General features: G+C 39.0%; 4 protein-coding genes across 6 annotated transcripts; 3 read left to right on the top strand and 1 right to left on the bottom strand.

Moving 5' to 3' along the window:
• Positions 1-27361: 27361 nt before the first annotated feature.
• si:ch1073-228b5.2 (uncharacterized protein LOC100331141 homolog) lies at positions 27362-34985 on the top strand. The gene is made up of 6 exons (XM_036556232.1): positions 27362-27398; positions 29091-29284; positions 30295-30375; positions 31835-31974; positions 33919-34081; positions 34242-34985. Exons 1-6 carry the CDS (start codon positions 27381-27383, stop codon positions 34411-34413), a joined length of 768 nt encoding a protein of 255 aa, XP_036412125.1. The 5' UTR covers positions 27362-27380; the 3' UTR covers positions 34414-34985.
• Positions 34986-38875: 3890 nt separating this feature from the next.
• Positions 38876-55458, top strand: sirt2 (sirtuin 2 (silent mating type information regulation 2, homolog) 2 (S. cerevisiae)). The gene is made up of 16 exons (XM_036556291.1): positions 38876-39076; positions 39237-39283; positions 41260-41311; positions 42294-42404; positions 43829-43870; positions 44024-44130; positions 44223-44279; positions 44950-45018; positions 45092-45221; positions 47250-47309; positions 49086-49141; positions 49242-49318; positions 50867-50918; positions 51123-51190; positions 51288-51354; positions 53901-55458. The coding sequence occupies exons 1-16, from the start codon at positions 39061-39063 to the stop codon at positions 54051-54053; spliced, it is 1164 nt and encodes a 387-aa protein (XP_036412184.1). The 5' UTR covers positions 38876-39060; the 3' UTR covers positions 54054-55458.
• Positions 55459-56910: 1452 nt separating this feature from the next.
• On the top strand, positions 56911-84587 carry rinl (Ras and Rab interactor-like). 3 transcript variants are annotated; one of them, XM_036556769.1, is made up of 12 exons: positions 56911-57212; positions 59776-59905; positions 60785-60944; positions 67900-68008; positions 70252-70324; positions 71179-71267; positions 72173-72264; positions 73459-73678; positions 74750-75367; positions 79349-79666; positions 81727-81858; positions 82583-84587. In XM_036556769.1, the coding sequence occupies exons 2-12, from the start codon at positions 59865-59867 to the stop codon at positions 82942-82944; spliced, it is 2214 nt and encodes a 737-aa protein (XP_036412662.1). In that variant the 5' UTR covers positions 56911-57212; positions 59776-59864; the 3' UTR covers positions 82945-84587. The 3 variants fall into 3 exon arrangements, with proteins under 3 accessions (XP_036412662.1, XP_036412661.1, XP_036412663.1); XM_036556768.1 differs by having other exon boundaries at positions 74747-75367; XM_036556770.1 differs by lacking the exons at positions 56911-57212; positions 59776-59905; positions 60785-60944 and adding an exon at positions 62573-62608 and having other exon boundaries at positions 74747-75367.
• Positions 84588-94903: 10316 nt separating this feature from the next.
• Positions 94904-112408, bottom strand: meis3 (myeloid ecotropic viral integration site 3). Its single transcript, XM_036556215.1, has 12 exons — positions 112375-112408; positions 106019-106158; positions 104639-104813; positions 104135-104185; positions 103574-103624; positions 103268-103417; positions 102544-102652; positions 102023-102168; positions 99279-99355; positions 98983-99041; positions 97368-97454; positions 94904-96228 (listed from the first exon to the last, which is right to left on the bottom strand). The coding sequence occupies exons 1-12, from the start codon at positions 112384-112386 to the stop codon at positions 96038-96040; spliced, it is 1248 nt and encodes a 415-aa protein (XP_036412108.1). The 5' UTR covers positions 112387-112408; the 3' UTR covers positions 94904-96037.
• Positions 112409-131456: the final 19048 nt, after the last annotated feature.

The following is a 131456-nucleotide window of genomic DNA, read 5'->3' as shown; positions in this document are numbered from 1 at the left end:
CTGTTCTCCCCTTTGTACTCTTGAGTGTGTGTAGATTCTGTTCTTACCTAAGAACAAATCCTAGATAAGAGAACACTGGTGAATGACAGGATCTTCAGGAAAACTGCGTAAGTGGGTTTTAAGGTTGGTGAACGAGGCCCAATGTTTTCTCGAAACTTTTGGAGACATAATTGATATGTGTGTAGGCAGCGCCTGAGCTTTCGCTGACAGTAAGACCTTGTTCACTGCCACTGGTCTAATCTTTCGCTCTTCGGTGAGGATTAGTTTTCTATATGTATATTTCCCGAAGGTCATAATGTCAGCGAAGCCCTCAGAGAAGGCAGTGGACCAGCGCTCACGTCTACCGCACATGCAAAACATGTCTCAGGTACGTCGAAGTTTTTTACCTGACTATTTGGAGTGTCCTTGTTTCTACTGTTTCTACAATTAGTACTATTAGTATTAAAAAAAGCCATTTGGGAGTCTGCCCGCGTTTTATAAAGTTTCTGACCAATCGTAAAACTCGTACCGTCTCGAACGTCTGTGTTGTGCAGCATGTATTCATACCTGAAAAGGAGCTACTGTTTTGTTGAACAAAGAAATGTCCTGCTTGTCTCGAACTCCTTGACCGAGCCAAGGAACACCGATGTGGATTAAGACTTTGGTTGGACGTGTGGAAAGGACAGTGTTTAATAGGCACTCAAAGCTAACTAGTGCGGAATCTTGGATTACAATGCCACGCATTAATCCCTTTAAAAGAGCCATTGCCGTGTCCTAATGCGCTCTCTCGGTGCCTGCCAGGTCCTACTGTACTCACCCACAGCCACTCTGGGTCCCTTTCGTTCCCCTCCGCTGTTGACATTTTAATAGGCAAAATAATCTTAGATCTAGTAAATATGTCTGATATTTCTCAGAATGAGATTGTTGTAAAATATATAAAGATTATTGTGATTGTTTGTAGACATTTTTACTTGTTTTAAGTCATTTTATCTACTGAAATTTGTTTGTTTCAGGGGAAAAATTTCCAAAGATAATGATAATGGAATCTAACAATTTTACTACACTCTTAGCAAAGGTTCTATAGAATACCACAAGGTTTCTTTGACTTGAGAACCTTTTCTAGACACAGTAAAAGGTTGATCAAAGAACCACATCGTAGCTGCCCCAAAAAAACGAAACTTTACAGGAGCAGACAAATTTTTTCCAGTTCATTCTGGAACATTTTCATTGGTCCATTCATCATAGAATTTTAATATGATGTAAAAGGCAGCTGCTGAGCTCAAATGAAAATTAAAAATCGGCAAAAAATATGGAGAGAAGAACCATTTAAATATTCAGAGGGTTCTTGGAGTTGTCATGGTTCTAAATATAACCATTGCATATTCTATAGAACCCTAAGAAGATCCCCTTTTAAGGCTGTAGATAAAATTGCAATTATATTTTTTTAGAAAACAGGTTTAATAATCGTTTAATCTTCACATAACAATCTCACAATGAGAAATATTAGATATGTTGACTAGAAAAGACCCAGAAATCTGAGAGTTTTTAAATCGTTTACGTCTGGAGTAGAACACGCTCTTTCAAAATGATCCAAGGCCAGTTTTCCATCTCAAAATTCTGGTTAAAACTGGCCACAGATCAGCACTAAAGGGTGACTCCTACCAGCCGTAGAGCATGCTAGTTAACGATAAGACCTCCTAAGCCTAATAACTCTCCTAATAACTCACAGAAACTCACATATCTGCATAAATACCAGTTCACAATTTGGCAAAGACGAAAGAACAAGCAGCCCATCCTTCCAGGATAATAACACCAACACACGAGCCAGCAACTCACGATCTGCACACGTCGCCGCTGTCAAAACAAAATGCTAGCTGTGCAGTAGTGTAAGAACATTTCAGTCCAAATAGTTCTGGAGCATTTTTGTCAGTCCATTTGTTATGAAATTTTCACTGGCAAAAATAAAAATAACAACAACAGACAAGCTACGTTTTGACGGTTTATGTTATGTTTATTATGAAAACTTTTTGATGCACAGGGAGCGCAACACAGGAAGTCAGGGTATGTTCTGGTAACCAGGGTAACAACACTACCTTTGCAACTGAGTTGATGAAATTTAAAAAGCGAATATTTTATTTGATCACATTTCAGAATCATACGGCTGTAAAGTTATTACACCAATAAGCGTCCTTAGGGACGGATCACGAAGGCCGATCCTCACTTTAATACACTACGTTTCAAAAGTTTGGAATCATATTTAAGGTTTTTGTTATTTTATACACAGTAATCCAGTTTAATGCAGATTTAAAGGCTGCAAACTAGTATTTCAATTTGTTTTATTCAATATTTCAAAAATTCTCTGCACAATAAGTGCTTAAATGATACATAATACACTCTAAGCATGCAAATTGGAAAATTATCCACCTTGAGATTTGATCACTTCTTTTAAAATGTGAGGAATTCTGGATATTATTTTCGTTTAGAAGCTCATTTCGATGTTCTACAGTCATTTTAGACTCTTCAGCAAGCCTCCTAGAGCCATACTGATGATCTGAAACCTGTGAAGTCGCTCAGGAGGAGCAGATAACAATCATTTTATACATATTTTATATCTCTGAAAACAGTGATTCTAAACTTTTTAGCAGTAGTGCGAGTTCGGGCTGGACGCCATCTCAGTTCAGATCGCCAAACGATTTTAACTGCTCTATTAAACGAACCCCAGAAAGTGCTGATACTCAATGGATGGAGCTTCTGCTCGTTTTGAACACTCAGTCCGTTTGGGCTGCTGATCCTTTAATGGATTACCTCACTGAAATTCATTAAGGGAAAGGGGAGCTTATTTGGTGTGACACCATTTAGCTTAATCCAGATGTAATTTAGGGCCATTCAGCTTGGAATTGCTGCTTTTACATGTCAAATCAAAACTTGTAATGTGACAAAATGACCTCTTGGCAAGTGAAAGCATCTTAAACCCAGTCATTATGTTGAATATTAATCTAATATCTAAATTTAAGACTTTCCTAAGAATACCCCAAGATTATTTCATGTATTTCTAGTCTTATTTTACTGCCATTCTGTATTGAAACAGACAAAATTGTCTGCAGAAGGTATTAGAATAATAATTTTACTACAAGTAAGAGTCACAAAATGAGAAATATTAAACATATTAAGTAAATTAAAGGCATTTTCACTTGACAAGATGTCATATTTTGCAGTATAACCTCAAAATTGTCACAATATAAACTATATCTAAAGCCATGGCACATCTTAAGGGCCTTTTGAGAAAGAAGACATGAACGTTTATCTAGAAGTTGGACTCATATCTAAAAGCCATATTAGGAACTAGCTAGTGTTTTTTTTATATGCGACTTATTGCACTGGCATTGTACTGCCCTCTGTAGAGAAACCACACCGTACATCGTCCACTCTGCTGGTTAAAACTCAGTGCTGGAACCAGGGCCTCCTAGGCAACAGGCACATTTAGCTTCTACAAGGTCAATCTGCAACCCTTTAATCCGTGACATCATGATATCAATAGAGTAATTACATCATCTAATTAAAATAAGTGCATGGGATTGTGGGTTTTGGAGCTTTTATTATGCATTTTTATCTTTTTTTCCCCATCGATGTCGCACGACACCTCAGTGTGCAATCCGTTCACCTTAAACCACTCAGAGCTCTCTGAGAACATCACAGCCATAGTTTTCTACAGTATCTGCTAAAATCAGCCAGCGAGGTTCTATCTTTAGCAGAAAAGGCGAAAATTGTCACTGACGGCTGCAACACTGACACCATCTGCTCCGCTCGTTAATGTACACACAGCTCTCCACGTGTTGTCACACATCTAAGAGCGTTCAGGGACACGTTCTGCTGAGCCTCGCTCTTCCTCTTCAGACCAGAGGGGTTCACCACCTCTCTCTGATCGTCTTTGCTGGGTTTCTTCAAGGAAAAAAAACTACTCGTTTGTGATTTTTAAAAGAAAATCTGCTGTTTGGAACTGTTTTTTTTATATCTGACCTTTTTTGAAGGTTTGGTTTCTGTATGTTTCTGACTTGTGTACTGTACATGATGACTGAATTAAACACCTTGAATGTTGTACGAGCGCAGACTCTCTGCTGTCTGTGTGTGTGTGTGTGTGTGTGTGAGTTTGTTTTGTACATTTTGAGGACAAAATCCAGAGAAATAACCTGCAACGTTGGGACCAACAAGAGAGTCTTGACTTTTTTTGTTTTGTTTTAACAAAAGTCACATATTTGACATGAAAAATGTTTCTGAGATTAAGGTCAGTGTTGCCAGATTTGGCAGTTTACCAAATTGGACAGAATTTTGTTGGATTGGGTGGGGATTTGTTGGATTGTATGGAGACTGGCAATGTACATGCACACACCGATCAGGCATAACATTATGACCACCTCCTTGTTTCTACACTCATTGTCCATTTTATCAGCTCCACTTACTATATAGGTGCACTTTGTAGTTCTACAATTACAGACTGTAGTCCATCTGTTTCTCTGCATACTTTGTTAGCCCCCTTTTACCCTGTTCTTCGGTGGTCAGGACCCCCATGGACCCTCACAGAGCAGCTACTATTTGGGTGGTGGATCATTCTCAGCACTGCAGTAACACTGACGTGGTGGTGGTGTGTTAGTGTGTGTTGTGCTGGTATGAGTGGATCAGACACAGCAGTGCTGCTGGATTTTTTTAAACACCTCAGTGTCACTGCTGGACTGAGAATAGTCCACCAACCAAAAACATCCAGCCAACAGCATCCTGTGGGCAGCATCCTGTGACCACTGATGAAGGACTAGAGGATGACCAACACAAACTGTGCAGCAGCAGATGAGCTATCGTCTCTGACTTTACATCTACGAGGTGGACTGACAAGGTAGGAGTGTCTAATAGAGTGGACAGTGAGTGAACACAGTGTTTAAAAACTCCAGCAGCACTGCTGTGTCTGATCCACTCATACCAGCACAACACACACTAACACACCACCACCACATCAGTGTTACTGCAGTGCTGAGAATGATTTCAGGTTGTTTAGCTGTTCTTCTGTCACAGCTGCCGACTGAAGAGCTGCTCAGTGGTGATGACAGTTTGGGAATTTAGTGTAGTCTCATCTTCAGAGTCTGACCAAATCGGCTGTCGGTCAAATGTGATCTTAAAAGTGTCCATTTTCTGTTTGTGGCAAAGTAAGAAGTAAAAACGTTCAAATGGCTTGAGCGTCTCCTACAGCTGTCAAAGTCGCTGCTTAGCAACAGCGTCTCAGTGTAGTGATACAGTGTTTGTGAAAAAAAACACAATGTTATGACGAAATAACAGCACAGTTAGAACGCTTCTCAACCAATCAGCTTGATTGGCCAGAACTGTTGTATAATATGTTTCAGCCTATACGCACGAAGAATATTCTAAACGTAACTCTCACCATTTAAGGGCTTAACATCTAAGTTAAGCCCTCTTTTTACATAATTACCATTTTGGAGTTGGGGTTTTGTTGGTATATACTAAGATATCGATTTACGGAATTTCACAGTCAAAATATTCAGTATCAAAGTCAAATATCAAAGTCAAATATATAAAAATGGCCCAAATGCAGTGAGTTTGTGATACAAGGCAGGTTGCCTTACAGGCCGTCAGTGAACATTTGTCCTAACAGAGCTGCCTGGAGCCAATAGCAATCACCAGAGTGATAATGAGAAGTCCAGGCTAATGGACTCGCCCATCTCGAGCTGAGGATTATTAAGTGATATGGATCTCAGAGAGAAGAAAGAGTGCACAGCCCTTCTGTCATCACAGCCAGCCAGAGAAATAGTGAATGGGCACGTATATATGTGTACGTATGTGTGTGCGCTCACATTTAACTCACCCCCCCCAAACCCCCCTCCCAGTCACGTGGGGGCTGCAGCGAGTTGGGATTGAAGGCCTGTTGCCACGGCGATAAGCCAGGCGGTAATATCGCTAAACGCTGCAGGGATTAATGTGCAGACAGATGGCCAGGGCAGCGCGTCACTTCCGGAGAGGGAGGCAGGGATCACGAGCCTAACCCCCCTCCAACAAGAGCAAGATCACTACTGTCACCACCTGCAGGCCTGAACACGCCACCTCACATTCATCAGCGCCATTAACCACAGAGCAAAACAGCAGTGCGGAGATCTTCACCACATCTCTGCTAGAACATTACGATTTACATTAAAATCCGTCTGATCAGAACTGATTAGAATCAATTACTATAGCCGTCAGAGTGCGTTCTCATTATTTTTGGCCATACTTGATTTATAACTAGTCTCTTTGCTGCATTACAATACAGTCCCTCATTGGAGGATCAGTGCTAATGAGCCGAAGGGTGTGGGGGTGGGGGCTTTAGGAGGCGTTATGCAACTTATCCAATCAGCAGCTAAGTTCTGTACTTTTTAAACAGGTGGAGAAACCCAGAGAGGAACACGCAGCATTATGGTAAAGGAAACAGAACCTGGTGGGTCCTCAAAAGTTCTTTAGTAAAGACAGTGATTCTATATAGAACCATGAACTCTCAAAGAACAGTTTGCATGATTAAACGGTCCTCTGCATGGTGAAATTGTTCTTCAGATTGATGATGAATGTGTTGTACATGGTTCCATATAGAACCTTTTTGAAAATGGTTCTACTGTATATAGCACCAGAAAGCGTTCTGCTTTGTTATGATGTCAAACCTGTACACGTTCTCCATAACACGTTCTCCATCAATCTGAAGAACTTCAGGACTGCAGGACTGTACTTAAACTTTCTGAGCATGTTGCACTGATGCTATAATTTTTTTCATTTTATGTTAAATTAATTTTGTAACACAAAATTAAAACTACATAAAATGCTTTTAAAAAGTCTAGATACCAATAATAAATTAATACCAATAATAAATAAAGTGGAATAAATTATTATTTTAACTGTAAAAAATAGAAGCAGTGTGTAAAAGGTTTGCATTTTAAGGTTCATGTTGTAAAATGTACAAATAATTCGATAATTCAATGACTGAGATTCCCATAACGGTGCGCTATTGGTACTCAAGTAGTGTTATTCTGCATCTTTGAGCATGAAGAAACCCACACCAGCAGGAATGCATGCATATGGATGGACTCTAAATGGGAAACTAAATAGTTTATTACCTAAAGAGAAGGTTTACTGTAACTAAAATAAGATTTTTAATCTTTTTACTTTTACTGTCCTGTTGTGGCTCCACAGCGGAATTTGATGTTTAGGTAAAACTGAAATAATCCTCAGTAAAATAAAGCTCTGCTGATCGTTCAACACAGTTTAACAATAAATGGTCTTAAACGCTGGAGTTAATGTAGAACTGCTAATTCACCCTTTAACTCTGAAGATCAGCACAGACTGCTGGTCACCATAGCAACACAGACAACAGTCTCGACTAGCTAGTAGCTAACGAAAAGGCAAAAAGAAAGATTTAAGGCGAGCATCAATAATTTAGAGATCAGTGGATTCATTTGTGCTTATAATCACTCCAGCTGGTTTCCTGATACGTTTAATCTGCAACGAGAAACTGACAAACACTAAAAAGTCGTCAAGCTTAAGTCCGTTTCTCATTCACCAGCTTCTTGTTTGAATTATCCTGTTCCATCTTAAAAGGTGCAGCAGTTACATTCTGGCAGAGTAGAGACGTGTTTAGGGGGACTAATTTTTTTCAGCAGGCAAACAGGAAGATCTTAAATCATTGCCGACTTTATGTGTGACTTTACAGCCCCAAACTTAACAACATCTGGGCATTTTGCCATCGTGAGACCCTTTATTTACAAACATCCAGCTGTGTTCTCGACTGTTTGTATTACCTGATGGACTACAACTACCCAAAACACAAGAACTGGATCTGTGTCACAGCTCACATACATGAGCAGGTAGCTTGTGTGGTGGGACAATGTTGGCTGTCATCAGTGTGTAAAATCCCCCCCTGGTATTCAGGGGGTCCTGTGTTGGCTGGCTACTCCAGTGTTGGTTGGCTGCCAATTCGCTCACAATAGCAGTGCTGATGCTTTAATGGCAACAAAATGTTTGTTTTATCAGCTGTTCTTCTGTAAAGTCTGTGTTCTAGAGCAGTTCTGCGCTCTTCCTCACATTAGCTGAGATCTTCCTCGCCTCCTCTTCTGTTTTCACTGTGAGAAATGAGGAACAGTCACTCCTCAGTTTTCAGATTTACAGATCTGCTGCAGCTCATTGTAAAGTTTTTCAGAGGAATCTGGGCAGATTTACAGTTTCTAGGCTATGAAGGACCAACTGGGTGAACCAGTCTGCTACGGCGCCACCCTGAGGCAGAGCAGTGCTGCAGCTCTAGTTAGTCAAGAACACCAAAGACAAGCTGATTGTGAGTGAATCAGCTAAACAATAAGGTTAATTAAGGGGTCCTGGACCCCTTTAAGCCCTGTGAATTTTGCACCTTGGATATCAAACATGAAGCTCCTGAATAACTGATTATGAATAATAGTGGGCCTGTCATCCTTTTTTTCTTTTTTGTATTCACACAGGATTATGTTCTCCTAGCACATGCAACAATCTCGTTGTGTTGTGTTGTACAGCCCCGCACGAAAGTTCATTGCAATTATGAAATTATGAAAATGACTTATTCCTGAGTGTGCTGGTCTTGAGTGCTCTTGTAAATACCAGTGAACAAAGGCAATGAAGACAATGTAGCGTGCTGATCTGTAGCCGGTGCTGGATGCAACAGAGAAACAGGCCTAATATAACACCAACGACAGAGAGAGACGACAGAGTAGTGTGATTCAAAGTGCTGCATAGTATGGATGTGATTCAAAGATGTTATCATTTGCTCATAAATAACATACCCTATATGGTAAAAATAAATGGCCACATGGTTGAGGCTGTTTTTCAGGGTTTGGGCCTCTTAGTTCCAGTGAAGGGTGATGTTATTGTTAAAGCACAGAGAGATTTTACACAATTATCTGCTTCCAGCTTTGTGTCAGCAGTTTGGGGAAGACCCCTTCCTGTTCCAGCATGACTGAGCCCCAGTGCACAAAGCAGCTCCATAAAGACATGGAGTGATGAGTTTGGTGTGGAGCCCATATAGTGTATCTGACTATCTCTCTCGCTTCCTACCTGTTGATACTCAGTAGCTCAAAACTGACCACAGTCAAAGCTTAAGCTCAAATAAACAAACGTCACTGAAAACCCTCTAAAGGCATCGTTAACAAACATCGAATACACAAACGTCACTCAGCGCCGCCCTCTAAAGGCGTCATTAACAAACATCAAATAAACAAACGTCGCTCAGCGCCGCCCTCTAAAGGCGTCATTAACAAACATCAAATAAACAAACGTCGCTCAGCGCCGCCCTCTAAAGGCGTTATTAACAAACATCAAATAAACAAACGTCACTCAGCGCCGCCCTCTAAAGGCATCATTAACAAACATCGAATACACAAACGTCACTCAGCGCCGCCCTCTAAAGGCGTCATTAACAAACATCAAATAAACAAACGTCGCTCAACGCCGCCCTCTAAAGGCATCATTAACAAACATCGAATACACAAACGTTGTGTTGTATGATTATGTAATAATTGTGACAGGCCTCATTAAAGTGCAGATGATTACAGAAGTCCTTGGCCAGGTATATATAGTGGACATATTATCAACATTTTAATTAATCTGAATCAGGAAAATTCAGCACATTTTTCATATTTTTCAGTGACAACAGAAGTGAGTGAAACCATAAATGGAAAAATAAAAAAAAAGGACATGGAAAAAAAGGACGAGACGTAATGAGAGAGATATATAGAGAGACAGAGACAGAGAGAGATGAAAAGATAGAGAGAGAGACTGTAGTGGCAACAGACGGGTGATAGCTGCAGGCTGGCTGCGGCTCAGTGAAGCGTGCGCTAATCGGTTGTAGCAGATTTCGCGGCGCTCACCAATCAGCCACCAGCCTGGCACGGCACCCTCGCCCTCTCCGTCTCACGCCGGGCATTTGGCACCAGGATCACGGCACGACACCCTGCCACAGCCTTCCTTACACACACACACAGGCCGCAGCGTGCTTGGCACAGAGTCAGCACTCATTCACACTCGTCTTCTTCCACCTGAACCTTCAACAAAAGCATCCTGACCATCAGACAGGAAACACCGGCGCGGCTAACGGGAGGACTCCACTCACATACGGCCGGGTTACGTAATCACTCCGCTCACAGTGCGCGCCGCTGAAGTTGGCTCTGAGTCCTGGCCTGGCTCAGCGTTCTCCTACAACGGGGTTTATTCACATCCCCCCAGTGTGAGGGTCCACCCACACTTTAGCAGACAAAGCATGCTAACAAATCTTTTTGCTAACTGCAAAACATCTTTGAACTTCAGTTTGCATCACTGTGCAGATCTGTACAGATAACACTGTGAACACTCTCCAGCCTCAGTGGGTTTGGAGGATGCTAACATGCTATTGCTAACATTATCATTGAACAAGATAGACAGGGAAACAATTAAAATGTTTACACATTTCTGTAAATGCTATCACAATTGTCTAACATTACAACTGAACAAGATCATTTTGTAACAAGAAGTATGTAAAGATTTGACAAATATAAAAGCTACAGATTTATATCACTGTAGATTTGTATCGATAAGATTAGTAAACACTTCTGAGCCTCAGCTATTTTGGGGGAACACTTCTTTGCTAACTGACCACAATAATGAGGGAAAGTTTGCTAAAATTCAAATTTATACAGATTTCTAAACATTCAATATCAGAGGTGGAAAGAGCGCTGAAATCCCTACTTAAGTAAAAGTTCTGTCACTGTAGTGATTATAAAAGTATATGTTTAAGCATAAGCAAAGGAAATTAAGTAAGAGTGAATAAACACTACTCGAGTAATCAAGTTACCTTCTTTGCAGTCACAGTCTGAAAACACTTTTGAACTGGCTTTACTGCATCACTGATCACAGTTCAGATTGATCACAGTATGCTCTGCGAGGGAAACATGACAGAATTGACCAGACGCTTGCAGTAAAAGCAAAACTCGGAGGCTTAAATATAACAAGGGCAAATCAAGCACATAGTGAGGAAACAGGTGAGGGTCAAAACCAGAGTGAGGTGACTAACAGATAACATTAAAGGGTAGCAGTGGGCCAGGCAGAGGTCAAAAGTGAAGAGTACAAAACAAGAAACAGCAGACTAAGCCACAAAGGGAAAGAGCCAAAAACAGGGTCAAAAAACAAGCCAGGTCAATCATGATGTAACATAATGACCATAATGTTCACAGTTCCTTCACCAAATTATAGTTCCTTAAAAAGCAGCTTGTTGCTGCGTCAGAGTAACGAACTCTGCTCACTCGCTGAACAGCCGGCAGTTCGTTCTCCAGCTCCTTCCACTAAATTCCCAAACTGTCATCACCACTGAGCAGCTTTTTAATTTTTTATTGCATCAGTTTTATGGCTCAGTCTGATTTGGTCAGACTCTGAAGATCAGACTACACGTTTGGCGAATGGTATTGGGTTCATTTCTGGCTGATTCCAGGTTGTTCAGCTGTTCTTCTGTCACAGCTGCCGACTGAAAAGCTGCTCAGTGGTGATGTCAGTTTGGGAATTTAGTGTAGTCTCATCTTCAGAGTCTGACCAAATCGGCTGTCGGTCAAATGTGATCTTAAAAGTGTCCATTTTCTGTTTGTGGCAAAGTAAGAAGTAAAAACGTTCAAATGGCTTGAGCGTCTCCTACAGCTGTCAAAGTCGTTGCTTAGCAACAGTGTCTCAGTGGAGCGATACAGTGTTTGTGAAAAAAACATGATGTTATGACGAAATAACAGCTCAGTTAGAACGCTTCTCAACCAATCAGCTTGCGTTGCCGGAACTAACTGTTGTATAATGAATCTTTAAGTCACATCATCAGCATTACATCCTAGTGAAATACACTAAGATACAGTCAGCTGTTACAATGTTCTAAGTTATTTTATCTAGAAAAGTGCAATAACAACCCAACATCAGAAAAAAATCAATGTCATTTGACAACCTGACAAAAGCAGCCTTTATGACAGATGAAGCCTTTTGTAATGAGCCTATAAATGTTTATGTAGGTTTATGACAAGCTTATGTAGGTGTCATGTAGCCTTAGTGCTACCATTAATGCTTTTAATCTTCATATCAGGCCGTTTCGTGAGCTCTTGGTTAAGTCAAGGCCGTAGTTAATGCAGTGCACCACATCTGATTTACATTTATAGCATTTTTGAGCTTCCGCCAGTAGCGTTTGGCTAAGTCCTTACATGGTGAATTGCAGTTAACAGATTTATTAAAGAACAACGACGAACATCTCGAAACATCTGAATGACTAACGCTGAACAAAATGTGCCGTTACAGATTCCCAGTGGAATGAGGGACACTAAGGAGAAACACTGCCCACCATCGAGCTTTTAATCCAGCAGCCGTAACCCTGCATGAACTGAATATAAGGAAGAGGAGTCCAGCTTAGATGATGATGACCATCATATGACCGGATTAGAGGGTTCGTTCAGGCATTAACCCCATCCAGAGCAGATTCTCCAGCCATTTTCCCGGCTTTCCAGCCATTTTCTTCAATGGTTCTTTATTAAAAAAACTGGTTCTATATAAAACCATGAACGCTCAAAGAGCCCTTTGCATGATTAAAGTGTTCTTTGCTTTGTGAAAGGGTTATTCAGATTGATGGAGAACGTGTTGTATATGGTTCTATATTGAACCCTTTCGAAAATGGTTCCATATAGCAACAAAAAGTGTTCTTCTATTGTATACACTATTTAAAATGATGGTTCTTCAAGGGTTCTTTAGTAAAGAAAGTGGTTCTATATACAACGATGAACACCCAAAGAACCAATTGCATGATTTAAAGGGTTCTTTGCTTTGTAAAATTTCTTTAGATAGACGGAGAATGCCTTGTATATGGTTCTATATAGAATAATTTAGAAATTTGTTCTATATTGCAACACAAATTCTTCTGTTGTATACACACTTTAAAAGATGGTTCTTCAAGGCTTCTTTAGTAAAGAAAATAGTTTTTATAGAACCATAAACACTCAAAGAACCCTTTGCATGATTAAAGTGTTCTTTGCTTTGTGAAAGGGTTATTCAGATTGATGGAGAACGTGTTGTATATGGTTCTGTATAGAACCCTTTTGAAAATGGTTCTTTATAACAACAGAAAGGGTTCTTCTATTGTATATTAAAAAGATGGTTCCTCAAAAGTTCTTTTGTAAAGACAATAGCTCTGTAAAGAACCATAAACACTCAAAGAACCATTTGCATGATTAAAGTGTTCTTTGCTTCATATTATGGTTCTTCAGATTGATGAGGAATGTGTTGTATATGGTTCTGTATAGAACCCTTTTGAAAATGGTTCTATATAGCAACAAAAATGGTTTTTCTGTTGTATACACATTTAAAAAGGGTTCTTTAGTAAAGAAAGTGGCTCTATATAGAACCATGAAGACCTGAACCCTTTGAATGATTGAAGTGTTCTTTTCATGGTGAAATGGTTCTTCAGATTGATAGAGAATGTGTTGCATATGGTTCTATATAGAACCCTTTTGAAAGGGGTTCTATAGAGCACCAAAATTGTTCTGCTGTTGCTACAAGCTCATATCGTAACAATAGCAGAACTCTTTTTGTGCTATAGAGGAGCCATTTCACCATGCATAGAACCTTTTTAGCATGCAAATTGTTTTTTAATGGTTCATGGTTCAATATAGAACCATTGTCTTTACTAAAGAACCATCCTTGGTGAGAGTGTTCTACAAAAATTTTATTATACAAACTTGAAAATGTTGTTTGTATCGGAAGTCTGGCACTTGTCTGGTTCTCCGACAGAAGCTTCTGTATACAAGGGATTTTCTGAACCATTAAACCATAATAGTCCATTACCTTTTTGAAGATGGTTCTATATAGCACCAAAAAAGCTTGACATCATAACGATAGAAGAACCCTTTTTGGTGCTATATAGAATCATATACAACACATTCTCCATCAATCTGAAGAACCATTTCACCATGCAGAGAGCCATATAAGCATGAAACAAGTCTATTTAGAACTTATGCTTCAAAGTAAAACCACTGCCTTTACTAAAGAACCCATGAAGAACCATCTTTTTTAAGAGTTCAGAGAGGCTTATCCATGTTTTCATCACCAGCAGGCTGGACTACTGCAGTGGTCTCCTAACTTGCCTCCCCAAAACGACCCTTGAACAGCTGCAGCTCAGTCAGAACGCTGCTGGAGTTTTACGCCGAACCAGGAGAACCGAGAACGTCACCGCAGCTCTAAAATCTCTACACTGAGCTGCTACACTCACACAGATAAACCACTGTATGAACTTAATTCAATTATTCAACACATTTCCATTCAGTCAGACTGAGTCAGTCAGTCTGCTCAGATTGTATTACCTCAAAACAAAGCTAAATGGTTGATGGGACAGAATTGAAACATTCAGGCCAAATTTATTTGGGTTTCAATAGAATTAAATTCTGTTTGGATCAGCATAAACAGTTTTCATTCACTGAAATGTAATTTCTGTCACTTAAACACAACAATTCATTTATTTAATGCTGACATATTTCCAGTTTGTAAGTCAAACAACCCTGTTGGTTCATTGTTTTACTGTACTAGTCTACAAATCTCTGGTTTCAACCGAGAATAAATCTCTGATGTGTTTAAAGAGTATAAAGCAAACAGATCTCTTAGATCTGTGGCTTCAGGACAGCTAGTCCAGACTAAACAGCATTTAGCTGTTAAGCTGCTACAACTAGACCAAACTGCCAGAAGATCCTAGATGAGCCACAAATGTAGTGATTTTTCAATCCAGTTTAAATTAAAATTTCACTTTTTATGTGCACTTTATTCGCACTGCATTCTAATGTACTTTGTAATTTCTTTTAATTATGTTTATCTTTTTATATTGATTTTTTCATTCTTAATTCACTGTCTTTATTTTTCCTTTTCATGTTCCTTTTGCTTTTATCTATGTAAAGCACATTCAATTGCCTTTGTGTATGATAAGCATCATATAAATGGACTTGCCTTGCCTTGAACTTAATAATGGTATAGTGTGGTGTCCCACAAGTCTCTGTTTTAGGACCACTACAGTTGTCCTTATTTGTTTTGCCAAGAGGCAGCAACCTGTGTTTGCTTTCATTGCTATGCTGATGACCTATACTGTATCTACACATGTATTAGCCAAATAATCAAGGAACAGATAAAAGTTCCTCCCACTGAATTTAGACAAAGCAGTAGCTGTATAAACCTCATCTATCACTTGTTGCACGTGTAGGTAACATAATCAGAACAGCTTACAGTATATTGCTAGTATAGAAATGCAGAATTAGAATTATGTTCTTGTGAATATTGTTGGAATTTGTTTATTGAACTAAATGGCGAATTAAGAAGAAATAGAACATAAATCTGCATTAAATTAAGAAATGTACTTGCAGAAATGTGATGCAGAAAAATGTCATGAATGTAATGTTTGTGGATCTCTAGTTGTTTATGCGAGTGTTATGATGTGCTAGCTAAGCTAGAAGATCAGCTCAGGTAGTCAGTATACCCTCTATATCTGTCTACACCGCTGAGGAAACATCATAATACCTCACCAGATGGCAATAAGCTTCAGTCAGACTTTTCTCACATCGTCTTCCACAGCTACAGCCTCGGTGCTGAACGGGCGACGGCAGCTGACTGATGAGCAGAGCGAGAGCATAAAACACATAAAACACACACAGCCTATAAAACCCATCATCGCTGCACTCTGCCAGCATAACCAACCTTCAGCCAGAGTAATGAGCGCTGTCTCTGGGGGAAACGGAGATAAAGGGGGTGAAGGAGAATGCTGTGGTTGTCAGAGTGGGGAGAGGATAAGAGAGAGAGATTGTGGAGAGAGAGTCTGTAAAGAGAGATAGAGGGGAGAAAGAAGAACAGAGAAAGGGAGAAAGAGAAAAAAGATAAAAGAGGGAAATAGAGAACAGAGAAAGAGACATAAAGATAAGAGAGAAAAAGAGAGAGAGACTGTAGAGAGTGATAGAGAGAGAAAGAAGAGAAAGAGAGGGAGACAGAGAGAAGAGACAGAGAGGTAGTTGGAAGGAAAGAGGAAGGAGGAAAGAGAGAGAGTAATAAAAAGAGAGAGAGGGAGATAGAGAGGGAACAGAGAGAGAGAGAGAGAGAGAGAGAGAGAGAGGGTGGGGAGAGGATAAGAGAGAGGGAGAGAATGTAGAGAGAGACAGTAAAGAGGGATAGAGAGATAGGAGAAGTGAATAGAAAGAGAGAGAGAAAACAAAAAGAGGGAAACAGAGAGAGATTGTAGAATGTTACAGAGACAGAAAGAAGAAAAAAGAGACAGAGAGAAGCAGTCAGAAAGAAAGAGAGAGAGAGAGAAAGAGCGAGAGAGAGAGAATATGACGGGGTGCCAGAGGTGAGGAGTGACAGAATAATTAATTCATAATTAATAAATAATTATAAGTAAACAGAATAATTGCCAACATAAGTAAACTTAGGTTCCACCTTAAAGGGTGCAGCAGTTACATTCTGGGGCCTCAGGGGTTATAATAACTGCTGCATCATTTAAGGTGAAACAGGAAAATTCAAACGAGAATCTAGCAAATAAGAAGCCGACTTCAGCTTTGTAGTTTCAATGCTGGTAGTGTTTTCTGATAAGGAGAAAGGTTTTACATATGGAGCCACAGATGGTTGGACATTTCAACAAGGTAGCACAACTTAGGTAGCTTAGTGATGTCAGATTGATGTGCAGCAGCTTTAGCTTGCATGTAGCAATATTAGTATTCCAAGTCTTTAATGACTTCGTAATTCAGGCCTGTTTTGATTAAGAGGGAATGTCATCAGTGAGGCACGGTAATATTTAAAGGCGTACTAGTTTCAATAAAATATTTTGAAATGAAAGGCCCTGAATGGTTTGTTATGGTTCAGTTAAGTCCAGCTTATTCTTTGGCCTTTGATAACTCAATTAATTCATCAAAATATTCAGTAGATTAATTGATTGCTGATATAATGAATGGTGGCAGACTTACTTTATACCGCAGCGCTCCTCTATTTCAGGGACACAGAACAGTGCTGAAGTGTTTTATCCACATCTCGATACAGCGACACTTCTAGACATTCAGTGAAGCTCTGAACTGCTGTGAACACAAGTTTGAACATTGTGTTGATTTTCTAAGTGAAAATAAGCAACGCATCCCCTACAGAGAACACAATTATGCTCATTTTAATATTTATTTACTGAATTTAACATATTGGGGGAAAAATAAACCATAAAATGTGGCCTTTGTTTATGTTTATGTTTTTCTTCTGCATTATGTTAAAAATCAATAGAAATCAATAGAAATTGTGTGTTAATACTGGCAGAAAATGCTATGTGTTTTATGTTCTATGTTTTATTTTTTCCTCAATATGTTAAATTTGGTAAACATTAAAATGTTAAAAGTGTTCCTTGTAGAGGATGTTTTAACTTATTTCGACTTAGAAAATAAAAACCCTGAATTTGACAGGGGGTGTTCACATTCTTGCATATAACTGTACATATTTTTATCTATGCAAAGACAAAAAATCCTTACTGAGAATTACAAGAACGTCTAGACTGTGAATGATATGAAGTCACTGATGATGATTTTGCTATGTGGTCGAAAATGGGGGGCAAATTTCTGACCTCACAGCCATTCACGAGTACGATTCCTCAGGTATACAATTCAGTGCAGCTGTTTACTGCACACACAAAAAAACACACAAAAAAACACAAAGAGGGGGAGGGAACAAGGGAGCATTGTTGTTCTGTTAATGGTTTTGTTAAATGTTTTTGTTTGTCTGTCCTGTCTCGTCCAGTTTGTCCATCGTCTGTATGTTTTTTCTGCCTCATCTCTCAGCTCTCTCTCTCTCTTTCCTTTCAGTTCGATAGGTTGGCGGGTGGGCAGGGGGTGCTGTGGGTGGAGGAAGGTTGGGTGGTTCACAGATATAAAGTGATGTGGTATCACACATACGACCATGAATAAATGGTAATTTGTGTGAGATTATTAGTGAAATGAAGAAGAAAAGGTAACGTCCCCATAAAGGCAGGGAGAGGCGAAAGATAAAAAACCCAAAAAATTCCCCAAACTCAAGAGATGAGCTCTTGCAAATTACGTTGAAGGAAGTGCTGGTAAAATGCCTAAAATAAAAGCACCCTTCTAACACGAGATTCAAAACACAAACTAAAACACAGCACACATGGGATAGCAGGCCTCACTCCCTTCGGCCATCTTGAAGTCCTCCTTTTAAGCCTTAGGCTTCTACCCCCAATTGCACCAGCCAGGATTCTGATTGCTCAGCGGCCCTTCACATGACAGATGGCAGAAAGTAGGCACACTTGTGGAGAGATACAGCGGCCTTGTTCAGACTTCCAGCCCAAATCTGGATTTAGGTGCATCCAGATTGTTTCCAGATTGATTTTTGATAGTCTAGACACCAAAAAACACATGAAATCTGATCTTTGCAAATCAAATCAAAAAAAAATGTGGAGGTGGTTTTATGCGCCTCAGTCTGGATGCTCAGATTGTACAACCCCATTTCCAAAAAAGTTTGGATGCTGTGCAAAATGTAAATAAAAAACAAAATGAAAATAGTACAAAGACAACATATCAAATGAAAAGAGAAATTTTACTGTTTTTTTGAAAAATATGTGCCCATTTTCAATTTGATGCCAACAACACATTCCAAAAAAGTTGGGACGGGGCAAAAAAAGGCTGGTAAAGTTGTATAATGCTTAAAAAAACACCTGGTGGTTGATTGGCAACAGGCTAGTAACATGATTGGGTATAAAAAAGCATCTCAGAGAGGCTGAGACTTTCAGAAGTAAAGGCATGTTGGCATGAAATTCAAAATGGGCATATATTTTTCAAAAACAATAAAATTTCTCAGTTTCAACATTTGATTTGTTGTCTTTGCAGTATTTTAATTAAATATGGGTTTAAATGATTTGCACATCATTGAATTTAGTTTTTATTTACATTTTGCACAGCGTCCCAAGTTTTTTTAGAAATGGGGTCGTATTTCAAAGTGTGTTTCGTGTCGCAACACGACAAACAACGACAATGTCAAATCCAGAGTGATGAAGTGCTGGGATTGAAGAAGAGCTCCAAAGATTCATGATTATGAAGAGAGTTCTGAAGAGTTTGGAGGGCGAGATGATGCTCCTCCATTTCTCCTGCATCTGCCTTTGAAATCCGCTTCACCAGCGTAGCTATACATTTACCGACGCCTACATCGTTACCACGGCAACCCATGCAGATAGCAAATAACAGCAGACAGTCATCTCAAAAGATCTGATTTGAGACACAAATCTGATTTGCCTGCAGTCTGAACACAAACTAAGAGACCAACAAAAGAAAACCAAACTATGTGCTTACAGGTCACAGAATCAGAGAACACACTGCCCTGTCCAAAACCCAACGAGTCTGCAGTGCCTGTACTCCACTCCTTCCAGTCTGATTTCATTTTAAATTCATAATTCATGCTCTCTCTGTATTGTCTCTCCCTCAACAAGCAGCATTTCAGAAATAATTTTACAGCTGAAAGACACTATAATGTAAAGAAGGAATAAATATATGAATGCTTTTAAGAAGTCATGCTCAGTGTGCTATTTTGGGACCTTGGCTGTGTAAAGCTTTATTCGAGAGGATCTACTCAGAAAACAATCTGTCCGAGTCAAAAGAATAAACAACCAAGCATAAACGCTTCGCTCCAAACCTGCAGCAATACCGACGTGCCTGAAGACCACCCTGGGGCCCTAAGCAAAAATCAACAACAATCAAAACCTGACCCATGAGCCATGAACATCACACCTGAAACACCAGTGCTCCCACTACAATTCTACCTCCTAAACCAGTCTGCTCCATCTGTTGCTATTAGAATAAGCAGACCTGTACTAGGGGTCGGCAAACCAGATGTTAGAAGTGTTTTCTGTCCAAATATTTTATGTTCATTTTATTGGTGTAACTTTTTACTTTTACTGTCTTAGCTGTAAATATGTCTCAGTATGTGCTAATCTCCTAGTATAAGCTAAAAATGTAATAATAAAGCAATAAGCCACGAGAGGCAGTGAGTTACTGCAATTTTATCATGGGGGAGGGGTGTTATTAGGCACGATGTGAAGTGGAGTAAAACTCCCTTCCCTGTGATAAAATCGCAGTAATGCACAGCCTCAAGTGGCTTATTGCTTTTATTAAATGGCACCGACATAAAATATGATAAACTACACAATTTTTGCAAAACTAATTTGTTATTATCAATAATAATCGACATAAACAAGTATTCCGCCAAGAAATGTAGTTTCTTTAGAGTATGGTGTCATTGCCAAGCACCCATTTTTAGCACAGCAACTTTTATTTGTTAAATGTTGATGTTATTTACTGTCATCAAACTTGGAGTTTACCTGATTGCTGTTCTGAGTGAGTGCAGGACACTTACCTACTGCATGGACTGCTCACCTACAGACACAAAGAGAGTCAAACTCAGAGGCAGAACCAATCAGAATCTCCATTTCAGCTGGGGAATCGGCTCAAATAGTACACTTTTTAAAAAGATGGTTCTTTAAGGGCTCTTTGGTAAAGGCAGTGGTTCTATACAGACTCCTGAACGCTTGCATTTTCATGTGTGAAGTGTTCTTTGCATGGTGAAATAGCTCTTCAGATTGATGGAGAAAGTGCTGTACATGGGTCTACATAGCACCTTTTTAAAAATGGTTCTATATAGCACCAAAAAGGGTTCTTTTATTGCATACAAGCTTGACATAACAATACCAGAACCCTTTTTGGTGCTATTTAGAACCATATTCTACACATTCTCCAATACTCCAGCTCTCCAAGAGGTACCAATATCCCACAAATGCCATAATAAATGTTTCTTTAAAGCCAACAAATCCAGTTTCTAAGGAACAAAAAATTAGCAAGAAAGCACATAGTATTCATGTGCTCACCATCCACACGAGCTGACTCAAGATCCATAAAAACAAGGTAAAGATCATATTTTCTACTGAAGTATTCATTGTGGGTACAGCTTAGTAATTGTAACATTTGACTCTTCACACCATTTGTACTGCTGCTGAAAAAAAACAGAGAAGAAATAATAAAGTATCATATGCGGAAATGTATTTTTGATAGGCTGGGCCAGATATCGGTGACCTGATTGGATAAACTACAGTATTCTTAGCCAAAATTAGCAAGCGACATAAGTTGTTATGCCATCAAACATTGTCATCTGTCACAACAGTTAATGGAAACACTGTTTTATTACTGAACAACATCTGTCATGACAGCATTTGACATCTGTCATCAAAATAAAATAAAAGGAGGATGAGATCAAAAAGTAAACTTAAAATTAATTAAAATGGCTAAAATAATAATAAAATAATCAAATAATCGAATTAAAATAAGAATAAGAATATTAATAATCATAATAAATAAACTAACAAATAAATAATAAAATAATGAAAATAAGACAATAATAGTAAAAAATCAGGTAAAACAGTTACGGGCAGAGTGGAGGTGGTTAGAGAGTATAAAAGTTTAAAATGACTGAGTGACCCAGCTGAGCTTTAGTGTTTACTGTAGTGAGGGTCCAGCTTGCTGGTGCTCTGGAACCAAAGGCAGACTGTTTCTCAAAGTGAGGCAAGAATGACTGTCGTTGTGCAGCCCTGTGGTGACCTGAATTTCCATCAGTCACTCACTGCTGGAACACAGCTGGTGGGACGGGTTAGAAACGGCCTACCAGTTCCCCTCGAGGCCACCACATGTCGTAGCCAGGCAGCCACTCTATGAAGTCCTGGCTGCAATTTGGCGACTCTTAACTAGAACAGAGCCTGAGGGAGTGCAGTGGTTATTATTTGTAATAATGTGCTGCAACACAAAACTCGAAAACCTGTTTTTGCTGATGCTGTTCAGAACGTCTGCAGTGAAAAAATACACCCTGAAGTCTGTGGACACAGGTGTTTCTTCAAAGGTGAATCGAAGAGTGTTAATAGTGCGTTTATGCTGCAGTAACAGCCTCTACTCTTCTGGAAAGGCTTCTAGATGTTGAACATTGCTGTGAGGATCTCATTCAGTATTAGTGAGGTCAGGTACAGATGTTGGATGGTCAGTTCTGGATCACTCCAACTCATCCCAAAGGTACTGGATGGAGCTCCATCACTCCAGAGAACACAGTTCCACTGCTCCACAGCCCAATGCTGGGGGGCTTTATACCCCTCTAACCCACAGTTGGCATTGGGCATTAGGCTTGGTTTGTGACCTTAGGATCCTCCAGAGTGTCCCATTCTATTGGTCATTGCTTTTCTATGGAGATTATACAAGCTGTGTCAGCAATAGCTAACCTTAAAGTAGCTGAACTGACCCATCAGTGTGGACACTTTTGGTGTCTGAAGGCTCTTTAACATTATCACTGGAACTTTGGCTAAAGTAGCTAACAAATAAAGAGCTTATCAATTAGCATGGTGCTAACATCAGGCCTACGTCATCAATCATTTGCCTCAAAGCACGTGGAGACGTTCAGTATCTCTGACAGACTTGATTATGTGGTTTCTGACACTTTATGATACACTGTTATCTATAAACATGGACTGAAGTACATTAGCATAAAGCTAAAAACAGTAGCATCTGCCCGATTGTTGGGATATGAGCTGGCATAGAAAACACACAAATAAGATCAAATGAAATGCATATTCAAATGTGTGCATTAATTAATAACGTCTCTGACAAACATATGCAGATTAGATGGTAATGCAGTGTTGTTTGCTGCATTTCTTCGAGCCAAAAGACTTTATTTGGTCTGAATATTTGACTAAAGCATTGCATATACTGCATGCTAATTTCTAGCGACGTTTCTCTACAGTACATTGTGCTGCACATTAAATGTTTATGCCGTGTAACTAAACTATAACCTGCAGTAAAAATCTCAGACAACAAGAAATAGGCATTTATGTAGAGCTAAAAACAACCGGCAGTGGTTTTAAACAAATGTGTTTATCATGTATGTAGGAGTAAAGCAGAACCTGCCCTTCATTGTCCTTCACAAATATCTTTTGGAGAAAATGTTTATTGGATGCACTGGAAAATACCTGTTTTATATAGGGGGACTCATTAAAACACAAAAACGCCAAAAGTGTTTAGACAGTGAATTGACAAAGAAAAGGGGATTGAGTTAGGGTGAGCAGATGTCCCCATTTTCTCCGGACACTCCCTGTTTTCGGTGGCCTGTCCCCACTGAAGCTGTCCCCAGAAACGTCCCCATTTTTACAGGGACTTAAAACACAGTGGTCCTAAGAAAGACCTGCAGCAGAGCAGACGGGCAGACGTATTGCGTTCTGCTTGTTTTGGCCAGCAGAGGGCGCTGCTGCTCTCTACTGACCACTTCTACCACTCGCTCGCCTAGTTTTACAGAACACTGCTGTGTAAAACTCCACCAGAAGCTGGCAAGTGTACAGTGAGTCCACAGCATCACCACAAACGCCTTTTCAGGACACAAGGTGACCCAGGGGTCTAAAGCAGGGCTGGAGTTACGGGACTGAATCACTCTACCAGGTGATCGGGGGGCTCTGATTTAAATGGTCATTAAATGGTCAGTCCACTTGACTGTAGCCACCATGAAATACACAAACAGAGCATCATTTTAATCTGCGTCACTTTTTCAGCCTCCATATACAACATACGGCATAAGCCGATAGTAGTGTCTCTGTCTGTCCAGATCTGGAGCTGCTCAGGGGTGAGTTTAAGGTCTGGATATTGGGCTACAGCCATGGGTCTTATTTCTGTAGCTTCGGGTCTTTTTACTGCCAAAATATTTAACATGAATATGAATTATGGGCTCGTACAGCCACTGAATCTTTAGTGGTGAATGTATCTCTTTCTCAATCCCTGCCTGAGCCGCTAGACTTACTGTCTTTTGAGGCCCCTTTTTACTAAGTGACTTTATTTCTAAAAAGTGACGAGCAACAAAAGGGAAAAAATATCAACTTTTTACAGGACTACTGTAATTTATTTTCCATGCATTCTGACCATTTTCTTTATTGACTGCTCCATAGTTTACTATAGCTTCACTCTCCATGGTAGCTACTGTATGATTTTCTGACACAGTTTACTAAGTTACTTAGTTAGTTTATTACAGTACAGCAGTTATCATGGTCAAAATACAGGAAACTGGAACTGAGCCCCTTTTATATTTAATGGATAAAAACATTGGATATTTTAATGATAAATAGTCCGCCGAACTGGAAATGTCACTGTTTTTCATTTCAGAAACCTGGTTACCTTAGATTGAGCAGATGTTCTCTGTGTTGAGAGTTCTTTAGTAAAAAGAATTATTTTATTAATATACTAAACTAATATAGTAATATACTTATTTTTATTTAGACACATAAGTTCTATATAGAACCATTTCATGCCCAAATGGTTCTCTGCATAGTGAAATTGTTCTTTGCAGATTGATAGAGAGTGTGTTGTATGGTCCTGTGTGGCACCAAAAAGAGTTTTGCTGTTGTTACAATGTCAAGCTTGTAATAATAGAAGAACGCTGTTTGGTGCTAAATAGAACCATGGTTAAATGTTTTTATATAGATCCAAATACAACACATTCTCCATCAATCTGAAAACCATTTCACCTCGCAGTGAACCATTTAACCATGGGCTGGCTGCTGGAAATAGAATACAGAACCATTCATTTTTGCTAAAGAACCCTTGAAGAACCATCTTTTTTGAGAGTATAAGGAAATGTCTGGGAAATTCAATCTTTGGGTCTGTACACACATGAATATCAGACCAGAGTGAACTAAAAGTGATAAAGTCCATATATTCTGTCCACACTGAGTGTCTGTCCACCCAACGTCCTTTTTTCATCTCCTTCAGTTTGAGATGCTGCATCTCTCTGTTTGTGTCCACTCGGTTTCTGACCTCATTCTCCTTTTCGATTAGAGAGAGACACGCCTGATTGGATATGAATCAGGAAATTGATTGGACTCTGGATGCAGGTGGCTCCTGCTGTCATGGAGTATCTAATGGCTTCGCACCAGATTTCTTTGAGAGAAAAAGTATTGAACCTTCATGTGCCTTTGGTTTTGATGGACACACCCATTTATATGCATTTTTTTTCTCTGCACAGTGGTTTTGTATGTTTTATTTGGTCTTTTTAGGGTTTATATTTTCCTAAATAGTATTTTGGAATCTACTAAAGTAAATAGTAGGTTACTGATATAATCTATAGTGACAGCTTTTATCATTCACTCTCAGAAATAAAGGTACTAGACTGTCACTGGGTCAGTGCCCCTCTTGTCACTAGGGTGGAACCCTTAAGTGTTCGTCTCAGTACCTTTAGTCAGGGAACATAACTGTACCATAATCTACTGATATGATATTTTCTAAGCTGTACTGACTCCACACACCCCGTCTCGTCTCCAGGACTTTTATTTTACTGTTCTGTTTTAAATCATTCGCTTATGAAAAGGTAAAAATACGAACTTTTCACCTGGAAAAACTTATTTAAGGATCACAATCAAACCTTAAAACCACTGTTGTACCTTTGAGGGAACATTTACATTGTTTGAACATGTAATGTACCTTTATTTCTGACGGTGAAGTGTGTATTTTTACATCCGTCTTCATGTTTACGTTTCATTGGGCTTCAGTTTAGTTTTAAAAGTGGACACAGACAGCAGGCTTAACTGGGCAGTGTTTGCGGCGATAAATATAAGTATAATAAATATAATGTTTTTCGTTTATTTGATATCATTTGCATCACAGAATAAAAATCTATATGAACACATTGTTGACTTTGCTGATAAAAACAAAAATATATCAAAAATATATATGTCCATGCCACTTAACCACACATTTGAATGTATTTTACTAATTTTTTTTGATGTATTATTTAGATATTATTATTTATATAGACAAATTATCTCAGGAGGATAAGCAGCCTAGATGATGAATGAATTAATGATATTTATACAGACGTATTATTTGTTTGACTCATCTATTTTCCCTTTATGTGCTTCTTTCGTGCTTTAATTGTATTTGCTAAATTTCTATCTGGATATCAGTGGTGGACAGTAATGAAGTAAATGTAATTCATTACTGTACTTAAGTAGTTTTTTTGTGTATCTGTACTTTACTGAAGTATTTGCATTTTGGGCGACTTTACTTTCACTCCACTACCTTTCAAAGTCACATATCTTACTTTTTACTCCACTACATTATGAGAAATCTGTCGTTCCTTTTGGTTTATGTGTGTATAAAAACATAACGTCAAAATGAAAGAAGCAAAAAGCAAGAACACCAATCAGGGCACAGCGCACACTTTGTTTTGAGCTTGTTTTGACCTGTTGGACATACCGACCCAGTGCAAGCACACGGTTCAACGTCAGTGCAGCAGCGTAAAATTTTGGGAGAGTCTATTCAACATAAATGATGAACTAACCTAACTTTGTGTAAATAGACCACAATATAGAAACATGTACACATATGCAGTTGTGACTGACGTGTCTTTTTTCTGAATTTATACAAACACGATTTCATTTTATGGTAAAGTTGTTTTTGCTAGTTTATGTTTATGAACAGAGACCTACAGATGCAGTTTAGTAAAGGAAACTCATTTGTGAATCTGTGATTAAAGTTTTTATTAAACTTAAACTTGTAACTAAGCTGCAAATAAATCTTAAACTGAAACTTTGCTTGTTTACAGAAAGTTATTTCAGAGCCACTCGGTTCTACCTAATGGAAATTGTTTGCCTTCAGTGTTTTGTGCTTATGATAATTTTAATAGACATCAGCGTCACTAATTAATGACATTCTATTAAAAGACTGGTGTTACAAGAGTGACACTGGAGTATTTTCACCTAAAATGAATTAATGAAGAGTCATACATTGTTACAAAAACAATTATAGGACATCAGAGTCATAATGAATCTTTTAGTACTTTTACTTTCGATACTTAAGTACATTTGAAGGCAAATACTTTTGCACTTATACTCAAGTGGAGGTTTAAAGGGAGGAACTTCTACTTTTACTGGAGTAATATTTTACCTTGGGTATCTCTACTTTAACTCAAGTACATGGTTTGTGTACTTCGTCCACCACTGCCAGATAAAATGAATTAAATATGAATTATTTTCAGGTATATAAAATAATATGATTGTTGCTCAGAGAAGCCAAATATTCATAAATGGCACTGAATCTAAATAAATAAAGGATAAATCCGTGCTGGTGGTGTCTGATAGTCTCTACTCCACGGTAAACTCAGGCCTAAACACGCTCCAGTGCCTCAATTATTCCGCGTTGCTCTGGCGCCCCCTGCTGCCTCACCCCGAGAAGGACACAGAGAGCGCAGAAACGCGTGAGAGGATGAAGTTTGTCCCTCCACGGCTGTGGTAGTGGTTCAGAATGGCTGCCCCCGTGTTGGTGAGCGAGGTTTTCATTCTTACATCGTTTTTCTTTCTGTTCTCAACTTTAACGACTTTATTTATTACAGTATTTATTTTATAACCGAGTCTAATCGCAGTCTTTAACACTTAAACTAGAGCAGTGACTGTGAGACGGACTGTTTAGGGTTGATTTGTTATTCGTCTTTACATTATTAACTGCAGAAAATTCAGTATCGCGATATTTTCCAAATTTAGACGAGACGGTATTTAAGTTCGGTTAATAAAAGACGTAGCTTAGCATTAAACTCTGAAATACTCTATGAAATACAAAATGCTCTAATTATAAAATTAAAAGAACGTTAGAAGTTTCTGCATCTTTGGTGTAAATTATTTAAAAATGCTGTAACAAAATCATCAGATACACATTTATTCCTTGATCTGGCCAGATGATACCAGCATCAGAGACTTTTAATTTGTCATATCATCACAGAACTCTGTCTATTCCCTCTCTCTCTCTGTCTCTGATGAAAGACTGATCAGCTGCTTCAAATAAAGCACAAATAGAGTTACTGATTCTGTATGAAGTGTTTATTCTGATCATTTAAAGAATTTATCACAGTAAATAAAACCTAAACTGGACAATTTGCTGCTGTTGCTGATTATTTTAGTGTTATAAATGTTCTGTAACAGAATCAGTGAATTTATACAGTTTGGACGCAGTAAATATGAGTTACTGAGTGTGTTTACATGTATTTAATAATCTGATAACTGCAGAAAATAGAATGTGTCAGTAACTGGTTCAGTGTGTTTACACTTAATCTCATAACAGCAGAAAATCAGATTGTGTCAGTAACTGGTTCAGTGTGTTTACACTTAATAATCTGATAACTGCAGAAAATCAGATTGTGTCAGTAACTGGTTTAGTGTGTTTACACTTAATAATCTGATAACTGCAGAAAATCAGATTGTGTCAGTAACTGGTTCAGTGTGTTCACACATAATAATCTGATAACTGCAGAAAATCAGATTGTGTCAGTAACTGGTTCAGTGTGTTTACACCTAATAATCTGATAACTGCAGAAAATCAGATTGTGTCAGTAACTGGTTCGGTGTGTTTACACTTAATAATCCGATAACTGCAGAACAAAAGTGGGGGAGTTAGCATTAATAAGGTTAGAGTTAGCGTTGATAAAGTTAATCAGTTAGCATCAATAAAGTAACGAGTTTTCATTAATAACGTAATGAGTTATTAATGAAGTTAATGAATTAGCATTAATAAGGTTAATGGGTGCTGTTACTTTGTGCTAAAAGAATGTCTTACAAACCTGACAGATTTATAAACATAAAAACAAAATCCAGACAAAATTCAGTCTAAGAAAGAAGCTGCTACTGTTTTTAGCTTTATGCTAATGTACTTCGGTCCCTGTTTATAGATAACAGTGAGTGATACAGAGTCAGAAAACACACAATCAAGTCTATTAGAGATACTGAGGACCTCCATACGCTCTGAGACGAGGTAGTAGATGTGCTGGTAGCACAGTGCTAATTGGTGGGCTATAAGTTACATGACTTGTTGGCTACATTAGCCTCATAGCTCCTGTATAAAACTGAAGAAGCAAACTTCAGACCCCGAACACTGTCTCGGCTCATCGGCTGTGTAACTGGGGGAAATTCGATTTGTTTCCAAACTATTGCTTTAATTCTTCTCTCTGTCCGTCTGTCCTGTCAGTGTCAGATGAGACGGCGGTGTCCAGTCGTGGCGTACCTCTCTGTGGTCAGAAGAGAATATGCTTCCAGTCCTCCGTCTCCTCCCTCTCTCCTCAACAGGTTCCTTTTCCAGCTCAACCAGCACTTCCATGATGTAGAACATCTCATCAACTGGAGCAGCTGGCTGAGGAGCCGAGTGGTTAGACGAAAGAATGTGTAAGTGTTGCAGTTCTCAGATATTACTTTCTGTTCTCGCTCAGTAATCTATGATTTATGGAAGCCCATTCACACCAGGCAGAGGAGAAAACATCACTTACAATTCCATTTCTGACAAGAGTATGTCAAAAAATATGACTTGGCATCTGAAATAATGACTTATTAAATCAATATTTTGAGAAAATATGTCAAAACACCTAAATGTCTCACAGTGATTCTCTGGTAAGTGAAAAATTTGAGATACTAGGTCAATATTTTGAGATATTATGTCAATATTTTGAGAAAACAGGTCATTATTTTAGGTATTAAGTCATTATTTTGCAAAATTAACTCATTATTTTGAGATATTAAGTCAATATTTTGAGATACTAAGTCAATAGTTTGACACACTGCTGCCAGTAGCAAGGTAGTGGTTTCCAATAAAGTGGTCACTACTAACTTGCCGGCCACTTTATCAGAAACCCCCTTCCTTGTAGCCCCACCCACCTGGTGTACAGTTAGAGTCTGTAGCTCATCTGCTGATGCGCAGTTTGTGTTAGCCTTCGTCTTGACCTTCTTTAATGGTCAGTTTCTGACCACAGGATCACTGCTGGCTGGACAGCGTTGGTTAGCGGACTGTTTTTTAGCTCAACAGCGACACTGAGGTGTTTAAAAATACACTCAGACCAGCACAGCACCCAGCATCAGCGTCACTACTGTGCCAGTGGTCTGCCACCTAAGTAATATCTGGTCAGTGGTGGTCCTGGTGGTCTCGGGGTGTGGGGTAGCGAGGTGGCTCATAAACTGCAGTAACAGATAAGCTACCATCTGTGACTATGCACCTAATATGGTGGCTGTTTCTGATAAAATGGCCATTTAGTGTAGGTAGTGGACAGATTAAACTGGCATCACACACAGCAAAATTTTGCCTGTTAGTGTTTAAAGAGGGTCTCACTTCACCGTTGAGAGATGGATTTAGATCTGTGGAGCTTTTTGCTCCGTCGTGTTTAGTGATGTTCTCTCTGCTGCAGGTTCTATGGCTACACGCAGAAGAGGTTTGGAGTCAATGTGGCAGCAGCTTATTATATCCTGGGTCTGGGAGGAGGTTTCAGGTACAGTGACTCTTACAGCAAAGCTATATTCTGATGTATTGAACATTACTGTAAAATATCACATAATATATTTTAATATATTAATTATATCACACATTAGGCTGTTTATACAGTGCATTCATTAAAGGGTGATCTACATTCCTGCATAATTAGATGTTTAGGATGTGAACAGAGTTGTTCAGAGTGGTTTGGTGTGAAATGTTCCGTTCTAGATAAACTTACCGAGTCAGAACCATTCACAGTGGTGGTGATAGGAACCAGACGTCACAGAAAGTTACTATATAAAATGGTTATGTATTCACTGCCTGATGTCTGAGACACTGTTTTATGATAGTTTTGAGAAGATTTTGGCCTTTAAATCCATTCATGGTGGAGGGATACATAATATGCAGGGTGTTATGAGGCAAAATAGAAAACGTATTATTTCAGATTTTCCACTATTTTCCATCATCAACATTCCATATAAACTCAGAAGACTCGTGTAGGTTCACTGGTGGTTTTGGATAGTAAATAAAATGTCTATATTTGTGTTGTAGTCATGGTGACCCCTGGTTCCTATCACCGCCACTGTAAAGACATCGGAACCATTTCACACCAAACCACTCTGAATCACTCTGTTTACATCACACACACTGAATTATGTAGAAAATTTGAAAAATTTCCGTCCATACTTTTGTTTTTTCTCAACTTGCCTGCTGTAATGCTTTGTTTATAGGACATCCTCTAAGAACAACAAACAAACTACAACTTCTGCAAAATGCAGGAGCAAGAATATTAAAACAGACTAAAAAAAAGATTATAATAGAGCAGTTTTTAGAATCCACTACACAATTTTACTGCTAGTTTTTAAATCTGTTAATGTTTTAAGATCATCTAGTGCTGCTTCTCCATATTTCACGTAAGAAGCTTAAAAAGAGAGGCAACGTTGTGTTCTTTTTCACCAAAGATCTGGAACACGTTACCAATAAACATCAGTCCAGTTTTTAAAAAACAGTTAAAAACAGATTTCTTTACTTTAACATTTAACTAACAAACTTCTTTCCCTTGTTTTTACTTGAATATTACCATTTTTTACTGGAATGTTACTTTTACTTTCTTGTTAATAGTATTTTTATTTATCCTTCTATCTTGTACATCTTAATTTAAATATTATTAACATATCCCCTTTTTTGCTATTGCTTTTATTTGTTGCGTTTTTATTATTTGTCTGTTTTATTTTTGATTATCTTTTTTCTTTTCTTTCTCTACTTTTACTTTGTATTGTGAAGCACCCTGTGCTGCATTTTTAATGTATGAAAGGTGCCATTTAAATAAAGATTATTATTAAAGATTATCATTAATTCCCCTGAAAGCCAGTCTAGTGGCTGCAGGAGTGGCTGTCGCATGATGCTGATGCGAACGCATTTGATGGGAAGTTATGACTGTTGTTTTCCACGACCCTCTTGTCTGTGGTCTGTAGGTTTGCAGGTCAGTCGGAGTGGTTTCGACCTGACTCAAGGGGGAAGTTTAGCTATGACTTCATCAACACACCCAACTCGACTATTGAGGAGATTGACCTAAGCGGGACGCTCATTAACCACGTTGGGCTGGAAAACATTGGTAAGCCTCACATCACACAGTGGAAGATGTTTCACAGCTCACTTACCGTACAAAAAACATAAGGCACTGACCAAATTCATAAAGATATCAAAATTCTGTTCATGTTTACATCTCAGATCATTACAAATCTGAGTAGCATGCATACTTAAAACAAGGGTTCTTTGAAGGACCTTTAGTAAAGACAGTGGTTCTATTTGGAACCGTGAGTTCTATAATAAACCATTTCATGTTTAAATGGTTCTTTGCATGGTGAAATGGATGGAGAATGTGTTGTACATGGTTCTATGTAGCACCAAGACGGGTTCTGCTGTTGTTACGATGTCAAGCTTGTACAAGAACGCTTTTTGGTGCTATATAGAACCACATACAACACATTATCTATCAGTCTGAAGAACCTTGTTACCATACAGAGAACCATAAATAAATAGAACCATTGCCTTTATTAAAAAACCCTTGAAGAACCATCTTTTTTAAGTGTGTAGGGTGTCCATACGAAATGTGTGACAGGCTCATGTAAATACTTTGTAACTGTAATTGAGCAAAATACCAAACATTACACAGAATTACTGTAGAGCCATGTGTCAAACACGAAGCAGCGGCACAATCATATCCAGCCCACAAAATTATTTTGATTTTCTATAAATATTGACCTGTTTCACAATGCACTGCACTACAATCCCCAGCATGCACTGCAATGTAAGGTGCGCTCCCCCAACAACAATCTATGGGACTCCAGTAACACCACAGTACATAAAGAAAACTTTAGAAGACATGTTTGTCATAAGTGATATTTATGGAGTTTAGAATATGTACTTAAGAATCTAAAGTAAAAGTACTAAAAGATGCATTATGACTCTGATGTCCTATTATCATTTTTGTAACAAGACTCGCTTCATTAACTCATTTTAGGTGAAAATACTCCAGTGTCACTCTTGGTAAACCAATCTTTTAATAGAATGTCATTAATTAGTCTGACGCTGATGTCTATTAAAATTATCATAAGCACAAAACACTGAAGGCAAATAATTTCCATTAGGTAGAACTGAGTGGCTCTGAAATAACTTTCAAAGAAGAACAAGCAAAGTTTCGGTTAAAGATTTATTTGCAGCTTAGTTACAAATTTAGGTTTAATGAAAAACTTGCTTTAAACTCACAAATGAGTTTTCCTTTACTAAACTGCATCTGTAGGTCTCTGTTCATAAACATAAACTAGCAAAAACAAATTTACTATAAAATGAAATAGTGTTTATATAAATTCAGAAAAAAGAAACACGTCAGTCACAACTGCATATGTGTACATGTTTCTATATTGTGGTCTGTTTACACAAAGTTAGGTTAGTTCATCATTTATGTTGAATAGACTCTCCCAAAATTTTACGCTGCTGCACTGACGTTAAACCGTGTGCTGCATTGGGTCGGTTTGTCCAACAGGTCAAAACAAGCTCAAAACAAAGTGTGCGCTCTGCCCTGATTGGTGTTCTTGCTTCACACTTCTTTCATTTTGATGTTATGTTTTTATACACACATAAACCAAAAGGAATGACAGATTTCTCATAATGTAGTGGAGTAAAAAGTAAGATATTTGACTTTGAAATGTGGAGTGAAAGTAAGAAGTCACCCATAATGGAAATACTTCAGTAAAGAACAGATACACGAAAAAACTAAAGTACAGTTATGAATACATTTACTTCGTTATTGTCCACCTCTGGCATTGCCTGGGTGTCATCATTTGTGTTCTGTGTGGTTAATTTCCAGTTTTACCCGGCTGTTTTTTGGTTTTAGTCATTTTTAGATGATGTTACTTTTTCCACACAAGCTTTAGTGATGTTCCAGTGATGTTTGCCCTGAAGCAAGTTGAGGTTAAGGGACTTTTTCGGTTTGAAATGACCTTGTGGCCTCTAGAGTCATGACCAGTTTCCTTGTCCTCTGTTTTTCTCTCCGCAGTGAGTCAGAACGAGCTGCGCTCCCTCTCTCTGCAGGGCTGTCCAGAGGTGGATGACTGGTTCCTCGCTCGCTTGCATGTGTTCGGGGAGAGCCTGCAGCGGTTAGACCTGTCCCACTGTCCTCGCATCACTGTGGGCGGCCTGGCTGCACTGCAGCACCTCCGGTAACCTGACCCGGCTACATTACAGACATGTAAACTAGAAATGATACTATATAGGATTTAGTGCAGAAGCGGTGATGAGTAATGTGTGTTATTTACAGGACTCTCTTTATCTGAGCTCGAAGTTGTGTTGTGAAAACATTTTAAACATTTTGATCTTCAGGAAGCTGCGACGGCTGGACGTCTCCTCCCTCCCGCGACTGCAGAACCCCGGTTTGGTGCGCATCCTTCTGGAGGAGATGCTGCCCCACTGCAAGGTCATTGGAGCAGATTATGAACAGGGACTTTTCCGGACAGACAACATAGAGGAAGCTGAACCAGTGAGGCACAAATAGGTGACTCAAATGGACAAATTCAACTGTGGTGATGGGACTGTGGACACTGTAAATCACATGCTCTTCCTGTGGATATTTAACCTACTTAATGAAATCAAGCAGTTCACAAGTAATCATGTTTCGGGGACTGTCTAAAGTGCTTAACGTGGCTTAATATGCTAAAACAATCACACAGGAAACCAAACTTCTCACATTTACTGGCCATAAAAATTCTCTCATGCCAAAAGAACAAAACTGCAATTCAAACACAAAGCAATTTTTTTTACTTTAGACTCTTTACTGCTTAATGTGGCTGAAAGGGGTAAATATTTCACTACTTTTAAAGGGTCATTCTGGCAAAAACTAGAGTTTATTTAATATTCAGCATCATCAATTCACGATTTTTGTTCATCAGTGTTGACTCAGTACAAATCCGCCGTGCATGACAAATACATCACACAACCATTAAAAATAGCTTAGGCACTGATGAAGAGGCTAATACAAATATATGTAAATTAGCTCTGTAAACTGCTGCAGGCAGGATGGGTGGGGCTAAACTGCTGTAGGCTGAATGGGTGGAGCTAAACTGCTGCAGGCAGGATGGGTGGGGCTAAACTGCTGTAGGCTGAATGGGTGGGGCTAAACTGCTGCAGGCTGAATGGATGGGGCTAAACTGCTGTAGGCTGAATGGTTGGAGCTAAGCTGCTGTAGGCTGAATGGGCGGGGCTAAACTGCTGTAGGCTGAATGGGTGGTGCTTAAATGCTGTAGGCTGAATGGGAGGGGCTAAACTGCTGAAGGCTGAATAGGTGGAGCTAAACTGCTGAAGGCTGAATGGACCCTTTCATGTAGTAAAACAGTGACCTTACTGCTCATAATCACTGTCTGCTGGCAGAAGGATGACCGAGCTTTGAAGCTTTTTCTTCTCCATTAAAACCCACTGCAAAGACACAGAGTAACACATTAAAATATAAAAGCTCTTTCTGAATTACAGGTTACAGGGATTACGTCTTTATAGCAGTAGGCAGAATCTGACACAGCAAAAGCAGAACGATGGCAGAAGTCGTGAAAGAAATTTGGTATTCGTAGTTCATTTAAATACATTTAGCTGCACTGCTGTTTTGATATAATGGGTTTAAATGGAGATCTTGGATGCAAAATTGATCACTTTGTTTTTGGATAACAGACAGATGAGACGATGTTTATGGTCATTAAGATATGAGATATATTTGATGTTGCTTTGTCATTGTTTTCATACATGAATGCACTTTAAGCTTTAAGCATTTTAGAATGGCCTGTAATCCTGCAGTCTAATGAAAACTGTGTGCAACAGCAGTGAATGTGCATTTTAGGAGCTGCTGTTATTCTGTGTTTAACTTAAGTGTATTGTACATTGAACACCTGTACACCTTTCTCTGTGACGTCATTTGTGACTTAAAAATAACTATTTAACATGTACCTACAGTGTTTATTGTTGTATTTAATTTGGACCACCAGACTCTGAATAAACATAAGTTTTATATAGAGCCATTTTCCTGCTTAAGCGGTTCTTTGCATGGTGAAATGGTTCTTCAGATTGATAGAGAATGTGTTGTATCTGGTTCTGTATAGCACCAAAAAGGGTTCTGCTATTGTTATGATGTCAAGCTTGTAACAATAGCAGAACCCCTTTTTTGTTACTATATAGAACCAAATACATGTATATAGTTCTTCATAGAACCAAAAAGGATTCTTCTATTTTTACGATGTCAAGCTTGTAGCAGTAATAGAACCCTCTATAGTGCTATATAGAACCATTTGCATGTATTTGGTTCTGTTTAGCACCAAAATGAGTTCTCATATTGTTAGGATATCAAGCTTGTAACAATAGCAGAACCCCTTTTTGTTACTATATAGAACCAAATACACATATATAGTTCTTTATAGAACCAAAAAGGATTCTTCTATTTTTATGGTGTCAAGCTTGTAGCAGTAACAGAACCCTTTGTAGTGCTATATAGAGACATGTACATGTATTTGGTTCTATATAGTACCAGAAAGGGGTTCTATTGTTATGATGTCAAGCTTGTAACAATAGCAGCGCCCTCTTTGGTACTATATAGAACCAAATACATGAATATAGTTCTTTATAGCACCAAAACACTAAACACTATTCTTACAGTGTCAAGCCTGTAGCAGTAATAGAACCCTTTATGGTGCTTTATAGAACCATGTACATGTATTTGGTTCTGTTAAGCACCAAAATGGGTTCTCCTATTGTTACAATGTCAAGCTTGTAACAATAGAAGAACCCTTTTTGGTACGATATAGAACCATATACAGTACATTCTCCATCAGTCTAAAGAACCATTTAAGCCTCTGTATAGAACTCATGGTTCTAAATAGAACCATTCCCTTTACTGAAGAAGCCTTGAAGTACAGAGTGCAGGTGGGGGTCTCCTCTGCTTTGGTCAGGCTGTGTGAAGTCTGCGCAGGTGTCAGGTCTAATTAGGAGAGTGTGATAAATCCTATAATCCTCATTATGGAGGTCTGTGAAAGCTGGATCTCGTGCCAGGGAGAACATGATGCGGGAGATGATGAAAAACGGCTCGTAGACAAGGTACAGAATTAATTTTTGGGTGTGGGGGGCTTTGGGTGTTTGGGCAATTCTCCAACATTACCAAAATATAATGAAGATACAGGACAGAAAACAAAAAACTGCACCTTCAGTCATTCAGAGTGGTTTGGTGTGAAACGCTCCGTTCTAGAGAAACTTACCGAATCAGAATTCTTCACAGTGGTGGTGATAGGAACCAGACGTCCACCTCTAAAAGCTCCCTCACAGAAAGTTAATACATAAAATGGTTATAAATACATGATTTTAAGACCATTGTGGAGGAATACATGCAGGACGTTGTGAGGCAAAGAAAACTTATTATTTCCACTATTTAACATCATCAATATTCCATATAAAACTCAGAAGACTCGTGTAGGTTCACTGGTGGTTTTGGATAGTAAATAAAATGTCTTGTGTTGTTGTCATGGCGACCTCTGTTTCCTATCACCACCACTGTAAAGACATTTGTTTACACACTCAATTATAGGGGTTATTATAGGAGAATTTAGAAAAATCGGTGGAATTCCCCTTTACGTTGGTAGTTTTGGTTATTAATCATTCTTGTAGGTCTTCCCGAGAGTATGACTATATATACATGACAAATATAACAGTTTTCACATACATATACTTACCTAGATGCCGCGTTGGGTACAGTCAGGCACGTCAACGGTGCCGCCATTTTGGGGCGGTCAATATCACTGCTGGACTGCATTCAGTAGCATTACAGAGCAGCAGTTTAAGTAAAATACTGTCAAAAATTACACTATTTCAGGGATATTGCTTTCAGAGAACGGGATAGGATTATATAACGGAGGGAACACAGCGATCCACGCTCATGTCTGTGTGATGCGTATTGTTTGTGTGGTGTTTATGTAGACATGGCCGTGTGGTTGGTGAAGATCAGAGAAGCTGTTGATGTGATTGTTTTTCCTCTGGTTTTATATTCAGTTTATTTCATTTAATAGTCTATTCAGGGGATCTCAACCTTATGTAGTAGTTATTTATTTACAGTGATGGTTAAAGCTTTGAGCTAGGTAAGTTATTGCATTCCTTAATCCGTGTAGATATTCATAATGCACTAACGTTATCACCTTCTTACACGAAGCTGAACTCAGCTTCTTCATTGCCAACTTTTTGTTCGAATTTTCCCGTTCCACCTTAATTGGCGCAGCTTCAGGCACCAGGAAGAAGCCGGCGAATAGGAAGCCAATTTTAGCTTCGTCCTTCTTACTGTGTTTTGGGGGTTTATTGTATTTTTATGTGTATTAAGATTAGAAGAGATTCACACATTGATGGATTTGCTGATGTGTGATTATGTTTCTCGCGCTAAACTCGGTTTTTAACGTCAGGTGCAGACTGAATACTGTCCTGCTGGTCCAGACGGCTAATTATCATGTTCAGTTATTAAAGAGATCAAAGCTACCGAGAGCAGATCCGTGCAGCCCAGATTAATCTGTGTCTGAGGATTATAACAAAACAGATGTGGTGAAATTCGGTGGAGTAGTAAGGAAGTTGTGTCTGATTTAATCCTGAGACCTTATCTCTCAATACAAGTGAACTTGCGTACAAGCGGATCTTGACCGCTCCAACATGGCGGACGCGCAGACGTATTGCCTCAGAGAACAACAGACAACGCGTCATCTAGATATGCATATCTATGAGTTTTCATGTCTCAGTGTTTTTTTTTATCAGAAGTGCTCGAATCCAAATCTTTGTCCGATAACGTCGTTCCGACTTTTACTATGAACTGTTACATTTTGCAGAAAGACCGAGTGTTGAATAACTGGGTCTTTTTAGCTGTGTCTGTGGGAAAATACCTTATGTTATGGTTCTAGATCATATGAGCGAACAGCTTCCCTTTCGACTGTGTTTTAAGTAATTTTTGTTCAGTGAATATTCAGTTTGTCCTGCTTTTCATCGGCGCTCTGTGTTTCCACCCGGCGGGTTATTCGGACGCTCAACAACAAAGCAGCAGCTGTCCCTTTAAAGAAGGAGGCAGTTTTAAAGGATTTAACATCACAAAAACCTGTAAATTCAACTTAACATTATTTTCGGGCTTATAGAAGACGGATAGATGTCTGAATCTCAAGGTAATGTCTACTGTAACGTTTCGCTGTAGGTCAGAATAACCGCAAATCATTAAACTGTAAATTAAAGTGTCTATTGACGGTTGTTGCCAAGACAGCCAGGCCTCATATTGTTCCTGATGTTGTTTCTAATATTCGTCCTAATGTTTGTTTTTGCTTATAGAACAGGCTAAAAGAGCAGAAGAGGAGACTGATAAACCAGATCTGGAGGTATAAAATATATTTTACCCTCTACATTAATATCCAGTTAATACTGTTTCGGTAAAGCCTCGGTTAGGAGACTTCAGCCAAGCCTATGACACTATATGGCCAAAAGTATGTGGACACCCTCCTAATTTTTGAGTTCAGGAGTTTGTAAAATCAAGCACACAGCCATGCAGTCTCTGTAGACAAACACTAGTATACAAACACTATTCTACTGGCAGTAGAATGGGAAGAGAATTAAGACCCTCAGTGACTTTAAACGTGGCCCTGTAATAGAATGCCACCTCTGCCACAAGTCAGAGAAATGTTTGTGACATTTCTGTCTTGCTAGATCTGCCCCGGCCAATTGTAAGTGCTATTGTTATGAAATGTAAGTCTAGCAGCAACAACAGCTTAGCCATGAAGCGGTAGACCACACCAATTCTCAAAGCTGTGCAGAGTGTTGAAGCGCAAAGCACAGATAAATCATTCACCGTCTGTTGCATCACTCACTAGTTCAAAACTGCCTCTGTAAGCAATATCAGCACAAGAACTGTGCTTTGGGAGCTTAATGAACTTGTTCTCCATGGCCGTGCAGCAGCGTACAAGCCTAAGATCACTATGCACAATGATAGGCTTCGTCTGAAGTGGTGTAAAGCACACCAATACTGGACTTTGGAGCAGTGGAAATGCTCTCCATAGCCAAATACTGGCAGTAGAATGGGTTGTACTGAAGAGCTTAGTGACTTAGTGACTCACCATTGCACTATCAGTGAATCCTGCCTTTCCAACAAGTCAGTTCTTCAAATGTCTGCCCTGCTAGAGCTGCCCCGATCAACTGTAAGTGCTATAATTGTGAAGTGTAAATGCCTAGGACAGAGATAGTTTTCAGTTCTGGATTTTGTAATTACTGGTAGATATGAGATCAGATGGCCTATCAGTTACATCAACAGTTCAGCTAGAGATCACAAAACACCAGGGACTGGAAAATGTGCTGGGTTTAAATGCTCCCTGCCAGAGACACTTACTAAACCAGACCTCCACCTTTAAAAGCTCCTTCACATAAAGTTATTACACGAAATAGTTATGAATACGCTGCCTGATGTCTGAGATGTCTTTAGGATAGTTTTGAGAAGGTGTTGGTGTAAAATGTGTTTTTAAAATCCGTTCATGATGTAGAGGTACATGCAGAATAGTCAACCAAAAATAAAAGGTAACCCCATAAAAGGATCACATTTGGGTCTGTAAAAACCTATCATTGGATTTTTGTAATTGAGATTTTGAGTATAAACAGTCTTTAATCCTTTGAAAATTTTATGGCACCTTAATGTTTAAGAGTGTATACTGTTTTACCTTCATCAGCATTACATGTAGAAACTCAGAAGACTCGTGTAGATTCACTGGTGGTTTTGGATAGTAAATAAAATGTCTATATTTGTGTTGTTGTCATGGTGACCCCTGGTTCCTATCACCACCACTGTAAAGACATCTGAGTCTCTACAACCAACCATTTCACACCAAAGTCCCCTTTAATGTTATGGCATTCAAGCACATTCTAGAGAACTGCAATTTCATTTACTTTCCACAAAGGGCAGTGGTTGGAGAACCACTTCCGTAAAAAAATGGTTTGCTAGGTCTAACATGGAGATACCCAACATCAGTACCTGACTTTACTAATGCACTTGTGTCTGAATGCAATCAAATCTTCACAGCAATGTTCCAACATCTATTGTAAAGCTTTACCAGAAGAGTTGAAGTTTTTACTGCAGCAAAGGTAGAATCGTAAGGCATGTGATATTTGGTTAGTGTCTGTCCACATACTTTTGGCCATGTAGCATAAATCATCAATTCAAGTTTGCTGTCCAACTCTGTGGATGGGTTTCCTGGGCAATAATAAAGTTTAGTATATTTCCTACATATCTCCCCCTATGGATTGATAACTGTTGTTGATACTGCAGATTTCTACTGTTTTATTTTCTTCGTTTCTTTCTCTGACTCTGCAGGGTGAGTCGGACGACAGCAGTGACGAGGGTGAAGCCTGTGGAGACAGTGAAAGTAGGTGTTGCTCCTGATTGCAGCAGCCTACACACTTAAAAACATGGTTCTTCAAAACTTTTTAGGAAATGCAGTGGTTCTTTTTACAAACATAAGTTCTATATACAACCATTTTGTGCTGAAATGGTTCTTTGTATGGTGAAATGGTTCTTTAGATTGATGGAGAGTGTGTTATGTATGTTTCTAAACAGCACCAAAAAGTTTGTCAAGCACATAACTACAGATCTTTGCTGCTATTTGAAATCATTTTCATAAAGTTCTATGTAGACAGCACGTTCTCCATCATTTTGAAGAATGATTTCACCAGGCAGAGAACAATTTAACCTTATCTAGATCACTGTACTGGTACTGGCACCCTTTCTTGCGTTGATTTCCGTTCTTTTTTCTTTGTTTTTATGCATCAAATCGCATATTCAGTGATGCAGTATACCATTAAAAAGCTTGAAATCTCAGGATTTGATTCCAGTGAACTGTTTTATGATCCATTATTCACAGCAGTTACGATCGACTCATTTGCAGCATCAGCACCGAATGAGCAAATGCCAGGAAATCTGTGTCCTCACTTTCAGAGCCTCACCGCCTCCACAGAGACACCATAATCCACAACATGTGGTCTAATAACACGGCAAGGGTCAGACATCAGTTTAGAGATCTGTGAGTCAGGAGGAAATAAACTCTTCCATTCTAGACTCTGTTACTTTGAGTCAGTAATTCAGACCGTTATTCTGACTGGTGGGGAAAAAAACTTGAGTGTTTCCTTTCAAATGAGGTAAAGATGTTGACTGTAGCTCAAAGTATGTGGGAACAGCGCCCCCTTTACGTTAGATACACTGTTTCAGGCACAAAAGGGGTGACAATGGTTCTGTATAGAATTAAACCATTCCCTTTGTAAAGAAACCCCAAAGAACCATCTTTTTAGTGTGTACATGAGTAAATGTGTAGCTTTCAACCAGATTTCATCCTGTCTTTTCCTCTTCTTTAGTGGATTTCCTGCGCAATCTCTTCTCTCGGACTCTTGGCCTGAGTCCTGGAGAGAAAGTTCTTGATGAGCTGAGCCTCGAGGGAGTTGCCCGGTATATGCAGAGTGGTAAATGTAGGTATTAAACATTGTCCTTTATGGCTGACAGTGTTTTCTACACTCTGTGGCTATATTAAGAAGACATGCTGGTTCAGAGAAATGCTGTAAAACCGCACTGCAGCTCACCACAGAGACTAATGACTAACCTCAGTCTGAGTGAAGGGCTGTACGCATAAGATGTGCACGTGTGTATGCAGCTGTGTGCGAAAGTGAAAACGAACACGTCCTCACAAAAGTGATCACGTCCTATGCAGAGAAATGCTCTTAAATATGGTCTATATACTTCACTGCAGGGTTTGTGTTTATTAGCTGAGGGAAAAAATTTATGTAGCCATATATATGATATAATTTAACACACCCCACAGTTTGTTTTATCAATTCTTCCCCAATATTTTACTTTTAGGGAACAGTAATTGTGCTTTAAAGTGTGCAGACGTGTGTTCTCTGTAAAGGATTAACTTATTTACATTTAAAATGATATACTTACTAATATATAGTGATATACTTGCTGTCCTGTTGACCAGCACGTTCATTTTATGGACTTGAATGCTGACTGTAATGCAGCAGACTGCCACTTAAGGAGCTCTGCATTAGTAGCTTACATTGTACCATTTAAAACTTGTTAAGACAATCTTGAATAAAGCAAGACAGCATTAAAACCGCAGGTCTTGTGATTTGAACTCTTTTTATATAGAAATGGTATAAAAATTTTAATAACAGCAGAGCCCTTTTTGGTTCTATATAGAACTCTTTTCAAACTCTTTTCACCATCCTGTGGTGGTCCCTTTGTGCTGGTGGGGGTAGAAGGGGGGCTGATTCACTGTGCAGGGACAGATAAGTCTGCAACAGGACTGGGCGATTAATCTAAGTTTTCTAAATTATTGACTTCCACTGACAATGAAAACAACAGAATCGAGATAAAATGATGATTGTGCTGCATTCTATTTTGCAGTGATGCTCCTGTTCTGTTACTGTTCTTGTGTTATAGATCCGGTGCACCCCTTTCCTTTACAGTGGTGCACCTTTGCCAATCCCTAGAAACCCAGACTCATCTAATTTATTTTGATTACATTTATTTAATAATTTATATGTTTATATATTATATATTATTTGTTTTATTTGTCTTTTATTTTTTCATTTGTTTTTCCATTTAAAGTTGAAGGAATCCACTGTTAAAAAGACAAGTTCAATAAATGGATGATGTTTTCAAAGTCAGTGATCATGATAGATAATTGTGATTATGATTGTTGGCGTAATTGAGCAGCCCTAGTCTGTAACTGTACACATACGAAGTGCACCTATACGGTAGGTAATTCTGGTAAATTGGCCAATGAGAAGAAGTACAAGGCAAGTGGAAACTCAGATTGTATATAATAAAATTTCTTTTCAGATAAAAGATGTTCAGGACTTTAACCTTGTCTTTATCACTGTGTATGTAGGTAAGAGCATTATCTGCATGGTGGGCGCAGGAATTTCAACATGTGAGTACACGGTCTCTGTAATGATCTTCTATAGCGCTAAACACCAATAGCTGATTAATATCATCTCAAGAAGCAAGTTGGTCCGCACATGTAGTTTACAGGATCATCACATAATATAATCCAATAACCGCCTTTTCTCTCTCTCTCATTCAGCGGCCGGCATCCCCGACTTCCGCTCTCCGGGAACCGGTCTCTATGCAAACCTGCAGAAGTACAACCTGCCCTATCCTGAGGCCATCTTTCAGATCGACTACTTCAAGGTGCGCCTTTAATCAGTGAAGTCGCATTCAGTGTGTTTGATCCGACTGGGTTTGAGGGGACTTGTCATTGTTCTCTTCCTTTTCTCCAACAGAAACATCCGGAGCCGTTCTTTGCTCTGGCCAGGGAGCTGTACCCAGGACAGTTTAAGGTAGGAACGGGAAGCACCTGAGACAGACGGTGGTTATTCAAATATTCAGATGTCTGAAATCACCTTAGTGCTGGTTTATGTTTTATTTGAGAATTTAACTTAGAACTGCAGAGAAATTTGGGATGTCTTAACAGTGGTGGTGATAGGAACCAGGGGTTGCCATGACTACAACACAAATATAGACATTTTATTTACTATCCAAAACCACCAGTGAACCTACACATGCTTTCTGAGTTTATATGGAATGTTGATGATGGAAAATAGTGGAAAATTTGAAAAAATACGTTTTCTTTGGGGACTATTTTAACCTCACGACACCCTGCATATTATGTATCCCTCCACCATGAATGGATTTGAAGGCCAAAATCTTCTCAAAACTATTGGACAACAGTGTCTCAGATATCAGGCAGTGAATTCATAACCATTTCATGTAATAATTTTCTGTGAGGGAGCTTTTAGAGGTGGATGTCTGGTTCCTATCAACACCACTCTGAACAGTTCTGACTCGGTTAGTTCTCTAGAATGAAGCATTTACACCAAACCACTCTGAATGACTGTTTACATCTTGACTGCTTTAATCATGCAGAAATTTAAAAAAATTGATGGAATTTCACTTGAAAATCAGCCTAGTGTTTTGCTTCTGAATTGTACATTGTCTTTGTTTTTATAGCCCACAGTGTGTCACTACTTCATCAAAATGCTGAAGGATAAAGGCCTGCTCAGACGCTGCTACTCACAGGTCAGTTTCTGTCTGTCCACTGAAGTCGTGCAATGGCCAGCGAAGTCCAATCCAGGTTTCTTTTTCTGTTTAGAACATTGATACTTTAGAGAGAGTGGCGGGGCTGCAGGGAGAGGACCTGGTTGAAGCCCATGGCACCTTCCACACCTCCCACTGTGTGAGCTTCTTCTGCCGGAAGGAGTACACCATGGAGTGGATGAAAGGTTCAGTATGCTTTCTTACATGTAATGGGAATTTGTGCTGCGTTCATAACAGCTGGGAGCTCGGAATTTTCCATCCTGGAATCTCCCACATTCCATCTAAAAGATACTTAAGCTGTTTTAGGTCGGTAAAAGGCTCACTGTAAGGTAGCTCTAGTTGGGCGGCTGCATGTGCAAAAAAAAGCTCTTAAAATGTGTTTACAGTTGAATGAAAAAGTGGACATAGTTTACCACAATATACTGTTAATATAGTGCTGAAAAATGGCTTAACCTTTATCCTAGTGTTTATCAACATCATATACAAATAGCAAACTATTTCACCTCTTGTTGTGCACATTAAAAGCAACTTGTGTGCGAATAGTGCCCCCTGCTGGGAAAAAAACTGCAGACTGCTACATGCGCACAAGTTCCAAATCCACATTTTTGTGCTTTACATCTTAAAAAGAAGGTGTTTTCCATCATTATCACAGAGTCGCTCTGGAAATCAGCTCTGGGGAACCTCTTACGTATTAAATTCTATTATGTTTACAACATCAGGGGGCTTAGGCTGTCCGGAAAGTGCTGAGAAACTTCCGCAGACCTCCCAGCATAATTGTTGGCAGCTACGCGTGCAAAAAAGCTCTTAAAATTAGTTTGCAAATGAATGGAAAAGTGGTTGTAGGCTACCACTGTTATACTACAGGGAGATTCACTTGAAAGAGACCCTGAATATTCTGCTAAACTCCTGTTAGGATGGAGCAATCTGAAGCAAAAAAATACACTACATACCTTGACGTATGTGTAATCGATTGCATTACATGAGACGCTGGAAGTGATCTCCGTTTTCTGCCAGATGCATGAAGGGGTATGGGGGTATGCATCCAGAAGTTGCAAACAGAGGTTAAATGTTGCGACGGCTGTCCGGTGCCCACCTCATTGTTCTGACGCAGGGGCATCCCGGCTTGATCGAAGCTCCATATACTGAGGAGCTTGTTGCATGTTGTTTGGTTCAGATTGCTTCGTCCTAGAGAGAGTTATTACAGAATATTCGGGGCCTCTTTCGAGTGAATCTCCCTGTGCTATACTGTTAATATAGTGCTGAAAAATTAGACAAGAGCATGAATTTTGATTAACAATATTGTACAGGATGGCTCAACCTTTATCCCAGTGTTTATCAACATCATGTACAAATAGCATATGATACGCATAAAAAAAGCTTAAAACATGCTTTTAATGCTGTTCTATATGAAACAGCAACTAGGAAAAGAAAGAGCTCTGACTTTCCAAATGGGAATTACGAGGTGGAGGGACAGTCAAGTAAAGTTAATGGGTTGAATGTTTTTGAGTAGAGGATTGCAGTAAAAAAATTGCAGTTGTCATTCTGTACTCAACATTGATTTATTGGTCTACTCAGGCTTTAGCAGAGCTCAGTAACGCTAAAATTAATAACTGATCACATTGATTTATCAGGCTACTCAGGCTTTAGCAGAGCTCAGTAACACTGAGATTAATAACTGATCACATTGATTTATCAGTCTACTCAGGCTTTAGCAGAGCTCAGTAACACTGAGATTAATAACCGATCACACTGATTTATCAGTCTACTCAGGCTTTAGCAGAGCTCAGTAACGCTGAGATTAATAACCGATCACACTGATTTATCAGCCTACTCAGGCTTTAGCAGAGCTCAGTAACGCTGAGATTAATAACCGATCACACTGATTTATCAGTCTACTCAGGCTTTAGCAGAGCTCAGTAACGCTGAGATTAATAACCGATCACACTGATTTATCAGTCTACTCAGGCTTTAGCAGAGCTCAGTAACGCCGAGATTGATTACTCTATTATCATCAATCTTTACAGCCTGTGTGTTGATTTTGAAATAGTTACTTAACAGGCTGTGATGGTGTTTCTTTGAAAGAATACTTACTGGGTAGTTATTTTAAAAGTATTCCCCTAAAAATGTAGAAGGTAACTGTTCTGAACGCTGCCTTTACTAAATGTAACTTGGAATGAATACAGATTTTTTTATTGACCCTCTTTAACGCACAGAGAAGATCTTCTCCGAGGACATCCCCAAGTGCGAAGCCTGCAACAATCTAGTCAAACCTGGTGAGTTCAGACCTTCTTCAGTTCAAACTCTGTTTAGCTCCTCGTTTTCATCATTGACATGGTAACTTGTTTATTATAATGAGTGGCAACATTAAAAGGTGGTATAATTTTTTTCACTGGGATTTTTTGTTGTTAAAACTGTCCTAACTGAGTTAGGAGAATAAAATCAGGTTAAAATATGGTGAGTGTGCGCTGCTGCGAGTCGCCCTGTGAAGTCTGAAATAATCATTTGAAAATCCGGCTCTATGTTTAGGCCTCAAATGATGTCAAGTCAACGTTATGCTGATGAAGATATGATGACAATAGTATCTGCTGTTTAGCAGTCCTGTTTTAGAAATAAGGGGGGCGGGGGGGCAGGAAGTGGCCAGGCTCCTAATAAACTGGCTCTGATGTGCACACTTTGCATGCAATTACTCATTTCCACCAAATACCCAAATCCTATGTAGTGCTGCTTTAAACAAAACCAGTCCAAATGTATTATTATATAATACTGTGTATACAACGTTCAGGCGTAACATTATGACCACCTCCTTGTTTCTACGCTCATTATCCATTTTATCAGCTCCACTTACTATATAGGTGCACTTTGTAGTTCTACAATTACAGACTGTAGTCCATCTGTTTCTCTGCATACTTTATTAGCCTGTTCTTCAGTGGTCAGGACCCCCATGGACCCTCACAGAGCAGGTACTATTTGGGTGGTGGATCATTCTCAGCACTGCAGTGACACTGATGTGGTGGTGGTGTGTTAGTGTGTGTTGCGCTGGTATGAGTGGATCAGACACAGCAGTGCTGCTGGAGTTTTTAAACACCTCAGTGTCACTGCTGTCCACCAAGCAAAAATACCCAGCCAACAGCGTCCTGTGGGCAGCGTCCTGTGACCACTGATGAAGGACTAGAGGATGACCAACACAAACTGTGCAGCAGCAGATGAGCTATCGTCTCTGACTTTACATCTACAAGGTGGACTGACAAGGTAGGAGTGTCTAATAGAGTAGACAGTGAGTGGACACAGTGTTTAAAAACATCCAGCAGCACTGCTGTGTCTGATCCACTCGTACCAGCACAACACACACTAACACACCATCACCACGTCAGTGTTACTGCAGTGCTGAGAATGATTCACCACCCAAATAGTGCCTGCTCTGTGAGGGTCCATGGGGGTCCTGACCACTGAAGAACAGGGTAAAAGCCAAATATGCAGAGAAACAGATGGACTACAGTCTGTAATTGTAGAACTACAAAGTGCACCTTTATAGTAAGTGGAGCTGATAAAATGGGCAATGACCGTAGAAACAAGGAGGTGGTCATAATGTTATGCCTGATCAGTGTATATCACTATACCATATTGTTGGACAGTGCCCATTAAAAGATGGCCATAATAATGCTCCTACATTGCTGTATTTTATGAAGTTACACAATGTGACGATTTGCTTCTTTATACCTTTATATTTCTTTAACACCTTATTTGGATGGTAACTGTAGATGCTCGGTTTATCTTTAACTAACATTCAACCAAATGTCTAGTTAATGCAGCTGAACTTGTGTGTGAAAGGTTCTATTAAATCTAACCCTAGCCTCAAGCAAAACCTACACCTATTCCTAGACCTAATCCTTACCATAATGTTGTTTCTAATCAACTGAGTATCACCAGAAAGTTTGTTAATGACATATTTAGCTGTAGATCATGTATAGGGGACCATCCAATTTTTCATAGCTATGATGGAAGTTTAATCAACTGCTGATTAAAATGCTTCTTCCTCTGTCTCTTGTCAGATATTGTGTTCTTTGGAGAGAATCTTCCAGCTCGGTTCTTCAGCTCAATGAAACAGGTGAGGAGGAACTAAATAGCTATAACTTTGTGCTACACAGCATCACCTACTCTAATACTTTAATGACTAACCTGCAATTATTCTCTTTCCTCCTCTGCAGGACTTCCCCAACTGTGATCTCCTCATCATAATGGGCACTTCTCTACAGGTTCAGCCGTTTGCATCTCTTGTCAGCAGGTAAGAAATACATAGCACATCAGAGACGCAGGAAGTTGGGGGGCTGAGGGAGCTGAGGGGGCTGCAGCACCCCCTGATTTCAGGACTGCAGCTGTTAAAAATAATAATAGTAGTAAAACATTCTGACATTTATAGTAATTTGAGCATAGTGAAGATCCGTGTGTTTGTATTTTAATATTTTAAAAATCTGCAGTAGCTGCACTGTTTAAGAGAACGCCGTATTTTCATCGCAGTGAGCCAAAAACTGTTGGCTGCTTCGGGTGCATTGCTCAGACACATGCAGGTTGAGGTGCAAACGGAGGAAGTCTATGCAGTTCTGAATCCTAAAGCAGACTAATATGGTCTTTTAAACATAAAAAGAATCATCTAATGTAATAATGCAGCTTTATCAACTAGTATATCTCCTGCTCGGTTTCAGTGTTAAATCTCACGGTGTGAAGGTGGGCGTCACATACTTGGTATCACACATCACACACACCAGTAATCTGATTGGATGCCAAAAAACATGGCAAATTATTTTTCATGACATCACAGATCATGTCACATGCACGCTGCTTAAAATTTCAGCACCCCAATTTAAAACACCTTCCCACTTCCCACATTTTGGATAGATCAACTAAAAGCTTATGCCGTTTGTTTCTTTGACGTTAAGGATTCGAACGTTTTGGCACTTCATGATTCAACATATCAAATTAGGGTGCCAAGCTGCTTATATATAGATTTCTGATGCATCCCTATTTTTAATTTCTATAAACCTACTTTGTGTTTTGTTTTTGCTTTTTATTTAAAAAATGTTTAACTGATTAAATTAAAATCTTTCAAAGTTATTGTATATTCAATACTGTAATACTGAGTAACTGAAAATTTTTACAACCTATATCACCTCTTGTTGTGCACATAAAAAGCAACTATGCATACTTTTGTATGCTAAAAGCGCCCCCTGCTGGAAAAAATCCCTCAGACTGCTAAACATGCACAAGTTCCAAAGCCACATTCTTGTGCTTTTACATCTTTTCCATCATTATCACAGAGTTGCTCTGGAAATCAGCTCTGGGGATTAAATTCTACTATGTTTACAACATCAGGGGGCTTAGGCTGTACGCAAAATGCTGAGAAACTTCCTCAGACCCCCAGCATAATTTTTACTTTGTAAGCTAACTTTACAGTTAATCATTCAGGAAATATTTAAAGGGATCATGTCATGTGAAGCTAAATTTTCCCTACTTTTTTTAAATAAAACATTAAAGTATGAACATCTATAAAGTTCCAAAATTCCTTACACTCCACAGTCCATACATGGAAACTGAGCTACACAAACAGCCTGTTTTGAATTCAGTGTTCCTGTGATGTCACGAAAACCAGCACATTTACATATCTTCACCCATTCACCCTACAGCTCCGCCCCTTCATATTGAAGTTGTAAAGAGTGTTTCAGCCCAAACTGCTTTTAAACAAGGCACAATTAAATTTATTTAGAGAATTGTGATTATGATTATTGTCCCGCCTCTAAAATATGTAAATGGCAGGTCTGTCTTCTTCTGTCCACAGAGTTCCAAACAGTTGTCCTCGACTCCTGATCAACCTGGAGAAGACAGGACAGGTTGTGACTGACATTTGCGTTATAATTGAAATGTTGTTATGTGTATTTGAACATCATTTCTAATATAAAAAGTCTATATTAAATAACATATTCAGTACAAAAAGTAATATTTTTTCATATTTTTAAAATATATAGACAAACAGTTTAGTTTATATTTGATACATTTTTCCCTCACACTTAATATTTCTTGTGCTTTTCTGATAGTCGGATTTTCCGTCGGGATTACTGGGTTTCGGAGGAGGGATGGATTTTGATTCAGATAAAGCTTACAGGTGAGTGGTCCATGCACTGTCCACTACTGCTCTGTGGTGGTTCTCAAAGAATATGATGTACTGATGATTTATAGCTTTGTCTTGGTGTTGTTTACAGGGATGTTGCACACTTGAGCACTTGTGATGATGGTTGCTTGGCTTTAGCAGACCTGCTGGGCTGGAAGGTAACGGAAACAAAGTGCGCATTCACACCCGCCCACACACAAAGCAGAAGCCCACCGCCTCATTTATTTTAAGCATGAGTTGTTAGCCTGTTAGCTACATCTACCCTGGACCTGCAGGCAGTGGCCATTTTATTGGAAACACCTACCATATAGGTGCATTCTGTAGGATTACAGTTACAGACTGTAGCTCATCCGTTCCTGCGCAGTTTATCAGTTTATACCTTTATCCCAGTCAGCCCTGGAAAGGGGCCACAACAGGACCACCACTGACAGGATATTGTTTGGGTGGTGGTCCACTTCTGAGAGTATCCTGACAAGCGGCTCTGTGGTCAGAAACTGATGAAAGGCTCGAATCAGAATGTTTATCAGAATGTTTATCAGAATGTTTATTCACCAAGTATGAGGTGTACAAGGAATTTCTCTTGGTGTGTAAAATTAAATCCAATAAAATAAATATAGAAAAAGATATGCATAATCATAAAATAGAACCATAAAATAGACAAAAAACAAACAAACTGCAATTAAAAGGATATGCATTAGAGATCATACAGATACAGTCAAGCACTGAGGTACATATAAACAGTATGTACAACTAAGAGAACTGAGCAGGAAATATAAATGTAAATGTACATGTAAACATATCATTAAATATGTGGGTGGACAGAGGGTAGATAACACAAACTATGCATCAACAGAGTGGAGGGGTTCTGGTCAAGTGACCCCTGTTTATCGTTATACACAAATGTGCTAAGGGACAAAATAACAGAAACACCAAAGAAGTGCCCAGATCACAGCTACACATTTAAAGCTGCACCATGTGTGTTTCAGGGTTTTGGAGACCTCTGTGGTCAAAATGTGTAATTGCATGCAACATGTGGAAGAACATTGGGCAGGGTGGGTTGTGCTTTAGCCCCCTTCCCTAAATGGCTCAATCTGATTACTGAAAGAGAATTCAAAGAGAATTCAGTCAAAACTTGCCGAAGGAGAGTCTTCTGAGGATGTGAGTGAATTATCTACTATTCTCATCATATCTTCTTCAGTATGATGTTGATTTTGAGATCATTTGAGGACTAAACATCGAGCCGGACCTTCTTTTTGATCGTGTGCATGTGACGTTAATACGTAAAGACGCACGATGTGGTGTGAAAAACACCCGACCCGACATCTCTGACTTTTAATTGATTATTTCAGGCTTTACAGGCGACTCGCAGCAGCACACACTCAGTATATTTTAGCCTTTTTTTATTCTCCTCACTCAGTAATGACACTTTTTTTCAGTTTTAACAACAAATGTCTTACATAGTGCAAGAAGCCTGATTAGAATTTCTGAGTTTTCAAAGCAACATGAGGCAACTAAAAGAGCTCTAGTGTGGAAATTGCCAGTGTATCAGTCAGAAAAACTGCAGAATTTGTAGCATGTCTAAGAAAACAGCCTCAGTGATCATGACAACATGTGCTAAACATAAACAAAGACTTCTGGCTGAGAGGAACAGAAGTTGTGAAGTGGAAGTTAGTGGCTGGATTGTTTCTTTATTTTAGGGAACACGTTGGAGGTTTATTAAGGGCTTGTTCTTTGTTCACTAAAGCCCAAATTAGACACTCCTACATGGTTTATGAAGCTTTATTCATTATTACCTGTGCATAACTGGAGAACTGCAATGTGAAAATCACTAATAATTAAATTATTAATTGCAGTAAAGCACAGGAAACACTAAGACCTTGTTATGCATGAACATCATCAGCTAAATGCACATATTATTAGTGTATATTACTTATAGAGTTGGGTCATATTTTGATAATAACAAAACATTGAAATCTCTTCCACACAATAGTTTCATTTATTCACATTTTACTAGTCACTGAAATGGGTTGATTTTAAAAATTCACTTAATTCACTTAAAATGTTCCCAGTTTGTATGTTTTTGGCTACCAAGAACCATGAAATGGTCTTGGCTTTAAAATATGGAACACACTGTGAAGTATAAGTGACTTATTAAACTCTTATTAGCTCTAAAGTAGTGAATCCCAGAATCCACCCACACTACTTAGAACCTACAGGAGTCAAATACTGCCAATTATGCACTAATAAGATGTGAATTCAGATAATAATTCATGCATGACAAGATCTTAAAGGGCCCATATCATATAAAACATTTTTTTATTTAAAGAATTTTGCTCCCTTTCTTGAGGTAAAAGAGTTTGGTGGTGTATGTAAAAATTGTGGGAATTTCAGACATGGACATACAGTCTATATGTGGGAATTAAGCTGTAAAAGCAGCCCGTTTTAAATTTGTTTAAAATTTGTTAAATAGTAAAACAGTCTGCTGAGTCATCTTTCACCCCTTTTTTCTGCGTTCGTTTACATTTGCAGGAAACCAATAAAAGTCATTAATCCACAGTATCTATTCCGAACTGTTAAACATAGTGTTGGCTAATAAAGTGGCCGGTAAAATCTCACCTAATTGGTAGGCGCACCTGATCAAATGTCAGCTCAGTATAATTAAGCTGTTGTGCCTTCTTTTTTTTTTACCTTTCTTCCATCTCAGGCGGAGCTGGAGGAGTTGGTGAAACGCGAACACGCTTTGATTGACAGCAGAGATGCAAAAAAGAAAGGCGAGAAGTCCAGCCAGAGCTCCGGAGCCTCTGAGAAGGCTAAGGGGGCGGAGTCTGAGGCTGGGAAGAGTGACAAGACGGAGTAACCAATCAGGAAAATCGGACCCCAGCCCGGGACTGCCCATGTGGCTCCATGAACGGTCATTTTTACTTCGTCTCCCTCCTCTTTCTGTCTCTTTGGAATGGTCAACTCCACCAAGAAGGACAAGGTTTGGTTTTCTAGAAGAACAGAAGATCTAACATCCTATTATAGTCCATCACCATCTTCTGATCACGCTTTAGGGCAACCAGGTCCAGAGCAGTTAGCAATAGACACCATATAAGCTTTAAGCTGTACTGAAAATTGAGCAAGGAGAGGTGTAGGGCAGCAGATACAGAGCCATTCATGGGAGCTCCTCTTCAAGGGGAATTCCACCAAATTTGCTAAATTTCTGCATAATCAAACAGTTAAGATGTAAACAGAGCAGTTCAGAGTTGTTTGGTGTGAAACGCTCTGTTCTAGTTAAACTTACCAAGTCAGAACTGTTTACAGTGGTGGTGATGGGAACCAGACGTCCACCTCTAAAAGCTCCCTCACAGAAAGTTACTACATGAAATGGTTATGAATTCACTGCCTGATGACTGGTGATAGTTTTGAGAAGGTTTTGGTTCTGAAACTAAATTTTGGTTCTAAAACATTCATGGTGGAGGGATACATGCAGGGCGTTGTGAGGCAAAGTAGTCCCTAGAGAAAACTTCTTCTAACTATTTTACTTTGAACATTACATATAAAAACTCAGAAGGCTTGCGTAGGTTCGCTGGTGCTTTTGGGTAGTAAATAAAATGTCTTTACAGTAAATCATTTCACATCAAACCACTCTGAATGACTTTGTTTACATCTCAACCACTAAATTATGGAGGAATTTTTGAAAAATTGTTGGTATTCCCCTTTGGGTGTGCTGGTTGGGTCAGAAAAACTCCAGTTTCACTGTAATTCACCTTAATTATGAAACGCATAAGAATAAGGATTTTAGCAGCTGTTTGCAATCCAATCAGTTTTTATTATTATTATTATTATTATTATTATTATTAATAATAAATTATGCTTATAATAAGTCCATTAAGGCCCCACGTGAAATGGTCTCATTTGCACATGAGTGTTTACTACTTTGATCGAGTTTAACGCTTCATATTATAAAACCTAGTCGTGGGAGATTTGCAGTGTCCCCCCTCCTTTTTTTGTATAAGCGATTTCTTAATGTATTTCTTTTAAGAGTATTTTTATTAATGCCTTCATTAATTATAATAACATATGTCATGCAGTCTATTAAGTTAACCTAATTGACGCCTGATTTGAGGTTTCTCTTTTTGTTGGCATGTTATGTATCTCAATGGCATGATGCAAAAGCATAAAGCTCACAGCAGTATTTGACGAATATTACTGTGATTTGCTCCCGGAGTTGATGCATTAGGTAACCAGCAAAAATGGGAAATAAACAAAATGCAAATGAACGAACAGTGTTTTTGTCCCTTTTTTTCAGAAAAGGAGTGTCCAGTTGTATTAATAGCTTTTTATTAATATTAATAGCTGTTCTAATAACGGTTCCTGAGTTAATGTATTGAGACGACAGCAGCACAAACGAAATTGCATGAGGAAGAAGAAGCTGTGGCTCAGTAGTGAAGGTCGTCCTCTTCTGGACGCCACAGAGGTCAAACAGCTCTTCATGTGTTTATGCTCAGTATTGGTTTGTCATCTCTGTGCTAACTGTGCGATAAGTGTGATCTGCCTGTCAGAGTTACAGATAATGATTATTTACACAACTTTTCTGCATCCATCATTCAAAAAAAACTATTGAATCTTGTATGACATGACATCACATCACATCCTCTACCAGAAACAAACTTTTTCAGTGTCTTTCTGCTAATTTTAGTGCACAGCCTCTATTTATTTGCCTTACTTTTTGCACAGGCCACATTTTATGTTGAATTTTTTTCCCAAATATGTTAAATTCCCTAAATGAATTTCTTTTCAGTTATTATGTATTAAAATGTTTTCTCTATACAGGATGTATTAACTTTTTTACACTTATAAAATCAATACACACAGCGATCAGACATAACATTATGACCACCTCCTTGTTTCAACGCTCATTGTCCATTTTATCAGCTCCACTTACTATATAGGTGCCCTTTGTAGTTCTACAAGTACAGACTGTAGTCCATCTGTTTCTCTGCATACTTTGTTAGCCCCCTTTTACCCTGTTCTTCAGTGGTCAGGACCCTCACAGAGCAGGTTCTATTTGGGTGGTGGATCATTCTCAGCACTGCAGTAACACTGATGTGGTGGTATTGTGTTAGTGTGTGTTGTGCTGGTACGAGTGGATCAGACAAAGCAGTGCTGCTGGAGTTTTTAAACACCTGTGTCACTGCTGGACTTAGAATAGTCCACCAACTAAAAATATCCAGCCAACAGCGTCCTGATCGGAGTATATACAGTAAAAAAGTGGTTCGTCAGATCTACCTAAAAATAGTATTTCTATTTATTGTATTTTTACCTTATTTGTGTTTGTGTGCTTGTCTGGTCTGTTCAGTTGGCACTGTATTGTTAAAATACTCGGCGAAATAAAGTGATTTTGATTTTATAAATACGGCCTGTGCAAGAGTTATGTGCATTATATCTATCTGTTATATATAGTATGTCTCTGTAGAAGATGTGGAAACTAAATTTTACTTAGAAAATCAGCAACAATGAGAAATTCAACCACAAACTTTTGCATACAGCTCTATAAATATAGGACAGAGCGTCAGGATGCCGACTCCGTCTGTCAGTGTACATGTACTGAGAAAGCCTGTTCAGTTCAAAGCAGCTCAGCTCTGCCTGTTAGTGAGCGTGTGCGTGTGTGTGTGAGTGAAATAGAGAGGTTTACCACAGAGAGAGGAAACACACACTCACACACACTGACACACACACACACAATAGCTCAAAACTGGGTGTGTTTTTTAAAAAAAAAGAAAAAAAAGGAGAAATATCACACATTGTTCCAGCTGACCAGACCGGTGCAGGTCCAGTCAACTCCAGCAGGAGAGGAGAAACCCTTTGCTGAACGGCTGTGAAAGTGAACCTTTGACAGCTGTGACTGGCAGTAGGGAGGTGCTGAGCGCCGGGGAAGGCCGTGCAGCGAGGAGCTGTAGGCGTGATGCTCAGTGGGTGGCAGCTGCGAAGAAAGTGAAGAAACGTTGTAGAAGCATCCAGAGAGTCGTCACATGTGAGTTATCACTTCTAACTTTTTTTAATGTTTGGTGTGACAATTTGCTGGTTCTACGTGTTGAGTTTAGAGTGTTAGTCTGACTGAACGTTCGTAGACCACAGAGTGCTGCGCTGAAATGACCTTGAACATGTACATCACTTTAAACACTTACAGTAGTAGCTGTGTTGATGTACTTCACATTTTTCACTGCTGATGAACCTTTCTGCCTTAAAATCACTCATTTTGATCATTCTGTTTTCAGTTTTTATCTGTTAAAACCACTTAAGCTCTTTAAGAGCCATAAATGGATCCGTGCTTCATTTCCTAAGTCTTATATATTGAATATTAGACTCATAGTGGCTACCAAACTATTCTATTTACAGTAGACCTGAATTTAAAGTTTAAAGGGGTTCAAATGCTTGATGATATCATGAATCAATGGGGCCGCTTTTCCCCCAATTTTCATCCGATCAGCTCAGATGAGGGCTTAGATATCAATAGAGAGGCACAGGGAGTGGACAAAATAACAGAAACACCATGAACTAGTCATACTTATTGGACATTTTATCAGAAACGCCTGCCGTAAGCCGGGCGATATGGCAAAAATAGCATATCACGATACTTCAAGACATTTTCACGACACACGATACATAATCACGATATCTAGGTTCTCTGAAGCTTCATAAGCTGGATCAGAAAAAGAGCCACATTTTAAATATCCTAAAAAAGTTCATCAGTGTTCTTTATGTACTGAGAATATCATGGATATTATCAGAAATGAGTATTGCAACAGAATTTGTCACAATAACTATAAAATATCATCATATTGACCACCTCTAAATAGAGCTAAGCTTAAATATTAGAGCTGATCCTTCAGTTCAAGCAGTAAATCTCAAAATAAATGTTCATAAACAAGAACCCACCACTACAATAATGTTAATTTCTGCTAGTGCCTTTATGGGATTCTAGTAGTATGTTAGCGATGAGCTAGCAGTTATTCACATGGACATTTTTGGGCTGTTCTAGTTTAAACACAAACATTTTAATCTTTTAAAAGTCATTCCATATTTTTTATCTGAAGCTTGTAACAGACATTAGCTTATATTTGAGCTTGTATCAGTGTTACAGTGACTCTTTCAGTAAAGAGTTCTGACATTGAGCTGCTGACATTGTTTTACATTCCTCACAACTAACCAGAAGACTGCTTAGACTCGTATTCACAGTTGGTGACGTATCTAGAACCTCCAGAAGATGTTTAATCTAATCTTCTTGGTTGATCCGCTTTCTAGTTATGTTGGTAGTTAATCGAACGTGTAAGGTCTTCAGTCCAGTTCCTGAAGTCCTGACCAATGGGAGAGCAGCTCAGTTATATCTGATATCTACATACCAAGAGAGAACAATCCTTATTGGATCATCTTCTGTCCAGATTTTAACCCTTTTGTTTCCAACCAAATTCCAACAGTGAAACAACAAGCATGATGATTCCATTAAATCAAAAATTACCTAAAAATTACAGACATTTATGTGTTTATTTCACAAAAGTCATCAGGCCTCCAGAGGGTTCCTCACTGGAGACCTAATAATAGACCATCCAGTCAGTGGTGGTCCTGTGGTGGTCCCTTTCCAGTGATAAATGTTGCAGAGGAGGGGTAATAAGCATAACTGTAATAAACTACTGTAAACCTTTATGTGCACTTATATGGTATATATACCATATACTAATTGTCCAATCGTAGCTTAGCAGCTGTAACTAGGCCTCGGACAAGGAGTCCTCTTATATCCCCATATGGAATCTGATATCCCCAGATGGAAATCTGATATATGGCAATACATGTATTTGAAATATGTGACATACATTAGTGTATATGGATTTCCCTCATATACTGAAGGTTTATTTATCACATATGTGACATATATGCCAACTTATTTGAAATTGGCCCTTTCCAAATATGAGAAATATATTTCAGTTATACATCACCCTATACAAACATATATGTGTAACACATATTTAACAATATAAGTTAGAAAGCATTAATCATATATACTAGCTCCATGTTATATAAAATTTTTTTCATTGCATATATATGTCGCTGGTGTATTTTATTAAATTTTTTGCTTTGAAAAAGGTCTTTCAGTGTTTGTATCAGAGGGACAGTGTACATGTGATCCATATATTATCAGACACATATGTATGGTCCATATTATGCATATATGTCCAAGATTTGATATATGTGTACATATATCACTGCTGTCGGAAGAAAACCTTCTATCTCATTTTTTGTCGTTTTTGAGTTTTTGACATATTTTTGATGCCTGTTTGACTTTTCTGTACAGTCTAAGCTCTACAACCCGTTATAGCCGCCGTCCCCAGGCTGAGAAAACACCTAAAATTTCACCGTTCATCACGTCTGTTGGTAACATACCAGAGAAAAAGATCAACACCCAGATAAGAGCAGAGAAAGTAGAAATAGCTGAGGTAAAAGGATGTGGCGACGCTGCCGGCACATTGCTTAATTTCCTTCTTTGTGTCTTACTTCATTTCCTTGTGTTTCGTGTCGGTGTCATGACTACGTTGTCACAGCACGGATGGCGGAGTCACAGCAGCGTTCTGAAAGAGGCCTGAACACACATCCTGAAAAGGTCACAACTGCACCCAGATGAACAGGGACGATGAAGGGACTGGAGGACGAGCCCACACACAGTGGGAGCAGGTAAGAAAACAACGTGTTCACATCATTATATTAAAGAGTGATTAAGTGGCCATTGACTGAAAACATGGGGTGAGTGTTCCTAATAAAGTGGCCAGTGCGTGAAAGCACAGGGTGGGTTGGTGTTTCTAATAATGTGGCCAGTTAGAGAAATCACAAGATAGGTGTTTCTAATAAACTGGCCAGTGAGTGAAAACACAGGGTGGGTGTTTCTAATAAAGTGGCCAGTGAGTGAAAACACAGGGTGGGTGTTTCTAATAAAGTGGCCAGTGAGTGAGAGCACGTGGTGAGTGTTTCTAACTAAGTGGCCAGGGAGTGAAAGCACAGGGTGGCTGTTTCTAATAAAGTGGCCAGTGAGTGAAAGCACAGGGTGGGTGTTTCTAATAAAGTGGCCAGTGAGTTAGAGCACAGGGCGGGTGTTTCTAATAAAGTGGCCAGTGAGTGAAAGCATGCGGTGGCTGTTTCTAATAAAATGGCCGGTGAGTGAAAGCATGGGGTGGGTGTTTCTAATAAAATGGCCAGTGAATGAAAGCACAGGATGGGTGTTTCTAATAAAGTGGCCAGTGAGTGAGAGCACAGGGCGGGTGTTTCTAATAAAGTGGCCAGTGAGTGAAAGCATGGGGTGGGTGTTTCTAATAAAATGGCCAGTGAGTGAAAGCATGCGGTGGCTGTTTCTAATAAAATGGCCAGTGAGTGAAAGCACAGGATGGGTGTTTCTAATAAAGTGGCCAGTGAGTGAAATCACAGGGTGGGTGTTTCTAATGAAGTGGCCAGTGAGTGAAATCACATGGTAGCTGTTTCTAATAAAGTGGCCAGTGAGTGAAATCACATGGTGATACATTAACTCTGTTCCATTCACATAAATACTCTTCCTGTTTCCAGGACAAGCTCACATAACAAGATAACCAATGGGGACTCATCGAAACAGAAAAGTCCCATGAGTCTCCTGCATGGTCTGCGCCTGTGTCAGGAAGCCTGGGACCCGGGAAGCCCTTGGGACAAGCATGGAGCTCACGCCGCGCTCTGGGGCAGACCTGCAGGGGTGAGTCTCAGTTAACTTATGATGGGTGGTCCACTAAGACTGTCTCCTTCAAGTGTTTAAACTCTCCTCCAGAGTGGATGGTGAGCGTGCACATCCACACTGGTCAGTAAAACGGATCAGCATGTGGAATTGGAGCTTTCTGTGCGCTGCAGTGTTTCCTATCATTGTATAGAAGAAGCTGCTGCCTTTATTGTAGAATGCTGCATGATAGTTTGTGAACCACATTCAGAACACAATCCCCATCACGTTGCCATGGAAACCTTATTGCTCAGAGTAACAAAAAGACACAAAAATGTGAGAAATATTAATGTTGGTGCGTTCACTCATTTAAAATGGCAGTTTATGACTCAAAATAGATAAGAAATATACACAAATATCAGGTTTGTTAGGTACATGTTCTTTACGTATCATAAATGAATATGATAGCAGTGTTGATGAATCACAGTGTGAATGGAGGAGAAATGGAGGCAGAAATAGATGCTTTTTGGCCAAAGGTTAAAGTTTTTATAACAGAATTTGGACTTCAGTCCTGAATTAAGATTAAGAGACCCTTATTAGTCCCACAACAAGGAAATTTCACCTCCACAATCTAACCCATCCGTGCAGTAAAACACCACATACACACAGTGAGCACACTTGCCTGGAGCGGTGGGCAGCCTTATCCACAGTGCCCGGGGAGCAGTTGGGGGTTAGGTGTCTTGCTCAAGGGCACCTCAGTCACGTACTCTTGGCTCAGGGGATCGAACTGGCGACCTTCCAGTCACAAGGCTGGTCCCCTAACCTCCAGCCTATGACTGCCCCCAGTATGAGTATCTACAATATTATGGCAAAATATTCAACACTTGCCATCATTTGAACGCACAGTGTTTATTTGATTGAACAGAAAAATGAAATTATAACAGATTAGTTAACTGCATATAGCTTCGTTCAGCCTGTTCTGAAAGGAAAAATGACAGTGAGATGAGGACGATATAGTTAGTCTCCACTGGGTGTCCAAAAGTGTCCAGACAGCCCTTCTAATATGTGAATTCAGCTATTTTAAGGTCACCCATTGCTGAAAGCTTGTACAATCTCCATAGAAAAGCACTGACCAATAGAATGGGATGCTCTAGAGCAGCTGCACATGAGCCTAGAATCACCATGCTCAATGCCAAGCGTGTGCTAGAGGGGTATAAACAGCATTGGGCTGTGGAGCAGTGGAACTGTGTTCTCTGGAGTGATGGAGCTCCATCCAATAACTTTGGGATGAGTTGGAGTGTCGTTTGGTTCCCCTGTAGCCAGAATACACTGTGAATACAGGGTTAGTGCATTTAAATGAAGAACTGAAAGCCTGGAAAGGTGTGACTGACCCTAAGCGTACAGATGCTGTTCGGATCAGAGCAATATTTAACGCTATACAATAGAATGAGACATAAATAACAAACATTAGTTACAGTTGATCTTATTGTTGTAGGATGTTCATAAGCTTCCTTTTCTGTCTACTTCCCTTTTGATCACAAACCATTGCAGAAGTAGCAGTACTTAATCAGACAAGTCATGCTGGGGGGGAGGGGGAGGGGGGGAGAGAGAGAGAGAGAGAGAGAGAGAGAAAAGATAGAGAGAGAGAGAGAGAGAGAGAGAGAGAGAGAGAGAGAGATGTTGGATGATGGTAACAAGCAAGTGTGGTAAGATATACTGGCTAAATTCACCATTTAAAATACTTTAAATGCATTTGAAATGTACTTTATATATTATATACATTTATATATGAGACTTAAAGATCTATAGGCTTAGCTTTAGCAGGAAGGACGGAGGAGAAGCACATAAACTGTTGTTATTCAGGAAATAGAAAATAGATTCAGTCCCTTTTGAGCTCAGAAATGCCTCTGATATTTAGTTTTGAACTCATGCTGTAGCTTCCAGGATTGCGTAAGAGAATCTTAGGTCAAATAAAATTTCAGTAATGCTACCCAAAAAATCTGAATTTCGCAAAAAGTATTTTTGACATTTTGAACTGACTGAAAGGTTCAGTTTCAAAGACAAAATATTGAACAATCTGGGATAAAAATGTAACGTTTTGTGGGAATTTACCACAAAACCAGCTGATTTAAGATTAAATTTGTATTTAAATCCGGTTCACATCTCAGCTCACTTTAGCTGTTCTGTGGTTAAACGCAGTAACTTAAGACCTGATTCGGAACCAGCTGCTGCGAACTTTAAAGAACCCTTGTCCTGCACTCTTAAAAAAGATGGTTCTTCAAGGGTTCTTTAGTAAAGAAAATGGTTCTGTATAGAACCATAAACACTCAAAGAACCCTTTGCTTGATTAAATGGTTCGTTGCATGGTGAAATGTTCTTCAGATTGATGGAGAATGAGCTGTAGATGGTTCTATATAGAACTTTTCTATATGACACCAAAAAGGGTTCTTCTATCTTCTATCTACGCTTTTTGGTGCTATTTAGAACTATATAGGGTTCTTTGTATGTATATGTTATGTATAATACATACATAAAATACATAACTGTGTATAATATGATACATGATCATTTTGCAACCTCTCTTTATCTCTTAGAATTAAACAGACTGTTTCTGTTACTGTGCCTTTAAGACTGATATATGTAAATGAGCTCTGTGCTGATTGGTTGCCCTTTATTGTGCTTTATTAAAAATAACAAAAGCAGTCTGGGATTAAACGCTCCTTATAACTTCAGCATGAATAGGCAGGGCTAAACTGTTGTAGGTTGAATGGGAGGAGATATCATCGCTGTCCAAAGTAAATCAAGTGTCTCTAAAATAGTAACTTCACAGTAGAAGGCAAAAACGTTCTTAACTTTCAATGCAAATTAATGTAAAAAGATTTTATTCCGAGCAATTTTGGAGCATTTCTTTTGGTCCATTCAACATGAAATTTTCACAGAATGTAAAGGGCAGCTGTCGTGATCAAATGATGTAGAAAAGTAAAAATCGAAAAAAAATGGAGATCCATGTTTTTTAGCAACAATTTGCACATGAGTTTTCTTCTTGTAACATCACAGAAACAGTGTAGTTTCCAAGGAGAGTGAACGTTTTTGAAACTGAAGGTTTTGAAAATGTAATGTTTACATGCTACATCAAACACCTTTATTTCCAGAAAACAAGGGAAATTCAGTTTCCCATAAAAATGAATAAATTGAAAAATATTAGGACCACATCTTTAAAATTTTGTATGGCTGTTTTCCCTTTACTTATTATGGAAATTCATGATCTGATCTACCTTGCTGAGTTGGTGTGGAATGACCAGTTAGTTTTCATATTTATTTAATCTGAGGATAAACACTTACCTGTTAGTCATGCTGTTAGAAAGGCATTCATCACGTGACATGTTGGTTTACCTTCAGCAGATTACATTATTGGTAAGCTAATAAGGTATATTAATGATTTTTATTCAAACAGTACAAATTTTAACCAATTTATATAGTATAATATGATATTATATTATTCATATACATATAATTTACAAAAAATTATAGATTCTTTAATATTCTGAGCATATTTGTTACCCTTTTTTGACAGAAAGATATCTTATCGGTATCTTGGATGTCTTATTGGTTCGAAGCCTATAATTTGACCCATGCGCAAAAAATATTAAGCCAAGAATTGGCAAATTTATCATTATATACTCACTTTTTTCCTGGCGTATGATTACGGATTAAGTAAATTAACAGCACATCATGCAATCTTTTGTAACTGAACTCAGCCCAAAACTATAAAAATATATAATATTGCATTTGGTTAAACGGCCTGTATTTCCTGCAGATTATGATTCTATAATTTGTAAATTATCTCCAAACAGACATTATACATTAATATATCAAATCATGTTATTAATTAACCGAATGAGTTAGCAACATGTTATTACTTAATAATTCTTTATAAAGGGCTATTCATGTTTGACTCAGTCTTTTATTGATTATGAATTATGTCCTGATGTGTTAGTCTACGCATTAATGTACTGTGACTAAGGAGTTAGTTAAGTATTAAGAAATGCTTATTTGTGGACCAGTATTTTAAAGTGTTGCTGTATTTATATTAAGTGCTGAGACTGTTGTTTAACTGACTTCTGTACGTCTCTATCTTTGTACACAGTGAATAGAAGCTAATACTTCCTGTTCCAAATAAGAATAAATATAAATATGATGAACCAGAGGTCCCAATGTCTACATTGCAGACATAGCTATTATACTTACTTAAGCGCTGAAGGGGAGTTTCATTTCTGAAGAGTCGTCTGCTCTTCCAGTAAGAGTCGCTGACGGGGAGAATAGAGGGAATTTGATCTCATCTTATGTTTCGGGGCTTTACAGACCTTCATAACCTTTAATATGTTTAAGCTTCATGATATACAGCAAAAGTCAGAAAGGAGAACAGTCATTACAGTCAGAACAGCCATTAAGTGCAAACTGTTCACTTTTCAGTTTCAGGGAAAAAAGCAGAAAATATTTAAAACAGAAAATTACAAACAGCTAAATCTACTCTCAGCTGTGTGAGTCAGTGAGTCACTCTTCACCTTTATTCCAGCTTCCATTCTTTTCAGGAAACTCACTTTCAGTTCCCCAAAGAGTCTGCAGACACACCTCCAAAGTTCAGTCTTAGAAGCTGGTTGATCATTTTCTAAAGTAATCAAACACATTCAGTGGTGTTGAGGTCTCGACTCTGGGGTGGTCAGTCCACTGTTCAGCTCCTTGGGTCATTCTACAGAAACGTCCATTTTTGAGCACCTAGCGTTTACAGATATATAACATTTCAAAAACATGTTAGGGTTACAATTTATTTATATTTTTAAATAAAACAATACGTTACTTTAACAATTTCACCTTCTTGAGCCTCAATTTAGCAGTATAGTTTTTTAAATCAATCAAATAGAATTCCTAGCACCACAGAAGAGCTCGTCCCCACAGTCATGTGTGAAGGCTGAGGCCATATTTTGTAGAAAAAAAAAACAAATTTTTCTGCAATTTTAACTACAATAATCTATACATGACTATGGAATATATAAATTAAATGACATAAAGAAAACAAATGCCAAATAAATATTATAAAATATATAATGAAAGTTGTTGTCCCCAGGAGTCGTGTCACTGGTGTTACCGTGTAACAAAAAATCTCTTATTTTGAAATAAAAGTCACACTGATGATATCACTTGACTTCCTTTTACCTGTTTTCTGAGGATCTATGAATAAAAGCCCATGGTGAGTCCACTGAGTCTTTCAGTTATCAGAAATTTTCTCATTTAGCTCATGATTTCATATGAAGCTTTTAGCTGAAGTCACTGGTGTGACCTACTTTATTCTGAGGTAATTGTGAAAAAATAGAATACAAATGGATTAAATTACATATTTTAGTGGATATTCCATGATTAACAACATGTGGTTTGATGCTCTGTAGCAGCTGTTTTGTAAAAAGCATGTTTCATTAAAAATGTCTCTGGTGTTACCTTTCTTATGTGTAACACCAATGAGGATCGGTAACACCAGTGACTCCTGTGGACAGATAGAAAAATGGACATTTCTGTAGTTTGACCCAAGAACGTCTTGATCTTCTCAGTCTGCTTGAGGTCTTATCTTGCTGTAGAATGAATTTCTTTCTAAACCACATATGTCAGGCTCTGGTCCTCATGGGGCAAAACACTGAAGACTTTAGCGCCGTTCCTCATTGAACAGACCTCATTAACTAATTAGTAAGGCCTTCATGAACTGAATTCAGAGTTGTAGATTAGGGTAAACACTAATATCTGCAGCCCTTTGGCCCAGAGGGTCCCCAGTTTGACAGGCCTGCCCTAAACGTTTTTTAGAGACTACTGCAGTAATGATGCGCTTAAATTGGTGCCAGCATTTAAAGGGGAATTCCATCGATTATTCATTTTTTTTCTAATATTAAGTGGTTAAGATGTAAACAAAGACAATCAGAGTGATTTGATGTGAGATAATTCATTTGTAGAGATACTTATCAACACAGATGTCTTTACAGTGGTGGTGATAGGAACCAGGGGTTGCCACGACTACCTGCAAACGCTAGGGACACAAAAATGGACATTTTTTTGGAATGACCATAAACTAAATTTTTTGCGTGTCATGATGAGTCATTGTGTGATTAATGATTCCCTCTTAAATTAGCAGCAGTGGAGTTCAGGCCGTGACGTGTAGATTTCCGTTTGAATTGAAGTAACCCTGAGATCTTTCGCATCTCTCTCACTCTGAGTCTTTTTTTCTTTTTTCGGGTTAGGTTTTCTCAGCCACTCAACTTCCTTTTACGTGTGTGTGTATGTGTATGTGTGTGTGTGTGTGTGTGTGTTTTGCATGCATATTTCTTCAGAAATGTTTAAAAAATTCTTCACTGTCATTTCAAAACTACATCAGTTTATTTTTTAAGCCTCTTGAGAACTTCAGCTGTGCTTTATATTGTGTAAGCGTTTCATGCTGAATGGTCCAGTGCATCTCACTACATCCACTTACATTACATTAAGATAAGAGTGTTTTTCCTTCTTCTGTACAGTCAGCAGAAATGTTTGTTACTCAAACAACAAAATACTGTATAAGCAGTAAGTTAACATGCATCTGAATCATTGATTGAAGTTAAATGGCCTTTATCTTACATTTTTCTTGAATTTTATGTCCTATCCCTTGACGTCTGTTTATAGTGTTACTGCTGTAGGCTGAATGAGTGGGGCTAAACTGCTGTAGGCTGAATGGGTAGGGCTAAACTGCTATGTGCTGAATGGGCGGGGCTAAACTGCTGTAGGCTGAATGGGTGGAGCTAAACTGCTGTAGGCTGAGTGGGTGGGGCTCCATAAACCTCCATTTAACCATGTTTATCTGATCAAATGCAGTTACAACCCCAAAATAATGATGCTAACACCAGCAGTTTAGCCCCGTCCAGCTTTACTGAGCTCCTCTGATCCCCCCACCATTCTCTTTCTCTCTCTCTCTCTCTCTCTGCAGAGTTTCCTGGTGGTCCCTGACTCCTCTTCCCAAAACAAAGTTCTATGCATGTCCGTGGGGGGGCAAGGAGACCCCGTTCGAGACTTCCCCATCCTTCACACAGGCTCAGGTGAGAGAAGCAAATGTTAGGAAACAGGTGTTTATCCTCTCTAATGGTCAGTAGCCAGTTTTATCATCACTCTTATAACTTAAGAATAACATGCATCTAAGTTCGCATTGCTCTCCATGTAGTTACTGAATAATTACCCTTTTAGGGAAACGCCACCAATTTTTCAAAAGTTCCACGTTAGTTAAATGTAAGATGTAAACAGTCATTCAGAGTGGTTTGGTGTGAAACGCTCTGTTCTAGAGAAACTTACAGAGTCAGAATTGTTCACAGTGGTGGGGATAGGAACCAGACGTCCACCTCTAAAAGCTCCCTCATAGAAAGTTATTACATGAAATGGTTATGAATTCACTGCCTGATGACTGAGACACTGTTTTATGATTGCTGTGTGATAAGTTTTGGCCTAAAATGTCTTGTAATCCATTTATTTTGATTTATTTGTTGGAGGGATACATGCAGGGCATTGTAAGACAAATTAGTTCCTAAAGAAAATGTATTTTTTCAGTTTTTCCACTGTTTTCCATCATCAACATTCCATATAAACTCAGAAGACTCGTGTAGGTTCACTGGTGGCTTTGGATAGTAAATAAAATGGCTATATTTGTGTTGTAGTCATGACGACCCCTGGTTCCTGTCACTAAGTCTGTAGCTTTCTCCACAACAAACCATTTCATATCAAACCACTCTGAATGACTTTGTTTACAAAACTCAGTTTATATCACAATACCTACATTTAGAGCCAGTTATTCATTCAACCTAATGAGAAACTGTAGAACAGACTCAGTTTATATCACAATACCTACATTTAGAGCCAGTTATTCATTTAACCTAATGAGAAACTGTAGAACAGACTCAGTTTATATCACAATACCTACATTTAGAGTCAGTTATTCATTCAACCTAATGAGAAACTGTAGAACAGACTTGTAGTAGTCTCAGGGGTTTAATGCTGAGCTACAGTATTCTGTGCAATACCACAAATAACACAGTGAACTCTAATTTTAGGCTGCAATGCCCCTCCTAGATTGCGGTTATTAACTGACTTTTTATTCAGTATCTATTGTGAAATATGTGTGTGAGGAATTATAGTCAGGGCTCATGTACAGACTTAGACTTGCAGTTTAGCTTCTGAAAGTTGCCTATCAGTCAAAACAGCAGCAGAAGCGAAAATAAATGTGCACAAATGCAAGCAGCCATGTCAGCAAAGCTGTAGGTTCACATAGTTTGCTTGTGAACTATAGTGCACTCTTAAAACGATAGTTCTTCAGATTGATGGGGAATGTGTTGTGCATGGTTCTATATACAGTATAGAATATATAAACATAGAAAATATATATATATATATATATATGTATTATATATTATATTCTTCCATTGTTACAAGCTTGACCATGAGTTCTATATAGAGTCATTTCATTGTTAAATGGTTCCTCGGATTGGAGAATGTGTTGTACATGGTTCCATACAGTACCTAAAAGGGCTCTGCTATTGTTACGATGTCATGTTTATGACAATGAAAAAAGGTTCTACATACATACATACATACATACATCATCTAAACCGCTTATCCTTCTGGGTCGCGGTGGGGTGCTGGAGGCTATCCCAGCTGTCACTGGGCAGAAGGCAGGATGGTTCTACATAGATATATACTATATACAACACATTCTCCATCAGTCTCAGGGACTGTTTCACCATGCAAATAACTATATAAGTATATATATATATCTATATAGAACTCCTGGTTCTAAATATTGCCAATTCCTTTCCTAAAGAAGCCTTGAAGAACCATGTTTTTTAAGAGCGCACATTATCACAGTGCAGGGCACACTGTTCAGTGATATAAACAGCAAAATAAGATTTTATTTACTATCCAAAACCACCAGTGAACCTACACGAGTCTTCTGAGTTTATATGGAATGTTGATGATGGAAAATAGTGGAAAATCTGAAATAATCATTTTTTGGGGGGACTATTTTGCCTCACAACACCCTGCATTGGTGAACTTGTTCTTTAATGTCTTCACAATAGCGTGTATCACAGTTACTCAGAGGTTCACAGTATGTTTACACTTGGCCGCCAGTAGCCGTGATGATGCTTCCTGGTTCCATGTGCCTGCGTCTGAAGTTACCACTAGTTTGTCCGGTTTCTTTATTTGACTCAGCTTCTCACACTCTCTCATCCTGTCTCTCTCTCGCTCTCGCTCTTGCTCTCTCTCTCACTCACTCTTACTCTCTGTTCTCATTCAGCTCTGCACTTAGCTACGTCTCACCTGGCCTTCTCTGACCTGCTGCAGTTGGTGGTCTTCTACACGTTGAGCAGGTAACTTCATAACGAGTCATTTTCTGTTGTTTAGCAGGGCTGTGAGAGCTCAGTCTTCACAGTAGCAGGCGTGTACAGGCATGTTTGAATGTCACAGATCTGTTCAGGAACACAAAGGCTGAATGTGTTTATAGAAACAGCTGAATCCATTGAGGACTGGTTTTCAGATATTTTCTAATGATTATTATTATTGTGTACTGTTATAATTAGCATTGTCTTTAAATGTGGTATTTCTTGATAATATTTTTAAATGCAGTACAGTACAGCACAGTGCAATACCACATGGTACAGTACTGCACAATACTGTACAGTACAGTACAGTAGAATACAATGCAGGACAGTATAATACAATACAGCACAATGCAATGTAGCACAGCACAGTACAATATCGTACAGTATGATACAATGCAGTGCAGTACAGTATACAATACAGTACAGCACAGAATAGTACAAAAAAGTACAGTACAGTATAATATGATGCTGTATAGTATACCACAGTACAGTACAGTATAATACAATGCAGTACAGTATACCACAGTACAGTACAGCACAATGCAGTGCAGTTCAATGCAGTTCAAAACAGTCTGGAATAGTACAGCACAATACAGTACAGTATAATACACTGCAGCACAGTGTAGTACAGTATGATACAATGCAGGAAAGTACTGCAGAATATAATACAGTACTGCACAGTAAAGCAGTATGGTACAGTATAGTACAATACATAACAGCACAGTGGAGTACAGTGCAGGATACTTTTGGACAAACAGCGTATGTACATACTCACCTCAACCTCACACCTTCTCTCTCTCTCTCTCTTTCTCTCTCTCTCTCTCTCTCGCTCTCTCTCTCAGGGACGTGTTGCCTCTGTGTTTGTCGGTCCCTATATGGGTGCGCAACGTGGCGGAACAACCGGGCCATCACGTTTCACAGCTGGGTCCAAGTTAGTCCTTTAATTTTGCCCGTCCACTCAGGATTTCAGATACATTTAATTACACCTTTTTCAAGGTTTTACTTTCTTAAAATATGTTCCAGGGAATGTTACGAAAAATATTAAGTGTTTGTATGTTACTATAATTGAGTGTTGTATTAAATATGCAGCAAAGTTTAAAACTCCAAGAGAGAAATATGAAATATAAATACTGCTTATCAGATCTATAATATAGAACTAGGTGGGTGTGGCTTATTTTTCTGTTCAGCACACTTTCAGCCTGCTACGGCGCTGAAGCAGAACTAAGCAGAACAGCATGAGTGAAATGGAGAAATGAGTGAAAAAGAGTGCAGGTGGTGCTGTCGACCCCGCAGTGTCCACTCTTTAAAAACATCATCCAGCTTTTAAATGGAGAACCTTAATGAAGGTTCTTATTCACTTTACTGCTGGATCTGCATCCAGGGAACACTGGTACAGCTGGTTGAACAGACAAACGAACACATGGATAGACAAACAGACGGATAGACAGGCAAACAAATAGACAGACGACAGGCAGACGAATGCTTGGTTAGCTTTCTCTCTGTAAATGTCACGTCTCAAGCACAGAGAGACTAAACACAGTTTAGTTAAAGCTGTGTGGGTGGGGCAAACCACATCAGCCTTGTGATTGGTGAGGTCACTGCTTATGTAAGCACTACTGAAGATTAGGACTGCCCCATTTACTTAAAAAAAGGAGAATTTTGGATGTCGGATAGTTATTCACAGGACATTCTGTAAATGCTTATTGTGTCCCGCCAGATTAACCTGCTTAAAAGGAAAACACTGGTTTCAGTTCCCTGGAGCTTTAAACCGTTCAGTGCTTTATCACTGGTGCTCAGTGTCTTTCACTCATGTTTATTGATGTGTGTTACTTTCAGAGGCCTGGCTTTGTCCCTCATCAGACCTCCAGCCTGACACAATGAGTCCAGGAACGTCGGACACTCAGGAAACTGTAATGTGCAGCATACAGGTACAGCTTTCTTCATCATATGGTTTAAACGAATAGCGCACTGTTTTTCAACCTACTCTGTCTGCTGTTTTTGTAGCATATATATATAAAAGAATAGAAGCCAACAGGCAGTTGATAAGTTCCACCAATAAACGTTCATGCGAAGCATATTTTTGTAAAACACTAAATGAGTTTATGTTAAAGGTGTTTTTGAACCATTTTAAAGTTAAGTTACATGTGCAGAGAGTTTTTACAGCCACCTCTGATCACCATGCTAGTAAACCTTATGCTGCGTTCACATGTTGGTGGTAGACGGCCGACGGCAAAGTGGATATTCCATTGTTTTCAATGGAGCCGCACTGGAAATTTCTGCCACCATTGGCAACAAAGGAATATTCTGTCAGGAGTTCAGTTTTCCCAACTGCTGCTGTCGACCACAGCAGTAAAATGAAGTGAAAGCTGATGTTTTTCTGGGAGCCATAAATGCCGAACATCTCATTGTTGAATTATACAACACAAGGTGAAAGAGTGCAGAGTGTCATCCTGCCTTTATCCACCTTAAATAAAATCTAACGCTCTCCTCTGATGGTCATGATCCTCTGATTTGTGGCAGCAATGCTGTCAACATGCCAATGTTTGCGTGGCTTTATGCTGCCGTTGGTCGCAGAATGCTACGAGGCGCGAATGAATGTTTTTTCAAAGTAAACATGTGAACGCAGCATTAGAGGAAGTGAAAGTGACCGGAACTACTTTTTTAGTGTTATTCCAGTGTTGTAAAGTTGGATAATATGTCATAAGACCAGCTTTGGTAAGATATTATCTCAATTCTACTGTTAAAGTGGAAAAGCTGAAGTTTCAAATTCACCTTTTATGATGTACTTCAAAGATTTATTCATGGAAATTCAAAGCAACTGCCTTCTGGCTTCTTTTACATGCAGGAGGTGGGGGAAAGCACTGCCCTAACAACCAATTATCATGCCCCCCCTGAACCCACTATTTTTCACATGCTTCTGTAGTGGCAAGTAACAAAAAGCAATCAAAGTAAAACTAAATTTTAAAAACTAATTGACATAGTAAATACATAAACAGACAGATTTGCTGTAAATGCAGCTCTTCCTTTGGATTCTGTCCTGAACTTGTGGCTCCTCTGAACAGATCTACCATTTATCTCTCTCTCAGTTTTCTGATCACAATATTCTGATCATTTCATGGCAGCTGACAACAGCAAATGGGGCTCTGTGCATCATCAACCCCCTGTATCTCCAAGAGCACGGGGATGACTGGCTCACCAACCCATCAGGTGGCCAAAGGCTCGTTAATCGCCCAATCAACAGGCGAGACAGGCGGCTGAGCACGGCAAGACACTGGGAAGGGGGGGGGATTAAGAAGAGAAGCCTCTCAGTCGACGAGTCCTCAGCCAGTGTCGACAGCTCAGGTGATAGAAAATCTCATTATGCTATACATTCACTGGCCGCTTTATCAGAAACACCTGCTTTATATACTCAGAGAACCATTTCATGCTTAACTGGTTCTTTGCAACATGAAATCGTTCTTCAGATTGATGGAGAACATGTTGTATATGGTTCTATATAGCACCAAAAAGGGTTCTGTTTTCTTTACGACGTCAAGCTTCAAAAATGTTCTATATAGAACCATATACAACACATTGTCCATCAATCTGAAGAACTATTTCATCATGCAAAGAACGTTTTAAGCATGCAAATGGTTCTTTGGGTGTTCATGGTATATATGTCAAATTTTGCAGTGTTAAAAAGTGATGATTTGTTTGTTGATTTGATTTGAAATGTGAGATTTCATGATCATGAATCATTTAATTGTTTCCTAAAGAAAGAATCAAAGCAAATTGATTGATTTGCACCGCTGATGACCAGGCAATGCAGAAAAATCAAAACAATCAGTTTCAGTGGAATTCCACTGATTTTTAACATTTTCTCATAACTCAGTGTGTGAGATGTAATCAGAGTGATTCAGAGTAGTTTGTTGTGAAATGGTTCAGGTTTCTTTACAGTGGTGGTGATAGGAACCAGGGGTGGCCATGACTACAACACAAATATAGACATTTTATTTACTATCAAAACCACCAGTCATCTGAGTTTATGTGGAATGTTGAAGATGTAAAATTGTGGAAAATCTGAAATAATGAGTTTTCTTTGGGGGCTATTTTGCCTCACAGCGCCCTGCGTATTATGTATCCCTCCACCATGAATGGATTTGAAGGCCAAAATCTTCTCAAAAGTATCATAAAACAGCGTCTCAGTCATCAGGCAGTGAATTCATAGCCATTTCATGTAGTAACTTTCTGTGAGGCAGTTTTTAGAGGTGGACGCCTGGTTCCCATCACCACCACTGAACAATTCTGACTCTGTTTCTCAAGAACAGAGCGTTTCACACCAAACCACTCTGAATGACTCTGTTTACATCTTAATTGCTTAATTATGCAGGAAATTTGAATGCTTATCATGGTTGTATTTCCTCTCTCCAGCAGGGTCTCCAGTTAAGACCCCCGTCTCTCCAGTGACCTCAGGGGGCGTGGTTTTGCGCAGGTCGAGCTCTTCCAGTAACCCGGATCCTCAGAGGAGAGTGAGCACGGACTCTTTGAGCAGTCAGCCCCCTCAGTCCCCCCACCGCGTGTCCTGGGTGGAGGACAAGTTCTGGTTGAACCCCCCACCTCCCCCCACCTTACTCCACCCCCCATGCCTGGAGCTGGACTCCCTGTCCGTCAGCAGCATGGAGGAGGAGCCTGAGACCGAGAACACTTCGAGCTCCTCCCAGTCACATGCTTCGTCCCGCCTCCAACTGGCAGACAAGGTGAAGAACCGCCTCTCAGCAGTGGGCCTGGCTCTGGGGGGGCTCGTGTCTCCGCAGCGGCGGCTGTACAAGCGTGTGCAGGAGATGAGCGAGCGCAAAGACGGACCCTTCGCTGAGGCTGTGAGGGTCTTCATTGAGCAGACGCTGAAGGGCGGGATGATTTACGGTGTGAGCAGCACAGAGATGCTGCAGGAAGTGCGCTCTTCGCTCACAGCCCTGAAGGAGGCGCTCTACGACTACGCCGAAATCCAGAGCATCATAGACTGCCTGGGGGACACGCCCGATTTTGAAATAGGTAAGAGAAGTAGGAGTAAATCAATTAAGCAATTCAGTTAAGTTTAAGCTTATTTAAAGGGCCCATATCCTACATTTTCCTATAGGTTTGTGTGGTTTTATGTACCAAACATAATGAATTTCCATTGTCCAACCTTTCTCTGTCCCTTACAATTAAACAGGCTATGTGTTACTATGCCGTTAAGACTGATATGTAAATGCGCTCTATTCTGATTGGCTGCCATGTACTGCGCCTCATTCAAAAAGCACTTAGGCTACGTTTACATTACCAGGTTGAAGCGGCACAAATACGATTTTTTGCCCTAATGTGACTCAGATCTGATGTTTTCAGAGCTGTGTGGACACACAAATCTGATCTTTTCAAAGCCGACCTGAGCCACTTTCATATGTGGTCCTAGATTGGATACCTGATTCGTGGCCATGCAACCTTAATGTGACGTTCAGAACGGAATTTATGTGCTTTCATTCAGTGTTACCATGGCAACAGCGCCGAACAGAAGTTAAACCCTGTAAACGGTGGAAAAGCAGCTCATCTCACCTTTTTCTCCTTCGTCTCGCTCTAATAATGAAGCTGAGAGCTGATCAGAGTTTATCTTTTCAGTGAAGCTCGTTCTGCTCGTTAGTTTGTTGCTGGTGATGCACGTGATTCATTCACATGACGTTACTGAGTAGGATGTGCGCATGAGGGTCATTTCAGGACGCTGGTTCGTTCACATTAATGACAGATTTGAGTCACTTACCTAAACGAGTGTGAGTCATCGAGTCAGAGAAATCGGATATAAGCAAAAAATATTTGAGCAATGAGGTTTGTAATGTTAACGTAGCTTGAGAGCTGATATACTTCTTATAATTTCAATATGAATGGGTGGGGCTAAACGTCTAGGTGGATATATGTTAATAAGTTTTTCTTGTGACATCACAGAAACAATGAATTCAAAATGGCCTCTTAGCAAATTAGCTTCCATATATGAGCTGTGATTTGCCTGGGAAGTGCACATTGTAGTGTTTATGTTAATTCAACCTTCTTTATATCAAAAAAGGGGAGAAAAGCTATTTTTCTGCAGGCCCTTTAATTCGTTTTATTCCATTTTTATATTCCCTTTTAGTCTTTTTTGTTTTACTTTTCTGTCTCACTATTTTAATTGTAAAGCATTTGAACTGCTGCATTTGAGCTGCAGTATGAATGGTGCTCTACGTTGTTATTACATTCTGATTGAACATTATTTAAATATTTTAACCCACTAAATTTTAGGTGTATTAATCAATTATTAAACCTAAAGGCAAAGTTCAGCAGAAAATTTACCAAATTCCCCCCCACACACTCCAAATGTAGTCAAGCCAAGTCAGATTTGGTGTCTTAAGTTTGCTTCTTTAGTTGTAAGCCAAGTAAGTGAAGCTAAGAGGCTAATGCAGCTAACAAGTAATGGTAGCTTATAGTCCACCTATTAATATTTTCTTTATGACTGATATATTCTGCCCCTCCCCTGCTGAAAAAAAACACAGAAACCATTAATTGTTTCTGTTGTTTCCTGACGCTTTTGTAATATATTTTTTTGTATAAATTTTGTTTTTTGACCAGGGTATATTTTTGGTTTTTAAATCTGAATTTACATGATCAAATCGTAAGGCAAATTATTCAGTAACTGCATGAAATAAATGTAAATTTTTATTTTATTTACTTTTTTTTTAAAAGTTCTCCTCAAATGAACAGAACATGTGTTTTATGATCATACACATATTACTATATGCTTACAATTTACTGCTGAAAGCCAAATATCTTACACGCTCTTTGTATTATTTTAAATAATTTTTACATAATTTTTACAGAGCAGATCACTGAAGAGACGCCATCTGTTTATAGTTTATAGCCCAGATTTGTGGAAAAATGGGTCGACTTTCAGTTCAGCAAAATTACATTACCCATCTATTTGACTGGAAAGAAGACAGTTACAGCTCTCATATGACACCCACCTTTTGAACGTAGCTTATGAAATATGAAAGTTATGAAGAATATGACGAAGTGCGTTTTGGAACCACCGGTGGTCTCAAGGAGTGGAAAAGATTAACGTGTTGATATCACATTATAAAGGATCCTAATGATTTCACAGGTCACCATTGGCTGATTGTAAATGCTTTCGATGGCTTCCTAATGGGATCTAAAGGTGTTCCACAGGAAACTAGTGGTCTCTATTAGAAATCATTAAGCCCATTTTCATTAGAAAGCAAAACTATTAGGTTTTAACCCAAATGGTTTCTAATAGTTCTTTTTCAGCAGGGTCACTAGAGCAGACCGAGCAGGTCAGCAGAAAGCTAACTGGCTAACAGGCTACAGTAATAAAAGACAGCTTTGATGTGTTACTTACATGTCTGTTAGCTTAAAAGTCCTTATTTAAACTGGAGCTCACATTAGTCAGTGTTGCCAACTACTTTCAATGGAAAGTAGCTGAAGCCTAATCAGAAAGTCACTAAATGCCGCTAGGTAATGCAATGCGCTAATTAGCATATTTGTCATGCCATCACGTCATATTTTCCTTTTGCCTAGTGTCAAATGGTGTCAGCCCACAACGGATACATCAAGCCCAAAGACAGTGGTTATGCTGTGATTTTGGTTCCATTTACACATAATATGATCACTTGATAGTGAGGTAATATGATCACTTGAATCACACGATAGTGAGTGATAAGACAGTAATAACAGTCAAAACAATCAAATTGTTTGAATTACAACAAAAGAAGAGTAAACAGTACAGATTCATGTCTTTCCCTGCTGAAAAAATGCATGACATTCATTCAATATTGGTCTATGCTGGTTAATGCTGGTTTATGCTGGTCTGAGGCTGGCTCAGCTGGTCACCCCGCATGGTCATGCTGGTTGACCAGCATACCAGCATCTAAAACACAACATATCGCTGCTGTCCTAAAACCTCATATCTCCAAAATGATAACTTTACAGGAGAAGCAAAAGACAAACTTCACTTTCAATGTAAGTCAATGGAACCAGAATTTTTTCCAATTCATTTTGGGTCATTTTGGGTGTTTATAGATAACAGTGTCAGAAACCACATAAGCAAGTCCATTTCCTGACTTAACTCTGCACGGTTTGATACGATACATGATGATGTAGGCATGCAGTTAGCACCATGCTAACTAGGGATGTTAATTAGTTGCTGTACTTGTTAGCTACATTAGCCTAATAGCTCCAGCGCAAAACTAAAGGAGCAAACAAAACATGCCTCAATCATTTACACCACTTGACGAAATTCAGGCTTCAAGATTTTGCAGTTTTAAGCTGTAAAACACACCTTTGTCCATTTTTCCCATTTGTCTACAGCACCTGTGGTGGAAAAACCAACACAGACTAGCATGAACTCTATGCTGGCCTAAGCTGGTCCAAGCTGGTTTATGCTGGTCTGGTGCTGGTGTCACCCAGCATGATCAACATGGTTGTCCAGCATACCAGCATCCAAAACACAACATATCGCTGCTGTTGAAAGAAAACCTTGTATCTCCATTTTTGACCTTTTTTTAGTTTTTGACATAATTTGAAAATGCCTGTTGTTCTTTACATTGTGTGTAAATTTCATGATGAATGGACTAAAATAAATGACCTAAAATTACTTGGAAAAAAGTCTGGTTCCACTGACTTACATTGAAAGTGAAGTAGGTTTTTTCCTTCTCCTGTAAAGTTACCATTTTGGAGATACAAGGTTTTTCTCCTGACAACAGCGATATGCTGGTTTTGCTGGTGGTTTTTCTATCAGGGATGATGCTAAGAGGTGTACAAATGCCTCCATTGCTAGTTATTAGCCTCATAGCTAAAAGTAAAGAAACTTTTGACACCAAACATGTTTTTGCTGATCAATTCCATTGGAGATAAAGGGGGAAACTGTGTAAATTTGAATGTCCAAGCTATTTTTTTAGGCTTATAATCCACATGGATGATAAACTCCTCAGCCTTTACTGTCACCCTTTCTCTGCCCAGATGCCATGTTAGAGAACGCTCTGCATAAAGTGGCCCTAAAGCCAGTGTGCTCCCATCTGTATGTGTGCATAAAGTCGGCACGGCAGGACGACGGCAGTCTGCAGCGCCTGCAGGGGAACCAGCGTACTCTGTCCAGCCGCAGCCTGGAGGAGCTGGAGGGCACGGCAGGGGCCGGGGTGCCGGACACCGTCATGCTGGAGAAGATCCAGCAGCGCTGGGCCACAATGCACCAGGACTACTCACCCACAAAGAAGGTGAACACTCTGCTCAAAGTCTGCAAGAACATCTACCACAGCATGAGCGCCAACGCCAAGCATGGTGAGTATACGTATGATCATGTATGTACAGTCGTGTGACGAAGTTTGGTCAAATTCCATGTGTTTGTTGATTTTCTAAGTGAAAATGAGTAACACCTTCTACAGAGAGTCCGCACATTTTAGTACATGACTACTGTTTATTGGCTGAAATTTAGCACATTGGGAAAAAGCAGTAAAACAGAAAATGCCTGGATAAAAGTTATATGTAAATAAATAGAAATTGTGCACTAAAATAAGCAGAAAACCTGCTAATATAATCTGGCCACATGCCAAAGACTGTTGCTCATCTGTTGTGTCCACCAGCTCTTCATCAGTGGTCAGTTTCTGGCCACAGCTGGTGTTATTTTGATGTTGGACCACAAGACCACTAGCAGGTGACTTTCTTCTGGTCAGAAAATTACCACTGATGAATGGGGTAAAGGATGAGTGACAAATAGATGGGCTGCAGTCTATGACTGTACATCTATGTACTGAGCCTATAGGGCAGGTGTTTCCACTAAAGTGACCAGTGAGTGTATAATGAGATGAGATATCCACGAGCAGGAAGTTAAAACCATTCATACGACACTCAAATCGCTGATGCGCATGACTTCTGGGCAGAGGCATAACTTACAATGCAGTTAATTAATACTTATAGTCAGTCAATTTTCAATCAAAACAGCCATTAACCTTTTGTCACCCATTTTTGCCTAGTAAAGTGGGCGCTGTTCCTTCATACTTTAGGATACAGTGATGATTTGGATCTTATTTGAAAGCAAACACTCTCAAGTATTTTCCCCAACATTCAAAATAACTGTCTGAATTACTGACACAGAGTAACACAGAGATCTCTAAACTGATCTCTGGCTCTTGCCGTGTTATCAGACCACATGTTTTGGACTATGGTGTCTCTGAGGAGAGCAGAGAGGCTCTGAAGGTGAGGACACACAGATTTGCTAGCATTGCTCATTCGGTACTCATGATGGAAATGAGACGATTGTTACTGCTGTGAATAACAGATCATAAAATGCTTTGCAGGAATCAAACCCTGAGATTTCTGGCTTTCTAATAGTGTATTGCTGGACAATTTGATGCATAAAAATTATGTAAAAAAAAACAGAAGTGAACGAAGGAAAAGTGCTTGTACTGGTACGGTGATCTAGAAAAAGTAAAGTTCATTTTTAGGGGGCATGTCTGAGAATATGCCATAATCCATTTGCATAATGAAGGGAAAATAGGTGGGAAAAAGAGGAGCTTCCAAAATTGGAGTTCAAAATAATTAGAGACAATTGGACTCCTAGCAACCACCTGAAAGACCTGGCAGACACCGAAACTGTCCCCATCACATAAACAGCCAAAGCAATTTAAGATTCTTCGAAGCATCAGTGGAGCACGCTGGAGGATCAGCGCAAGTTTGGGGATGCAAAACAACATCTGGAGTTGGTGTTTTGTTTTTTGGCTGAAAGGATCTTAAATGCTGGAACAAATTTTAGCGCATCATTAGCGCAGTAGTCTCTGGAAACGTTTGGGGACAAATTTGTTCGGAAGCAAGATAAAACCTCAAGCACACTGAGAAGATCAAGAGATTCTTATGAAACAAAGAAGCTGCTGGTGTTCTTAAAACAATGGACTGACCACCCCAGAGTCCAGACCTCAACATCACTGAATGTGTTTGATTACTTCAGAAAATGATCAACCACCTTCTAAGACTGAACGTGACTGAAAAGTGAGTCTCCTGAAAAGAATGGAAGCTGTAATAAAGTTAAAGAGTGACACACTGAACACTCAAACAGCTGAGAGTAGATTCAGCTGTTGAAGCTTAAAGTGTTATTTTCTGTTAAATATTTATTTCTGACACTTAAAAATGAATAACAGAAAATGGAAAATTCAATAAATCTATAACAAAGAGGGTCTGTCTCACACATACAGAGAGAACACTAATTCACTAACAGAATAAACTCTATGTCGGTGGTCTATGGGTTGTGCAGATGTCCTAATTACGCTGTATGTTAAGTATTGCAAGGTTAAGTTTGTGTGTGTGTTGATGTGAATGTGCACACTGAGGGGTCTCTTTTGTGACAGGTGTGGTTTTCGGGGCTGATGATTTCCTGCCATGTCTGACCTGGGTGCTGCTGCGCAGTGATGTTGTCACTCTGCAGATCGACACGGACTACATGATGGAGCTGCTGGACCCTTCTCAACTACAGGGGGAGGGTGAGGTGTACCTGCATGTACTGCAACCACTCACTGCTTTAATACACAAATAAAGTTACAAAAAATTATAAAATCTGATTGTGGCATTTTCAAATAGTTAGATGCTTGATAAACATGCATATGATGACATATGATACTGAATCTATTCAGTTCAGGGCACATTTTTCAAATGTTGTCATAATTTAATCATTAAGATGTTTCTAAAGTCATATAGCATATAGGTAAAATAAGGATAGGTGTTTCCAATAATGTGATCAGGTAGTGGAAGCACAAGGTGTGTGTTTCTAATAAAGTGGCCAGTAAGTGGAAGTAGAAGGTGGGTATTTCCAATAAAGTGGCCAGTTAGTGGAAGTAGAAGGTAGGTGTTTCTAATAAAGTGTCTAGTTAGTGGAAGCACAAGGGAGGTGTTTCCAATAAAGTGGCCAGTTAGTGGAAGTAGAAGGTGAGTAGAAGGTGGGTATTTCCAATAAAGTGGCCAGTTAGTGGAAGTAGAAGGTAGGTGTTTCCAACAAAGTGGCCAGTTAGTGGAAGCACAAGGGACGTGTTTCCAATAAAGTGGCCAGTTAGTGGAAGCAGAAGGTTGATGTTTCTAATAAAGTGGCCACTTAGTGGAAGTAGAAGGTGGGAGTTTCTAATAACGTGGCCAGTTAGTGGAAGCATGAGGTAGCTTTTAGAGGATAAATAAATAAACATTTTTCTCCCTCTCTTTCTCTCTATATCTTAGGTGGATACTACCTGACGTCCCTCTACGCTGCTCTGTACTACATCAGCAGTTTCCAGCCTCGGCTGGCGGCGCGCCAACTCAGCGCGGAGGCCCACAAGTCCCTCAGCCAGTGGCACCGCAGACGCACTCTCCACTGTAACCAGTCTCGGCGCAGCAGGAACCGCCGGACGTTCAGAAGAAGCGCTCGCGTGGAAGAGGCAGTGGAGGGCGCGAAGGACGCAGAAGCAAGCTCTTCCACAGAGAGAGAGGACTCAGGAGATGGAGCTGATATTGAATCAGCTCTGCCTAGTTACGTGACGGAGGCGCTGCAGAGACTGAGTGAGGATTTGGAGATCGTTGGAGAGGAAGACGAAGATGATTAGATGCAGTTCTTGGAAGATTAAAGGCTCAGTAACAGAGAACCCTGATGTTGGGCAGCACACTGCAGGAATACCTGCAGACAGGCCTCCAAAAACCACCTGCTACCATGTCGGTGTCAATGCTGTGCTGGGAACAGTTCACCACCCAAATAATATCTGGTCTGTAGTGGTCCTGTGGTGGTCTCCTTGCACTGATGAGGGTAGAGGGGGCTTATAAACTGTACAGTAAAAGATGAGCTACAGTCTGTAACAAAGTGGACATGTGTGGTACGTGTTCAAGGGGCTGCAATGATCCCCACACGACCAAGACTATATTTAAATAGTTTCTTTTTTTTGTTTGTTTGTTTTTCATTGGCAGCGCAGCCTTGGTGACCATGACGTTTGTGTGCCTCACTGCTGACTGTCACATTGTACTCTTGAATTAACCACTGAGGCCTTTTATACCAGCCGTGCGGTAAACAGCAGTAGTAGTCATGCGAACACCAAGTGCAGTTTTAAGCTGTGTTTTTGCTGCATGACTCTAGAACAGAGGTATTCAAACTTTTCCTCCTGAGGCTCAACTAAAACAGACTTGTGAATTTACAAACTGCAGAGTATGTATAAAGAAAATCAGGTCAAATCATCCCATTTGTCCAGAAATGTTATTGTCTATTATTAACTGGCTAACAAAAGAATAAAAAGCAGCGTATCATAATAAGAGCTTCATATAAACAATTTTATGACAGAGTTTGCAATTTTCTATCTCAACTCTAGAAGCATGTCTGCACCAAAATTCCCAGTGTTTTCAACTCATGACTGGTTTCACTGGTTTATTCTCACAAGCATGACAAACACCAGGACCCAATTTAGGATTACAATTCGAATTACAAAGACACGACGCAGTGAGGTTTGAAGATAACATCTGTTTCCTTTTCCCCCAAACTTTTATTTTTATAATGTGAATCTATTCCTTTTTTATCTAATTATTAAAACCAATATATTTTACAATTTGCATATTTTATAAAACAATTAAGAGTTAAAAGTTCTGAAAACAAATTTTGAATTAAAGAAAGGAAACGACGGGCCTTATTCGCCACCTGTTCTTAAGAGAAAATTTCTTCTTAAAACCCACTTATGCAATTTTGATGAAGATTCTGACTCACCAGTAAGAACAGAATCTACACACACTCAAGAGCACAAAGGTGAGAACAGTTCTGCGCTTTAAGTACACGTCATGACTCTGACGTAGACTATTATTAGGATCTTTCTACCAAATTTAAGATCAAACTTGGGAAGATATTGGAGAATAAGGCCCAATGACAATATCAGTAATAAGAAACATGCATCATGGTAATTTAAAAACGCTAAAACAGAAAAATGAATAATTGAATTTTTTGCTGTTCCACATAGAGCTTGAACTGTAGGCTTATTATGAATCAGTTTGGGGCTGTTTTGTGAAAATGGCATTACTTCTCGCTGAAATAATACAGGCCCTCACACCACAGCCCTAACTGAACCTAACATAGAGTCCAGTGAATGTAGCAACGTCGTAATAAATCATTAACAGCGACTGAGTTACTGAGTCTCCTGTAAGCTTAAAGGGGAATTCCACCAGTTTTTCAGGTTTCTTTACAGTGGTGGTGTTAGGAACCAGTGGTTGCCATGACTACAACACAAATATAAACATTTTATTTACTGTCTCAAACCACCAGTGAACCTACACGAGTCTTCTGAATTCATATGGAATGTTGATGATGGAAAATAGTGGAAAATCTGAAATAAAAAGTTTTCTTTGCGGACTATTTTTGCTTTAAAACGTGTCCCTCCAAGCCAAATCCAACGTAAAACAGTGTCTCAGTCATCAGGCAGTGAATTCATAACCATTTAATGTAGTAACTTTCTGTGAGGGAGCTTTTAGAGGTGGGCATCTGGTTCCTATCACCACCACTGTGAACAGTTCTGACTCTGTAAGTTTCTCTAGAACAGAGCATTTCACACCAAACCACGTGAAAAATTGGTGGATTTCCCCTTTAACCCTGTGACACACACTGTTAAAGGGCCCATATCCTACAATTTTCTTTTTTTTTCTCACTTCTAACGTTTGTGTGGGTTTAAGTACCAAAAACAGACCTAAATCATTTTCACCTGATCATTTTTCAACGTCTCTTCAGAATTCCACAGCTTTTAAGACTGATATATTGTCCCAAAATCGTGTTTTTTTACAGATTTTTTAAAAAATGCCACTGTGTTAAAATTAAACAAGTGGACCAAAAGAAATGCTAGTTATTTGTAAAAAATGTTGTTCCATTTTCCTCCATTTAGACTTAAGAACCCTTTTTTAAGCCGTTTTGGAGATGCAAGGTTTTGCCACAACAGTGAGAATATGTAAATGAGCTCTGTTCTGATTGGCAGCCCTGCATTGCACTATTCATGCTGTAACACCCCTTCTGGGTGGGGCTAAACTGTTGTACTCTGAGTAGACATCACAAAAACAGTACATTCAAAACGGGTTGTTTTTGCAGTTTAGTTTCCACATATGGGCTCTATGGAGTGGAGAGTGAATGTTTTAAAACATTTTGAAACATTAATAATGTTTTCATGCTAAATTAAACTCTTATTTTCAAAAAAAAGAAGAGAAAAATGAGTTTTTCCATGATCTGGGCCTTTAATAACTCTGATACAGAGTGAAAAATGAGAGTTAAAATGTAATGCTTTATTCTTAATGCATCGTTAACACATGCACCTCAGTTCAGTCAGTGATGGAGATTATCTTATATTAAATAATATGAGATATATAAGATATCAGAGACTCGCTTTCATCACTTTCATCACGTATGAATTTACACAAAGAAGCAATTTCTTTGGGGATTTTATCCAGTGCGATTAAACAAGATAGAAAGCAGGACTTATTTATTAGACTTAAAGGCTTTAAACTCAATCTTACATCAAAATATCATATTTTTACACATTTCTATCAACACCTACTGCAGTCGGCTGGTAGTTTTTCCAACTTCTTTTACATTTCTGTGATTCAATGCAACCAAAAGAACAAACTATTTTGAATTCCATCTCTTTATGTGATTTGGTGATGGGTAAAAATGTATTTTTTCATTTTTTTCAAATGATCAGTGTTTACTTTGATTTGCTACTGTTTTCTTTTAATGGTTGTGGTATTTTTTTTTAAAGTGGTTTAGTTACAGCTGAGTGGAGAGTTAAAGCCAGACGGAGTTTAATGTGCGACTGTTGTGGTGTAATTGATTATAAGAAGCCTGATCAGTTTAACAGAAATAAGTAATAACACATTTATTAGTCCAGTAGTAAACAAACCCGGGATTAAACCACGAGAAAGTGTATCATTAATAAGTAATATCATTATCATTATACTGTACAAAGTGCCTGATGAATCTGAAATGCACTGGTCGCTTTTTATTAGATGTATTTATTTATTTTTAACTTAAAGATCCTTGAAAGCGAAGCACCTTTTGACCTTTTAACACAAATATTACTAAAGTTTTACAACTTTAAAGATATATATATATATATATATATATATATATATATATATATTATATATATCGCCACACCACCAGGGGAGAATGTTGCATCTTTTTGCATCTAGACCTCTGTCAGCGTTAAGTTTGAAGAGCTAAAGAGAGAATACATTTAATATATGATGTATAATTTGATGTAATTTCATATAAGATGTTGTATGTGTGTAATAACATGTGTATGCACATTGCTAATAACTCCAGTAATAAACACAAGAACAGAGCTGTGGTCAAGCAGTGTGTGTTATACTTGCTATATAAATTAAAAAGGCTTTCACAATGGCAGTAAAAACATGTAAATTCATAAATTATAATCAAGCTTTTTATGTACTTTTGTTTTACTTTTTAAAGTTTACACATTAAAGCTGTGGACATTTTGACAAAAACACATTTTCTCCCAAATAGTCCCTCTTCAAAAAAAGCTACATGGTGCTGTAAACATAGTTTGAACCACCAGGGGGCATTGCTTCATTTTTTTCGTAGATGTCCGTATGCAAAAATATTACAAAATAAAAGTCCTGCTGAAGCCAAAGCTGTGTTAAGAAATAGTAAAAATACAGATGCTGTTAGTATAATAATGTTAATAAAAATATCGGTGCATTCAGGCTCGTTCTATATGGAACCATTTCATGATTATATGGTTCTCTGTGTGGTGAAATGGTTCTTCAGATTGTTGTATATAGCTTTCTGAAAATGGTTCATGGTTCTATATAGCAACAAAAAGGGTTTTTCTATTGTTGCAAGCTTGACACACAATAGCAGAACCCTTTCGGTGCTATATAGAACCATGTATAGCATGTTCTCTATCAGTTCACCATGCAGAGAAACATTTCAGCATGAAATGCTCATACTTATACTCATACATCTAAATAGAACCAATGAAGAACCGTCTTTTTTAAGTGTGTAGCTAATCCTCCATTCAAGTAAAGCTGAAACATTACCTGCACTGTTTTCGCTGCTGCTGTTATCTTTATTAAGCAGTAAGAGACTCTTGGAGACATATATGTGTTCTTTTCCACACACGTACACACGCTACTGCTCAGAGTGTCCCATATGCTAACACACACTCCTACATGCTCGATCATGCACAGTAATCCATCCTCCGTAATCACATGCGCACATAACAGCCACGTTCGTGGGCTACATATGGAACCCCCTCAGTCTCAGGGCCAAAAAATTGCAAACCCAATCACATTTGCCTAATGGGACATCTGGCATTCGGCCTGCATTTATGACCTTAGCATTGCTAATAAAACATCTGGGTCTCCCCCCACAAACCCCAACTTTACAAACGGCCTCTGTGAAGTAGCGGTTAACATGACAGCGCCTCTGTTAGCATACACGATCGGTGTGATGTCCCATGTTATTCGCAGCTGACATCTAACAGCATTATGCATTCAGCGCGGGCATAAATTAGATATATGGCAGTGGCGTGTGTGTTAGTGAATACACAGATGGCTGGAGGCCTGAGGCGTTTAGGAGAGGAGGCTGAACACAGGAGCAGAGTTTCTACAGCCACAAAAACGGGATATAGCGATGACTGTGGGCAGCGGATTGATACCCGAGTGCCGATATTTACAATTCTGACGATTCCTTTTGAGAATCCTTAACCTGGTGATGAATATTTATCTTTCTAAACTATTTGAAGCTAAAAATAGCGGTGCACTTTATCATCACACAAAATGTTGGAGATTCGGAGGTTTCCAAAATAAACGTTTTTTTGATGCTAACTAGCATCACTGCTGTGTCTGATCCACTCATACCAGCACAACACACACTAACACAATACCACCACGTCAGTGTTACTGCAGTGCTGAGACTGATCCACCACCCAAATAGAACCTGCTCTGTGAGGGTCCATGGGGGTCCTGACCACTAAAGAACAGGTTAAAAGGGGGCTAACAAAGTATGCAGAGAAACAGATGGACTACAGTCTGTAACTGTAGAACTACAAAGTGCACCTATATAGTAAGTGGAGCTGATAAAATGGACAATGAGCGTAGAAACAAGGAGGTGGTCATGATGTTATGCCTGATATATATATATATATATATATATATATATATATATATATATATATATATATATATATATATTTGTATGTAGAAAGTTTTTTATCATATATTGTTAAATATATGTGTTACACATATGTGTTTATATTTTGATGTATGGCTCAAATATGTAATAAGTTGGCATATATGTCATATATGTGGCAAACATAAATTGAAAAAAAATATATACATATATATATATATATATATATATATATATATATATATATATATATATATATATATATATATACATGTAAGGGTTCTTTTTTCCATGGTAAGCTTGCAGCAATAGAACTCTTTTTGGTTGTCTATAGAACTCTTGCCTTTAGTAAAGTGTGAACCTTTATTTTTCAAGGCTGCAGTGGCGATTTGAGTGCACTGCGCTGCATTGCGTCTGCTCAGATCTGCCACACTGCTGTGAATTCATCTGCTGGGAATGTTATGATTGACAGCTTGCTAACGAGTGTCAGCCTTAATGACGGTGCTGCCGTTAATGGAGATAAATAAATGAGCGCTGGTGGCTAAATGTTCCCCAACACTTTCAAACCAATTACTCCCTGGGTTAATCCAGAAGATCCAGCATCAACAGTCTACAGGCTTTCATGCTCTCTTTCTTCTCATCCTCGCTTTTCTCTCAAACTGAGGGCCCAAAGTTACCACATAAATCTGGAACACTTTCCTTTAAATACACTAATTTTTCATTGGCACATGGCCAGGAAGTAATGCATTGAATATACTTGAGTCAAATCATTTCTACATGAATAACATTCATGTCCCTTTACTGCATCAATTATAAAACACACATTAAAATGCTTTTAATGACATTTCTCTCTGAAAAATGGCATAATTAATAGAAATATTTTGAAATATAAAAGCAAAAAAAATATTTTGGAGAGTGACTTGGCATTTTGTTGCCATATGGCAACAGCATGCAACAATGGAACTGCAATCTGCAGTGTGTATGATGGTGATAAACCAATATACTGCTACAGGACGCAGATACATTCACCACCCGAGCATGAAAAAGCATGTGCATTGCAGCCATTTATGCATAAACATTTTAATAATGTAAAAATTATGTGTCCAGTGGAAGTGTGTTCATCTAATCCCATTTTATGCAGATTGCGGTTCCACTGACGCATGCTGTTGCCATATGGCAACAATTATATTTTATCGCTTTAATCAGAAGTATCTAAACTGGCCTTATTTACAGAAAGTACAGCCTGTTCAGATAAAAGTGTTGCATTTTACACATAAAGCCTTCAGTTCCCCACAGGAAAAGAAAAAATAGGACTTTTATATTGTAATCAGGTGAAAAAGCATTGTTGCCATATGGCAACGCAATGCAGTAAAGGCCTAATCAGCACAGTTTTGTCTTAAGGTTTGATTATATTTAGCAGAAATGAGTGCACTTGTGTTTCTACCAATTTACAGGAAGTCAAATCTGTCCTCACACTGTAAAAAATGCAGCCTTTTAACTGGGTTAACTTGAAATTTTGAGTCAGTTGAGCTTCTCAAATTGTGTTACATTCTTTAACTTAGTATTGGAAGTTCAATAAACTCAACATTTCAAGTTAAACAGTTATTTTCTTTTTTTTACTTTAATGTTTAAAAGCTGCATTATTTTTACAGTGCACTTTTTTATTGAGACCATTAATTAATGCATCATATTTGGACAATAAACACATAATATGATGCAAAGCAATCTGTAGGACTGAATATTGAAAGAGTTATTCTGTAAACTGTATAATAAAAGTCTCTCGCTAAAATGAATGACTGAACACATTCCACTAAAATTGCTTTTACTAAAAATTGGACTGAATAGTGGCTTAAACACAGAAATCTACTGTAAAACATTTGACTTATAAATATTTTATTATTAGCAGCGCTGCAGTGTTTTTCAGTGCAGTTTATTAGCCTCACCAGCATGTTAGTATTAGCTAACGACTCTAACCCTCGTCAAAAAGAGTGAAAACTAATAAAAATGCTGATGCTACCTGCACTGAAGTGGGTATGAATGCTTTCGTTAGCCCAACTGACTGGATTCAGTCTGGATAGGAAACCAAACACACACTTTTTTCACACACTAAAGCTTTGAAGTATGACTAAAGCACTAAACTGTATTTTAATAACTGACTGTGGGCCATTTTAGAATAAAATGCCCTCTAATACAAAGCAGCTTTTATTTTTTATTTTTTGATCAACATCAAAATGAAAGTTAAAGTTATGAAAGTAGGAATTCAGTTGTATTAGTACCTTTTGCTTATATATTAGGCCACGTCAGCATTTAGGCTATTTCAACTGCAGAAATCTCATCCTAAATATAGTCAATATATCCAATATGTCTCATTAGGAGATTGATGTAAGCATATTATAAGATCATTTAACCCATTTCTAGACATTTTTACTTGTTTTAAGTAATTTTATTTATGCATTTTACTTATTTTCACTGGTAGATCATTTTACTTGGTTAGAAAAATAATGTACATAATTTTGCTGATTTTAAAGAAATAATGTTTGAAAGAAGTAAAATGATCTGCCAGTGGTTGGAGACACTTTTAGAATATAGAATTACTTAAAACAAGTTAAATAAACCAATAATTGTCTTACATCAATCTCATAATGAGAAATATTAGATATATTGACAACATCTAAGATGTTTTCACTCTCTAAAATATCTTTTTTTAGAGTTAAACGATCAGAAATGTGGAATCACTGAAAAGGACAGATCAGCACAATTTTCTCTTTCAGTTTACTTTACTTTATGCCATGTGTTGATGTAATATATTTGATTTGTGTTGAATTTGAGTAAATAAATGTTTTATGTGTGAATTTGTATGCTTTTTTTTTAGTAACTTTACAGGAGAAGGAAAAAAAACCTTAACTTTCAGTGGAAGTTAATGGAGAAGTGATTTGTTTTGAGCAATTTTGGACGTTTTCTGAAATTTGAACAAGGTATAAACGACAACTGGACTTTTCAAATTATTCAAAAAAAAAGGAGAAACAATGGAGAGACGAGGTTTTGCCGCAACTGCAACAATATGTTTCAAGCACGTTCGTGGTTCCAGGCACTGAGCTGAACCCAAGCCACTCGTTCTTTTGTCCCTCTGCCGTTAGCCTTTAGCCTTATTCCCTCGTCTTTTAGCCTTTGGTCTTTCTGCTCATTCATTTTGTCTGAGAAAGCCTGTTCACATGCAGTTTAGCATACCCCCCCCCCTCTCTCTCTTTCTCTCTCTTTTTCTCCTTCCCTCGCTCCCCCCTTGTCTATATTCTGACAGGTGTGTAATTGGATGATTAATGTTCACTCGTGGCCCCCCGACACCCCCCAAACACAAAGCTACGTGCATACACACAAGCACACATACACGATCAGCCGCGCGCTGTGCTCGTATAATCACACCAAGGCTGCTGTGAGGAGACTGTGTGTAAATTGTGTGTCCACAGTTTGTTCCGCCTGCAGGCAACAAACATCCAGCTCCAAAATGCAAACACACTGAAGCTGCTTTGTTCTACTGTAGTGTGACCGAGCGCTGATCACGATCACCGGCAGATCAAGTGTGTGAAACACCCCCTGGTATTCGGGGGTCCAATGTTGTCTGGCTGCTAACTCTCTTTCCATAGTGGTGCTGACGCTTCAATGTCAGTAAATGTTAGTTTTATCAGTTGTTCTCCTGTAAAGTCTCTGTTCTAGTGTGGTTCTGTGCTCTTCCTCACATTAACTGAGATCTTCCTCGTCTCCTCTTCTGTCTTCAGTGTGAGAAATGAGGAACAGTCACTCTTCACTCCAAACTCTTAGGAAACTGGGCTGTTCTCTGAAATTCTAAATGTCTCTTCTTGTTTCAGGGTCAACGAGAAGAACGTCCCTCTAAAAATGTAGACCATGAGTCCATGAGGACAGCTGTGGGAACCTTGGTGGTACTTTCTTTTACAGTCTATCAAGTTCTAGAAATTAACAAGGTACGTGTGAGGTACTCCAAAGTACTAGGTAATTATTTATGGTAAATTCCAAGATAGTTTAATGAAATTACACCAAAATGACCAGCAGACTCTAGATATTTGTAAACAGTGTGTCCACCTCTAAAAGCTCCCTCACAGGAAGTTATTACATGAAATGTTCACAAATACACTGCCTGATGTCTAAGCAGGCCTGGATCATCCAATTGCTTCTATGGGCACGTGCCCAGGGTCCTCAGCCACTAGGAGCCCCCAGCAAGCAACTATGAGAAAATCTACACAGTCGTTTTGACCTGCGGTGCCAGTAGTGGTGAGAACTTTACTAGCAGGACAGCAGAAAAAAATGAACTAATTAGTCATTGTGTTACAGTGTTATAATAATCCTGACGCTCTTTCCTCAACATCTGCTTCATTTTCTCCCTCAATCACTGCTTACCAGCTGTTACACTATCCACCAAAGTCATCTTTCAGGTTTTTTAGCACTGAGCTACCGTTCCTGTGAATGTACTTTAATTTAAAGCTGGAAGGATGTGACTGAGAATAGTCCACCAACCAAAAACATCCAGCCAACAGCATCCTGTGACCACTGATGAAGGACTAGAGGATGACCAACACAAACTGTGCAGCGGCAGATGAGCTATCGTCTCTGACTTTACATCTACAAGGTGGACTGACAAGGTAGGAGTGCCTAACAGAGTGGACAGTGAGTGGACACAGTGTTTAAAAACTCCAGCAGCACTGCTGTGTCTGATCCACTCAGACCAGCACAACATACACTAACACACCACCACCACATCAGTGTTACAGCAGTGCTGAGAATGATCCACCAACCAAATAGTACCTGCTCTGTGAGGGTCCATGGGGGTCCTGACCACTGAAGAACAGGGTAACAAAGTACACAGAGAAACTGATGGACTACAGACTGTAATTGTAGAACTACTGTACTTAATGAAGTGGTTGGTCATCATAGTCTGTATTTTTTACATGCTTGGAGAAAGCGCTGCTTTGTGGGGACTCGGTTAAAGGTCCACAAATGTCCATTAAAATTCCCATCTTTCACTCGGGATAAACATCCATTCGTTTTGGAAGAAAGTAAATGAGTGTGTGGACAGGGAAAGGAATTAAAGCAGCTTGGGGTCAGGTGTAAGGGTCAGAGAGATAGGACACATCCTGCTAACCTCGGTATGAACTCTAACCCCTGCTGTAGGACACATCCATCACATTGGTGGGGGGGTGGAGGGTGGTGGAGAGTGAAAGAGAGAGGGGGGATGAAAGAGCGAGTTGGCCAGGGGGTCAGTGGAGCAGGAGTGGTCTCACTTTTAGCACTTTCACATGGAAATCTGATGAAGAAGTAAAGCCCACAGGCGGCTGCTTTAATCTACTGAAGTTCAGTAAATCAGATATAGATCAGTTTATAATGTTAGATGAGACTGTATTTACCAAATTACTCAGTGTAACAGATCTAGATCAGTTCAGGCAAAACTGATTTTACTTTATATGCTTCAAAGGCTGAAAAATAGGTAAACATTTTTACACTACTTGGAATTTTTGTTTTACATTACCTTACGTTAAAAATCCTGAATGTTTTTACTTCTCCTGAAAACTTCCCTATTTTGTAGATACCAGGTTCGGTACGTAAAGTGATGTTTTGTGCTTTTTATGCGCTATTTCTTTTTTTTTTTTTATTTCTCTAAAATGAATAATTTTTTAAATGAATAAATAATTGTAATCTTTTTTATTGTAAATGATTTTATTATATGATTTTATTTCTTATTTTTCATTATATTTTTAATTTTATACATTTTTCTTCATTAAATTGCTCTACTATGTGTGATCCTGCTGTGAATTTCTGCTGCTGGATGCATTAATTTTCCCAAATGCAGCAATAAAGTCACGCCAAGCCACACAGCCGACCATGTGATCATCAGTGAGGCAATAATAATGTTTAAATTAAAGTTAATGTCTAGGAGAAACCATGTTCAAGTAGGTTCCAAGAAGTATAGTCATATGCAAAATAACTCCCCAGCTCAAACTACATGTTTTGTTGAAGAACAAATAGGTTAACACATCTTCTACAGAAAGCACACATAAATGTGGCATTTTAATGCAAATTTAAACGCAAGCTTTCTGTCTATTTGCATAGAGTTTAACATGTTGGAAAAATAAAACATAAAATGTGCCATAACTTTGGCACAGGCCACATTTTATGTTGCATTTTTCTCCAAAAAAACAAATTAATTATGCTAAATTCAGCAAATAAACAGTACTTGTGTGTTAAAATGTGCAGGAGTTGCCCATAGGTGTATGTGATTTCTGTGTGGTTTAGAGCTTAAATTTTAATTCTAAAATTGTTGAGTAAGAAAATGAAAGAAACGAGCACCAAATTTACAAAAAAAGTGTTTTAGTACCATAATAGTAACTCAGCATTATCATTCCGTCATCATAAACATTATTATCTCACCATTTACAATTATCATTTTGATGCAAAGATGAAAGACATATGATTTTATAGTAGAGGGAATTCCAAATTTTAGTGAAAATGTTCAAAAACAACAAAAAAATGAAGAGACAGTCATCTGTAAGAAACAAAATGGACCCTAATACTGGTGCTTGTGGAACCCCTTTACAGATTTTACTCTGTTAGGACTGTTTACAAAAAAACAATGCATGTGTTACTCATGTAAACAGAGAGAGAACACACTGATGTACGTCTGATCCTTACAAAGCAAAGTAAAAATGTGCTCATTAGGACCTCAAGAGGGCTACCATTAATAAAAGCTTCAAAAAACTGAAGATTAACATTAACTCAAGGTTTGGTGAGATTGAGTCTCTTTGAAATACTTAAATACAAAAATAGATTCAACATAAAAAACCTAAAGCAATAATAAATATGACAGAGTGACATGATGACAACAGGGCTGAGACAAGGAATTGCACTGCCGTCGTTCGTGGGAAGACCAGTTCAGCTCAGAGCTCAGAAGACCGGCAGCAGTTAGTCTCTCATTTTATTGAATGCATCCAGCAAGTATGTCTTTGGGTTTGTGGAGAAAGCGTTGGTTCTAGAAGACTGCCGCAGGACTATTTGGTACAGTTGTGAAGGCACCAGACTGCAGACGTCTGGCATGCTCCTCTGTTGGTGTTCCTGAAGAAACAGACGGGGTTCTGGGCAAGGCAAGCGAGGCCTGGAGGGCCCCAGAAGTTCAGTTCAGGGAAGCAGGAGAGGGCTCAGGTCACCCCAAAGGCCATAGGAAGACGTGGGTGTAAGCCGAGACGTGTAGCGTGCAAAAATTCAAAAAAAGGTTCGTGAAAAGCAAACGTGAGTTAACGGCCGAGGATCGCAGCGCTTTCAGGCAAAGTACTTTGAGCCGTTTATGTAAAAAACAGTCTGATACGTAGAAGGTTTTGTGTCGTCGGGTTTAAGACACAGTGATTATAAAGGGTTAGTGTTTTATTGGAGATACTGTGAGTGCATCTGAACCATTGCGGAGGTGAAACCAGTGCAGTGTCTTGCCCCGCCTCTTTCTGCCCCCCCTCCTCTGCCCGTCCCCCCTCCCCCCACTCTCAGTGGGCGTGGATGTCGAGGCCTTGTCCAATTAGAGGCTCGGCGGAGTGGGGATGGGGGGGTGGGTGCAGTAGCATGGCGGGGTGGGGCGCAGGGTACGGGTGCAGCGATGGAGCGGCGTGGGTGTAGCCCGGCTGGGGCAGCAGCGCTCCGGGATAGTCAGCAGGCAGAGACGGCATTCCCTGAAGACCTGAGGACACACAACGAGTCATTTAATACTGATTTCAATACATATAACATATAATTAAGCCAAAGAACATGATAGGAAGTGTTCTATCGCTTTTATACAACAGTTAAACGGTTAAAAAGTGAAGAAAAGGAGCTCCAAACATTGCTCAGTGGAATTTCTTTTTCATCAAAAGTAATAAAACAATAAGCCATGTTAATATTATTGCAGTAATATTATCACAATTGAAATGACATGCACCATGTGAAGTGATGACAAAGTTTAATATGATAAAACACACCAATATTCAATAGTTAATTCAATTAGTAATGTAGTAAACATTTCTTAGGCCAAGCAGTGTAGCTCATCAACAGCTAGGCTGTGGTTTCCAACTTAATATTTTAAGTTTTAATAATGTGGCACATTAATATAGAATTTAACTGATATTTGTGATTACGCCAAACAGATTTTAGAACCAATTTTATGATATATAATTAACAATAATGTAATTATTGTGATCATTTTAATCATATGTGGAACATATACATACATACATGTATATGTCATTTATATTGTTGCTGAAAAACCTCCATTTTTGTTGTTTTTTAATTTTCTGTGATAATTTAAACCTGCCAGCTGCTCTTTATGGTCCAGAATTACATGGAAAAAAGTCTAGTTACATTCACTTCCTTTCTTGTAAAGTTACTATTGTGGAGATATTAGGTTTTGTTCCAACAGCAATGACATATGGAAATATGTAATTATATATAGTGTTGTAAGAATAGCGAGTGTCTATCAGTCCTTAAAGCTGTTCTGTATTCAGTTTTAAAACAGTTAAAGGTCCAGTCTAATAAACAAGCATATTTTTTAACTTTACAGGAGACAATCTTAACTTATAATGGATTATAATTGGTTTAACTCCCCAACACAAAAACATGCAAAAACATGGCTCAAAAATTCATGGATTTGAAGAATCATTGCTGTCAAGCAAAAGCTGTTTTTCGATTTTTTACATAACCTGAAAATACCAGCGGTCCTTATGCTGTGCGATAATTTAATGACAAATATAAACTTCCCTGTAAACTTTGCATTCTGTGGTGAATGACTCTCTAATTATCCTCAGTGTAATTAACTCTGCTGTGCAGATGCAGCTTGTAGCTCACCTGCTGTCCTAAGGCCTAAGTGAGGTTGAGCCTCTAATCCATAACCTCCTAACGCTGCCCCCTCTGGACTGTATGGGGCACCTTGACCTGTAAAAACAGACACACACACACACACACACACACCGTGAATCAGAGCTCATAACCCTGAAAAGCAAAATGACTCAGCTGATTGTATTTAAAGGGCCCATATCACAGAAAACACTAGACTTACGTTTTTTTTTATAAAAGAAGTTGATGTGCCCTACCACACAAAGGATTAAGGTCCAAGATTTCATTCATTTTAACCAGTTTCTCTGAACATGGGTGCATAAAATAACTGCACAATAAAACAAATTTCTTACGAGTTTCAAACAGTTTGTATGAAGCTGTAAAAATGAAGAGGTTTTGTATGATAAACGGAGTTGTGAGTGATTTCATGATAAGTCAGAAATCTGTACAGCACTGAGAAGAACCTGACACCCACAATGACTCATATTTCAAAACCGATAACCAAATCTCGCTCATTAAACATATTCAGTGTTTTTGTGACAACAAATTCCAAAATACAGAAGATTATAGCTTATTATTTAATAACACATCATATCTTTACCATGTCCTAACTTTATATTGTACTCAAAACACTGTAAACTGTGAATAAAATGTTGGTTTAGTTTTATTGTCCAGTTTATAGCATTTCAATCTACACTGTATGAGTTATGACTGAATAAGAGTTATTATTGTGACAAGTGACCCCAAACTTTTGAGCAGTAGTGTGATAAGCTTCAAAATGAACCATATATCAAAACTAGGCTATAAAAACAGCCTGTGATTGATTTGTGACGTCACAAGAACCAAAGTGTTAACGTATATTTAGCCCATAGCTCCACCCATTCTTGTTTCAGCCTGGACTGAGGCACAATATATGGCAGCCAATCAAAACAGAGCTCATTTACATCTGCCAGTCTTAAAGGTACAGTAACAAAAACACCCTCTGGGGTGTTTTCTGGATTTGTTCATCTCTTCTTAAACTCTCCTTTAAAGGCTCTTCATGTAACATGATCCTCACATGTTTCATATCAAAATGTTCCGTTATCTTCATCACTACTTTCCAAAACCGCTGCAGCAACTTCAGCCGCTGTAAACTCTCTGCACGCCATTTCACATGTGTCTCCGATGTGGACTGAATGAAGGGTTTCTGGCATGATGGTCAGTCCTTAGTGATTTCCTGAGTGTCCATTGGTCAGTTTCACACAGAATGTAGATGGACACACGAATCCACCAGTTCCACATGGTGAGAGGCAGATGACGTGTATCTCAGCCCCTCTTCAGAGACTCATAACTCTGGATGTGAGTATGTTCGTATGATCTCGAGATAAGATGGAATGGAAAGGGCGACTCTACAGATTCAGGAAGTGTTTGAACTGGATTTCTGTGCTGGATCTTCACAAATTATTCAAATTTTACACAAGACTGAGTTTGTGGACCCCAAAGGGTTAATTGTAAAGAATGAAGAGGGTTGGAAAATGGTGTAAAAGTGAATTATGATCATAAGTGGTCCTCAAACATAAGAAGGAAATGTCAGATATGAGCCCTTTAAATCGAATTAGCACTGAATGAGAAAGCATGAGTTATTTACCTGAGCGGTTTGACTGGTCAATCATGGGCTGGACTATTCTGCGTCTGGCGTTTATAAACCTGAGCAAACAACAGAGATAAAACTGATCAAAAACGAAAGCCTGAACTCAAACTGTTCACCATAACCACGTTTGTTCATCTTCCAATACAGAGACAAACATTCAATATTACATAAATCTCCATTACAGATAAACGAGTATTGATTGCGGTGCAGTAATGCATTGATCGGTATTGATTGGGTGAATGTGGATTGATGATCACTGTGAAGAAGCTCAGAGTGAGACAGTCAGTACTTACCAGTTGTTGACCTGGAGGATGGTGAGTCCTGTGTCTTGAGAGAGTTGTTTTTTCTGTTCTTCAGACGGGTACGGATGCTGGGATAGGACAAAAAAAAGTTTCAGAAAGAATAAACAGAGCTGCTACTGTTCAACTTCATCGGCTATTTTGTTTTAATGAATTGTTGCCGTGGCAGTAAAACTCTTTATTGAAAAAAAAAATCATTGAGCAAAATTGTATTGAGCTATAACTAAAATAAAAGATAAAATAATATGTAAATTAATCGACTAATTAATAGTCCTTAGCAGCATCCTAATGCTAAAGTTCTCATCTCTTTAAGAGCAGGAAATACAAGAGTGACAGACCAGTTCCCAAAGCAGCGTAATGTTATTTTTTAAACTTAAAGATAATCATCTATCATAATAATGAAGTCTTTATCCGCCACTGTATCTCCCACTGAGTGTGCATTTCAGTGTTATCACACCACATATCAACAATCTGATTGGTCGCCACTCAGCTCATCTGCATAAAGTTTGTCCAAAGGGGGGTTGTTGGGGGTGAGTAGGTCAGTCAGTGGTCCGATGTGTCAGTGAAATGTCTATATTGTCATGTTTCACCTCATTGTTGCGCTATATGACACATTCTGTTTGATGTAAATTAGGAAAACAATAAAAATAAAAAAAATCCTTCCCACATCCCTGAATGGGTAAGCAGTATTTCATTTGATAACAGTTATTAATTAGAGAATATACATTTTTTTTTATAAGTTTCGTTATGTTTTCTGTTAAATTTTCATATCTTATAATGACTAATTTTGCTGTGTCACACTCTTCCATTCTCTAAATAACTTGCATTTTTTACCCCCCCCCAGTATAGTTGGTGCCCAAACAGAGCATCATTAATCCTGTTTAACTGGATTTTTACTCATCCTGCTTTAGCGGAAAAACAGAATATCGTGAAATGTTTAGTGCATTGAGAAAATCGTGATATACATTTGGCATATCAACCTCCCCCTTAATGTTATGTGCAATTATTATTTTCTTAGTGTAAAAGGTTCCTGACCCTTTGGTTCTAGACACTGCAGTGCTGTGTGCGCAGCTCCTCTCCGTTCTTTATTTATAGCCGCTGTGCTGGAGCTCAATTCTGTGTGTAATTACAGCAGCTTCATTAGCGGCTAATTACCATATGCTCGTTACTGTACCGCGCCGGCACCTCTCATTTCAGCTCCGCTCAGCTCGGCGATGTTCCCCGCCAGCGAGTTCATAACATCCAGATTTCACACCTACTGACTCGAGACGGCTGATACACACTGTTTAAACTCTCTGACGTTCTACCTCGTCTCTGAACTTCACTCTGCATCTCCTCCTCGAGCTGCCTCACCCGACCCACACGGAAATATGATATAGATTATATATATGGATGAATATGTGACATACATCCCAACTTGTAAACATATATGTGTAGCAATAACATTATTCACATATGGATGACATATATTAGTCATATATACACCGATCAGGCATAACATTATGAACGCTGCTGTGTCTGATCCACTCGTACCAGCACAACACACACTAACACACCACCACCACGTCAGTGTTACTGCAGTGCTGAGAATGATCCACCACCCGAATAGTACCTGCTCTGTGAGGGTCCATGGGGGTCCTGACCACTGAAGAACAGGGTAAAAGGGGGCTAACAAAGTATGCAGAGAAACAGATGGACTATAGTCTGTAACTGTAGAACTACAAAGTGCACCTATATAGTAAGTGGAGCTGATAAAATGGACAATGAGTGTAGAAACAAGGAGGTGGTTAAAATGTTATGTCAGATCGGTGTATATAAGCTTTGTGTTATGTAAGGTTTTTGTGAAGGTTTTTTGTTTCTTTCATGTTTCCTAATGAAGTGAAAGTCAGTATAATAGCTACAAAACTAAACTCTAAAAACATGCACATTGTAAGCTGTGCAAAAAAATAAAATGTGAAATAAATGATAACATTGCTCCCTGACACATTTAAATAATTAAATTTGTTAAAAACAGACAGTAACAATTATAACTGTACTGTACTGGGATCGTTCCTCTATATAGCACACATACGTGTACGTATTCAACATATGTCCAATATTTGATACTCACATATACGTACATGGCATATATGCACATGTATTTTGAAATATATGCCTGACCTGTTATGATATGTAAACATATATGGCTACATGTCAGATTGCCAAATGGGAAAAAGTGATGACTTTGAAAGAATACATGTTCCACATGAATAAAACATAATTCTGTTTTTCAGTTTACTCACCTTCGGCTATAAGCGCGTCAATAAATCATATTTTATTGATGTGGACAGTGAAGCAGTTTTTCCAGTGTGCAATTCTCTCATTTGTCTTGCAACCATGACAAATACAGGGACCAAATTTTCTTTTTTCTTTTTTTTGGTTGTACAAAGCGTAACGGCAGTTTCAATAATTATAAATAAACCTGAACATTTTCATTGATTTTAATTTGATTTTTAGTAACATTTTTCGTGTGACCAAATTCTCACTTCTGCAAAATAAATCTGCAAATAATGTTTTTTTTTGTTGGACTAAGTATTTTAAAGTCACGTATTAAAACATAATTATTAAAATATAATGTATTAAAAAGAGTATTTTGCCATTTTGTCCCATTAGCGCAACACATTAAGAGCCAAAGAGGTTCTTCATTGTACCAGTACCACATTTCCTCTTCCTCAGAGTTTAAAGACTGTTTTTCTTACCGATAGATGCTGGAAGAGCCACGCTCTCATGATGTTGGTTGCCACTTTGGGGAAAATCCCTCTTTTCTTGTTGCTCCTTCTGTCTCGGTCCAACTCGTCCTCCTCTCCTGTGCTGGGAGACGCTACAGCTCCGTCCAGTCCGTCTCCTGTTATGAGAGTGATTAAATTTCCACATGAGTATAATACTGCAATTCAAATGATTTCTTTCAGGTTATTTACTTTTGGAAATAATCTAATAATAATATGATTTATTTCATTTATGGTGAAATGATGGACACATTCAAACCAGGTAAATGAAATGCACTTGTTTCCTGTCAGTTATGAAGCATAGAAATGCATTTGTATATGTGTGTGTATATATGCATATATATGTGTGTGTGTGTGCGTGTGTGTGTATGTATGTTTGTATGTGTGTGTGTGTGAGCGTGTGTGTGTGTGTGTGTGGGTGTGTGTGTGTGTGTATGTATGTTTGTATGTGTGTGTGTGTGTGTGTGCGTGTGTGTGTGTGTGTGTGTGCGTACCGGCGTCGCTGCAGGTCTCTGCGCTGTGCGTGGTGAGTCCACAGGAAGCACTGGGGGTGCCTGAGGGGGTAGACACACAGTCATCTGTGTCTCGCAACCAAGACTGATTCTAGATCAGGAGAGAGAGACAGTCAGTGGGACAGTGAGACGGCGCCTTTTCTGCCTGCGGAACCTAAAAGGTGGAACAACTGTCCACTGCTCCGATAACCTCCGACCTCACGAACTGATTTCATTCAGTTCGATTATACAGAAAATAAAAATAATAAACCCAGAAAATAAAACCCAGCCTTTCCTGGAGTTTTACAGCGACCGAAAATATGAGCCCACTGATTGATTATTATCATGATAGATTATAATCAGCTATCATTCAAAAATGGATGCCTGTGTATCTACAAATTGGCAGGAGTCCAGGACTCCACTCTTTTAAAGCCCTATATATATATATATATATTTATATGTGTATGTTGTGTGTGTATGTGTGTGTGTGTGTGTGTGTGTGTGTGTGTGTGTTTATGCATTTTTTACAATTATTTTCCTTCTTTACTTGCACTTTTTACATTCTGTGTTTGCCTTAGGAACTATCTCATGTTTGTATCACTGTTATCTTTATTATTATTACTATTATTATTATTGTTATTATTATTATTAACAATTACAGCCAAATATATACATAGGTACTCCTATTGTGACTCTGACTCACACAGCACTGCAGACTGTAACTCACCTGTTCGGACAGGCTGGTGCAGGAACCGGTGAAGTCCTCCATGTCGGATTTGGAGCTACCGTCTCGCTCCTCCAGCACCAGGTCAGTGGGCATCTTGCCCTTAAGACAGGTGATGTAGCGATGACAGAAGTTGTCACACAGATCGTGAACCTACAGCAGCAGAACAGAGAACAGCAGAGGAACATTCACTCACAGAGACCCACAAACACAATATAAACAGAAATAACAATAAAACGTCACTAACTGATAGTAAACTGAGAGCATTACTACAATATTATACTGTAGAGTAGAATGTGTGAGTCATACCTTTTCTAACTCCAGCAGGTGAAAGCGTAACACCTGGATGGCCTGGATCATCTGAGGAGGAACATACAGCACTGTTTATAACAGCATCTCTTTTTCTGGGAAACTGATCACGACTGGATGAGATGTGAGTATACATTTGTATATATTATATACTTGTATATCTTTGCACATTTTCAGAACAACAAAACTTTTGAATATGTAAAGAGAGCAGAAAAAAACTGACAAAATAGTCTCAACTTTGTAAAAACCTCATAAAAAAGCTAAAAGATTTTGTTTATTTTTTGGTTCTTAGGATTATGATTAGGTTGCTTTTGGGACAAAACCTCATATCCCTATTTTAGTTTTTTGTTTTTTGACATAATTTAAAAATGGCAGTTGCTCTTTATGATGTGTCAAAATTTTCATGATGAACAGACAAACAGAAAGGATCCAAAATTACTTGGAAACAATTTTCCACCTTTCACTTCCATTAAAAGTTAAGAATGTTTTTCCTGGTCTATACATATATATATGGAACATACCTCTATATATTGCTATTACATATAAATGCTTGCATCTTACCAGATTGTCCAGTTCTGGATTTGATGAAAAGATGGGTTTCTCTGAACGGATCTGAAAGCACAAGCAAACATATACATGTTATTACATATATTGCAGTGACCCATTACTGGCTGGTGTTGGCTCCAAGAGCCCGCACGGCCACGCGTGGGGGGTCATGGTTGGCACACACCCTCCTAAAAAGGGCCTTTAATGTTGTTTAAATGTCTTTGTTTGTTAGTGTAAAGATGTGTTTGTATGTTATTTGTGGTTTACTGTATCTCGGGCTGGGGGGTTACTGTGTGGGTGTTTTGTGTTGGGGGTTGGTCACCGTGAGGCTGGTGGGACCTCCCCCCTTGAATCTTTATGTGTTTTCCTGCTCTGGTGTTTAATAAAGAGCACTTCTCATGGTGAAATCAGGGCCTCCTCTGTGTTTTACTCTACACTGATGCCACAATATATCATTAAACATATCATCTCTGCTACTTGGACACATGATGAACCCACTCTGTTACAGCTCTCACTCACCTGTTTGGCGAAGGCTGCGATGTCCTCGTTGAATGAGTCGGAGGAGCAAACATCGCTGTGACTGGACAGGCCGGGAAGGTGGGCGGGGTTCGACAGGGAGGTGGAGTCACGCGGTGAGCAGGTGGCCAATTCACACTTCTCAAACACCAGAGCCAGGAGGGGGAACAGCGGATGGCTGTTCACACATAGATATGAGGAGTTAGGAGTGGAAACGCAAACACATCCCGAGCATCATCCCTAAGAATTCAACAGGCTGTTTTTGTTACTGTGATATATGTAAATGAGCTCTGTTCTGATTGGCTGCCTCATCCAAAATGATGAAGTCATAAGGAGTGTTTCAGCCCAGGCTGGGTTTTGAATGAAACACAATACATGACAAAATATCTGTCCAAACCTGACCAGATCGCACAGCGCGGGAACAGCTCAGTATGGAAAATTTATCCACACTTGATGATTTAACCTTAATTTTGGCTGATTATTTTATCATTATTTTATTTTTTTTTCCATAATGATTTTCCTGTGATAATAATAATTTATCTGTGATAATTATGCCTGGTATTGTTACTACACAGTAGTCTAACCAGTACTATCAATAACAACATTAGGCTTTATTTGGCACCAGTTCAGGTCAGTTTTAGACTCGGAAAATTTACTACCAGCGCTACATTCAGTTAGCCTTCTCACTGAGGTTGCCAAGCTTGCTGAGCTGGAGCATATTTTTGGAGCTAAAAATGGTGCAGAGCACTGATTGGTCAAATTAAATCATCACATAATTAGTCGTGTGGCAGAAAACCTCAGTTTCTAAAACTGCACTCTTAAAAAAGATTTCTTTAGTAAAGACAATGGTTTTATATAGCAACATAAACATTCAGAGAACCTTTTGGATGCTTAAATGTTTTTTTTGCATGGTTCTTAAGATTAAAGGAGAATGTGTTGTATATGGTTCTATAAAGCACCTTTTTGGAAAGGGTTCTATATAGCACCAAAAAGGGTTCTGCTGCTGTCACATTGTAACCCTTTTTGGTGCTACACAGAACCAAATAAAGCACATTCTCCAATCCGTTTAAGGAAGCAAATGGTTCTTTGAGTGATCATGGTTTTAGAACCATTGTCTTTAATAAAGAACCATCTTTTTTAAGAATATATCCTGAATCTCTTCTCAGAAAAGCAAACGCAGTAAAAGGAAACTCCTGAAGCTGCTGCTGTTTGAGTTTACTGTTACAGAGATCCCGCCTACTTTATTGGTTCTGCTGTGCGCTAGGAAACGGACACAGGCACTCCAGCAGGGTACGGATGGTTCTGGGTTCAGATTAGTGACCGCGCCGGACCAAACCACACTGTCCGGCAGAAAACACCCCAAAGCTGTAAGTTGTGTCTCACCCGTAGATCTGATCGCGGTGGTGTTTGAGTGAGTCAGGTACGGTGTGCTCATAGTGGGGGGGGGGCAGTGACCTCATCGCTTCGCCGTACCCCCCCACAGGCATAATGTCAGACCCTGGGTACTGCACCAGCTCTTCATACTGAGAGAGAGACACAGAGAGAGAGAGAGAGAGAGTATTGAGTTAGTGAATGTAGACACAACAGAATCAGACATGTAAAGCGAAATAGTGAATGCGTGGGACAAGCGAGAGAGAGAGAGAGAGAGAGAGAGAGGGGAAGGCCGTTTGAAGTTGCTGCTAATTTTCGCTCCTCCTTCATAAACACCAAGAACAGACAGCGTTTGATCTGTGCGCCGAGCGACATTCACCGTGGGACACGTACGAAAAAACAAAACAAAAACAATAACAACAACAGCAATGAAGACAAAAGAAGGTTCCTCATCTTTTAAGCTCGAACCCTAATTCTCACGCATTCCTTCATGTCTTTTTAAGCCCACTCACCGTCACAACCGCTCAGTCAAATGAGCAGTATGTAAATGAGCAGCATGTAAATGAGCAGTGTTTAAATGCTGAGCACTCGGCAACTTTTTCAGGGAAGAAAAAAAATTCTGCTTCTTTTTTAACCAAGTTTGCTTCAATTTCACTCGCTCATTTTTCATTTTTGAGAAATAAATATTAAATTCTAGCAGTTATTGAATATTCACTCAGTAACATTCCAGGACTAAATTTAGCACAATCAGGAAAAATGCCACAGGACTTTCCCTGAATTTTGTTTTAGTATTACATGTAATTTTCACACTTTTATTCACATTCAAATGTGGATTTTCTATTGTTTTGTTAAAAAATAGTACAGTACACTTGATTTAATATAATAAATGATACAAACTCTATTTGAGAGCAACAGGAATTTAAACAATCATATTAATGAGTAAACAACCGAACAATGTGCCTTCAGTGTAAGGGGAAAAATAAAATACAAAAAAATAGCATGACTGATCAAAGGGCTTTTGAAATCATCAAATTTCATCAAAAATCATCATTTTTGCACAATATAACATGATTCTGCATCTAAACCATCATTTATTGCGCATATTTTTGAAGAGTCTAGCACAAGTTAGCCCATAAACACCAGTTGCTGTCACTTTCCACTACCCTTTTCTTGTTAGGTGCAAAGCATCATGGGAATTGTAGTTTTTTCTCAAGATAATTGCATTGAAATATCTCAAGTGAAACTACAAATTACGAAAAGAACTCAGGAAAAAATTATTATTAAACGGATCAAACTCAATCTGAATCATGTTTAAACACAATGAGAGGACAGTAGGGCAAATTGCTAAGCAAAAGGAGTCGTTTAGAAAGCTAGTTTTTGAAGTAAACAACAAACAACACTGAATAAAATCATAAAATGTTTGTGTGCAATCAGAGCCACAGCGGATGATTGTATAATACATAAATATACTTGCTTAATTTCTAAATTCCCCCACATAAATAAGAGTGTTAACAAAAAACACTGCACACAGAGCTACAAACCTCATAAAAATTTAGGTTCTTCAAGGGTTCTTTAGCAAAGGGAATGGTTCTATATAGAACCCTGCACACTCAAAGAACCCTTCGCATGGTGAAATGCTTCTTCAGATTGATGGAGAATGTCTGTTTTTTTATATATTGCACCAAAAAGGGGTCTTTCCGTTGATAGAAGCTTGACATTATAACAACAGCAGAGCACTTTTTGGTCCTACATAGAACCATACACAGCATATTTTCCATCAATCTGTAGAACCGTTTTACCATGGAAAGGGTTCTTTGAGTGTTCATGGTTCTATATACTTTCCTAAAGAACGCTGAACCCTATTTTTAAGTGTGTACTTATTCTAATTGACAGGTTGCCATATTAAGGCTTCAGCACTGCCACAGTGGAGAAAAATTACAGTAATGAGGCTTCAGAAAATCACATTAATAAACCAGCACCGACATCACGCACAACAGTATCACCAGCGTTAAACCCACAACCGAACAGCCATCAACAGCCAAAACACGAAACACAACAAAACACAACAAAACGAGGCTCTAATCTTTTTATTATAGACAGTAAAATTATGCCTTAACTTTTTTACTGAGCATCTTCAGGTGCAACATTTATAAGATGCATTACTTACTTTCACAAAGCTACAGCTCTAACTACACTCTTAAAAAGATGGTTCTTCTTTAGCAAAGGGAATGGTTATATTTAGAACCATGCTTACATGGTTCTTTGCATGGTGAAACAGCTCTTCAGATCGATGGAGAATGTGCTGTATAGGGTTCCTTACAGCACCAAACAGCTTTCTTCTATTGTTATGATGTCAAGTTTGTATACAATAGAAAAAACAATTTTTGGTGCTACATAGAACCATTTTCAAAAAGGTTCTACACAGAACAATGTACAAGACATTCTGAAGAACCATTTCACCATGCAGAGAACCATTTAAGCATGTAAATGGCTCTATATGGAATAGAACTATTGCATTTACTAAGGAACCCTTGAAGAGCCTTCTTTTTATCATCAACATTTATAACCTTTATAATGCATAAAGAAAAATTAAAAAGTTATTAAAAGTTATTAAAGCTGCATTTTGTAGAATTGATTGGGTCAGAATTTCTGTAAAATGTTACAGAAAAACAGCAGCATTAAAAATAATAAAAATCTAGCAGAATTGTTCTAACAGAAGAAATACATTTTTTACTGCTTATATTGCTCACATATTGGGCTACATTATGCAATGTCGCTTGTTTGCTTTAGCCATTCAAAATTTTTGCAAAACTTTCAGTAAACGTTGAAGAAAATGAGTCAAATAAGCAGAAATCAGGACTGAATCCAAGGTGTTCATCATTTCCACGTGAATAAAATCACATCAACACAATCACGCCTTTCTGTTTACTCAGCAACAATAAACTACAACAGAGCTGATGTGTTTGAATCGTGTGGAAATGATGCATATTTTCAGTGCAGCACTACAAAAGCTGGAAACATTCATTCAATTAAGTTTTTATCGAAAACCACAAGCCTACCAGGCTAATTTACAGAGCAAGAGCAACTGCTTAAAAAAGATGATTCTTCAGAGGTTTTAGTAAAGGCAATGGTTCTACATAGAACCATAAGCTGCAACAGAACCATTTGCATGCTTACATGGTTCTCTGCATGGTGAAATCGTTCTTTGGATTGATGGAGAATGTGTGTGGTTCTGTATAGCACCAAAAAGAGTTCTTTCTATTGATACAAGCTTGACATCGCAACAATAGTAGAACGCTTTTTGGTGCTATACAGAACCATATACGACACATTCTCCATCAATCTGAAGAACAATTTCACCATGCAAAGAAGCATTTAAGCATGCAAATGGTTCTTCGAGAGTTCACGGTTCTATATAGAACCACTGAAACATTTTTTTTGAAAGTGTGCCAAATGATCTGTATGGTGATTTGTTGATCTAGCTACAAAAACCGTTCTGCTATTGTACTGATGTCAAGCTTGTAGCACTAGAAGAACCCCTTTTGGTGCTACAAAGAACCATTTTCAAAAAGGTTCCATATGGAACTGTATGCAATACACAAAGAGCCGTTTAAACATGCAGATGGTTCTATGTAGAACTAAACAGAACCGCTGCCATGTTAGGAGTGTATAGCACATCCTAAACAAAATGAGGGCCTCACAGCGCAGAGAGGGAAGATAAGGGCGATAATGAGGTGATGTATTAGTGTTATTGTCTCTGTTTAGACCTCCATTCGGAGCCAGTGGGCCACAGGGAGCAGTTAGAGCAGTTAGAGCTGTTAGAGCTGTTAGAGCTCCTCTCCAGCCCGAGCTGTGACCTACTTTAGCGCGCTAGCCTGCTCTGCTCCCGCCTGCTCCTCCACATGCCCGCTCACATGATTCCTCCCGCTTAGACGGCAAGAAATGCATCGTTCAGAGAGACAGAGAGACATTTCTGACTCCTCCTGGGAAGAAAGTGAGAACTGCTTTCACTCAGTCGCTGTTTAGCTTTGTTTTTTTGCTTTAAAGGGGCTAAAAAGGCAGCAAAGGGGGCAACAGGGCGGATGGCGGCCGCCTTTTAGCTACTGCGCTGGGTTAGGAAGCATAAATTAAAGCAGAGAAAGACATAATTAATGATTTTGATATGTCGAACAGACGCAGAGGAACAACATGTCTTGTATTCACGACTGAAACTGAGACACTCGAATCAAAGCTGAGTAATCACTATTCAGATGACTCACATTCGGACACAGTTGCGTCCAGCTGCACTGATAATTTTTAAGTTTTTAACAGATATCATGATTGAAGGTGGGCGATACGGCACAAATATGATATTTTGATGCTTCAAGAAACGTCACAGTATTTATTTCTTTCAGACGTCTGATCAGAGAAAAAAGAAGCAGTAGTGCTAGATTTTATGATACGATCAAAAACTGTGAATATAATTTTATTCAACATTTGACACACTGTGTTGTAGTTAATTGGGACTAATTATATTCAGAAAAGCATTTTGTATTGTGACATAATTTACTGCGATAACGAGATACGTTGTCATATTGCCCAGTTCTAATCATGATGTACCTTACATTCTCCTCTAATGCAGAATAAACATAAATAAGCACAGCCAGTAAAAGCACAGATACAGTCAGTGTCACACCAACTGAGAAGAACAAGTGAGTTTTAAGGGAATTCACATAATTAGCTAATATTAAATCCTTTAGAGTTGATGCAATCGCATCCCACCCCAACACTGTAGCTGCTTTATCACTGCAGTGGTCCACTCAAGGAAACAGAGTAACAGCCACTGTTGCAATAGTCAGATATTTGGAGTGAAACAATTATGTATGATAGTCTTTTTGGCAGCTATTAGACAAAGATTAACTCCCTAAATGTCCAGGGCCCAAAGTTTAATTATACACTCCTATAACATTAGAACAGCTCAGCCAGTTTGCACTGAAGTCCCTCTAGTTACTGAATAATAAGCAGTAGTATGTAATAAGCCTGGGATTTTAAGGGGTTAATAGTTTTTGAGCTAATGTGAAGGTGAGAGATCTATCATCACTTAGTAAACAAAGACAAGAAGCTCTGTTCGTAGGAATCACAAGCACATCAGACACAATGTATTCACCCCAAATTCGCTAATCTCACTGCAGTCGCAAAAGATGTGCAGAAACGACTGAATCGCACTGATATAAAACACAGAGGAGAGATTATTCAACTCTGCTTTGGTGAAATAACTAAAAATTAATAACAAATAAAAAATGGAATAAAAAAAATGAAAAATAGAATATTTACATTAAACTAGAACATTGTTTTAAAGCATCGATGGTCATAGGTTGTTTAGAAGTGGTTAGGAAGTATTAATTTTTGTTGTTTTATGACAGTAATTAATCCCGAATCCCCTCATATAGTGACCACACACAGCTGGACGAGGCATTAACACCGTCCATTCAGCTCTGGAGGTTTCGCAAAGTAATGCAGCTCCTCTAAATGCACTTAAATCGTAAGGCTTTTTTTAATTATTCCATGCCAGTAGTTGTTAAAGGGGAACTCCACCAATTTTTCAAAGTTTACAAATGTAATTAGCCTAGTGTAAGGTAAATAAAGTTCAGAGTGCTTTGGTGTGAAAGGCTCAGAATTGTTCACAGTGGAGGTGACAGGAACCAGACGTCCACCTCTAAAAGCTCCCTCACAGAAAGTTATTACATGAAATAGTTATGTATTCACTGCCTGACGTCTGAGACACTGTTTTACGATAGTTTTGAGACGATTTTTGCCCTAAAATCCATTTATGGTGGAGAGATACGTAATATGCAGGGTGTTATGAGGCAAAATAGTCCCCAGAGAAAACTTATCTAATTCAGATTTTCCACTATTTCCCATCATCAACATTGCATACATTCAACATAGGATCACTGGTGGTTTTGGATAATAAATAAAATGTCTATATTTGTGTTGTAGTCATGGCGATCCCTGGTTCCTATCACCACCACTGTAAAGACATCTGGACCTTTTCACACCAAACCACTCTGAATCACTCTGTTTACACCTCACACACTCAATATGGGGGAATTTTGAAAAAATTGGTGGAGTTCCCCTTTAACGTGGGCTTTATGTAGAATTAATTTGCTTTTGTTTTTTCCAGATTACTCAGCCCATTTCAGTGTTCATGAACTCCAGCTGGACACAGCAATGGTCAGTTCCAGCACTGGAGGGTCAGTTAGCCAGCTCTCCATCTTTCAGTACAGCGCAGGTGGGCAGCTATGGGCGCGCGATGACCCACTGATTGCATCTCCGCAACCAAAGCTGCAGAAAAACAGCAGAAAGAAAGAAAAAACACAGCACTTTACCCTTTTCTCCATGCGCCACAGGGGGAGGAGGACACACAACGGGGCAGTCCGGGGCAGCCGAGCAGTGTCCGCGGTCACTATCAGCACATAAAAACAACAACATTCAGAAGAGGTGCCTTAATTGGCCTGTGTGGCGCGCGAGTGCATACGGGCACCATTAACATCGCGACATAACATCCACTGCCTATCATCGGGATACGAGGCTGGAGCAGCTTCTTATTTGGAATTATCCGTTCCACCTTAAATGGCGCAGCAGTTACAATCTGGCCCAAGGCGCTATAATGTAACGGCTGCGCTATTTAAGGTGGAACGGATCATTCCCAATAAGATGCTGGCGAATAACCAACTGAAACTCTACCATCAGAGTACATGCAGCGATGCACGTGAACAGCTATTATCGATCTGATCTGATCTGATCCTGATTCTGCTCGTGAGCTCGTACCGATCTCTCAGGCCGACGATGCGATGCTCCGGTACGCGCGTGCTGCTGCTGCTGTTGCTGCTGGCCTGGCTGCTGCTCTCGCGATGTCCATGGACCGAATGTGGGGGCCCTGCGAGACGATAGGTGGGCCTTTAAAGCGCGAGCGAGCGAAAGAGGGGAGGGGGAGGAGAGAGAGAGAGAGAGAGAAAGGGAGAGAGAGAGAGAGAGAGAGAGAGAGAGAGAGAGAGAGAGAGAGAGAGAGAGAGAGAGAGAGAGAGTTGTTTTCGGGGGTCAAAACGCGACGGGGTCTCCTAACCCCCCCGCATCCCCCAACCTCCCTTTCCCCCCCCACCCTTATCGCACGCGCTCGTGCATTACAAACGCAGAGGGCCCGCCTCGCGCGAGCCTAGTGATATACAACCACACATAGGCTGCACACAGGGGCGGAGTTAGTGATTCTAGGGCTCTAGGCAAAAGACAGGAATCCCCCCCCCACCCCTAGACGAACATTTACGAACTAGTTGAGGTGCTCTGTGCTCCCACTACACTGCAGAAGTCATGCAAGAGAAATCATCTTAAATCTAGTCGATATGTCTAATGTTTCTCATTATAAGGGGATTATTAGATTATCTAACTGTACTGGCAGATAATTATGCTGTTTTTTAAGAAATAAACCTTAAAACATGCAAAAATGCCAGCACAGTGAGATAATATGGTAAAAAAGATGGTTCTTTGGAAAAAGACAATGGTTGCATATAGAACCATGAACACTCAGAGAGCCATTTGCAGGCTTAAAATGGTTCTTGACGTGGTAAAATGGTTCTTCAGATTAATAGAGAATTTCTCTATAGCACCAGAAAGGGTTCTGCTATTGTTATGATGTCAAGCACAATAGAAGAACCTTTTTGGTGCTATTTAGAACCAATTTCATGTAGAACAATATACAAACATAAATGTGGAGAACCGTTTCACCATGTAAAGAACAATTTAAGCATGTAAATGGTTCCTTGAGTTTGCATGGTTCTTTATAGAATAGGGATATATATATATATATATATCGCTGTTGTCGGAAGAAAACCTCATATCTCCAAAATGATAACTTGATAACTTTACAGGAGAAGGAAAAACGCTACTTCACTTTTAATGTAAGTCAATGCAACCAGACTTTTTTTCATGACATTTTGCATCGTTTCTTTTGGTCCATTCATCATGAAATTTACACACAATGTAAAGGGCAACAGGCATTTTCAAATTATGTCAAAAACTGAAAAACGACAAAAATGGAGATACAAGGTTTTCTTCCGACAGCAGCGATATATGTGTGTGTGTGTGTGTGTGTGTGTGTGTGTGTGTGTGTGTATAGATAGATAGATAGATAGATAGATAGATAGACAGATCTATTGGAGCAGGAAATAAATAAAAACCCAGAGTGCAGCTGGAGCGAGTGATTACAGAAACACTATGAACGAGGAGCGTAAGTGTCCACTCCACTCACAAACTCTGATCTTTACACAGTTGTGTCATCATAACAACGTGGAACAGTCCATTATAACCATGATCAGGACACAAAGCTGCACTGAAATTACTGAAATAATCACTACAGTCGCAAACAACAAATTTGACAACATACATTTTTAAATTCATACATAGTCCGGAATAAGTTATTTAACTTTAACATGTACAGTGTATCTAATCTGCATGTTCATGGGGTCCTTGGCTCACAGTTGCCCTAGGCAGCCACCTACCTTTACCTACTGCAAAGGCTACACACTGGCTACACACTCTGCTGCGTACACACATGTACAGGTTTGTATCGCTGCCTTATTCATTATCCTGTGGTCTCTGCATTGACTCCTGCTCCTTTACTTTCTCAAATAAACATTAATTTGTTTAAAAAAACAAACAAAAACAAAGTAAAGGGATGCCAGATGTCATCCAAGCTTCAAAATGCTGTTGTTTTCTTTCATCCTGGGGACTTTTGGTCCCCACAAACACAGAGCTAGGGGCCAGGGGTCTCCGGAGGGCCTCAGATGTAAACATTAGATGCACTGAATGTGCACAAAAGTATAAATAAATGAAATTTTTATATCATTATCGATTTGTACAAACTTAAAAAAGATGATTCTTTAAGGGTTTTTTAATAAAGGCCATGATCCTATTTAAAACCATGAGTTCTATATGGAACCATTTCCTGCTTAAATGGTTCTTTGCATGGTGAAATGGATGGAGAATGTGTTGTATATGGTTCTATATAGCACCAATCAGTGTTCTGCTCTTGTGACAACATCAAGCTTGTATACAATAGAAGAACCCTTTTTGGTGCTGCACAGAACCATTTTCGAAAAGAGGTTCTATATAGAACCATATACAATACATTCTCCATCACTCTGAACCCTTCAAGGACCATATTTTGTAAGGGTGTAGGATGTTATTGCTATCTGAATAGGATGTTCTAGACAGTGTTTGCATTTACCTTTGAATATGTTCTGTTTGTGCATTACGACTTGGTTTGGCTTCAAATAAGAAGAGAAGAAATCATAAATTTCACCTTTAAATGTGCAAATGACTTCTGAACTGACTAATTTTGTTCATTTTCAAACATTGGCATTGCTCAAATTGCACATAAACATGGTTGTTTACTTATTTAGTCATCTTATTAGTTATTATGTGTTATTATTAGAGTTTGAGGGGCCTCCAGAGTTGCTTGTGCCAACTTTCCATTGATGAACCAAAGCCAGCGTCTCATCAAAGCCCTTCACTGCTGTGCTGCATTTATTTCAGTCAGCATATTCCAAAAGGCCTGCACAGTTAATGCGCTGAGGTGCACATCTAGGACGAGGCCTGTTCACCACAACTACCAACATTCAGCTGTTCAGCTCTATTCCCCAAATTCACACCAGTGGGGTTTCACCCACATTCAATTTCTGGGCCCATAATAAACACCTTATTGTGGCTGATCAATAATCGATTATTTAAGTGGCTGCAAATATGATTCTAAATTTTTGGTTGTACCTGATGTCAGTAATCTGATAATCAGGGCTGTTTCTGAGGACTCAGGGGCTACAAGCAACATCCTACATCCTTAAAAAAAGGAGTCCTTTAGTAAAGGCAATGAATATACAGTGGTATGGAAAAGTCTGTGCACCTATGGTCAAATTGAATGTCTTGGGAAAATACAGAGAACACTGTTTTGCGCATTTTAATGCATAATCACTGTTTATTTGCAGAATTTAGCACAGTGATGGGAAAAAAAACTGAATTTAAAATGTAGCTAATGCAAAATTAATTGCACATTTCATATTTTATGTTTTACTTTTTTTCCAATATGTTAAAGTCAGTAAATAAACATGTGCAGAGAAATGTTATATTTGAGTCTGTGAGGATGTTATTTTTACTTACAAAATCAACAAAACATGGATTTTTGTCAAACTTTTGCATGTAGAACCATTTGAATGGGACCATTTGAATGGTTCTTTGCATAATAATTGCAAATATGGTTCTATACATAGCACCAAAAGAGTTTAGCAATGGTCTTAGAACCTTTTTGTCTTGGTACCATATAGAAGCATTTTTGATAAGAATATATAACACATTATATTGAATAATAAAGAAAGGAATTAAAATTTTTGAAATTTTCCCTCATTTATCAGTGAATAATATATATTTGCCACTGATATATTGCAATATCGTGCACCCCTGCATTGCACCTAGTCCAGTTATCCCCAAAACTTTCCCTGGTTTTTTAAACAGGCTGCTCCATTTGTCATAATTTGAGGTCATTACAGACATGTGGAGTCGCTGACAGCAACATATGGCCACCCATCCACTTCCACATTTGCAGTATAAACTCCTCCGTCCCCTCCCCTCATTCACCACTCACCATAAATAACCGTAAATGACAATTCAGCATTGTGGCTGTATTGTGTGAGCTTGCTTACACTAACTCAGCCTGTGAACTTTTCCATTTCAGACCCCGCTCACATTCGGGTTGCTGTAACTTAACGTTTCTATGTGAATTACAAAAAAATGGGAACTCCGTGGCAAAAGGGGAGCTCGTCTTGTGTTGTAAATTACCTTTAAGGAGCACAATGGCGGTCGAGAAGGTTTCTTTTGCTGGCCACCTGCTGGGAGGCGCCAGGGGGCTCCAGCACTTCAGGATCAAGCAAAGCGCGGCCTTTCAACACCACGGGAGGCTCCTTCCCCACCTACACGATCATAGGCGCAAAGGCCTGAACAACAGTGGCTCAAAGGGACTGCCAATGGAGCAAGGCCCTTTGAATGTTCGCCTTAATGGACTGTTTCCAGGTGTAATAGGTCAAAAACCTTGCAAGAACACGGTCGGAGAAGCATCTACAGGCTGCAGAGCCCTTCAGATAACCTCACTGCCAGTTCAAAACACTGTTTTATGGTTTTGTTTCCTTTTTACACCTTTTAAAAACTTTGTGTGAACATTTTACGATGAATAAATCAATAGAAATTGTCTAAATTTAATTTATACAATAACACATCAAAAGTTGGGTTTTTTTATTTTACTAGAGCTGAAGTTTTGGGGATACAAGGTTTTTCTCACTACAGCAATGATACGTTAAACAAGAGCTAACACTGTTTACACTTTAATTAAATTCAGTTTAGTTTTATTTACATTTTACAGCTGACATCCCCAAGCACTGAGTAGACCCAAAAAATAGAGCTAATGAGGTTGTTTGACTTGAAAATTGAAAATATGTGAAGATTTTGGTATTAAAATTAAGCTTTATTGTTTAAATCTGTTTAAACATTGATTCAGTTTTATTTAGTTTTAGTTATATAGCAGTGGTGGTGATAGAAACCAGGGGTCACCATGACTACAACACAAATACAGACAATTTATTTACTATCCAAAAACACCAGTGAATCTACACGAGTCTTCTGAGTTTATATGGAATGTTGATGATGGAAAATAGTGGAAAATCTGAAATAATGCGTTTTCTTTGGGGACTATTTTGCCTCACATCACCCTGCATGTATGAATAGCCTAAGAAATACTCATATATTCATAACCATTTTATGTAATCACTTTCTGTGGGAGCTTTTAGAGGTGGACATCTGGTTCTTATCACCACCACTGTGAATATTTCTCTCTTAACCATTAAATTACACAGAAATTTTTTAAATGGTGGAATTTACTTTAATACATATTAATCCCCTTAACAAGCCAAGTTTTATTACACGTTTCTATAACCTAAAAATAGCATCATTGCTTTGCATTGAGGTCCCTGTAGTTACTGAATAATAAGGGTGTAAATTAAATAAGCCTGGATTGTTAAGAGGTTAAAAGTCCTTATTTTGGAGATAAGAGGTTTAGTTCTGAGTGCAGAGCAGCAGCACAAGTGTAATAGTCACAACTGCATTGTTATTGTTATTGTTGGGTGTTTGTTATAACAGTTTGGGATTGATCACCAGACCTGTGTGTTGTTTCTCAGTTTGGGCTGTGGGTGTTCCAGGGCAGAAGGTGGAGGCCGCTGATGTGTCTGAATAAACCCATTAGGAGGAGGGTGTGAAGAGGTCAGTGGGATGGTGAATGGTTTTATTTTTACGCACCCGTTAGTGAGCCACTGTCAGAGCGTGAATGTTTGTTTTGGAGCGTTCGACACTGCTTGCCTCTCTCTTTCTCTCTTCAGTCAATGTCAAGGTGTTTGTGCCAAAGTCAGCCTCCACTGCAGGCGATGCCCAAGGCTACAGGAGAGAAGGAGAGACAGAGGAGAACGAATGACTGCAAGGGTTCTGGATGTACATGCACACTGTGTTCACTCACATCCATCCAGACAGCTGCACTAAACCTAAAGCTCCATGCTGGCTGTTTATTTAATGACGAGGTTTGATGTAAACAAGCCACAGAATTTCTTTAGAATTGAAGGTGTTAATAGTGAGTTTGTGCTGCAGTAACAGCCTCTACTCTTCTGGGAAGGCTTTACACTAGATGTTGGAACATTGCTGTGAGGATTTGATTGAGCATTAGTGAGGTCAGGTACTGATGTTGGATGGTCAGTTCTGGATCACTCCAACTCATCCCAAAGGTACTGGATGGAGCTCCATCACTCCAGAGAACACAGTTCCACTGCTCCACAGCCCAACACTGGCGGGCTTTATACCCCTCTAGCCCACGCTTGGCATTGGGCATGGTGACCTTACAGGCTGCTCACAGTTAAACAGAGTTGTAGCTGAATTCACTCATTAGAGGGTCCGTCTGGATACTTTTGGACAGGCAGTGAATGATTTTTAATCTGATCAGTTTGCGCTGTGCTTTCTACACTGCTCACATTTTTCATGAAAAGTTCAATTTTCCATAGTTCAGCAAAAGGAGGAGCGCTGCAATACTGTACTTCTGAGCAGAGAATGAAGGAGAGAGAATAATGTTTTTACCTATGTTGTACAATGCTAACTATACTGTACTATTCTATAATGACTGTCCTGTACTGACCACAATGTACTATATTGCACCACACTGACAATATGGTACTTGCTAATATTGTTTTGTGCACAGTCTTGACCAACCTTGGCCACCCACACTACTTGACACCGTTGACTCGGCTGTAAACCCGTAATAGCCGACGTGACCCAGGTGCACCGTGGGACATCAGAGGCCTCCTGTGAAACGGCGGTGTATTGAGCGGAGAGAAGTCAAGGGGTTAACGCTGAGGAGAGTGCTTTTTTACGAGTGTGGAGCACCTCTCTGATTACTGCTACGTCTGGCTCGGCACCCATAAATATCCCTTCACCCCTCTCGCGCTCTCGCTCTGAAACTCTTGCCTCTCTTGCGCTCACTTCTACGACTTTCTCCTTCCGCTGTTCTGTGTGAACTTCCTAGCGTTGCTAGCCTAGCAGGCCGAACCTGTTAGCGGGTTCTTTTCTTGCACGCTTCACCTCATTCTTGCATCATCTGCCTCATTAACTCCAGGCTTATTATCAGGCCAAGACTTATGATTCAGTAATCTGTTAAAAATAATTCGGCAAACTGAAGCTTAGTTCGCAATTTTCACATTTTTTGGACTAACGTCTTGCGCACTGACTCTGATTTTGTGCGCGTTGTTTTCCACATAACTCATCTTTCCTTCTTTTTCACATGGAAGGTATTAGAAAAGGCCACGGCTCCTTTCTCTCCTTCAACAAACGGACTAGTTCTTATTCTCTCTTGCCCTCACTCTCCCTCCATCCTTCTCTCCTCCTCCATCCCTCTCTCCTCTCCTCTCCTCTCCCTCCCTCCCTCCCTCGGCTGGTCTCCTTACAGATGGAGATTAACTCGGAGCCCGAGCCCCATCCGTTTTCCTGACTGTTTGTTATTAAGGAGATGGATGGCAGCTTGCAGTGCCAGGCCGACACAGCCGCAATTACACTGAGGCCGGTGATAGATAGAGGGAGAGAGGGAGGGAGAGAGGGAGGAGATGGAGAGGGGGAGATAGAGAGAGGTGCATCTATCACGCCCCTTAATCTACCTGTCACTCTGGGCGAAAGGCAGAGGAAAAAAAGGAGAAGGGTAGAAGGGAGAGGGAGAGAGAGAGAGAGAGAGAGAGAGAGAGAGAGAGAGAGAGAGAACAAAAGAGAGAGAGAAAATTCTCATCTGCTATAAGACCAGGTGCCAAAGTACTTACTTTACTTTGCATCTTCTGTTAATGCAGAGTACAGCCGGTTGTATGTTATGATTTTTGGCCTGATTTGTCCCTTACGACAAATTTTAAGTGAACTTTCAGGTCAGAAGCTCAATCAGAAATGATCAACAGCAAGAACGATCTGGTGTTATGAGAACAGAAACAAGTCAGTCTTTATTTTTCTGATCTACTGCAGCTCCAGGGATCTCTCAATATTTTCAAACATATATGAAAACCTAGAAAGTAACAACACTTATACTCCCTTAGCGATCTCTTTTCTTATAATGAGGTAAAATAGATCTTTATTTTTGGTCGTGCTTCATAAACTGAAACAGTGGCCTTTAGGCTGCTTCACAAAGTTTAGCTTTACTCGTTTGATTATTTTAACCAGAAGCAATTTTATAGGCTGTAAACACACAATTTATTAAACCTCCAGCTACCATACAATACTGAAGTAACCAAACCACAAGAACCACCAATCAAACCATACCAAGAACTACTAAACCACACTAAGAAACATCAAACCATACCAAAAACTACCAAACTATACTAAAACAACCGAACCATACCAAGAACTACCAAACCACACCAAAACTACCAGACTGTACCAACAACTAACAAACATACCAAGAACTACCAAACCACACCAAGAAATACCAAACCATACCATCCACTATCAAATCCCAGAACCTACAAAACCATAACAAATACAGATTAGTCTTAGACAAAGAACAAAGTTTCTGACCCAAAAGCTTGTTTATTTTCTCCGGTTTAGGCAGGCATGTGATTTATATGGTGTTCCCCCATCATAGTCTCATCAGTCAGCAATGGCTGGGGGGCACGATCAGATGATGGTGTGTTGCAAACAATATCACAGATCTATCAGAGACGTAACTGAAGTCAGGCAGTGGCCCAGGGAGGTCCTGGTCCTAGTGATCCACACCTGGCTCTGATATTCAGACACCCCTGAAGGCCTTCATTACCTGGATCAGGTGTGCTAGATTAGGACTGGAGCTAAACTCAGGGAGGCGTTATGTTTTTTTTAATGATAGGTTTAATATATCATGGTTGTGCTACTAAACCGAATGCTGTGTGACAATCAGCGCCACTGTGGAGTAGATTGTCCCAAAGGCACAGCATGTATTTCAGGCCTAACAGGTCATCTTTCCAGTGAAATAACTACAGAATGTTCCACTCACTTTGTGCGGGACACCCTGAGCTTCTGTGACTGTAAGGTTTAACTGGTATTTGGCTGTTATTCAGACTGTGAGAGCCAGAGTGAAAAGTTTGACAATCAACCCCGAGATCCCTCCTCTCAAACAAGATGGTTCTTCAAGGGTTCTTTAGTAAAGACAATGGTTCTATATAGAACCATGAACACAACCCATTTGCATGCTTAAAGGGTTCTTTGCATAGTAAATTGGTTCTTCAGATTGATGGAGAATGTGTTGTATATGGTTTACATAGCACCAAAAAGGGCTCTGCTATTATTATGATGTCAAGCTTGTAACAACAGAAGAACCCTTGTTGGTACTGTATAGAACTATATACAACACATTCTCCACCAATCTGAACCTGTTCACCATCCAAAGACCCCTTTAATCATGTAAATGGCTCTTTGAGCGTTCATGGTTCTATACAGAACCATTGTCTTTACTAAAGAACCCTTAAAGAACCAGCTTTTTTATGTGTATACACTCTATTTAACCCAGTGACCTACCTACTTCATCAAACCATCAACACCAAGTTAGTGTTTGGACACTCTTTGGTTTTGATGTACACAGATTTACTTTAAGATCTAACAAAATGTTAAAGGGCCCATATCCTATATTTTTCTTGCATATGTAAATTAGCTCTATTCCGATTGGCTGCCCTGAATTATACCTCATTCAAAAAGCAGTCCATCCTGAAACATTCCAGATAACTTCACCGTGAATAGGTAAATATGTAAATGTTTTTTTTGGGTAAATGGGTAAATTGTTTTTTTATGACGTCACAAAAACAGTGAATTTAAAAAAGGATGTTTTGGCAGTTTCCATATATGGACTGTAAGTACTGGAGAGTGAACTTTAACAGTGTTTACATACTACATCAAACTCTTTTATTTGAAAACGTGAATAAAAGATTCAGTTTATCTTATGATAAAAGCGCTTCAAAAAAATAAATGACGTTCACTTCCACACATTCTGCAACATGATCAAAACAAACACACACCTGCAGGTATCAGAGACCGAGCAGCTCGTATCGTGTGCATGCATTCTGTGTAAAGCGAGACAGTTTTTCTTTTCCAGTGTTGCCGAAACGTTTATGAAAAAGTAATCCAAGGTTCTCTCGTTTCCTCTTCTCCACCCCTCCCTCCGCTCTCGTCTGTCCAAAAGAGTGAGGGATGGGATGGGGGGGGATTAATGCTCTTCCGCTGGCCGTGGGGATGATGGATGGACAGATGTGGAGAAGGACAGAAGGAGGGGAGGAGTGAGGAGTGGGGCAAAGGAGAAACGCCAAGTCAAGTGGACTATAAATCTGACCAAAGGTCTGGTTTGCATCACGTACAGCCGAGTATTGGCCGAGGTGTTACCATGAGTCGCTGTGCTATGGAGAACTACAGTAACCGAGCCAGATTTAGGGTTTTTGGTCTGTATTGTGACGGAAACTGCATTTTTCACTCAGTTATTATCTGCAAATATGAGGAATTTTTTTAAACCACACCATAAACTGACAAACCACACAAAGAACTGCTAAACCACACAAAGAACTATCAAACCACATGAAGAGCTACTGAACCACACAAAGAACCACCGAACCACACCAAGAACTACCAAACCACACAAAGAACCACTGAACCACACCAAGAACTATTAAACCACACAAAGAACCACTGAACCACACCAAGGACCATCAAACCACACAAAGAACCACCAAACCACACCAAAACTGCCAAACCATACAAAAACGACCAGACTATACCAAGAACTACCAAAAAGAACTATTGAAACATATCAAGAACTAGTAAACCACACAAATAACTACCAAACCATACCAAGAACTACCACACCACATCAAGAACTACCAAACCACACAAAGACCTACCAAAACATACCAAGAACTATCAAACCACACAAAGAACCACCAAACCACATCAAGAACTACCAAACCACAGAAAGAACTACTGAACCACACCAAAAACTATTAACTATCATTCCATAAAACGCTTTCAGTTCCGTTTGGGACTCTAAAGGAAGAAACACTTCATACACAAAAAATCAGCTTAATTTTTTCTCACACATAAACCTGAAATATCACTTACAGTAAAAATGTGTGCTGACGGGGGAAAATGTGTTGAGGTCAGTAAGTTAGGTTATAATAAAAGAATCAAAATCTCACCTTGAATATTCATTTTCTGGTTTAATCATTAACAGAAACTGTATCTGCAGGATAGTCATTAAATAACCTGGGATTTCAGTCATTTCATTCACTATAGCAGCTTTTAAGACTTTTCGCTTCACTTACAGTTACCGCATACAGATCGTTTTGCATGTACGCAAGTGTTTGTGTGTTTTTGTTTATCTGCTATATATATATATATATGTATATGTATATGTATATGTATATGTATATGTACAGCCAGTTTCCAGAGTCGTCTGTAAGCGCTGTTGTTCTGCGGCCTGGCCAGGATCTGATAAAATGCACACACATAGCGGCCCACTCCATCCCTCCTCGCTCCATTTGTCATGGGGCAGCTGTCGGGCTGCTGTGATTGGTTGTTTCTGGAGACAGATAGCCGATAGGCTCTGATTAATAGTCGTGGCTCCGGCTCCTGCTCATTGATCAAGGGGACGGGTGAGAGAGGGATGGGGAGTGGGAGTGGGAGGGGGAGAGAGAGAGAGAGAGAGAGAGAGAGAGAGAGAGAGAGAGAGAATGCACTGCTGCTGTGTGGAGCTTCCAGACTCTGCAGATGATCGGCTGATGATTATTTTTTTCCAGCAAGATTCATTGTTCCGTTTATCGAGCCTTCAAACTGTTTTTGGATGCTGCATGCAGTCCAATGCAAAGGTTTAAAGAACCGCTGACCAAATAAATGTTGATTTTCTAAGTGCTCACACATCTTCTACAGAGCACGCACTAGAATATACGGCATTTAGTGTAGGATTTCTGTGTGTTTGCTCAGTATAACATATCAGAAATAAATAAAACAGAACTTTTGCACAGCATTTTATGTCCCCAACAATGTTGAACATGTAGTTGTGCATTGTTTCTCAGGGGTCCACAAACCCAACTGCATGTAAAATTCTCTGTGTCTGTATCTTTGTGCTGATCCAGCACAGAAATCCAGTTCAAACACTTCTTGAATCTGTAGAGTCGCCGTTTCCGTTCCATCTTATCACAAGATCATACGAGACTCACATCCAGAGTTATGAGCCTATGAACAAGTGCTGAGATACAAGTGATCTGCCTCAACTGACCAATGGACACTCAGGAAATCACTAAGGACTGACCATCACGCCAGAAACCCTTCATTCTTCATTCAGTCCACATCGGAGACACGTGAAATGGCGTGCAGAGAGTTTACAGCTGCTGAAGTTGCTGCAGCAGTTTTGGAAAGTAGTGATGAAGATAACGGAGCATTTTGATATGAAACATATGAGGATCATGTTATATGAAGAGCCTTTAAAGGAGAGTTTAAGAAGATATTAACAAATCAACCCCAGAGGTTTAAAATGTGCTGAAGTGTGTTCTCTGTAACTTTGTTTCACTTAGAGAATCAATCAAAGCATGAAGTTTGAATCTAAAACTAAAGTTAACGTTATGTATAAAGTACCCAAAATAATTAATATGACTGTAATTCTAATGGTTTGAACAGTAGTGAAGCTGAAACAGCTGTTCTCTGGGTTTAACTGCTGTAATTTAACCCTCAGCTGATTTTTATTGGCTGTCACACTCTGAGCTCCTGAGCTGAAGACTTTGATGCTCGGTGTCGGTGCAGGACACGAACTGATAAGGATGGTGGATTTGGTTCTGGCCTATAGATAAACTGACCACTGGTGGTCATCTCTGTGACCTCATAACCTCTGATACCATAACAGGCAGGAAAGAAGGAAAAGATTAGGAGGGGAGAGAGGGGAGTGTGGGAGGAGTGGCCGGAACGTAGGTCATGCTTATACACAACAAATACATAAAATACATTAAAGTAGATTTTTTTGTACTAAAAACATTATATAAACAATTTTACAATATTATAAAATTACACAGATGTTCTATTGTTGTTTTCAGTAGGAAGTTTTTGACAACATCCTCCAGATGTTGCAGCTAAAACAGTCTGTCAAAATATTATAGGAACATTATTTGAAATGCTAAACATCCCTAATATGTTCCTTGATCATTAAACTAAAAGGTTTTCTTTAAACATTATTAGAGCTTGTAGGTAACATTAGCCAGATTTATGGGAACTTTCCCTGCTAGCTGGTTTGGAACATTTAACATTAGATACATTATATACAGCGTGATTCATCTGAATTTAAAGCACCATATTTTTACAACCGTGAGGCCCCTAGGAACCAATCACAATCCAATTGAAAGATGGGGTCATGTTTGTACTGCTAGAGGAGGTTCATACTGAGCACTTGTACAATTACATAATAAACTTTATGCTCATTTAAACCATTTACAGTTTACTACATTGTTCTGTAATGATTTACAAGAGAAATTAATTATTTTGAAATCGGATGAGTCTTTTTGAATCACACTGTATCTCTGTATGTCACTAGAATGAACACAGAATTTGTTGTTTAGAAAAAGCATCATGTCTGATTTACTTTTATGACGAACTAATTAGATAAACTAAGTACTGGATGAGAACTGGACACACTGGACGTCCTTGAGGAGAGATCTGGAAAACCAACACTTTACAGATAAAATGACTGACAATAACATCTGGTTACATTAACATACATTAAAGTCAAGGACTTATTCCATCTACTGATATATATTCATATATAGATATAAATAAATAAAACTAATTTACTTATATATTAATTTACTTCAGAAGTAAAGAATGTTTTTGCCTTCTGCTGCTGAAAAAAATGCCACTTTGAAGATGCTTCTTTTTCTTCGGACAGTGACGATATATATAAAACCAACACGCTCACATACAGAATATATGTCCTATTTATTTGCTGAAAAAAACATGAAATATATGGTATAAAATGTGCACTAACTTTTGCACAGTCCACAATTTATGTTTTATTTTCACCCCAATGTGTTAAACTAGGCAAATAAACAGTAACTGTGTTTTAAAAAGTGCAGAGGTGTGTCGTAGGAAGAGTTAACTTATTAACACTTAAAAGATCAACAAGAACATAGATTTTTGTCAAGAAAACAGAACAAACGTCTGCAGGGTTTGTTATGAGATATGAAACATTTGACATTTGACGTAACCTTAAACCGCGATACGAGGCTGTGATAAGAGAGGGTTACAGGGAAGGAGCCCCATAATCTACAGGAGTGAATGTATTTGTGTGAGAAAGAGTGTGTGTGTCATGGGGGTGGGGGGGCTCTCTCGGTGGGGGGGTCAGTGATGTGGGGTCGTGACCTGGTTGACCCCGGGGGAGTGGAGATCATCAATCAGCAAGAGGCAGAACGGAGCAGCAGGCGCAGGACACCCCCAACCACTCTCTGACCCCTCCCTGCCCACCAACACAACCCCCCCCCCACCCCGTGCCTCCCTCGACAGACAGATGGCCACTGGGTATCTGACCGTTCCTTACCTCACACTCTGGCACTCCCCATTACATTCACTCGTTCTGCTAACATTGATTTTCTGTTTATTATGGTGCTCTGGTAGAACTTCATAACCTCCCCTTTGTAGCCAATTTGCATGAATAAATTAGCAACATAACATTGATTTTTTCATTCGAATTTCATTTTTAATTAACATAAACATTAACGTTAACATACTCTTATTTCATTGCTGTATTTGTTGGAAACAAAATTATTAAATTCTTTAAACTGCCCAACAGAAAATGATCCAATCAGGATTGTTCTCTCTGTCGTATTTATATAGATACAGCTGAGCAGCTCTCCCATTGGTCAGGACTTCAGGAGCTGGACTGAAGGCTTTATACATTAGACTAACTATCGGCATAATCAGAAAGAGAAAGAATCAACCAACCACACTCTGGGAGCTATTTTCTGAGAAACAGGCCTTCTTTAGGTTCTAGATACATCACTGACTGTGAATACGAGTCTAAGCAGTGTTCCAGTTAATTGTTAGGAATGTAAAACAGTGGCAGCAGCTCTATGTAGGACTCTCTACTGAAAGAGTCACTGTAACACTGATACATACAAGCTCAGATGTATAATAACAACTGTTACAAGATCAGTGGTGGACAGTAACGAAGTAAATGTAATTCGTTGCTGTACTTAAGTAGTTTTTTCGTGTATCTGTACTTTACTGAAGTTTTTCCATTTTGGGTGACTTTTTACTTTCACTCCACTACATTTCAAAGTCAAATATCTTACTTTCACTCTACTGCATTTTGCGAAAACTGTCGTTCCTTTTGGTTTATGTGTGTATAAAAACATAACATATCAAAACAAAATGAAAGCGTGAAGCAAGAACACCAATCAGGGCACAGCGCGCACTTTGTTTTGAGCTTGTTTTGACCTGTTGGACATACCAACCCAGTGCAGGCATACGGTTCAACATCAGTGCAGCAGCGTAAAATTTTGAGAGTGTCTATTCAACATAAATGATGAACTAACCTAACTTTGTGTAAATAGACCATGATATAGAAATATGTACACATATGCAGTTGTGACTGACGTGTTTCTTTTTTCTGAATTTATACAAACACTATTTCATTTTATAGTAAATTAGTTTTGGCTAGTTTATGTTTATGAACAGAGACCTACAGATGCAGTAAAGGAAAACTCATTTGTGAATCTGTGTTTAAAGCAAGTGTTTTGTGCTTATGATAAATTTAATAGACATCAGCGTCAGACTAATTAATGACGTTCTATTAAAAGATTGGTTTACCAAGAGTGACACTGGAGTATTTTCACCATAAAAATGGTAATAGGACATTAGAGTCATAATTAATCTTTTAGTACTTTTACTTTCGATACTTAAGTACATTTGAAGGCAAATATTTTTGTACTTTTACTCAAGGGGAGGTCTAAAGGGAGGAACTTCTACTTTTACTGGAGTAATATTTTACCTTGGGTATCTATACTTTAACCCAAGTACATGGTTTGTGTACTTCGTCCACCACTGTACAAGATTCAAATGTCCACATTTATCTTAGAAGAGCCCAAATATGTTAATTTGAATTGCTGTTGGCGTAGTGCTAACTACTATCTCATAGGGGTGCTAGCAGAATTTAGCATCATAGTGTTCATATTCATGGCCCAAAATGAAGGCCCAGCTCTAATAGTCATCGTTCACCACTGCAGTATTTAGAGTTGATCTACACACACAAGAGATCACAGCAACATTTCATGGCAAAATGACTTAACTTACATTATTTTTTAAAGAATAGTTTGATGTAGTGTGTAAACTTTGACCTTTCAAATTGTACCATTTACTCTCCAGTCCATATATGGAAACTTCATTTCATGATGAATGAAAATTCAAAATAAAAACATTTAATAAAATCTTGTTACAATAAGAAAATCAAAGGGCAATTTCACAGATATTTCTAAATTGCTGCATAATTAAACAGTTAATAAGTAAACAGAGTTGTTCAGAGTGGTTTGGTGTGAAACGCTCCGTGTAGAGAAACTTACCGAATCAGAATTGTTCACAGTGGTGGTGATAGGAACCAGACATCCACCTCTAAAAGCTCCCTCACAGAAAGTTAATACATGAAATGATTATGAATTCACTGCCTGATGATGAGTTGGCCTAAAAAATTCATTCATGGTAGAATAACAGGTGAAATAACATGCAGCGTGCTGTGAGGCAAAATAGTCCCCGTAGAAAACTAATTATTTCAAATTATTTCATCATCAACATTCCATATAAACTCAGAAGACTCAGGTAGGTTCACTGGTGTTTTTGGATAGTAAATAAAATGTCTATATTTGTGTTGTAGTCATGGCGACCCCTGGTTCCTATCACCACCACTGTAAAGAAATCTGAACCATTTCACACCAAACCACTCTGAATCACTCTGTTTACACCCAAGACCCTCAATTACGCAGAAATTTGCAAGATTTAGGAATTCCCCTTTCAGAAGGCGTTTTTTCCTCCATTTCAGAGACGCAGTGTTTTGATAGGACAGCAATGATGTAGTGATTGACAAACACACAAATAAACCGTGATGGATCTGTCAGTGTCGTAATTCACAAGCTGCCACTTCCACAACTGTCCTCCTCCCATATTTACGATATCACAAAAGTTTGAATGTGAAAAGAACAAACGCAGACACAAATTTTTATTTACTTTATTATGTTTTAATTAAAACAGCAAAGAAAATAGCACAATATAGGGAGATTCACTCGAAAGAGGCCCCGAATATTCTGCTGTAACTCCCGTTAGGACGAAGCAATCTGAACCAAAAAAATACGCTACATACCTTGACGCATGTGTGAATGATTGCATTACATGCGATGCTGGAAGTGATCTCTGTTTTCTGCCAGACACATGAAGGGGTGCAGTGGTATGCATGGGGTAAGGTTAAATGTCGCAACGATTGTTCGGCGCCTACCTCATCGCTCCGACGCAGGGGCATCCCGGCTTGTTCAAAGCTCCATATACTGAGGAGCACATTACATGTTGTTTGGTTCAAATTGCTTCGTCCTAACAAGAGTTATTACAGAATATTCGGGGCCTCTTTCAAGTGAATCTCCCTGTAGAATCTTTTACCAGATTAATCTGCACTAAAATTGAGAGTTGGACATGCATATTAAAAATTTAGTATTTTTAAATTAGTGACCAAATTAGTATAACTAAAACAATCAAGTAGTGAAAAATCAATAGAGTTAAAAAAAATTGGATCAAATAGTCCATCTTATCAGTATTTATGAGCCAGTAAGCATGCTTGGTCCAAAATCTAGGCTGCTGATTGGCTGTCTAAATTACATTCTGTATGCATGTTATTAACATTAGTGCTGCTTAATTAGTCTGTGATTTGTTTTCATCAGTAAATAAACCCACCAATTCGCACGCTTTGCTGGTTTAGGCCACACCCACTTTGAGTATGTAATTTAAAACAAGGATATTGTACAGGAAAAGATAGAAAACAGCACTGAATGAGTGAAATTCACTCAATTCTTTACATGCACAAAGAAACTGATAATAAATGAGAAAATAAGGCAGTAAAGCTGAGAGAACTGGATGACTCAGGCCACGATAGATGCCAGTATGATGTTGACCTTTGACCTCACAGAAGTCGTGCATCATTCTGTAGTCTACAGAGCTCTGCTGGTGACATGCGGTATAAATAAAAATAACATGTAGCCACACCGTATTAATGCATGGGAATGAGATCCTAGTGCCACGAAAGCATGGGAACAAGATAATAAAGTCGCGGCCAAGACTTAGTAAAGCATGGGAGTGAGATCATGACTTAACAAACTGTGTTCAGGGCTTAATGATCTTATTCCCACACCTCACTAAGTTGTGGATATGACTTAATTATATCATTCCCACACCTTATTGAGTAGTGGCCCCGCTTTATTTTTATTTATACCTGATGTCACCAGCAGGGCTCCGTAGTAGTCGGTGTCATGCCCATATAAGGAACTCCGAAGCTGGTTTCGTCTGTAGGAAAACCTAATAGCGTTTTTGCATATCGCTGATTTTGCGCCCTGTGGTGAACAAAAATGTTCCAAAGCCGGGAATGTAGTTTATGAGGAGTCTGGCCACTTCCTATTTTCCCCGTTATATCAAAAACAGGTCCGCAAAAGAGCAGAGGACGCCCACGAGGGAGTCTTAAATGAATGAGAGTAAATGGAGTTAAATGCCTAAAAATGTTTAGTTTAAATATTTTCTAATCACTCGCTCAGAACTTTCCTTTAATTTTAGAAAGTAGAAGGAT

The sequence above is a fragment of the Colossoma macropomum genome, unplaced genomic scaffold, assembly GCF_904425465.1.
Source record: "Colossoma macropomum unplaced genomic scaffold, Colossoma_macropomum, whole genome shotgun sequence".
Classification (NCBI taxonomy): Eukaryota; Metazoa; Chordata; class Actinopteri; order Characiformes; family Serrasalmidae; genus Colossoma; species Colossoma macropomum.
The sequence above is the reverse complement of the archived record's forward strand: the minus strand, read 5'-3'. Positions and strand labels throughout refer to the sequence as shown.

Bases quoted from the DNA above. Each gene is read 5' to 3' on its own strand.
- si:ch1073-228b5.2 (XM_036556232.1), top strand. The intron at 30,376-31,834 runs GTACAGTGACTC...TGTGGTCTGTAG, and splicing joins GGTCTGGGAGGAGGTTTCAG to GTTTGCAGGTCAGTCGGAGT. The intron at 34,082-34,241 runs GTAACCTGACCC...TTTGATCTTCAG, and splicing joins GCTGCACTGCAGCACCTCCG to GAAGCTGCGACGGCTGGACG.
- sirt2 (XM_036556291.1), top strand. The intron at 42,405-43,828 runs GTAGGTATTAAA...CTGTGTATGTAG, and splicing joins GTATATGCAGAGTGGTAAAT to GTAAGAGCATTATCTGCATG. The intron at 44,131-44,222 runs GTGCGCCTTTAA...TTTCTCCAACAG, and splicing joins TTCAGATCGACTACTTCAAG to AAACATCCGGAGCCGTTCTT.
- rinl (XM_036556768.1), top strand. From the start codon at position 59,865: ATGAAGGGACTGGAGGACGAGCCCACACACAGTGGGAGCAG. The intron at 72,265-73,458 runs GTACAGCTTTCT...ATTTCATGGCAG, and splicing joins CTGTAATGTGCAGCATACAG to CTGACAACAGCAAATGGGGC. The intron at 81,859-82,582 runs GTGAGGTGTACC...TCTATATCTTAG, and splicing joins TTCTCAACTACAGGGGGAGG to GTGGATACTACCTGACGTCC.
- meis3 (XM_036556215.1), bottom strand. The intron at 103,625-104,134 runs GTAAGATGCAAG...GTTCCTCCTCAG, and splicing joins ATCCAGAACTGGACAATCTG to ATGATCCAGGCCATCCAGGT. The intron at 96,229-97,367 runs GTGAGCTACAAG...GTGTGTCCTCAG, and splicing joins CTTAGGCCTTAGGACAGCAG to GTCTTCAGGGAATGCCGTCT.